The sequence below is a fragment of the Homalodisca vitripennis genome, chromosome 8 (assembly GCF_021130785.1).
Source record: "Homalodisca vitripennis isolate AUS2020 chromosome 8, UT_GWSS_2.1, whole genome shotgun sequence".
NCBI classification, from domain to species: Eukaryota; Metazoa; Arthropoda; class Insecta; order Hemiptera; family Cicadellidae; genus Homalodisca; species Homalodisca vitripennis.
The window spans coordinates 24,497,262-24,641,440 of NC_060214.1; the positions used below are offsets into that span (position 1 = coordinate 24,497,262).

A 144,179-nucleotide genomic window follows, 5' to 3' on the forward strand; every position below is an offset into this window, starting at 1 on the left:
GGATGTTAGAATGATATGCTGAGTTAAAATCCTGTACTTTTGACCATAGTTTGGCACTTTTTAATTTTCAGTACACAATTGTCTGTATTTCGACTCTCCCCCTTTTTCTGTTAAATGAATAATCCTGCCACAAGTGGTCAAAATGAGTATCCGGGAATAAGGCTTAAAAAGTCGGTTCTCTGTCCTCGTTTAGAGGAGGAAAATGGGACAAAAAAACTTAGAAACGAGAAGGTAATCTATATGTAATTTAAATAGTTTTTAAAGACAATATTGAAAAGCGAATAAAAGTAAGAAGTGAAAGATTCTTGGATGTAGAAAATATAACGGCTTGCAAATAAGTTTGAACCGGCTTTCAATCAACACATTAAATATATAGCGTGCAGAAATTAATAAAAATCTATCCAAACTCTCTTAACAAAAAAAACCATAAAATTTTCCCCAAATAACATGAATTTAGAAGTTTTAAATGCTATCGGAAAACTATTGACTAAAATAATTATTTTTTTATTGTATACTAAAAAAGTTGATTTAAAAGGAAATTTACTATTTGGATAAGACAAGAGCCAAAAGGGTTTATCATTGTGAATGAAAATAGATAAATGAATAAATTGCAGTTTCATTATTTAAAATTATAAGATGAAATGTAATTGTGGATGCCCAAACTTAACTCCGTTTACAGTATTTTAGAAAAATCATATCCATATATAAATATTTTGTCACACATTATTATAGAACCGTCTCGAATAATTAAAAAATTTTCGAAACTAATGACATGATAAAAATTTTACTGTTTATAATTTTATTTTTCATTCTAAAAGTGTAAAAAACCCTTTTATATTTCGGTTTGATTTGGATTCGGAAAAATCCTTTATGGTAGTAGGGTTTGTGACCAATAATTTCTTTATAATGAAAAAATACCGAAAGCGCCTTTATCAGTTTTTGATTGTTGCATTTCAAATAACGAATTCCAATGTCTTGCAATGTAAATAATGTTTTAAACTCAATTTTAATTTCATATAAATACTTTCCTCATTTTTACTTTAACAAACTCTAAACACTTGCAAATTCTAAAATTTGAGAAACATTATGGTTTAATAACTTTATAAAGGATTTTGGGTTGTTTTAATTCCTGACGAAATTTAAAGTAGATTGTTGCCACCTTTTGGGCACCGCGTACGATTTCTTTTATATCAAGACTTCTCTAATTTTTATTTTAAAAGCGATTTTTACATATTTATTTATCAAGTCATCCATCTTTTAAGATTATTTTACTCTAATTTACTTTTTAAAGGATAGAATCCCTTTTAGAGTATTCGAGCCGCTCTATGGCGCCAAATCCTGTTCAATCCTATCACGAACAGAGTTCGCCACTATTGTATTAAAAGATCAATGGCAAGAAGGTTTAATCAGCGCTTTATAACCCAAAGTCCAACGCTTATACGTTTTCGCACACCCAACCCCGAGTAGTCCGATTACATTGTTTGCCCTCTAAAGGAGACCAGTTTTCTTTATTAATAAAGGAAACCGGGCCCAAATAATATTTTACATAAATTAAACTTAACTACGTTTTAGCAACTTTAAATTAGATTTGCGCTCGACCTCCAAAAAAGTTTTAGCAACGTTAAATTCCTTCATTGAAGCCGCCGTACGATAAAGCATGCTCAACTGTGGGCCCGACGCAGAAGATAAAGTCTAATTTTTCATCTGAAAAACTGGTTAAAATTCGCTTTTCCTCTACAAGCCCAATATGGAAAATCTTTTACAATGATATTCATATCTCTTGGAGATTGATTAGTTGTTATTACCAAATTGAACTGAGATAGTTATGTCATACAACAAAGTTGATATGTGAATTTTGGTTTATAATCCTTTTGCAAAATGGTTAATTCTTTGAGAAACAAACCATATTCCAAACTTTTAACAATAACAATTCCGTTTTGATCACAGTAAAAATTAGTGAAGGACAAAACGTCCAATAGATTTAAACTTGTTGAAAAACAAAATTCCAATCTTTTAGTAAATTTTATCTCTTCCTCATGAAATATTCAAATTTAAAGTTTCAAATTAACAAGTATAATAACAAATATTATTTCTATAAATTAAAACAATTAACTTTTCACTTCCTTTTTACATTGTACAATTAAAATATTCAATCACTAAATATTTAAATAAAGATTGTAAAACGTACAATACTTCGCCCGTAAAACCGACAATTGCCCAGGGCCAACAGTAATTTTTTTAGCAGTAAAAATTGAAATTCATATTTGAATATCTTTTGTGTTTGTCAAAATTCATAACTGTTTATATTTTAAACTTGTTGTTGTTTCTAACCTTTTTTCCTAATTAATTTTAATGCTGCTCTGTAGAGGCAAAAATACCACCGAGATAAAAATAAGTACGGGTTTAATTAAATCATTTAATTATAAAATTTTTCTTTAACAAAATTGGTTTACTAACACTTGTATAAAAAAAGTTTTTTACCATTTTTACAACCATATCGTTTTAACAACTTCCTCAGATTTAAATATGGCAAAACCCATAAAAGGCATTATTTGGAAATTAACAAAACTGAGCTACGTAAAACAAAACAGTATTAAACAATCCATACATAAATGCCATTAATACACTCATTAATATAAAAGTTTTAAGGAAGAAGGAAAGACAAACATATTTTAATATTTACATTTTTTGTTAATCAGTGCAGATTTAAATTAATTTAACTATATTTAGTAAAAATTTTTTGTTCTCTATATTTGATACGGTAACTTGACCTTTAATGAATAATGTTTATTTCAAAAAAGCCCTTCTTTAACTTTCAACGGAATTAAAAACCTCCTTTAGGGATTTCTAAATACTTATTTTTCGCTACAAAAACTTAGCTTACAATTTGGGTTAGTAAAGTCTTTTTGGCATGAACTCCCATCAATGCATTTCTTTTTTAAAGGTCCTTTAAAGAAGAACGCTGAGTCCGTATCCAATCCGTAAAACCGCTTACCGTAAGAGTTTTATTTGTAAATTTTACGCTTATTTGTTTTGAATTAATTCATGTCAATTGTTATATACAAGTTATTATAAAAATTAATATAAAATTATTAGATATTAAATTTACCTCAAACTTTTTAAATGAAAAGTACCCAAAAGGCCTCATTTACTTTCTTGGAAAAACTAAAAGTCTAATTTAGCTACACAACAACGGTAAAATTCAATCAAAATCTTTATTTGAACCCAATTTAAATTGTTGACTAAATCCCTTTTGGTTGAAGGCTGCTGACGTTTCATGTAGCACATTAAGTATTTTCATATAAATCCCGCCAGTTGCTTCAATCTTTAAAGTAAAGTGGCTGTTTCACGACTCATTTATGTTTTCCCATGTAAAATAAAATTAGTTGTAAGTTCAGATAATGATCCCCAGCACATGGAGGAACTCATAACTGCCACACGTCCTCCACAAATACCATGCTCTTCACCTCCCTTTTATTTATCCAGTGTATAAGTTAAACACAAATTCATTTTTCAGGTTTTTGAGAGCTTTAGTAAAATTTTCCCCGAGCACATGGGGGCTCAAACTTCTGCCACCAGGCCCACATTATAAACTATAAGAGGAGTTTTAATTCACTAACTAACCTTTTTTTCTATGTTCTCACTCACCCTTCTTGTGGCTCCAGAGTCACATTGGTGTGAAAGGAAACTGTTGCTTTGAAAGCAACCCAGCACATGGAAACTCTGAATTGCTAGCGCCGTTGCCCCCCCCCCACTTTTAGCTCGCTAATTTTTATTGTACAGCCCACCTACACTTCAACCAGAAAAGAATAAAATTTTAATTTTTATGGTGAAAATATTCCATTCCTAGTCTGAAAAATGTGATAATCTTTTTCAAGGTATGCCAAACCCAGCGTTAGTTACCCTATACCAAAACAACGTAATCCGTCAATACTCCCTTTTGTAATCTTTGCAAACACACAAACCTTTCCTCATACAATAACTTCTTATTGATCCTCAAGATTAGGGGTTGACTTTCAATCTTTATGTGGAAAAACCAAATTAAATTACTTTAAATTTTCCCCTCGGGGAATAAGACAAATTCTTTGAATTGTTTAATACCAAATTGTGTTCTTTTACAAAAACAACCCCACTTTAATTATTTACTTAATAAATACATCTATTAAAATTAAAAAAAACATATACATTGAAGTTGAATTTAGATAAATGGCGATTGTCCACAACTACTATCTTTCTTTATTGTGGCTAATTTTGTTGAATTTTCTCCTGTTTTATAAACTTGCCCGTTTGAAATTTTTTTAATTATTTTTAATGCGAATCAAAATAATTTAACAGTAAATTTCATTTCAAATAAGTTATTTCATAAGGTCCCTTCAATGATGATTTTTCTTTTCCCTTAGGTGGAATTAATTTTTAAATTGGCAAACTTACATGTCTTGGTAAATTCTAAAAAATAAAACGTATTCAAATGTGCCATTAGAAGTCACAATTCACTTTTGAGATGAACGTTTTTTGTTGAGACAAAGACGGGATTTTCTATATTTATTTTGTTTTATCGTGAAAATAATAATAACACTTTTCGAACCTATAAAACTTCACAAATTTTTGGTCCCATTTGTTACTTTAAACTTGATTTAACGATAGTTGTTATTCAACCTGAAAGGACCAGTTTGGATATCAGACCTATTTAAAAACACAATTTCAAACCCATTATTTCATTCTTATTGTTTGACATCTGTATTTTAGGAGTTTCGTTATCTCTCAATTTTTGGGAAAAGCTTCGTTTGCTGTGTTTATCTACAAAATCGTATGTTTCCGAAATTAGCGGAATTTGTTCAAATGTGTTATAATGGAACTTAAAGTAGAATTTTATTTTTTAAAGAAAAGTTGTAATTGTAAAGTTCTTAAAAACCCTCAAACTACTTCTCCAATTGTATAAAGCTAAATCATAAAAACCATTTAACCCAAACCCATACTTTCAACCATCAAGTCGTCAGTATCCATATGAAAGGAACAATCTTCTGGCCACTTTTGAGGGTCTGAGACTGCATTCCCCAGCACATTAAGTATCATGAACCCCCCATTGGGCCACTATAGTCCCATATGTTTTCAGTCATCCTCTGTCCCAGAAGGATAAAATGCGTGCATTTGTAAACGCTCTTTTTGGTGAGATGTACCCCGGGGACAGGAGGAAACTGTCAATCCCGCCGTCCTTTGCATGTCGCTTCAGTAGTCATTCCTTCTATGTTACATTCGTGACATAATGTTCTGGTTGTGAGAGCTAATGTGGGCTTTCACAAAATGGGGGAACTCGGGGAATGACACGCCTGCCAAATACCTAGTGCTGCTTAACTATTGATTTTCATTGTACATTTAATTCTCCCGTACTGTGAGAGCTTTTGGGTGCCTTATAAAAAAGGGAAAAATAATCATTTTGTCAAACATTCCTCTGACCCATTAGTAAAAGTGAACATATAGTCCCGGTTTGAGACTTGTGTCCTTCCACAGAAACATGGAGGAAATCGGCAATTGATGAAACACGACAATAGTGATGTCAATTACACTGACTTTTTTTTTCCCCACTGTTCAGTGACATCGTCCCGGTTTGAAGTTGTGGTTATGCTTCGTGAAACTCGTGAACTGCCAGCTGTAAAAACCCTGTAGTTGCTAATTTTATTTCTTATTTTTATAATGTACATTTTAAAAATCGTTAAGGGAATTGAGATGTTATTGAATGGAAATTCTAACTGAGCTTCCATACAATACCGATGTGTTGTCATTTGGATCCCTTCTCATTTCCCCTTAATACAAAATGTGTAGGTTGTGAGTTTCTCTGCTGGTTGATTGATCTCGCTACATAGGAACTCGTAATCCAGGGTCTCAAAATAAAGTCTGTCATTTAACTACACTTTCTCATGTAAATCACAATGTAAGAAAAATGTTTGGAAAAAATTGTTTATTCCAATGGAAAATCGTGAATACCTGCTCCACAATATACAGAAATCTACTTTACTACCTCATTAGTTTAAGTTTACATGCGGTTGTGAGAGCTTGTATTAATTTTCCCCATCCATGGATGGCCCTCGTAACTGGAGCCAGCCAACACACTTGATAGGTCATTTTTGTAACATTAACGAAAAAAGTGATAAAATTTAATTTTGTTTATCAAATTGAAAGTTTTTTGAAGTGATACATAACTCGTCAACTTTGCCTACGGGTTTCTGATTTCAACCCTCGACTGGATAATTCATTCATCTTGTAAGGTGTTGAATGAACACAGTTTCGCATGTTTATTGTTCGTTCCTTTCATAGGTTTTTTCTTTATTTTATCTTAAATCTAATTGTTACTTGTTATTTTTATTTATATTTTTAAATTTTTTTCATGAGTTTATTATTAAAGCTTTAACATACTTGTTTATTTTCTTAAGTTGATTTTTTCTATTAATATTTATTTTATTAAAAATTTATTAACGAATCTTATCCTTGGCTTAAACTGTATTTTCATTATTGCTTGTTTTATGCTTATTATTAACTGTATTGTAATTTCAGATTTTTAATCGATCATGATACGTGGATGCAACTCTACTTTTTGTCTAACTATGTCTTCGTGTTACAGTTTACAACATTCAATTCTATAAACAAAACTTAATTAAATTTTGACTTAACCACGTTATTTTGATAATGGAATTATTGTATTTGAGATTATTTCTGGCATGTATTATCTCTTTCTGTAGGAAATTCAATTACAGTCTTTTCAGTCCATGCAGAAAACAACGACTGGTTACGATTTGTTTACTTTAAACCAGATTTGCATGTAGTTATTTTTGAATAGGCCAAATTCTTATCCTAACTTCAAAAGTGAAAATTCAACTGAACCCTTAGGGTGTTAGACATTGCTGTTTAATTGGTTTAAAACTGAATTTGTCTGTTTTATTAGAAAATTTAATATTAATTGGGAAATTGTTAAAGTGAATTTGAAACACAATTCCAGAATTTATTAAAATGGAATTTTGAAGCCCTTAAAAAATCTCAACACCTTCGCAAACAATCCCCAAAATGAAAAATCACCATAAACAAACGATTGTCGACAGTAATCGATGAAAGTATAGGTAAGTTCTGAATATTTTGGCATCTCTATAATAATTATCATGATATTTCCATCTGCCTTCAACCCCTATGACAGACTATCCGGGCTTTGTCAAAAATTGCGCGTTAAATTAAGTCTTTTTTATAAAATGAAACAGGATTAAATATTATTCAACCACTTTTTTCGATAAAATGATTACGTATTCTTAAGCTTTTTTATTCTTAAAAACTACCCAATAAATTATAATAAATATATATGACTACATATTGAAAAATAAAATTAGAGGGTAAAATAATTGATTCTTTAAAATTTTAAAATATAAAAATTTTAATGTGTTATATATACATATAAAAAATTTAAAATACATTTGTTTAGAAATAACTACTTTTTTTGAAAATCCCCGCCAAAATTTATTACAATCAACAGATATTAATTTTGAAAATGTCCTTCCACAATATATGCGGTAAGAATTTATAAAAACCTGAAAAGTTGAATTAAGAGAGTTTACAACTCTTTTTTTTGGTTATTCCTGTTTCTATGGGTAAGGTTTGGGCCTTTGAGATGAGTTTGTGTAACCTTTGCAAACGCGATATAAACAAATTGCTATTCTCGTATTTTTATTTTGACATAAAAAAAAGATTCAAAATTGTTTTTTCAGATTTAATACAATAATTTTTTAAACATATCTGATCCTTCGTCTTTTAGTTCCTTAAAAAAATGTGGTTTGGTTATTTTCACATGATTCTATCGTTACTTTTTTAAAAATATGTCAAACAAAGTCCAAAATAAATCTAAAAAACAAAAAACTCTCTATAAATAAAAAGTAATTTTTAGGGAATAAGATTAATTTTGAAAATTTTGTTCCATAATGTGAAAAAAAATTATTAAACCCATTGGAATTTACACGAAGAAGCAAATAAAACCATAAAGATGCTCCTCCTTTTGCAATACAGCTGACATTTTGTGTAAAAGATTTAAAGTGCTCAATTAAAGTTTTATTTTCAAGCTCTACAAGTTTTTATATAGAAGCCTATCAACTTGCCTGCTATAGGTTTGATTTCAATCTCGGCTGTATAATTGATTATATTGTTGAGTGGTTGAATTATTATAGTTATCGCATGCTTTATTGTTACGTTACCCTTTTAATAGCGTTTTTTATTGTTTGTTACTCTTAATCTATTTGTAGCTTGTTATTTTTATTTATATTATTATTTATTCATGATGGTTTATTATTATTTGTTATTTATATTACTACGGTAAATACATTGATTTATTTCTGTGAAGGTTTATTTATTGCATGTTTATATTTATTTATATTTCTTATTTAACTTACATGAATCTTATTTTTCTTGTAACTTATATTTAAATCAAATTTATTGCTTGGTTTATCCGCTTATTATGTATACTCGTATGTTAATTTTATTATTTATTGCATGATTGTGGATGGTCTAACTTCGATCTCTTTTTTTAAAATATGTCTTCCTTGTGACAGTTTACAACATCTTCCCACATCATTCATTAAATAACTTTTTATATTATGACTTAACTATCAGTTATTTTAAATTTAACTCATTATTGTATTTTTAAAATTGATTTCTCAAGTGAATGATGATTATCTCTTTCTAAATAAATTAAATTAATGTTAAAATTTAAAGCAGATTGAAAAACTATGATGTATAAATAGAGATTATCACCGCCCTTGGGGCCCCTTCAACAATTTGATCAAATGTGTTGGTAGTGGGAACCGTTTCCATATGACTGGAAAAACAAGTCTTGTGGGCCTTCTACCTTGGTTAGACATTCCCAAAAAGTGACCAAATGCGGCCCAACTCTATTTTGCCTGCAATCTCTAAGGATATTGGAAAAGTACGATGGATCATACAGATTGCACATTACATAGAAATGGAGAAACATTTTTGCCAACCACAAAAATCTGGTATTAGAAAAAGGTCATAGTACAATGCACTACGGCTCTGATTAAAACCCCTTTTGGTGGTTTAATTACAGAAAACTATAAAAGGAAAAAAGTAATCTATATTGTGATGCTCAAGGACGAGTTTTCAAGCCTTAGATTTCGCTTAAAGCACAAACTATTGATGAGCGAAGATGTATTCTTGGTGGGTTTGGCCAAAGTGTAATCGGCGTTATGGGTAATGTTGTATCTGGAAGATAGAAACCATGTGACAAGTTTGGGAACGGACTTACAATCTAACACGCTTTGTTTAAATTGGAAAAGGGTGCATCAGGGGAGTTGTCTCGGCCCTATGATCTACAACCCAAAGACGATGTTCCTAACTGTGTGCAGAGTTGTAAAGTGCATTTGTAAGCAGAAGACTCTCGGCTCTTGTCCTAAGACCCTGAGGCGATATTTATGAGGCAATTTCTCTGATAAACTCATCTTGAAACTATCTGCCAGTGGTCTGATGACAATGGCCTCATACTCCATGTGCGCAATGTGCACTGTGCTTGCTCCACAAAACTTGGTGGAGGCTCTTATGGCAGAGGTGCGAAACGTCACTCATGGTGAGAGTTTGGCTGTGTGACGAGCCGTAAAGATTCTAGGGAGTTCATAATCAACAGAGCCCTCAATTCTCCGATCAAGCTCACATACGCTATTCAGCGTCCCAATGAGTAGGCTAAGGCTTTGAACCTCTGCAGGTTCAGAAATCTGCTGCCAACGTCCACAAAGTTACAGCTTATTGCTGGCTTTCGTTTTTTCTGTTTTACTGTCAATATCCTGCCTTAAGGCAATACGTGGGACGAATCCAGAAAATTACAAAACTTTGAAATTCGTTTTGTTTTTAAAATTGAAACGTTTCGACTACGTGTACTCTATTCGCGAAGTTGCTGCCCTTTTGCCAATGGAAACGAAACCCTTTTCAGATTGCAGACCTGTATTATGATCCACAAGGTCTCTCTGGCTATCACATGAGGAACCACGTATTTTGACAAGGATACATCTCTTACCAGGGGGGGTCTGTCAATACGGGGGCGCACCAATGTTCTGCACTCGCTCCACTTTTCTAGAGTTACTTTTGAGTTGGGTAGAAGGACCTTCTCTAAATTAGGTCCTTAAATTGTTTAGCAGCAGTCTCTCGGCAATTTTAAAATAAAACTCCATCATACATGTTTTTAAAAATTATAATTAAGGATTTTTATCCATATCAGGTTATCTTAATCTCTCCTCAGGTGGATAGCCATGTTTACATACAATTACAATGTAGACTTAAATAAACTAAATCACACCAAAGCGTTGTGACACGCAAAAGCAGGAATCACGGTTAACACTTTGCGTGACAAATCCACACCACACACATGTCAAAAAACTGACTGATGACCAACCACTGAAAACTGACCAGAGGGCGGTCGTTACGGCAGAAAAATAAGTTGGCGACAAATAAAAAAAAAACGGGACGGGCGTAGACTTTAAAATACCCCCTCTCTAATACATCCAATGCAACATGCAAATGTTGAAATAATTTACGCGCTTGACTGATGTCAAAATCATCTAAATACTAAAATATAATAAGTCTGTCAAAATCTTGAACGATCTCAGAAAATCTTAATTATATAAAGGGTGGCTAACGTTTTACAGTGTAACACTTAAATAAATCAAGTGATTCAATCATTACCACTTGATTTTGAAAACAAAGTATCGCCACAATTTACAGCAAACTATAACTTTATCTAGCTTTTTTTAACTTCAATCAGTAGTTTTTACGGAGCTTAATACTTTGAAGGGCTTGGCATTTTGAAATACAATTATGCAATCTTAATGTGTATTTTTAAACTCGTGAGCTAAGTTTCAAATTCATACTCAACCCGTTAATATTATGAATTCTTATGTAAATACAGACACAAGGTTTTGTATTTTATGACGACTTGAAAGAACAGGAAGGAGGATGTTCCTTCTATCGCAAATCTAGTTGCAACGAATATAGAAATATTCAAACCACCAACTATACAAACTTGCGCTGCACAGCTAAAATACTGATCCGGCTGCCTTGCATTCTATCCGGTCAACTAGATTAGTTTAGATAAGGTTAGGTTTGTTTGGTTATACGTTGGCTTCGGTCCAAGGATATGTAAAGCATTTGACCTTTGGCATTGAAAACCAAGCAATCCACATAACAAAAAGAACTTGCTTCTTGTTTTCTAAACATGTATTTTTGCATATTCCTCTGGATTGGAATTATGTTAACAGATTGACGAACAATTGAAATTCAAATACTTTTAACCTCAGGTACCGAATTAAATTTTCATGTTGCAATCGATATCATTGTCTGAATGCTTAGGGATAAATTTAAAAATTAAACGGCCATATCAGATGTTAAAATTATATTCAATTATCTTATATTTTAAGTATTTAGTTGCCTTGCAAAAATTAGATTTATTTACCAGATCTACCACTAAAAATATAATTATATGGAGTTTGTTTCGGGCACACTCATAATTTTCTTAAATTTCTTTCCTCAAATTTTTGCCACATTCACTCACAATATTGCCATCAAAATCTCAATAACTGACTTCAGTTTTAACTTTTAATTGAGTATGTTTCGCGAACAAACTAACTAAAACTCTCAGAAAATAATAACGTCCTTTTACCGCGACGTAATTTCAGGCGGCAACTAAACAAAACAAACAATCAACAGATAAAACTGTAAACAACAATCGATTTCGAGAGTCGACCAGCTTCAAAATCGAACATCTTTAACAGAGACCATAGATATAAACTGTATAGACAAATTCCAAAATAATCGATATCGGGAATATTTCTCGTGTCCAAAATTACAGTAATTACGTCGACGTTAACTGATGACGGGCAATATACGTCATTAGTAGGCAATGGGTCTATATACTATTGTGTAATAATACAACCTAGATTTCAATTAAATTTACAGTGGAATTTTCTCTATAAAATAAATGGAATTCGATCATCAATCACTCGTGTTTTAGTAGGGTCGAAATAAGAGGTTGTGAAAGAGGTAAGAATATTACATTATATTTTATATATTCTCTTAATACATTAAAAAAGAAACCACAAAAACGTAAATATTAGCCATATTTCGTCAACCACAGAGATGACTAAAAGTTGCCATTTCCAGTTTCCTCGTAACAGAAGATCGATCCAATCGTGTTGAAGGTTGTAAAGGGCGTAAATAATTTTTCTTCGACATCTTTTCGTAAATAATAAAATAAGTACCCGATGCAAAATTGTTAAAGTAATAACTTATACCAATTCATAATCAAACATACGAGTACAAATAGACACAGAAAATGAAGCAAGATATTTAATGCAAGTGTTTTTATTCTAAAATGTTGTGCTTAGTTCGCTGACACACTATAATAAAAGTAAAGGCTATTTTGCACAAAAAAGCTTTTACAGAAAAAGTAGAACTCACCCATGTTGGCGGGGGCGAGTTTGAGGGTACCCCCATTGTGGCGAGGTGCGGGGGGAGAAGTATGTTTGCCGAAGACTCCTGCTATTAACAGTATCAGCAGCACCAAGACGTCAACAGCTGCCAAAGACATCCTGCACTCCCTCAGCACCGTATAGCGCCCCACTGGCCCCCGTGACCTATATACATACTAGTGGCCAGATACACTATCTTGCAATTGATACTCACGGTCACCGGCATTGTTTGGTAACTGGCCTCCTGGTAGGATTGCTGATAGTGTGATAGTGCGACTAAACAAATCACCAGTGTTTGGGTCAAGGGGCGGACAGGACAAAACGTGCAGCTCATAATTGGGCAAAGACGGATAAAAGTCGATTTTATAAAAGTACCCAATTTATAATAAATTAATGCAGTGTATGAGACTACTGGTTCGAGTGAATTATATTTCCGACGTCAATATTGAGTTTGAAGAAGAAGAAACATCTGTCGAAAATTTATAATTATGGCCGTTGTAATTTACTCCAATTTTAGCATTTTGGTCCATAGTTGTTTTTGCTTCGTTTCCCGTTCAAGAAAATATATACTACTTAAGTAAGTCTACTTCTGTCAAAGAAAAAGAAGAACGGTTTCATAACAGTCTAAATGTATAGTAAAAGCTAGATACCGTAGTAACTTTGTATTTTACATGTAATACTTAATGTTTGCTAAAAATGTACAGTTAAAAGTATATTTTTGTTAAATCTTGTAATCTTCTTACACTGTTCTTTGGTTGTAGAAAAGGTTCAATTACAAAGCTTAAAATAGAAGTGGTACTACTCTGAAGCTTACTCTATGCATTCATGTTATAATTGCAAATTTTAAATAGTGGTTAAATTATGAAACATATGGTTGTGCTGCCATAAAACAAAGTTTGCACAGCACAGTTGATTACAGTTGATGGGATGTGTTTCAACTAATATTTTGCAACTTTAGAGACCAGCAGGGCGCAGTCCGGAGGTATTTTTGAAATATGAATAGGCCTATATTCATATCACGGACCCTAAAAAACAGGTAATGGGAATAGTGGCTCATTTGTACATTTTTTATACTTTGTAAAAAAATAACTCGAGTAGTTTATAACGAACACAAACATTCTATGTTTTAGTAAATTAACTATATCAAATTGACATAATGTATTAAGTAAATTTTAAAATATATTTAAAGAGCAGAATTCTGCTCTTTGATATTCTCACCCTGGAACATAGTTTTATTAAATTTCTCTAAATAAACATGCTCTAATTACACAATTCATTAAATATAATTTTTATTTTAGTTGGAAATTATTGGAACCGGATTAATCCAGTTTTAAAAAAGTTATACGGGCAATAGTGGTGATTAATTAAAAACATAATCATTAAATATTAAAATAATTATTGGATTAAAATAGTTAATCAACAAATTTCTCGTAATGATAACTTTGCTTAATTATTTCGATAAATTACTCTGATTTATAATGGACTATTTAAGGGAAAATGTATATAAAAAGGTATTATTGGATTAATTTTAGATTAATCCAATACATCATTTTTTTAAGAACGTGTTCTCCATACCTTCAATTTAATTTTGTAGACCTTAATACAAACCGAAGACATAAATATTTTTCGCGGACGTACCAGTGAAACCAATAACAGAATCAGGATCTTGTGTTAAAATAATGTAATGACTGAAAATAAAAAACACATCAAGACAAACAGAACAGGTGGATAAAGAAGTAGGTTAATTTGTAGGTTCAATGTTTACGGAAATTGCAATGGCGGAAACACCATGCATCAGAAACACACCACTAGGCCTATCATAACAAGTTAACGGTGCTAACAAGAAGCTTAAAATAAGCTATTTTCTTTGATAAAATATTAATTAGTTCAGGAAATATTGCAAGAAATCGGACCAAACCTATGAGTGCCTTTGTAGTCATGGTATAAGTGCTGCCAACATAACTGTTCTTAAAATATTAATACATAGAACAGAGGTGGTTTGACCTTTCAGTGCCGCTGGCATTTTTCCAAGTCATATGCATAAAGTGTCGGGCTGTTTTTTTGCAAATTTATAAGCTTTTGGGGAAAAAAAGCTGTTTTAAAAATAACTACCTAATATATTTTCATAACTTTGTTGTTTGTATTTTTCTAATTAAATGCAGCATATCGTTACAAACAAAATGTTCTTTACAAAAACATAATATTTTAGTTTCTACAAAAAAGTTTTTTTTTTACTTTTTTTTATAAAAAGTTAAGTTTTAACCTAATTTGTGTGTATTCGGTATTTTCTAAAGAATTTTTCCTTATTCCCTGATAAAGGCCAAACAATTCTAAATAAAACCCATATAATTTTTAATATATGGCTCTATAATAAAAAACAAAACATGGCATTATATGTATAAACAAAATGCTGCCCAGTACAGACATTTTATAAACTGTACTTCATAATTTATTGTCAGACTTTATAATTTACATAGTAATTGTGGAGTTTTCATAAAAAATCAAGATAAACATAAATAAATATGATTTAGTAAATGTAGAGACAAATACTTCATAACATTATTTACATATAAGTTTACATTTACTAATTAATAACCCTAATATGTTTACACTGAAAACTCACGTTTTTCGCTTGGACCACAACTCAAATCAATACATTACTTTTATTTTTTTTTAATACGCTAACACTGTATGAGTTACTATTTTAGTTTGTATTAAATTTACCAAATGCTTGGTTATCAGCACATAAACAACAAGAAAGTCCGTTACGCAACACGGTACTCGTCCGATACGTCGCGTGACTGAAAGACAAAATCATCGCATAGGTACTTCGGTATTATCGCAGCCCACTATTTTTGGGCGAGTTTTCCTTATCGGGGACCAAAATGAAATTCATTATAATACTTTCCTTCTTCCACAATAAATCGAAAAATACTCGATGTCATACTTCCTATTGCACGAATGACTTGCCATTTTCGAATAATAAAACGTTGTTCTTTCAGTTTTTGTTTTCATTTACTGCCGTAGTAACTTGTAAATTTCAAAGTATGTTCAAGAAAAGTCTTTTCTTTTTGATACTGTAATTTATTTTGCCCCCCAATAAGAAAAAACTCGTCCAAAAATAGTGGCCTCCTAATAAGTACCCAAACAACATAAGTTTCACTGATCAAAGAGTAAGGAAAGCAAACATAAAACTCGTATTTATCGATGGTTTGGATCCTATTGGATACAGCTATCCTGGTTTAATTGACCAAAATAACCTTGTACTGTATATGTAAAATAATATTATCGAAATACCAAACGTCAAAATTAGTGACGCTGGCACTTTATGCACTTTTCGTACCGTCAAAAAATTAGACGACGCTGCGGTACTCAAAGGGAACCCTTTTTCAATCTCAACTAAGTGAAGAGGACAATGAGCACGAAACCAAGGACAAAGAATTTATAAACAATGGTTTTCAAGAGAAATTAACCAAAAGACAAACACATATATTTAATATGCTGCTTGTTTCTTCTGAGCTTTAGATTTTTTCTCAGCAAAACAGTTACTCAGCTAGAATAAATGAACTCTAAAAAAGAATCTTCGAAAATGTTGAAGAAAAGTTTTGGATGCACCATATGGACAATTTGTGAACAAGATTACTAGCACATTTCTGTTCTAGCATAACAAACCAGTGCCTATTTACGAGTACATACTTCAAGGAGAATAAACTAAAATATGTAAATACCATTACTAAAAAGTAACTTTGATACTCTTTTTTAAATTATATATTTATTATTTATTTAACCCCAATTAAAAAAAATGTGTATTGTGAATAATATTAACTATTGATTTTTTTTTATTTACATTCAAACAAATGGGGTAATAATAAAAATAGTTATTTTTTGTGAAAATGAGTTCTTTTCATGCTAAAATTAATGGCACATTACCGAAACAGTAACATGTATAACCAATAATGTATCTCTCTCACTGGCAATAACTCCCACAACTTTCCTCTTCTCTCTCGTCCACCCACCACTTCATTGCTACTTTTCCATGTCTTTATATTTGTGAAACTTAATCTTTAGTAACTCAATACATTGAACATTTCAAATACCTCTTAACCATCAGTACAATTTAAGAATTTCCAACAACCTTCAAGTCCCTGCCACATTCACACAGCCTTCTTCCAAAAAAATCTATGATTACAATGCAATTAATCTGTTTAACAACACTCCCTCTGTTATGCAACTCAAAGCATGACTCTGAAACCATTTAAAAATTTAGAAGAAGAGGCTTAAGTTATTTCTCCTTGAAAAATGTTTTTTACAGCGTCTGTAATTCCTGACTGTCAGCTAATTGGACAACCTGGTTGTTTTATTAACAGTATATTAAGAGTTCAAGTCATCTTAAAGTAATATTTTTAAATTTAACGAATGAAGTCTGTTGTTTAAAAGGAAGTTTCCTCTTTGTTATTCTGACATGACCCAATGCATGTAATTTGTAGTTACTTTTGGTTTGTTGAAAGTAAAAGTTATTGAGGCGCATGACATAATTTAATGTTTTGGTCTTTTGGGTCCCCAAAGTGAGTGAAAGACAACCCAGGTTATATGCACTTTTTTAGATTTATGCCTTGGAACAATTTTCGTTGTTACCTTGCTTACACTGTCCCTCTAGGGGCATTAGTTGGATAAACGTTCATTTACTTAAGGACTAAAAGATCCTTTGGTATTGCTTTCAGATGGAAAGTAATGGAATTTGGAGATGGAAGTGGTTGTGAAAAGAAGCTTAAACAAACAAATATTTTAAGATTCTACAGGAAGGAAAGGAAAATAGTGTGGATAATGAACCAAATAAATTTGAGGATCTATTGTTTCCATTAATAACCATGTACAGTATAATAAAATGAAAAAAACAAACCTCTCAGTAAAAACGGTTTATGTATAAATAGTATCACAAAATTACTAATATTAATAATAAACGCAGTATGGTAACATTGTTTAAACCACATTAGTTGTCTAAGAAATGATTAAAAATTACATTCAGAGGAAATTTCCATATACCTATTGAAATATTGAAAGAAAGCATTCCATTTTTTTATAAAACCTACTTTGCGAATAAATATAGAACAATTTTAATTTTGATATGTAATAAAAGGAATAGCAGAAAAATTGAATTTTCGTCAAAATAAGTGATTCATTATTAAAATAAACGTAACATTGAAAGGTCACAATGCACAACGCAAAACAGGTTTTATTTATCACTCAATCGGAATCAAGGCACTGATTTACATGTTCGTTTATCCTCGATACACCAAATCCGCCAGATCCCACAAAGTGGACAAGCCCGACATCTTGGCCTCAGGCTCGATCACTTCTATATCATCACTATTCTCAACTTTAGGCTTAGGAACATCATTACCGTAAACACGAATAGGAGAGTCAGAAATGTTTTATAGGTGAAATCATGGATTTCTATTGGCGAATCACAATCAATTATTTCAAATGGCGGTCTCTCTATCGAGCATTGTTGTAAGGATCCCAGAAGGTTTGTGTTTTCAAGGCACTAGTGTCCAATGTGTGAGGCATTGATATCTCCATCAACTTCCTTGGATCAAAACAGGGCAAGAAGTGATTTTGTATTTCTGATTTATCGCACTAATCTCGTTGTCCTCTGTGTTGTCTGCAGATAAAACTGTTGTTGAAAAACATTTGGGTCAACCCTGGGCAACTCTCCAGATGCCGGACCTTCGACTTCTTCACGTGGCATGCGTTTTGTTTGCACCACTGTACACTTGCACGCGAGTCCATCCATCTTCTTCATTCTTATCTTCAAGCGGCGTTACCTCCACATTTGAGAGGGGGGGGTGGGGGGGGGGGGGGGGGTCTTTTGGTCATCTTCATCTATTTTCTTTAGTCCTCTTTTTTTTATACCGGGTTCACATCCCAAAGACTCAAACAATGCGGCTACAAATAATTACCTTGACCCGAAATCATTCTTGCCAGAACTGCCCAAAGTAAAAACCCTTGATCCGGAAAATACCTTGAATGTGTCCTAGTCCTCACATTTTGTTATTTGGACCCGGGTCTCTGGTTTATCGAGCACGGTTTCTGGGAGAGATTTTTTTACCTTGAGATCCAGTTTACAAGACCAAAGTGCCGCCTCTTTTGTTCGCCCAACATCCCACCTCTTCCGGTGCCTCTCCTCTGATCTGCCGAAACCATGGAGAATCTTCATCCTGCTCTAACCTTCAACTGTGCCTCTTCCTACCACATTTCCATTCTTCCCAGAAAAAATCTTGGAGACTTGTCCTTTATTCCCTGGAAAGCCTCCAACTCTTGCAAAAATCTCCTAACCCTAGTTTTTGACACGATCTGGACAAGATTCCCCACCTGTTTGGCTTCACATTCGCTGTTTTTTTTGTGGAGGAACTCTTGTTGTTGAACCCGAAAATTGTTGCCTCCTAACTTGGTTACTGGTAACTGTAGCTGAAACAGGTTCCTTTGGCAGACTCTGGCTTCTTAAAGAAATTTTGGTATGTTCCTCTGCCTCTTTAGGATTTTAGATATGAAACAAAATTCTGAATCTTTCAATTTCTTATCTTTTGTAACTACACTTTAAAAACAAAAAACTGGTCTGGAGGTGCTATTCTTCTAATATCCATTAGGCTGCCCATATTGTAAAAGTAACATTCATATCATTTCTTCCTGACACTAATTTCACCTTTGATATACAGTATGTGAGGTATCTGAAAGTTTTGAGATATCATTAGACAATGCATGACTGCAATCATTATATCCTGATTATCAGAGCAACTTAACAAATAACTGAACCGGCAACTTGGGTTCATTAGTGTACTTGTGTTAATGAAGTCGTAGAGGGTTATCGAGAGAATAATTTCAGATTGAGATTGTAAAGTCCTGTTTGTCTCAAGAATATGCGTGAAACGGCTTCAAAATAGCCTTTGGCTTTGAAAACACCTGAACCAAAGGTTCATGAATATTAGGTGGTATTCAGAACTTTGGAGGGACTCGAATGATCCCTTCTCGGGTAGAGAAGCGTAAAAAACAGGCAAGCCCATAAATTTCTATATAGCTTTGCTTGCAGAATCTAAAACACTAAGGCAGCTATTCCCTAGTCAAAAATTCAAAACATAGTACACTCACCTTTAGTTTCCTTCGTATTTTGCTCTTGTTTTCCATATCCTTCAGCGCGCTCAACCATGATAAAGAAGTGCCTTTACAGGCTGCCCCCCCCCCCACCCCCCCCCCCCCCCACCCCCCCCCCCCCCCACCCCCCCCCCCCCCCACCCCCCCCCCCCCCCACCCCCCCCCCCCCCCACCCCCCCCCATTTTTCCCTGATGCCTCAAAAAATAAACCAAAATTTGCTTACAAACACGAAGACCTTCCTACTTACATCGGATATTGTTAAAAAGGGTGAAAGCATCAATTCTACCAGCATAGGCTAGGAGTCTTAAGACCTAATCTGTTTCTGTCAAGAATATTATAAATATTTATCTAATATTTCTAAACAGCCCTTAGACTAAGAAAATGTATTGTAATGATAAAAAAAACTTATTTTATAAGTACTGTATGTCAATTCCAAATATAATATCTAACTCTGATGAGAAAGCAAACAGGTAAACGTTAATAGATCAAGTTAGATATTTCGGCAGCAGTTCAAAACAGAGTGACAATCAGAAATAACAAAATCATCTAGTTCACTAATACTAATTATATATAAAATTTGTAAATGTTAATTTTTTAAATAAGTAATAAATACCACAACTAACCTCGAGCTCAACAAAAACCCCACAGCCTGATGCATGTAAAATGATCCGATTCGAAAATTGGAAGTAAACAAAAACAAAATCACAGTATACTGTGACTATTCACCTCAAATATTTTAGTGGGGTAGGATTTGGATTTAGCCGAGTAAACCCGAACAATATTGTCGGTTGTCACAATGCCTGCACGGTGGTTGACTGGTGAGTTATGACTTATGAGTATGACACAAACACAACTTGTAAATTCCCATAGTGTAGAAAATCATTACAGTCTTATAGGTCCGGAATTGTTGAGTCATATGAGATGTCGAAATTAAATGGCGAGGATCCAAATCATAGTGGTGGTTAGGATTAGAATATTCATATAAATTGATAAACTATTAGGGTGAAAGTTCCGCGGTGTCAAAAGAAATCCACACTCTCTCAGTATCGAAGAAGAAATGTGAATATGTAAACAAATGTCAATAAATATAAATGTGTAGATTACATAAGAGTAGTAAACACTCATTACCGGTAATTATTTCGTTAACAAATAATATATCAAAATCTGCTTCATTTTACAAGCTATCTTTAATGAGACAACAATATTTTCTATTTTCGTTCTGCTTTCGTGAAATGTTTACTTTAAAATTAAAAAAATAATTCAACATCACCATTTAGAAACGATTGATTTTTTATAAGAAAGTAACATCCTAATAAGAAATATAAATATGCAAAATTAAATGCCGCAACTTAAAACAGTTTCCTAGTTATGATTCTTTTAATTAAAACACAGACTCTAAATAAAGTGAAATAGACCATAGTGTTAGAGGAATCGTTTTCTTTATTTTTACTTATTGAATTATATCGTAAAATATTTCCCCGCCTTTTGAACACTTCCTTTATAAAAGTGCTGAAAACTACTATGTACAAAAGTTGTAATGAGTTACTGCTTATATTTTTAACATTTAAACACACAATTCTCAAACGTAATAAGAGGTATGTTCCTTTCTACGTCTGTAAATTACAATATTCCTACGATTTTAGTCCAAAGTGGGTTCAAAAAAGTTTGAGGGTAAACTAACCTGAGCGAGGACTGTATATTCAAAATAACATGTCATTTTTCGTAGTTAAGATTTGTGCTTGGTTTATTATTGGTCCTTCATCAAGTTATGCATTATTTATTATTATTATATTATTTATTTATTATAATCAGGTATAAATGTGGACAATTATAAAAAAGTAGGACCACAGGTCACTAAAAAGAAGGTGAATTATAATTTGGAGCTGAAAAACGACATCTTATATCAGTTCAGTTTCTAGAATCTAGAGAGGAGTCACATTTTTTGGAATTGTAACAAATCTGTAAGTCAACAATATATCAAAGTAAGGTGAAAAATATCCAAATTAATTGTAATCTAATGTTGTGACTGGAAATAAGCGCGCATTTAAATTTAACTAATACAATTTTATTTATAGTCATAGAACATTTTCATCAATACAATAACAGTGTAAAAACAAACATATAAAACACCTGGAATAAGTTCAATGGTCCATATATGGGAGATATAAACTCTCTAAACAACTTATTTTAGACATATTCTTGTAACTAACAAGTCATTGTGACCGTATGAGTTTGTCATATTGTTTGATTTTTTGAGTACAGAATATACATTTCGGCAATAAAAATATTCTAATATTTCGGTCAGTGGGTATTTTTAAGAACAATATGGAAACCTGCAAAACATGGAACTCCATCAGCTGTTTAAAAATTTTAAACATTTGACTAGCGATGGTTTCAAATATTTATTCTACACAGTAAAGTAATGTTATATTGTCCATAGTAGGTAGTGTATTAGCAGTATGTATAAGATTCTTTTTTTTCATTAGAAGAATGTCAGTTTAGTTTTTTAATCCTCATAGGCCTAATCTTAGTTCATCCTTGTTTTGTCTGTAAGTAACTTACAGAGAACATTTCTGTTTTATAACTTTACTGTAAGGTGTATTATGGAAGAAAGTTGAAGCAATTCACAACAGTTATTTCACTTAGGTTATATTCAAACAATATGTTGAGCAGTATATATTATCTTTATAGAAGGCAAAGGCTTAATACTAGATTTTTTATGGTGAAGTATAACTTTTCCATTAAACTGCTTATTAAGTTGGAGGGGGAGAATGTAGTAAGGGGCATACACTCATTATTTGATTGGTTATCTATAAGTTAAAGGTCTACCCTGCTAATCACAAATTTGACATTATCAACGTATTCTGCTCATCCTACTGAAGAAAAACTATATTTGGTTTTAGGGGGTGTAAATGACAACAGGGTTTTAGGAGGTATATATTCATAAATAGTTTTTAAGCTTCTAATAGCCTTTTTTAATGTTCTGTTTGTGTGCTGGATATCTGTTTACTTCAATGTTATCTACAGCCAGGACTAATGGGACTAATAGCGTATCTGTTATCTAAGCGCTCTAGGGCTGTAGTCAGTGCTTCATAAGATATCATGTACTGTAATTTGGATTTAGTGAGTGCATGTTAGTCAAGGATCAACCACCCTACTAGTTCGACGAATCGTAGTGAATCGTATGTATCGATTGTGTTGTGAATTGTTGTGAGTGTCAGCAACTGTGTGTTGGGGAGTGTTTAGTCGGGCATGTTAGGAGTTTATGTTTTGACCGAAACGAGATTATTTCCTTTTTAATAGAACATGGAATTTTTAATAATTAGTGTATTTATTCGTCGTGCTGTCGTGTATTTCTTATAAACTCTTGACTTTGATGTTTCGTTATAACAGAAAATCAAAGACACAGCACACAAACAGAACACTAAAAATATTAAAAACTTAACTATTTATGAATATCAATTCGTAAAAGTAGTAAAAAATTTTTGGTACTTTGGGGATTATACCGACCACACCCAGACATGAATCGTTATTTGACATTTTGCTTCTACTGATTACTAGATTAGCGTAGAACAATATTTCGTCAATATAAAATAGGAATTGTCTAATCGCAAACCCCTCCCCATCCTCAAACAGAGGTCGAAGTCGAGCGGTTCTAGTAGATAACGTGATTGCAGAGTCTCGCCGCCCGTTCAGCTGGTGCGTCGCTTTGTTGTACTTCCCGTGTTTTACCCATACATTTCTCCAAACACTAAAATTTCAACAGACAAACATTACCAAACAAAAACTAAACTCTTTATTGAAAAAAACACTTGTTTTTATTCTTGATCACACTCTGCCACCCAAAATGCGAGTGCCTCTGGCCATCAGATTGGGCTTCGGCAGCATCTTCAGTGCTGCCGAAGCACCGCGCTGATGTCAACGAAAGAAAAACATCCCTCGAGATAGTGTACGTATCAGTAAAAATATCAAATTCTAGAGGGGCTGATCAGAAATATAAATTGAAATTGTAATGGAAAGGCAATTATGTACCGTGCAAAAAACTTAAATAATCATGTGATGCCGCGCGGCCTGCCGTAATCGGGATTCTCGAGAAAGATAAGATAATAGCGACAACAATACCGATCACAATACCTGGAAATGCTTGTTGATTGATTGAATGTTAGTTCTGTTACTCAACTACATCGTTTTATAACGTTCTAAAGTTCATTGGAAAAAAGTTTAAGCGTTGGGGGCAAATAACAGAATCTGACCCATTAACAATTGATAATCGTTGTAAGTTTGTAATTTTGTAATTAAAGAGTTGTTTTTTCGTTCTATCATTTTTTTTCTATAAATTTCTATTTTTGTGTTCTTCATACTGGTGTGGTCGGTATAATCCCAAAGTACCCAAATTTTTAATGCTGTAATTTAAAAACATTGGTCCGGGCAGGTTTCTTTTTTGAAAAATAACGCGATTAGACATAGAGGCATATTTTGGTTTGGTGACCACGTTATTGAATTTAAAGCCACCAAGACAACGCTGTATTTCGTTTGGAGTTTTGCGGTTTCTGCACATTCGGTGGTGGACTGGTATTCTTTCTGCCGTGAAGTGTATTTCCATCACATTTCAATGACGTAGAAGAAAATTGACAGTCCTCTGTAACAGTCGTTGAAATTGATAAAGCCAAATTTGGAAGGATAAAATACAATCGCAGCTGAAGAATTCAGGGGCAGTGGGTTTTTGGGGCAATCAAAAAGCATGTTGAACAGCGTGACTGGGACACCCTGCTTTACATTATTAAAGAATGGGTTCTTACAGGTACGACAATTGTTAGCGATTGTTGGAAGGCCTACAACTGTCTCAGTGGCGAGGGATTCAGGCATTTTTTCCGTCAATCATTCTATTAATTTTGTTGACCCTGGTACAGGTGTCCGGGGTGCCTGGCATTTTTTGTCGTGTACCTGGCAGAATTCCTTTTCAAGGCCAAATACCCTACCCACATACCAGGCTCCACCAATTTTTTGTTGCTGTCACTTAGCTCTATCCGCCAACACACTAATGGTAAGTGTTCTATATTAATGTCCACTTATGTGTTAGTATTAGGGTTTTTCATGATTTATTAAGTTTTTTACACTTTATATAAATTTCTTTGCATTGAATTTCAATTTATATTTCTGTCAGAATTTGATATTTTACTGACAGGTACTATCTTGAGGGATGTTTTTCTTTTCGTTGACATCAGCGTGGGGCAGCACCGACTACAGCCCGCGCTGATGGCTGGAGGCATTCATCTCAACCCAATAACAACTAATTAATTTGTAGCTCAAAATTAAGGAAAACATAATTCATTTGGGTCAAAATTCTGTTCATTTCAGTAATATTTTTCATTTACGTTTTCCAAAGATGGTGCCGCATCTCATGATGTCATCATGAGGTTGAATCACGGTCATAAAAGGTCACGTGACACCCGACGTGGATGTGCAACACGGAAATATTGTTCCACATGTGAACAGTTGTTCAATTTTTTTTATGTCCTGCAACTTCGTTATTTCTCATTTCCACCCCTTCAAACCTTATATTGTTTTGTTCAGTAGGACGATTCCTAACGCGAAACTCGTATTTCGTCACTCCAGCCGTAACTTTCACAATTACTTTTGATTGTTATTACCAAATGGTTCAATACATTATCTGACTACGATTATAATATAATAATCTTACGCAACATGGAGTAATGAGTAACAAGAATTATACACCCAGCAGGGATCACTTCTGGATGGTTTATACCTACCAGTTGAACTCCCACTGAGCACAGCAAAAACCGATGTGCCACTTCAATCTGGGCAACCTTATGGATGTCCAGTAGCGGCACATCACTAACCGCAAATGTTGAGATACTGGGGTTCATGGGCAATTCGATAGGTCTAGTCTACTGTGGGAGATGACTGTTGGAGTTGGTGGGGTTTGTTCCCTAACCTCAGAGGTTCCTGTTAACCTCAACTAGGGTGTGCCACCATCTGCCTACTTTGACTGGAGAGGCTGGTTCAGAGCTGGCTTCCCCTTCTTCCGGGGAGACATGACTTTGAGATGTAGTGCCCTAATTCTTCCTCATGGATCTCAACAGGAGGCGGCCCCTACTCCTTAACCTTGCCTATCCTGAATATCCTGTCACTCCGGAAGCAGCGCAAAGGTTCTTACAGGACTAAGTGCAATTTATAAACTTCTTGTCCTAAGAGAACAAAAAAAAAAAAAAAAAACAAGAATTATACATTACAAATTTAAATAACATAAATCTAACAATAACATTACAAAATAACAAAACCAACTATGGGCTAGACCTGCATATCAGATAAACGTTAGGCTGCAGTATAATAAGCGGCCACCACCAAAATCGATTCATGATTATCAAATCATCTATATTTATTAGTATTAAATCATCAGTATTCATTACTCCAAAAATACTGATGTTAACCTAACATGTAATAGGTATTTCAAATAATATAGCTTACTGGTTTAAAACCTTCAAAATTAATATATTAATTATAAAAAAAAAAACTATCTGTGCTGTCTTTATTTGTACAGCTACAATGTAATAAGTGGCCACCAACACAATTGAACATGATAATTGAATGATATTGAATCATTGATACTCATACTGGTGTGAAACTGCCAATGGATTCCACTAAGGAGCTTGGATTTCCTAAGGAGCTTAATGGATTTCCCCTCATTAAGCCCACCATACTTCATAGACAGTTCCCACTACTTACTGAAGTGAGAGAAGACAATGGAGGACAACATAAAACATTGAAACATAACCTATAAACTTATAAATGAAAATCAGTTCACTAAATAAAAACAATTTATGGGATGGAACATTACATAACTAAATATAAATGTATCATTTATAATTACACTGTTACCAGCTACAACAAAAATAAACCATAAAAGTCACAACATCATAGCTTACCTATTTACGGATAGCTATTTTCAGAAGTAGTCTGATGTGTGGGTTTTTTTGTATAAAATTCAGTAAAATAAAAACTAGTATGTTAATGAATTAAGCAAAGCACCAGGCAATATTATTGTTTTTATTGCCAAATCATTTATTTGTTATGTATACTGTAACCTACAACTCAAACTTGTTGGTTAAAGTAGCCCTAATTATTAGGTCAATCATGTCCAATTTTCAATCGCAATTACTCCTCTAAAAATAATCACAAAAGACATGGTCCTGCGAAGAGCCCAACTCTTTCTAGTTCAAATTGTCAGAAATAAACGGGAAGTTAGTAAAAATGTTTACAGCTGCTTAGTGGCGCTGTCTTGCCATAATGGTCCATGACGAATTACATCGTAACAAATGTGCGAGTGTCATTTGACCTGATGCAGCAGCTAAAATGTTAATTAGTTTTTGCACTATAGTTTGTGATGCTAATTAAAGTTTACATTATTAACAATATTGTAAAGGCAGTTTTCTGTCGTTATCAATTCCCCCTCTGGATTTATTAATTTTTGGTATTTTACAATGCAAAAAGGAACGACTTATTTTATTTATACAAAAATTAATTTTCTTAAATAATATTTTATTAAAAAGTATATAATTCTCTCCAATCATATGATACAAAATTAAATTTTAATAATTAATGTATTGTAGGTTTCAAAACTCTACAATAAAACTCTCGGAATGAGTAGAATGCATTTGGAATTAAATATAGCGGCTATGGTGTCAAAATGAAGATTTCTTGAACGAGTTAACTTAAAAAATATAACTTATCTTAGATTACAGTATACAAGTATGGTGTGTTTTCTCACATGTTATATATTGTGACTATTTTAGGAATAAAACATAATAGTTTATTCTATTTCTTAAAACATAATGTACAATCTTACCAATTTAAAAATACACTGACTTGAACTTAACCTTTTGTTTTTTGCAGATAAATGTGGACAATGAATTCATTCGACCCAGATCATGCTATGGCTATACTCCTACAGGCAAAGTTCAATGAAGAAGCAAAAAAGCAACGGAAAAAATGATAAGGTAAATAGCGAAAAATTTTGTGAGATTCTTCTGAAAGATGAATAAATAATCACTTAAATGATTTAGCGTAAAAGTAAAAAAAATGTTCAAAGTTTTTTTTACTCTTTTATTCTTTAAGCTAAGGAATTCTTTATTGCTTTAAGCCCTTAAAAGACCTTTTCACTGCTTCCGGAGTGACAGGATTTTCAGGATGGGTACACTGGGGGTACGGTCGCTTCCTGTTGAGATCCATGGAGGAAGAATTTGAGCATTAACCCTTTAAGGACCAACCGTCTGGTTTATCGCCGGCAGTGAACTATGCGAAAAGGACCAACCGTCTGGTTTATTGCCGGTGGACTTTTCATATTTTTTAAGAGATATTTTAATATTCTATATATAATAAATATACTGTTTTTCTATTCCCTGTATGTTTCTTACTATGATATCAAATTTTAAACGTCTTTGGAATCATCAGCTTGGAGAAAAAAAAATATTTATGGACATGTTGCATCGTAATGTTGTCAGCTGTGTTTGTTTACGGCAGCCGGCAGAGAATGTTGAGTTCGCATGTGGTTTGTTGTTTTTCTATTGAGTTTAGCGTATTCAGTTAAGTTATTTTTTATAAGTGCCTATTTATTTTGAATAACCAATTGTCTGAAATATGTCAGAACAATTACTGAGGTCCAGTGAAGTTGATCGTGAGTTAGATAAAGAATTGGAATCGGATATATCTTTTGAAGAGTTATTCGATGACGATAGTGATTTAGATCCAACTTACAATCCTTCACCCCCTCTACATCCAGAAAAGATTTATTTGTTGGTAGGCCTAGCATTAGAACCAATCATTTGCATTCTGATTCATCTGAAGATAGTGATTTAGGTGAGGATAGTTGTAAGAGACGTAAGCTAGTTGAAAATCAACCTAGGCCTAGCCTTGCTGCCAGACAGACAAGGCAAGTTCTGAGTGAGAGCTCAGATACTGACGATGAGAATATCAATGTAAATAATTAGTCTAGTTATGAAAATGAGTCTAACTCTTGGCAAAAAATTGATGATAAAGAAACTCATAATTTCATACACAGTTTTGCATTTCATGAAACCCCGGTCCCAAAACACTGTAAATTGGACCCTCAGACATCACAACCTATTGATTACTTTCATTTGTTTTTTACTGCAACCTTGTTAAGATTATTTACCAATGAAACTAATAGGTATGCAGCACAAACCTTGTCTAGAAGATGTGACTCTATATCGCCTACAAGTAAGTTAAGAAAATGGGTTCCAGTGACTGTGCCAGAAATAAAAGGATTCATTGCAGTTATTTTGAACATGGGGTTGATACTGAAACCTACAATAAAAGCATACTGGTCACAGAGTAGTTCTCAGGCAACTCCTTGGTTCAATAAAATGTTTAGTCGCTCAAGATTTGAATCCCTACTTTCATTTTTCCACTTAGTGGATAATTCTAAACTTCCAAAATATAACGAAGAAGGATATGACCCATGTCAGAAGTTTCAACCACTTGAAGACCATTGCAACAACTTATTCAAACATTACTATACACCCCATCAACAAGTATCAGTAGATGAAACATTAATTGGCACAAAAAATCAATCTCAACTTCAGCAATACCTACCAAACAAGCACCACCACCGTTGGGGTATCAAGGTGTGGGTATTGTGCGACTCTGTTAGCAAGTATTGCATGAGCATTTTTTGTTACAAAGGTGCAAAATCTCAACAAGATAGAACTGAAATAAAAGAAAAGGGTCTGGCCTACACTGTTGTTTCAAAGTTACTATCTGCCTGTAACATGTTTGGTAAAGGTTACCATGTGTTTACAGATAACTTTTTTAGTAGCATACCATTAGTTCAAATGTTGTATGAAAAGCTCACATTCCTAACAGGCATGTTAAGGCGGAACAGAAAGGGTTTGCCAGCTGAAGTACTAGGGAAATTAGAGCCTGGACAAAAAGTTTATTGCAAAAAATGGCAATACAGTCATCATGGCGTACCGGCACAAAAAGAGCCAAAAAAAAACCCAGTTTTGATCATTTCTTCTGGACCTGAAGTAAAAAATGTTGAAATTACCAAAACAAGGCAAGGAAGACAAACAACTGAAAAAAAACCTGCTATTGTTCACAATTATAACTGCTATATGGGCAGCATTGATCATTTTGACATGATGTTGTACGGTTATATTGATGAACGCAGAACCGTAAAATATTAGAAAAAGGTAACATTTAATCTTTTTGGTAGAATGGTCCTAAATGCTTACATCCTATATAAAGATACCACTACTAAGAATGGCATGAAACCCATATCCAGATATCAATTCATTGTTAAAATTATAGAAGGTTTGGAAAAAGAGTGGATGGATTACCGTGAACTTGACTTGCCTGAAGATGGTGAAGGAGGTAACCGAGCATCAAGGGGCTTAGAAAAATTGCCTGACAAAAAGGAAAAAAACTTGCTGGGTTTGTACAAAAAAAGGCAAGGACTACAACAAAAGTAGAAAGAAGACCAGAACTGTATATTCTAATTGCAAGGAGGGCTGCCACCCTCTTTGTCTTGTGAAACATAAGTGTAAATAGGACTAGGCTAAGGAATTCTAGTCGTTTTGTAAATTTTGTAAATAGTGTGAAGTGTATAAAAACAGTGTTTTTAATCTGAAGAACAGCCTCATTTTCATATGGGTAAGTTGACTGATATGAATAATATCCTTAGTAGCCTATAAGGTTTTGTATGTTGGGCTAATGCTGAAAAGTGTGTTTTAACCAGTGTTGCAGAAAAATTTAATTCATTCACAAACTTTTTATTTTTTATTCCAGGGCTTTCAAATTTTGTACACTTATAGAAAATTATATGTAGAACGAATAAATACCATTTCACACAGATAATTTATTCTTATTTTTGGTAGTTATTGAAGATCAAACTCAATTTTTTAAATTTTTTTTCTTTTTTTTTTTAAACAGATAAATTAAATTGTTTTTTGCTATATAATGACTTAAATTTATTTTTTTCACAATGAACAGTTTAATTATAAACATTTTAAGCCTAAAACCAAATCTGTACAGTAATTAGTTATGAAGATATGATTTTTCTCTCAAACGCTTGAAAAATCGCACATTTTTAATATGCGCAGTTGTTGGAGCATGGCCAGAAAAACGAAAAATTTTTCTTTGCACATGTCAAATTTTGGTGTGTGGTCCTAAAAGGGTTAAATCTCGAACATGTCCTCTTGGAAGAAGGGGAGGTCGGCTCTATTTCAGCCTTCTGTAGTCAAAGCGGTAGGCAAAGGTACTCCCTCGTACTTGGACTAGTAATAGCCATTAACACTTAAGGAAGCTCCACCCACTCCAACTCCCTTAGCAGTGTACTAGACCCTTTTACCCAGTGTATTTACCCTTTTACCCCAATATCTTGACATTTGCGGTTAGTGATGTGCCGCTCCTGGACATCCATGGGGTTGCCCAAATTAAAGTGACACATTGGTTTTTGCTGTAGGTTCAACTGGGGGAGGTTTAAGCCAGCCAGAAGTCAATCGTCCTGGGAGTATCTTTTTCAAGTTATAAATACTCATGTAAATATCACTTTAGGTTCTATAAAGCAATGACATAATTTCGTTCCGTGAACAACACATACATTTGGAAATACCACATGTGCTACTTCTCTAAAATAAAGCTCTGAAAATAATGTTTTTTTTTCATCAGTATTTGTTTACGTTATGGCAGCAAAAGATATTACAGTTTCAAGTGTCATAAATTAGGATACAATTAGTTTATTCAGAACGATAAGGTTAGAGGATTTTTTCGGGTACAGTAATGCAGGAGCAGGACATTTGGACTAGTATGTACGGTATGTTAATTGCACTCTCTCTTTGGTGTTCAATATGTAAATAAAAATGTCTTCATTTCTTAAAGTGGTTCTAGTAATAGAAATGTTTTACAGCCTTGTGTCATATTCAAAGCGATATGTTACTAATGAATAATTACATCCAAACTAAGTAACATATCACAGTAGACCCAAGGCTTTGTAACCAATCACGAAAGTAACTTTGTCGGATAAGCAGAAGTCAATTATAAACAAAACTCACCAATATACATCTTTGTGCTATAAACTATCATAAGACTAATGATGATTTGAGCCATTCATTTTTGTTTCATAACCACTGCAAATAGTTTAATATGTTTCGTTCTACTCATTCTGTAATTAATTGTATTTGAATTTTACAAAGTTATGTACTTTTTTAAAGTAAATATAAAAAAATCTAATGACACTATGTACTTTACAGTCGGTGGGAGAGTAGATTGTAGTTGCCACTTAGAGCACTAGTTTAGAAAGTTTCAACTGATATGGTAACCTTCACTATGACACTGCCAAGATTGTGCCGCTATCCCTACCCATTCGGAGATGTTACTTTCTGAACGATTGCCCATATTTTTTTCTTGATGTGATAAAATGGTCACCAGTTTTATGGAGATTGTGCCCACAGATCAGATGGGATGTGCACTCCTATATCCTTCGTTTGGGAGTCTGATAGTCCGGTTATTATAAGTACCAGCAATGGCGTAACCAGAAAGAATTTTTGAAGGAATAAAATATTTGGGAGGCTTAAAAAGAGCCCTACTCAGAAAATGTAGATTTTTTTCGAAAGTGTACTTTTAGGCTAATTTACTTTATTAAAAACTAACTTCTTAATTAAATTGTGCAGGCAAACATTAAAGGGGAAAAATGGCAAAATTGTCAAGGTATTTAAGGTTTATGTTGTTAGCATACTAGTTTGAAAACGTTTTTTAGGAACCCTAAAACACAAGACACAACCCTTACATGAAATTTTGAAAGTAAATCTATTGTATTTTTAATGTGAGGCGAGAAAATTGGTCTCTAAGTTATGTGCATTTTATTGCCTTTCCTAATAATCTTGAACAAATAAATTAACTTGTAGGTTATAACTATATTTTTGTACAGAATTAAACGTTTATGCAAAATTTAAAGTCTGTAGGTCGAATCTTAATAAGTTATTAAGTTTTCCTGTAAAACAGACAGACTAAACTAACAGTCAGTGAAATACAATGAAGGGACAGGCACTACCATCAAACTGTATGTTGCCTATATAGATATGAAGCCTTATTAAAAATTAGCACATATTATTTTCAAGATATTTTGCAAAAAACCGGCAGTTTAACAGAATACTTTTGCTAGCCAACTGGTGGTAACATAATATGCAACATTCCAAGTAGAAAATCTCAATCCATTCTAGAGATATCCCAGTGAAAGTTAGATTGATTATCATCATTGTGTTGCCTATATGAAGCTTCATGCAAAGTGTCAAATTCATACCTCAATTTGGTTTTTAGATACTGTGCAGAGAGAACAGAAATGACATTATTCTAGTCTCCTGAGTAATAAACTTCTCTAAAGCTCAGCCAATATATAAAAATCACTAATTGGAAACTATAGATTTCTAATCGAATAACTGATTTAAACCTATTTAACATTTTGTTGAACATTCTTAAAAATAAAAACTTACAACACATGTTAGTTCTCAATTACAAAAATGCATATTACACAACAGGTGAATGCATTGTAGTTCTAAATACTATAAACATAACTTTTCGTACTATTTAAAACATTAATTTATGCTATTAACATATGGACCAAAATACAAGTTACAATATTTTTAAAGCGTTGTCACCAAATTGATACGGGAATTGAAAATTGAAAGCATTGAACAAAATTTAATCATTGCTTAAACTTTGCTTAATTTCTTTAAGTAAAACAACTATGTTTTTAATTTAAGAAGGAATGTTAGAAGCTGAGCCGGCCCCGTATCTAGGTTTTTTCTTTTAACACGGGGCAAAAAGCAAAAGTTTGAAACTGAGTTATAAATAGGAATTCGTCTCAAGTTCACAAATCTCTCTTTATAGAAACTTAATTTTAGTGTCTCAATAGGAATCAAATAAAAAAAAAATACTATTGACTGCTAATAATTATTCCCCCCTAACGTTAATCTATCCCTCTAAAGTTATGTAGGGGGAATATAAATATTCCCTAAGTTTCTGTAATTATTTGAGATGAATTGCTATATAAATCACAGATGTACACTTTAGCTCAATGTTAAAAGTGGCCTGTAGTTAACTGGCGTGCCATCTTAAGGAGGTGTACGATTGTACATAAAACAACTGAAATTGTGGTGTTCTCTAGGGCAGGTTATTAGTGTTATTTGTAGAGATTATTACCTGGAACATTGTAAACTATAATATTGTGTATATATATAGTAGTTGTGTGGTCTTACGGTGTTGGCTGCAAGACCACGCATACTACACGCTCGATGAGTTCTTCTCATGGAATGATGAATTTTAAAAAGACCTCTCATTTAATAATACAATTCACTTTTAAAAACTGTTTGACTCTGTAACATATGCGTTTTGATGATATTGTTTATAAAGCATATTGTCTATTGTCTATATATATATATATATATATATATATATATACATATATACGTTAAATTGTATAAATGGCAATAGCCTTATTTAATTTCAATAAACATTGAATCACAAAAAGTACTTGCTCCGCCGGGAGCAATATATGAATATATATATATATATATATAATATTCATCATTGTTATATATTTGTAAAAAAATATAGATTAAGAAACCAGATTCAAAAATACCAGTGAAAAACAGTCAATTTCCTGGATGCCCCTTTTGCTAGGTAGAGAATACCAAATCAAGTCATCTAATCAAGCCCATCAAACTTTATAATAAGCTGAAAAGCACTAACTTTTTTGCAATTTTAAGAAAAGACTGCCTGAGAATATATGTTACAGCTTGGAAGAATACTTTGACTTATCAGTTATTGTTAAGTATTATTGCATTAAATAACTTGTTTTTTATTGCCTAATATGAAAAGGCTACTTTTATTGAACAATAATTATGTATATATTTTTTGGACAATTTATACTCTATATTTACCTTTATTTTACTAAACTGTATATACTACATTAATTCTATATCTCTTTCTGCGGCCTAGTGCCTACAATACCATTCCTTACTGGATTAAAATATTCACGTACAGTGACAGACCAATGAACCATTGTTTCCCGAATCAGCTGTTTACTGTAAACTCTCCAACCAATCACAACGGTTGACTTATCAATTGCCTACCTTGCAAGCGACGGCACGCTTGCTCATTATACTCTCGGTCCCGCCTGGGGCACTTATGTACTCTCTAGCCACTGCTTACCATACTTACTCTCTCCCCCATGTGTTACTCTCTCATTTAAATATTAGTTTATCTCTATTTGTTGTACATTTACATTAACATTAAAGTCAGTGCTCTGGATTGGCAATCTCTACCAGAACGTCTCTGCTCCCGGACACCCGCGTCTACCGTGCTCTACAGGACTGGCCACAGTGTTATAAACTATTCGTTTGCGGTCGTATTGTGCGTGAGTGAATCCGTGAAGGACATCTTCCGTCTTCACGCCTGCCTACAAGACAGCAGCCTATTTCCACACTTACTGATCACAACCTGGCCCTCAACAACAGCAGACTACGGTTAGGTACCTCTCATGAAAACAAAGGTAACTGTTTATTTTCTGCACTTTATTTGAATATGCACTGTTCGTAAACTCATTATGTGTAACCTAGTGAACTCTTGTTAAAATTAGTGTGTTCGGCATCTTCACTGCCTAGTGTGAAGTGGTCCTTCTTAATCGAGCCTCTAAAATATTATCTAACGGTTCTCATAACCAAAATTCATTCTTTTCATGGTCCTTAGCGAGCCGGATAATAAGAACTTTAGTCCATTGGTGAATATCAGTGCAATCTCAACTCTTATAAGCTATATACAGTGCATATTTCAAAGTGTGGTTTCAGGTTCTTTCACGATTGCAAAGTCCGTGCATATCGATTTTCCAGTCCCCTCTCCAGTCATATCAGCTGTGATCATATCAGCTGTGACGTCTGATCATATCAGCTGTGGTGCTCTGTCGACTGCATTGTTTTGTTGACAAACAAGCTTTCAGACTGTCACAGCACAGGTGAACTGATTACTGTGTATAATGGTTACCGCTTCTCAATACTTGTTGGTAATCAGCCCTACTTGTAATACTCATTATTCTAAGCAGGTTATGCGAACTTAAATATAAACAATCGTGGTTATTGACACTTTACCTTGAGCAGGACTTGCACCCTTATTGCAAAATTAAATGTTTATTTTGTTAACACTATATTCTAGTCTCAGCTTAAAAAGAAAAAAAAGCTACTTACTGCTCACAATTGTTTATTATAATTTCTATTTGAACATTGCTCACGCATATGTATGCATGGTTTATGGTTACTGTCACAACACTACCATACTTTACCACTGACAGTTTACATGTAGTACGTGCGCATAATGTTTCCAGAGCCTCTGCTACATTATAGCTGAATTTAGCTCAACAATAACCTTAATTGTTGTTTATTATTTAATAACAACTTGTTTTGTTTACGTTTTGCCATAATAACAGTTTATTTTATTTTCTCAAAACAAAACTATATTATAGGCCTATACGAGCCTACTCTACTTATTGCATTATTATTGAGTTTTTACCTCAAAAAACTCAACAATTGGTACCTGAAGATGAAATCAATGATTTCGAAATGTACATAGTAACAAAAATAAAAGTTTACAAAAAGTGTTAAAAGGTTTATTTATATTGTATCATAAATATTTTTTAAATTGTGTTTCATTGTATTATTTGTTTAGATACTTCTTATTTCTTGGGGAAAATACTTCAGAGGAAAATAATTTAGTTTCTATTTTTATCACTGTCTCAATTCAAGAGGACAATATTTTGTTTACTTTTCACCTTTGAAGTTTTACTCAAATTGATTAATATTCTACAAACACTTTCAACATGGCGATGTCTCTTAAAGTGGCCAATGCAAAGCGAGAACACCTCTTTTCTCAGATACAAAGTATCTATGATTTAACTAAGAAGACTTCCGATCCAAATATACTTCAGCAGTTGCTTGTCAGAGCTAAATCTATTCAGAGACTTAGACAGGAATTTTCAGCAATATTAGACTTGTGCCACGAGTTGGAATTAAAAGTGGATGCCGACTATACACCTAACTATTCCGCATTAGCGAGCGTGGCGTGGACGAGTTAGTTGATTACGTTTCTGCTAACGTGCTTATGATTGAGACCAAGAGATAAGCTAAAGCTAATAAAAGCGAAACTATTCCGCCTGCCTCCCCTCAAGTCAACGTCCGGCTACCGAAATTGGAATTAAAAACTTTTGACGGAGCTGCCTTGGACTTCTGTACGTTCATCAACGTTTATGAACAAGCCGTACACAACAATGCGCACTTAAGCGATGTAATGAAATTTCAATATCTCTTGAGCGTGCTTTCAGGCGAATCACTCTCTCTGATAAAGTCGCTAAATATAACTGAGCAAAATTATGCAATCGCTTATCAGCTGCTGAAGGATCGCTACCATAATACTAGGCGTCTACTCACACTACATTTGAATCAAATATTAGACCTTCCTGTCATCTCCAGCACATCTGTGAAGAATATCCGTGCTTTCCTTAATCTTTTTCACGAACATACGCAATCACTTAAAGCACTAAACAATGACATCACTAGTAACAACCCACTTCTCTCAGCCTTGTTATTACGCAAGATTGATAATCGGATGGTCACCCGCCTAGAACAGTTTCGAAAAAAGGAAGAGCTTCATACTTTGCCCTCGGTTGAACAAATAATTGAGTTTCTCAACTTGGAATGCAGCCACATTGAGGACAGTAGTCTACATGACAATATTGTGGACCCCAAGAACGCTTCAAGTTCTTATCTTGGGTCAAAACCCAGATTTGATAAGCCCAAATCGTCTCTTAAAAACTTGAGCTTGTTAGCGGCTTCCTCTTCACCCTCCTCGACCTATAAACAAGGCCCATCATGTTTTTATTGCCATCAGAGCGGTCATAAAATTTATGGCTGTCCCAGCTTCGGCCAAAAGACACCTCAAGAACGGCACGGGATTATTAAACAGCATAACCGCTGTTCTTCTTGTTTGGGGACGCACAGATTAAGTGAATGTCAGTCTAAATTCACGTGTCGAACATGTCGTGGTCGTCATCATACCTTGCTACACTTCACTGATCGGCCAACACGGTCCAGTGTTAGTACGTCGGACCGCGTTCGTCCCGTTGTGGAGAACGGCCGTGACGGCGGCCGGCCTGCAACACCTACACCTGCTGTCCGCCCTCCGCCTGCGACCACAGCGCTCTCACCTCCTAGCCCGGCCGAACACACCACACTACACGCTCATGGCACACTGCATCGAGACCTCGCCCCTAGTACCACGGTTCTTCTGGGTACTTCTCTTGTCAAGCTCACCGCCTCTAACGGACAAGCTTATGTCTTTCGTGCGTTAATTGATTCAGGAAGCATGCTAAATTTTATTAGCGAGAAAGCCTCCCAACTGTTGGGTACACAGCGCCGTCCGGCCACTATTAATGTTGCCGGCCTTTCTCAAACCTCTGCTCACACACGCGGATTTTTAACTCTGGGCGTGGAAACTCTTGCTGGCCACCCAGTTGCCGCCCCGCACTCGTTCCACATATTGCCACAAATCACTGTAGATCTCCCACGAGTGCAAATATCTCAGGAGGTCATGAATAAGGTTAAAAATATTACACTGGCTGATCCAACCTTCCACCTCCCTGGTGGCATTGACGTGCTTATTGGTGGAGCGCTATTTCCACATATTCTTACTCACGAGACCTACTCTCTTGGTCTCAATTTACCTCACGCCCTGGGCACCTGTTTTGGTTTCGTGCTGATGGGGACGGCTCCCTGCACACCACTGACGCAGTCTGTCTCTACTATGGCTGTCTCTCTTCTCTCGACTGCTGAGGTGGACCTCCACGCCTCTCTGCAGCGTTTCTGGACACAAGAGGAACTGCCTGCTCCCAGTAAAAGGTCTGCAGAGGAAACTCAATGCGATGAATATTTTTCTACCACGCACTCCAGGGACCGTGAGGGTCGATATATGGTCCGCCTCCCTTTCACGAACACCAGTACTCATCTGGGAAGTTCCAAAGTTCATGCTGAAAGTAGACTCTATTCACTCGAGCGCAAGCTCCACGCTCCCACTAATGTGGAGTATTATAATTTATATTCTGATTTTATACATGAATATCTCTCTCTAGGCCATATGCAGGGCTGCCCTACTCCTGACTTAAGCACTCCCCACTACTATCTTCCACACCACGGTGTTTTTAAGGCACAAAGTAGCACCACCAAACTACGCATCGTTTTTGACGCCAGTGCCAAAACCAGTTCCGGACTCTCTCTCAACGACACTCTGTTGACCGGACCTAAGCTGCAAAATAATATTTGTGACATTCTTCTGCGCTTCCGCCTTCAGAACGTAGTGTTCTCTTGTGACATCAGACGGATGTACCGCCAAATCAAGGTGCATCCTGACGATCAACATTTTCAACTGATATTATGGCGTGATCACCCTACCGACTTGATGTCCACGTTCAAGCTCACGACAGTTACCTACGGCCTGAACTGTTCACCCTACTTGGCCATCAAAACGCTACATCAATTGGCAGAAGACGAAGGTCACCGCTACCCCATGCTGCTGAGATTCTCAAGCACCAGAGCTACGTCGACGACCTGATCTGCGGAGCTGAGACTGAAGAACTCGCCGCTGAACTTCAAGATCAACTCATCAAACTCCTTCGGCTCGGTGGCTTTGAGCTCCGGAAGTTGGTCTCGAACTCTCCGAGACTTCTGCAACACCTTCCTGAAGATCATCGGGAAATCCCAGTTTTTCTGCAACCCTCTCAGGAGCCTCATTTCTCTATTTTGGGCCTTAAATGGACCCCTCTGACTGACACTTTTACGTTTAATTTTAATTTTTCTTGTGAAAACCCCACTAAGCGTAAAGTTTTAAGTCTCATTTCTCAAGTCTATGACCCCTGTGGTTTTTGGCGCCTTGTATAATGCTCGCAAAAAATATCATGCAACTCGTATGGATTTCTGGCATAGATTGGGATGATCCGCTCCCTCCAGAAATATACCAAAAATGGCACGCCTTTTTATTTGAACTTAAGCACGTTGCTACTATTACAATTCCTCGTGCTATCCCCTACTCTGGTGCTACTCACTGGGACTTGCACGGTTTCTCTGACGCCTCAGAACTAGGCTATGCTGCTGTAGTCTACATCCGCTCTACCTCCAATGACACGGTGCACGTAAGTTATGGCTAAAACTCGCGTCGCTCCTCTCAAAAGAGTGACGCTGCCCCGACTGGAGCTATGCGCAGCTCATCTCCTGGCCCAACTTGTGAAATATTGTGTTACTCAATTAGCTCTCACCCGCAAGTTTGGTTCTATTGTTTGCTGGTGCGACTCTACTGTGACCCTTGCGTGGCTCCTTATCGCCTCAAAACCTATGTGGCTAATCGTGTGGCGCAAACTCAAGAGCTTGTGGCTGTGGAGTGCTGGCGCTACATACCCAGTGCTTCCAATCCTGCTGACTGCGCCTCCCGTGGGATCCTTCTCTCTCAATTGATGGATCATCCCCTTTGGTGGCATGGACCCGACTGGTTGCGTCTCCCCTCCTCGGCCTGGCCAGATACTGATTCCAGCCTGGACTCGGTCTCTCTGGAGGAGCTAGGGGAGCTGAAGCATTCCACTCCTGTCATTGCCTTGGCCACAGCACCGCCTACGTGGGACCTCCTTATCCAGTACTCTTCCTGGAGGAAATTGTTGCACGTGATGGCCTACGTCTTGCGTTTTATCCACAACTGTCGTTCACCAAACCGCCACTTCGGACCTCTCTCCAAGACAGAACGGGACTCCGCCCAGCTGCGAATTTTCAAGACCGTGCAAGAGGAAGCTTTCACTGAAGATCTGGCTCTACTGCGGGACCGAAAGACGTGTTCTACCAGACTTCAACGCCTCGCCCCATTCCAGGGTCCGGATGGACTTCTCCGCGTCGGCGGCAGACTGCGCCACGCTGACCTCCCGCCGAACATGTCTCACCCGTGCATCCTGCCCAAGAAGCATCCTGTCGTGGACCTCCTCATTGACCATGTCCATGTCAAACATCTCCACGCTGGCGCTCAGCTTACTCTCTCTCTGCTCTCCCAGCAAGTCTGGATCCTCTCTGCACGCAGCGTGGTGAGATCTCGCATTTTTAGATGCCTCACATGTTTTAAGAATCGGCCTAAAAATAACGCCCCTCTCATGGGCGACCTCCCCAAAGCTCGCATTACTCCAGCCCGAGCTTTTCTCTCCACCGGCATGGACTATGGTGGCCCCTTTTCGCTCAAGGTCCATAATTTACGCTCTATCCGCATTATTAAGGCCTATATTTGTATCTTTGTTTGTATGGTTACGAAGGCCGTTCACATTGAGGTGGTGACGGACCTGTCCACCGAAGCTTTCCTTGGTGCTCTCACTCGCTTCGTTTTCTCGTCGTGGCCTGTGCACAGACCTTTATAGTGACTGTGGCACAAACTTCGTAGGTGCTAAAAATGCCCTACACAAAATCCTCACGGCTGACCAGCGCAAAGTCCAAGACTTTGCTGCTGACCGTTCAATTCGATTCCACTTCAACCCTCCTGCTGCTCCCCATCAAGGTGGAATTTGGGAAAGTGCCATCAAGAGTGCTAAACACCATTTAAAACGGGTCATGGGACTCAACATACTAACTTTGTCTCAATTCATGACGCTCACAAGTCAGGTTGAAGCGATGCTCAACTCCCGCCCGCTCACCGCTCTCTCCAGTGATCCCAACGACCTTCTCCCACTGACGCCTGGACACTTCTTGATCGGCTCTCCTCTGGTTTCCGTGCCTGAAGAGAACATGCTGGACATACCCACGAACCGCCTTTCTCACTGGCAGCTGGTTCAAGCGCTGCACCAACGTATCTGGAAGCGTTGGCAGCGAGAATATCTCCAGACTCTTCAGCAGCGCCTCAAGTGGAGCACTCCTTCCCGCAACCTCCAACCTGGAGACCTCGTCCTGGTGCATCAGGATACTCCCGCTCTCTCTTGGCCCCTTGCACGGGTCACTGATGTCACTCCAGGACAAGATGGTACAGTTCGAGTGGTACATCTCAAGACCTCAAGTGGAACTCTCACTCGTCCAGCAGTGAAGGTGTTTCTCTTACCTCACCTCTACAATTAATTAACTGTTTCTCTACCACCGCCTATAACCTTTGTAATTTGAGCCTATGTTGCTCTTTCTCTCATTGAATCCCAAGGTGATTCAAGGCGGCCGGTATGTTAAGTATTATTGCATTAAATAACTTGTTTTTTATTGCCTAATATGAAAAGGCTACTTTTATTGAACAATAATTATGTATATATTTTTTGGGCAATTTATACTCTATATTTACCTTTATTTTACTAAACTGTATATACTACATTAATTCTATATCTCTTTCTGCGGCCTAGTGCCTACAATACCATTCCTTACTGGATTAAAATATTCACGTACAGTGACAGACCAATGAACCATTGTTTCCCGAATCAGCTGTTTACTGTAAACTCACCAACCAATCACAACGGTTGACTTATCAATTGCCTACCTTGCAAGCGACGGCACGCTTGCTCATTATACTCTCGGTCCCGCCTGGGGCACTTATGTACTCTCTAGCCACTGCTTACCATACTTACTCTCTCCCCCATGTGTTACTCTCTCATTTAAATATTAGTTTATCTCTATTTGTTGTACATTTACATTAACATTAAAGTCAGTGCTCTGGATTGGCAATCTCTACCAGAACGTCTCTGCTCCCGGACACCCGCGTCTACCGTGCTCTACAGGACTGGCCACAGTGTTATAAACTATTCGTTTGCGGTCGTATTGTGCGTGAGTGAATCCGTGAAGGACATCTTCCGTCTTCACGCCTGCCTACAAGACAGCAGCCTATTTCCACACTTACTGATCACAACCTGGCCCTCAACAACAGCAGACTACGGTTAGGTACCTCTCATGAAAACAAAGGTAACTGTTTATTTTCTGCACTTTATTTGAATATGCACTGTTCATAAACTCATTATGTGTAACCTAGTGAACTCTTGTTAAAATTAGTGTGTTCGGCATCTTCACTGCCTAGTGTGAAGTGGTCCTTCTTAATCGAGCCTCTAAAATATTATCTAACGGTTCTCATAACCAAAATTCATTCTTTTCAGTTATAAAAGTTAGTTTTTTGTAAATATTAATACATTATGTGTCGGTTATATTTATTGTAATTTGTAATTGTTAATGATAATAAAGAATCTATATCTATTAGCACCCCAACTAATTGGTTTGAAGTGTGCCACTGCGACAGTAGAATTGCAACACAGACATTTAGAATGGTCTCACAACAATAACTTTTTAAGAGAAATCCTAGAAGCAAGTCGTATGAAATCGTAGAAATAAAGTATGTTGATAACGAAAAGTCGTAAATGCACTCACGAGCACTAGACAATGGTTTGCTCTCTTTGTTAAATGGTGCATTGTAATGAGTGCTAGTTTTAACTACGGTAGCTGGGACACGATAAGTTAAGTTGAATTCCAATGATTAGGGCCAGATTGCGAAGGTCAGACTATTTAAGGCTAGACTATATCTTTGATTATATTAATTATATCTATTAACTAACAATAGTTTTCTTGTTACTTTAGTTTATAAATATTTTAGATGACGTATTTGTGACCTATTGACTTTTCTTAAAATAATTTTTATTTTAAAAGTTTTGGTATTCTGATATTCTCCCTGGCTTGTGTATCAGTGTGAGTGTCTATACTACCTTACCAGTCATTCTGACTCAATTCTTATTTTCCTTTAATTTCAGAAACCAATAATGACAATGAACTTATGTTGTCCCCCTACGGTCATATTACAGAGATAAACGATAAAAGGCAGTTTTTGTGTACAGGAGAACCTGCCAATGCCGGTGCAAAAGCCAATGGTGAAAACCTCACTGGTGGACCCAGAATGGGAGACTTTGGACCCCTGTCCAGACATCCATGGGCTGTTTGTGACATTCAATAAGCGTTTCTTCTGGGGCCAGCTGGTGGGGGTGGAGGTGAAGTGGAGTCCTCAGATGACCTCGTAAGTACAAGTTGTAAACGTATTGTGATTTGTTTACACTTTATCCCTCCCAATGTTTGCGGATGGTTCATTGGCTGTTAAAGCGTCGCAGTGAATGTTAGCGGTCAATTCCCAGGTCATTAGATAACACTCGATTTTACCATTTTAGTGTAGCTGACTTGTTTTACTAAACAATCTCTTCTGAAAAAGCTGATTGTAGTGAACTCTTCAATGCGTATATGGGGGCCATCTCCATTCAGTTAATGTAAATAGTCTATATATTATGAAACGGTGGTAAATTTGGCACAAAATGGATATTTTAATTTGTTACTCTGTGTGTACATATTTGTGTTTTAGTCATAGTGCGAACCTTTCTTTTTTAGTGTTATGAATGAACAAATCAAAACTTGTAAGTGAGTAAATATTTTGTGTTCTTAGGTAAAAAATAGCTATATATTTGAATAATTTGTGTTCTTAGGTATAAAATAATATCTATATATATAAAAGAAAGTCGTGTTAGTTACACTATTTATAAGTCAAAAACGGCTGATCCGATTTGGCTGAAAATTGGTAGGGAGGGTAGCTAAGAACTGGGAGAAGAAACACATAGGATACTTTTTTATCCCGTTCCCGATTCAGGATTCCGCCCCACTGGTCTCTAAAAGTTACGGAAATACCCGTAAGAAATGCATTACAGCAAACATATGTTTTTAAGTGAAAGGGCCTGTTCGAATTGAATCAGCTGTTCTTTGTAAACATATATAATGCAACAAAAGAAATATATGTTTCTATCATTTAATTACCATTTTAAATTTCTTTACATTTATAGTTTTAAAGCATAGAGTAAGCTTAAGAGAAACAGCAAATTTTGTTTCAACTGTTTCTGCAATCACTGTTAAGCATAGACTTTACTATCCAGATAATACAAATAAAATTTTAATTTCTTACAATTCAAAGCAGTTATCTCTGCATCTCCAAGTCAGATACGTACATTATTTTCTATCATCATTTCGACATGCTTTTCATCGAACCATCTAACCTGTGGCACAAATACAAGGATAATATGGCACAAGATATTTTTACATCAAATTTGTGTCAGTTCAGTAAAATTATGATCTTGAAATGAATGAGGAGATACATAATCGGGCCTTGCTCTTGATCGAAAGACATGAGTTATCTCATGTGTGGTAGTTTATTAGTCAGAGTTAGGAATGCCAGCGCCAAATCGTAAAATGAATGACGCATTTAATCGAGAATTGGAATGGGAACGTGAATATGATCACCAGGAATTAGATTTAGTAGTTCAAACAAATGTTGCCCCTGATGAACCCCAACACAAAGGAAGTTTATGATACATTAATGAAGGCAATTTATGATGGAAACGGTGGTTTATATTTACATGGTGGAACTGGTAAGACATTCCTCATGTCAGTAGTTTTAGCCACTGTTCGTGCAAGATCCAACATTGCAGTTTCAGTTGCTTCTTCTGGAATAGCAGCCACATTGCTAGAAGGATGTCGTACGGCACATTCTGCATTAAAATTGTCGTTAAATCTTCAATATATTGAAGAACCAACATGCAACATTACAAAGCGCTCCGCTATGGCGAAAGTTTTATCAGAATCGAAGATCATCATCTGGGACGAATGCACAATAGCGCATAAACGTGCATTGGAAGCAGTTAACCTAACATTGCAAGATCTACGTAATGACTCAAAATGTTTTGGAGGCGCAAACTATTTTACTGTCTGGCGATTTCCGCCAAACATTGCCAGTAATTCCCAGATCGATTGCTGCCGACAAAATAAACGCTTGCCTCAAATCATCGAATCTATGGCGCTATGTTAGGAAACTTCAGCTGACAACAAACATGAGAGTTGCATTGCTGAACGATACATCTGCTGAAGATTTCTCTGAGTAATTGTTGACTATCGGTAATGGTCGAGTACCTGTTGACGAATCGAGCGGATTGATTTCATTTCCTCGGAATATCTGTAACTTGTGCCTCATCGAAAGACAAAAACTCATCAACAAAGTATTCCCCAAACATCATTACTAACCTCAAAAATAATGAATGGTTGAGTGAGCGAGCAATTTTGGCAGCTAAGAATAAAGATGTAGATGACTTAAACTACATAATTCAGAATGAGATCATCAATCAGTACACTGCATTCTTTCAAATCTGTTGACTGACTGTGTAACAAATGAAGATGATGCCACCAACTATCCAATTGAATGTTTAAAACTCCTTGGATGTACCTGGCACAATTTACAACTAAATATTGGTTCTGTAGTAATCATGCTTCGAAACTTATACCAACCAAAACTGTGCAACGGAACAAGTTTGGTGGCAAGTAAATTGATGAACAATTTGATTTACACCACAATACTCAAATGTGAGGAAATTCTCATTCCGAGGATCCCGATGATCCCACCCGACATGCCATTTGAGTTTAAACGGTTTCAATTTCCGATCCGTCATGACTGTAAATAAGTCACAAGGCCAATCGTTAAAAGTTTGTGGTCTTAATCTCAAGCATCCATGTTTTTCCCATGGCCAATTAAATGTGGCATGTCCACGGGTCGGAAGACCATCCGCGTTATTTGTTTTCGCGCCTAATAAAAAAACAAAAAAATGTAGTTTATCACAAGGTGCTACAATAAATGGCAATAAAGAATCATTGAATAATTATATTTTTTATTTACAATTATCCTAATTTAAAAAGTAAAAAATGTGATCATGTGATATTGCCTTTAAGGCGGGACAAAGTTCGCCGGGGTCAGCTAGTGTAACAATAAAATATTTATGATAAAAACAATATGTTTTAGAAATTTTTTAAAGAACGGATGTAAAATATTAAAAATAATACTAACATTTAAAGGCAATATAGCGACCACCAGGAGGGATCTAGTTATTTATTTTATTCATGCACTTTATAAGTGGTTTTCCTTGAAATCAACTTTAAGGGTCTGTATATGGTTAGCTGATGCTAATTAAACATTTATTTGTATATCTGACGGTTTATTTTAAATGAGTAACTAAGAAAAGTATTATCCGAAGAAAAATTATCATTTCATATTTTTAACCAGTTTGTTACCCTCCCATCTCAACCTTCACCATAAGTTGTGCGATTTCTTTTTACAGGAAATTTATCTATTGAACTTAAGAAAATCGTGGTTGTGTGCTTATACAGTGTTAATTGGATCTTTACTCCTGGAATATTAGGTTTGTTGTCCACCTTGGGAGAAGATTAGATTGCAGATCTTGAAATATAGCTTACTGAAATTTTGTTTCACTGAATGATGGCCAGGCTCTGATAAAACCCTGTTACTTTCACAGTCCTGTGTTTCATAGCAATTCTACTACGGAGAATTTTTTTGCTGCAAAAAGCATACTAAATAGCAGAAGCACTTATGAGTGCTTGATCTGTGATATTGCTTCATTAAATCAAATAAAAAACATTTTCTTTATTTAAGTAACAAAAGTTGGTCAATTGGTATAACACTTTGGGGAAACAGTACTAGTGCTAAAACTGCTTTTATTTAGCAAAGGAAAGTAATCAGAATTATTGCAAATGTTGGCAATAGAGTTTCTTCTGTCCCAATTAAAAAAAATTAGAATTATGACACTTCCAGCCCTTTATATTTATTATACGAGGGGTATTAGAAAAATAAGGTTCCCTTTGCCGCCGAGACAGAATGCGATATCAGGGAGAAATCAGGCAACACTGTCTTACTCATCAGCTGTCCCTCTGTCTATCCATACCACTCACGCCTCGCTATGTCCAATAGTGCCGCCCTAGCTACCTTCGAAGATGGAGCTCCCTATCGTTGTTACCACGCCAGATGCGAAATTCATGCTGTGATACGTTTTTAAATGCAAAACAGATTTCACCTATTGAAATTCATCGTCAGTTAATCAAAGTTTAAGGGGATAACTGCATATCTGTTCAACACAATCGGAAATGGTGTAGAGCAGGGGTTCCCAAACTTTTTTGTACCACGCCCCCTCTGGTTATTTGGAGACCCCCCCACACCCCCCTACACATATCAATAATTGTACGTATGGTGAAAAATTTTAAACAAGTATTACATGAAAAAAAACGAATATAATAACTGATACAAAATTTAACATTGTAACACAGATACATTTTCAATTTAAGGGAAGGTGAAACAATAGGCCTACCTACTTACAAAAACAAAACATAAAATGTAATTTAGTGAGATGGGTGCGCTTGCATGTTCTGGATAAGCTGACAGATCCTGGGTTGAGTTTCAGACAAAGCACAGCGTAGGTCACTTTCGACATCAAGTTTGTTGCGGTACTTGGTTTTTGATCGCCACAAGAGTTGAAAACGCTTTTTTTCGCACATGTATGTTGTTGAAAAAGGCAAGTACATCCGAACAGCTTTCCCTGAAACACTGGGGTAAACTTTTAAGTACTTTAACCAAAATGAGGGCTTGTCCATTTTGTCAAAATCGTATCTTGCAGCAGAGTAATTTTTTATTTCTATTCCCTCCTCTTGCAACTCTTCTGGCAGCAACTGTATGTCCATGTTGAACGGGTCAGTTGATAGTTTGTACAAACTCCTCTGACAAGTTAGGAAAGTACCTGCTGAACTCCTCCTTGAGGTTCTTCAAATGGTCAATTATCAAGTTTTTCAAAAGCGGTCCTTCAAAAACGTCCTCAAAACATACTTCTTCTGAGACTGACACTACTTTGCTGAAACTTGAATAGTTGCTGGGGTTCATTGACACTTTACGTATCCAAAGTTGTAGTTTCTCAACGTACATCTTGATGGCATCCCGATGTGTTACTATATTTGAGTCTGTACCTTGCAGTCTCAAGTTTAGGTTATTTAACGTGTCAAAAAAGGCTGATAAATAGGCCAAAATCACTTGGTTCCAGGGTTTTTTGAACTCTGCACTAAGCTCGTTTTGTTTCTGCTGTGCCAAAAAACGTTATCACTTCATCACGGAGTTCAAATAGTCTTCCCCAACATATTGCCTTTTGATAGCCATCGTACTTCTGTATGAAATAGCAGCGTTTTGTGATCACTTCCTAAATCTTCACACAGAATTTTTAAACAGTCGAGTATTTAATGCACTGTTCTTAACGTAGTTAACTACTTTAATACAAAGCTTTAAAAACAGCAATTGAGTTCGTTAGGAAGAGTTTTTGCTGCCAAGGCTTGGCGGTGAATAAAACAATGAATCCCAACCACATCAGCATTCTTCTCTTTGACCAACTGCACAAAGCCTGAACGAGAACCCAGCATTGAAGGAGCAACCATCTGTGCATACACCAATAAGTTTTTGCCAAGAAAGTTCGTGTTTTCTTAAAAAAGTCTGATACTGCTTCCATCACATCTACAGCTTTAGTAGTGGTCAACAGCTCAGTAGAAAACATCAGTTCATCCTTCATTCTTTCATTTTCAATGTATACGAACATATACAAGCAAATGAGAGCATTGTGCTATGTCTGTACTCTCGTCAAGCTGGATAGCAAAAAAAACGGTGATTTTTTTATTGCATCAACCACCTGGTTTTTAATGTCCTTGGCCATATCATCAATGCGGGCGTTTTACGGTGTTGTCTGAAAGTGGTATTTGTGGTAGCTTTTGCCTACTATTAGTTCCAAGGACAACATCGGCTGCTTTTAAAATGCACGGTTTAAACAAGCGTTTTCACCAATAGTGTGACTTTTCTTTTCCTTAGCAATAATAAGAGATAATTCATATGAAGCTTCAAGCACTTTTAGAGATGACTGAGCAGCAGATCCAGTGCTATCTAACTTCATGCGCTTTAAATTCTTAGATTTTGCAGCGAAAAAAATTCCTTTAGGTTTGTCCCTTTAAAGAGGCATGTTTGGTTGACAAATGTCTCAGAAGACGATTAGGCCCTCATCGCGTCATTGCTTAATACCTCATAGCAAATAACGCACTGAGGGTGATCAACATTATCTTTAAGCAAGGAAACAAACCCATATTCAATATAATCGTCAATATACTTGCGTTTCTTTGCCGTGTTCATCTTCTCTGATTCAGCTTCACACAGAACTCACACAACACAAAAACAATTACTCCAATTTAAACGTCGCAGCAATTACAGAACACCCCACAATACAGCAAACACGCTGACGATAATTCACGGAAAGCACTGTTGGCACAACGGACTGGCGAACGGACTAGTTACAACGCAAGCACTGAACAAAGTGCAAGGTTATTGACATTGGATTGAAGATGTGCGTGGGGGTAGTGGTAGGCGGGCGTGGTAGGGGTGGAGGGGACACTCGCACTCACGCCAAGGCCAAATGGAGGTAACGGGTGGTGGGGGTCATGGATGGCGAGAGGGGAGTATTATTATGAGGAAATTATTTTTGTAATTTTTTTTTATTTATTTCATTTGGGTGTCACGCCCCCCCTGGACTTTCTCCACACCCCCCCAGGGGGCGCGCCCCCCAGTTTGGGAACCGCTGGTGTAGAGAATGGTGTGAATGGCGTCACTCAACTTCGCCTAAGCCGAAGAAGTTCAAGCAAACACAGTCTGCTGGGAAAGTCATGAAAACCGTCTTTTAGGACAGGAAGGGCCTGCTTTTGATAGACTTTTTGCCTCACGGAGCAACAGTAAGCTCTGACAGATATTGCGACACATTAAGAAAACTGAGACGCGCGATCCAGAACTGCCGGAGAGGAAGATTGTCCAGTGGTGTGAGGCTTCTCCATGATAACGCTATTGTGCCCCATCCCCCCTACAGCCCAGACCTAGCCCCAAGTGTTTATCACTTATTCCCAAAATTAAAGGAACACTTGAGTGGCCAACGCTTCAGTACCGATGATGAAGTCAAGGAAGAGGTTATTCGATTCCTCAAAGGATTGGCGGCAGAATTCTACAACATTGGGATAGAAAAGTTGAAGCATCGTCTACAAAAGTGTTTAGACATAAACAGTGATTATCTGGGAAAATAGCTTAACTTTTAAGTTTTAAATTGACGTATAACACTAAGTTGAAATATAGAGCTATCTATTTGAAAAAACCACGGGAACCTTATTTTTCTAATACCCCTCGTATTTTACTAAGTATCAAAGAAAAATTGGACAGTTTTATTAATAGACAAGAAATACACTCCTACTGTACTAGAAATAAATATATGCTTGAACAGATGAATGTTTGATTGGAGAAAACCAAAAGCACTTTTATCTATATGAGGATTAATCTTTTTAATAAACTTCCTGAAAAAACATGGCAAGTGTCTGTTAGTAGATTTCCAGTAGGCTGCTTGCCCATGTAGGCTAATTTCCAAACACTATGTTTAATTACTTTTAGTTATTTATTGTACATATATTTATTATCAATGTATATATTAATACTAATTGTAATAGTATTGTAATTATACAGGAAATAAACTTTCTTTCATTTCATTTCATTTAAAAATTGGCTTGTTGGTAACACATTTTATTCTTTAAATGACTACTTAACCTGTGATATTAGTACTTTAATTTGTTAATAAGTAAGATTTTGTTAATAGTTATATCTCTTGTTATATATTTATTGTTGTTAAATTTATTTTATTGATATTTTTTATTGTTGAATTGTTATTTATTTATTGGGTTTTTTATTTGTTACATTGTGATCTATTTATTGTTATTTATTTACTATTTAATTTATATTGTATATAATGTTATAGATATGTTATATATATTTAACGAGATGCTGCTAACACCATATTTACTTTTATTTTCTTTTCAATGAGCAAATTGTGGCGTTATTAACTTTTACCATGTACTGTATGTATAAAATTTACTTTTACTTATTTTGTATATTATTTCTAATTATTACACTTGTTTTATGGGATTTCAAAAGAGCGATAAGAGTATGCCATTTAGTTATAAGAAAAAGTGACGTTGTCTATTGCATTGTCATAAGTGGTTAAAGATAATAAAGATTTCTTGATTTCTTTCCAAACATGCAAAAGATGTTATATAGTGTCCATACTCCTGAGGGAGTTAAAATCCTTAACTAAGTCTTAGTATTACTAGTTAAGACTGTATGTTGCAGGTGTGCTGGTGTCTGCGTGTATGAGGGCCGTAATGGATTGTGCTCTGTGAGGTTGAGTGCGCCACTGCTGAAGCTGAGACCTCGCAGTGACCTCGTGGAAACTCTTCTGGTCAGTTGTAACACTATGGAAAAGCATAACTTTGGCAAATACAGAATTATCAACCATTGATGATACTTTATTCAAGAACTACTCCTAGGATAATTTTGAATTGATTTAAACTCAGTTTGAAAGTTGTATCAACTGCTTTAATAATTGAATCTCAGATAAAGAATTGAAAGTTAAACATGTTAGCTTATAATGAGCTATTTTGATTAGTATTTATAAAGTTGGCTGTGACACAATTAAAATGAGTTCATTTTCCCGTAGATTCTATGAATAATTTAAAGAAATACATATTGCTTTTGGTGGAAACATTAATATTTTTCACATGGCATAAAACGTTTACAAATCTGCAATTTACCTCAAAACTGTTTCATACTTCTTTCAAAGTGAGACATGATACTCAATATGGATGCTGAGAAGCCATGGATCAAAAGTAGTTGGAGGGTTATAAATAATCTCAATCCAAGCCCTTGTCACTTCAGGAGATCTAGTCCCAACATTTGAAGCAAGAAGAGTAAATGTATCGGGGTCTAGGCCTCCTAACAGCTATGAGTGCTGAGAGAGACCACCTACTCCAACTATCATCATCATCAACAGTGAACTAGATCTGTTGACCAAGCTATCCCCAAATTCCAGTACCTAGAATTTGCAGTTAGTGATGTGGAGATCCTGGACATCTATTGGATTGCCCAGATGTAATTTACATCAGGTTATACTGAACCCTATACATACCCAGTATAGGTTATACTGAACAGGTATAAACCCTAAAAGTGAGGGTACCTTCGAGAACCCTGAAAGTCAATTGGATGGGTCCTGAGCGACCTAGTAGTCACCTGACGGACATGATCACCTGAGGAAGCATCTTCACAGAGTCAGCATCCTTTGGGAGGAATGTGCAATGAGCAGGAGGAAATTGCTGAACATCTGCTGTTTGACTGCCCTGCAATAGTAAGGGAGCGGTACACCATATTTGGTAGTTTGGACAAGGGTGGCGAATTTCCCCAGGAGAACCCGATTGGTTGTTTTCAGCGGTTTGTAGAACTGCTGAAATCGTAGACAGGTCGGTCTCATGGTGTGCTTCCTGGGTAAGAAAAAGGCCCTTGAGGCTTAAGTACATGGCAGTAGGCCGCCCATAGAAGAAGAGTAAGAAGTAGTAGACTTAGTAGTTAATAATTTAGTTTAGGTATGAGAAGAATTTGTAGAATGACAGGAAAAGTAAAATCATTGAGTTTAATACTTACTCCCATCAGGACATCGCATCATTTCAGAATTAATTCTCTAAGTTCTCCTTTCTTCTGCCTCCTTCATTTGTGCCGTTATCTGTTTCATCTCTATCCCATGATTTATATTTTAATCTTCCTGGTGACCTTTTTATTTAGGCTTCCGAAGTCATATTAGTTTAGGTTAATTCATAGTTTAGTAAAACTGGTAGTCCTTTTTGTTATGGCTGTCAAGCTATTAATTAGCTTATTGTCAAATAATTGTCAATCAATGTACCTTATATGTAAAGGCTATAATTTTCAATTTGTTTAATTTTAATTTTATAATCTTGAATTTTGTTATGATTATAAACCGATTGTAAGTGCCAGGTGTACACTGGTAGCTCTGAAATATATGTGGTAGGCAATAATTTGACTGAAATGTCTGTTCCCCAGCATGAGATGATCCACGCCTTTCTGTTTGTCACCCACAACAACCGAGACAGGGACGGCCACGGACCCGAGTTTCATAAGCACATGTACCGGATTAACAAGGAGGCTGGCACCAACATCACTGTGAGTTTTGGACTGTGTGGTGTATTTGTTTTATCTTGAATGTACTAACCACTTGATATAACTAAGAAATGGTGACTGTACCATGGTAGATCCGACATCACTGTGAGTTTTGGACTGTGTGGAGTATTTGTTTTATCTTGAATGTACTAACCACTTGATATAACTAAGTAATGGTGACTGAACCATGATAGATCCGACATCACTGTGAGTTTTGGACTGTGTGGCGTATTTGTTTTATCTTGAATGTACTAACCACTTGATATAACTAAGTAATGGTGACTGAACCATGATAGATCCGACATCACTGTGAGTTTTGGACTGTGTGGAGTATTTGTTTTATCTTGAATGTACTAACCACTTGATATAACTAAGTAATGGTGACTGAACCATGGTAGATCTGACATCACTGTGAGTTTTGGGTTGTGTAGTGTCCAGAATGAATTCCTATTAAAACAGCAGGTTTGAAAAGGATCCAGGTCAGTAATATTAAAATAAAAATTTCATGGGAAGTCAGACAGAGTCCTATAATGAGCTTGGCAGTTACATTAATAATTCATAATAAACAGTAATATTTTGCTTTAATCAAAGGGGAAAAAATTAACAACACTACGTAAGTAATATTTTCTCTGTCATTGTCTCTTTTATGTTGGTCTTGCTGGTCCCCTATCATTTTCCCCTAAAGACTAAAGTAATAACTTAAAAATTGCTGTTTTCAAAGCCTGTTGTGGAGAGTGTCAGACCGAACTCGGTACTCTTGTGTACTGTGGATAGTAATTAAAAGTTGGTGATGTTTGTGCCTATGTACAGGTGTACCATTCGTTCCACGCGGAGGTAAAGCTGTACCAGCAGCATTGGTGGAGGTGTAACGGGCCGTGCCAGCTCCGGCCACCGTTCTTTGGAATGGTGAAGCGCTCTAGGAAACCGTGCACCAGGCCCGTACGATATGTGGTGGCGTGATCACCAGGCAGCCTGTAAAGGCACTTTTATCAAGGTTAGAGAGCCTGAAGGATATGGAAACAAGAGCAAACTGAAGGAAACTAAAGGTGAGTGTATATATTTTGATTTTTGACTAGGTTATAGCTGCCACAGTGTTTTAGATTCTGCAAGCAAAGCTATATAAATTTATGGGCTTGCCTATTTTTACGCTTCTCTACCCGAGAAGGGATCATACGAGTCCCTCAAAGTTCTGAATACCACCTAATATTCAGAACCTTTGGTTCAGGTGTTTCAAAGCCAAAGGCTATTTTGAGCCGTTTCACGCACTTTCTTGAGACAAACAGACTTTACAATCACAGTCTGAAAATATTCTCTCGATAACCCTACGACTTCATAACACAAGTACACTAATGAACCCAAGTTGCTGTCAGTTATTGTTAAGTGCTCAGATAATCAGATATAATGATTGCAGTATGCATTGTCTAATGATATCCCAAAACTTTCAGACCCTCACATACTGTATATCAAGGTGAATTAGTTCAGGAATAATGATGAATGTTACTTACATATGGGCAGCCTAATGGATATTAGAGAATAGCACCTTCAGTCCTGTTTTGTTTTTAAAGTGTAGTACAAAAGATAAGAAATTGAAAGATTCAGTATTTTGTTTCAGGATCTAAACCTAAAGAGGCAAAGGACATACGAAATTTCTTTAAGAAGCCAGAGTCTGCCAAAGGACCTGTTTCAGCTACAGTTACCAGTAACCAAGTAGGAGGCAACATTTTCGGGTTCAACAACAAGAGCCCTCCAACAGCGAATGTGAAGCCAACAGGTGGGAATCTTGTCAATCGTGTCACAGGGTTTGGAGATTTGGCAAGAGTTGGAGGCTTTCCAGGGAATAAAGACAAGTCTCCAAGATTTTCTGGAAGAGGAAATGTGGTAGGAAGAGGCACAGTTGAAGGTAGAGCAGGAGGAAGATCTCCTGGTTTCGGCAGAGGAGGCACCGGAAGAGGTGGGATGTTGGCGAACAAAGGAGGCGGCACTTTGGTTGTAACTGGATCTCAAGTAAAAAACAAACCTGTCGATAAACCAGAGAGTCCAAATACAAAATTGAGAATAGACACATTCAAGGTATTTTCCGGATCAGGGTTTACTTTGGGCAGTTCTGGCAAGAATGATCGGTCAAGGAGTCGCTTGTTGAGTCTTGGGAGTGAACCGGAAAAAAAAGAGACTAAAGAAAAATGAAGATGACCAAAAGAACCCCTCTCAAAGTGGAGGAACGCCGTTGAAGAAGAATGAAGATGATGATGGACTGTGCAAGTGTTCAGTGTGTAACAAAAGCATGCCACGTGAAGAAGTCGAGGTGCATCTGGAGAGTTGCCCAGGGTTGACAAATGTTTTCAACAACAGTTTTACTGCAGACAACACAGAGGACAACGAGATTAGTGCGATAAATCAGAAATACAAAATCACTTCTTGCCCTGTTTGTTCCAAGGAAGTTGATGGAGATATCAATGCTCACATTGACGAGTGCTTGAACACTTCTGGGATCCTTAACATGCTCGAAGAGACCCCATTTGAAATAATTGATTGTGATTCGCCAATAGAAATCCCTGATTCACCTATAAACATTTCTGACTCTCCTATTCGTGTTTACGGTAATGATGTTCCTAAGCCTAAAGTTGAGAATAGTGATGATATAGAAGTGATTGAGCCTGAGGCCAGAGCGGCTTGTCCACTTTGTGGGATGCGATTTGGTGTATCGAGGATAAACGAACATGTAAATCAGTGCCTTGATTCCGATTAGTGATAAACTGTTTTGTTGCATTGTGACTTTCAATGTACGTTTATTTAATAATGATATCACTTATTTGAAAATTAATTTTCTGCTATTCCTTTATTACATATCAAATAAATTATATTTTATTCGCAAAATGGTTTTAAAAATGGAATGCTTTCTTTCAATATTTCAATAGGTATATGGAAATTCCTCTGAATGTATTTATTCATTTCTTATACACTAATGTGTTTTAAACAATGTTACCAGACTGTTATTATTTTATTGTAATTTTGTGATACTTTTATACTATAAAACCGTTTTTACTGAGAGTTGTTTTTTCATTTTATTATACTGTACATGGTTATTATGGAAACACAATAGATCCTCAAATTTATTGGTTTATTAACCACACTTTTCCTTCCTTCCTGTAGAATCTTAAAATTTTGTTTGTTTAGCTTTTTTACCACTTCCATCTCCAAATTCCATTACTTTCCATCTGAAAGCAATACCAAAGATCTTTTAGTCTTAAGTAAATTAAGGTTTCCAACTAATGTCCTAGAGGACAGTGTAAGCAAGGTACAGAAAATTGTTTAAGGAATAAAATAAAAAAGTGCCTATAACCTGGTTGTGTCACTCCTTTTGGGATCAAAACCAAAACATTAAATTATGTCATGCCTCAATAAGTTTTATTCAACCAAAGTAATACAATTACATGCATTGGTCATGTCAGATAAAAGGAAACTTCTTACAACAGACTACATTCTTTAATAAAATAACTTTAAGAGACTTGAACACTTAATATATTATAAAACAACCAGGTTGTTCAATTAGCCATTGGTCATGAATTTACGGATGCTGTAAAAACATTTTTCAAGGAGAAATAACTTTCTCCTCTTTCTAAATTTTAAATGAGTCTGCGTTGAGGTGCATTGAGAGATACATTGAATCTTTGGACAACATTGTTATACATAATATTACTGTTTTTGTACCATTGGAAATCAACTCATTTTTACAAAAATAACTATTATGTTGCTTCCCTACTATTTAATCTGTGAAACTTACATTTGGGTACTTATTAGGAGGCCATTATTGGACTAGTTTTCCTTATTGGGAGCAAAATAAATTACAGTATTAAAAAGAACAGACTTTCTTGAACATATTTTGAAATTTACGAGTTATTACGACAGTAAATGAAAACAAAAACTGAAAGAACAACGTTTTATTATTCGAAAATGGAGTCATTCGTGCGATAGGAAGTATGAATCGTCAAATATTTTTCGATTCATTATGGAAGAAGGAAAGTATTATGATGACGTTTATTTTGTTCCCCGATAAGGAAAACTCGTCCAAAAATAGTGGGCTACGATAATACCGAAGTACCTATGCGATGATTTTGTCTTCCAGTCACGTGACGTTGCGGACGAGTAGACAAAAATGCGACACGAGGCCTGTAAATCACCACATTGCCTGAGATGTTTAGCTGAAAAAACTGGCGAGCGCCCTACCGTGTAGCGTAACGGCCTTTCTTGTTGTTTATGTGCCGATAACTAAGTACGAGTTGAGTAAATTAATACAAACTAAAATAGTAACTTATACAGTGTTACCGTATTTTTTTATAAAAGTAATGTATTGATTTGAGTTGTGTTCAAGCGAAAAAACGTGAGTTTTTAGTGTAAATATAATATTAAGGTTATTATTTAGTAAATTAATGTAAACTTATTTGTAAATATGTTAGCAAGTATTTGAATCTACATTTACTAATCATATTTATTTGCGTTATCTTGATGTTTTATTTGATTTTGTATGAAAACTACACTAATACTATGTAATTTCTATACTCTGACAATTATGAAGTAGGTACAATTGTTATAAAATGTCGATACCGGGCAGCATTTTGTTTATACATATAATGATTAATGCCATGTTTGTTTTTTATTATGCAGAACCATATATTAAAATTATATGGTTTTTATTTAGAACTGTATGGCCTTTATCATAATATAAAGAAACAATTCTTAAAATACCATACCACTCAAATTAGGTTAAAACTTAACTTTTTATAGTAAAGTAAAAAAAAACTTTTTTGTAGAAACTAAAATATTTATATTTTTATAAAACAAAGTGTTTGTAACAATATGCATCATATTCTGCATTTAATTAGAAAAAATACAACAACAAAGTTATGAAAATCTGTTTGGTTTTAATGTGCGGATATGATCCACATATCCGCATATCTTTGGCTTCTAGGAGCCAAATTTTATGGGAGCAGTGGAAGAGGTAGAAGAATGAAGATCTAAGAATGAAACGTGAATGACACAGTATTTTAAAACAGCTTTTTTCCCCAAAAGCTTATAAATTTGCAAAAAACAGCCCAGCACTTTATGCATATGACTTGGGAAAATGTCAGCAACACTCAAAGGGTTAAACCACCTCTGTTCTATGTATTAACATTTTAAGAACAGTTATGTTGGCAGCACTTATACCATGACTACAAAGGCACTCATAGGTTTGGTAGTTTTCTAGCAGTATTTCCTGAACTGGTGGTAATTAATATTATGTTATCAAAGAAAAGAGCTTATTTTAAGCTTCTTGTCAACACCGCTAACTTGTTATGATAGACGAGTGTTGCTGAAGCATGGTGTTTCCGTCATTGCAATTTTCGTAACATTGAACCTACAATTAACCTACTTCTTTATCCACCTGTTCTCTTTGTCTTGATCTGTTCTTTCTTTTTAGTCATTACATTATTTTTTACACAAGATCCTGATCTGTTATTGGTTTCACTGGTACGTCTAAAAATATTTATGTCTTCGGTTTGTGTTAAGGTCTTCAAAATTACAGTGAAGGTATGGAGAACCTGTTCTTAAAATATTATTCTGCATGGGATAATCTAAATGAATGGGATAATACTTTTTTATATACTTTTTTTCTCTTAAATGGTCCATTAATAAATCAGAGTAACTTAACGAAATAATTAAGCAAAGTTATCATTATGTGCAATTGGTTGAGTAATTATTCTAATCCAATAATTATTTTAATATTTATAATATTTTAATTATTCAATACTATTGCCCTTAACTTTTTAAACTGGATTAATCCGGTTTTAATTTCAATCATTTCCAACTAAAATCAACAACTTTATTTAATATGTTGTGTAATTAGAGCATATTGATTTAGAGGAATTTAATAAATTCATGGTCCACGGTGAGAATATCAAAGAAAAGAAGTTTGCTCTTTAAATAGATTTTGAAATGTACTTAATTAATTATGTCAATTTTATATAGCCAGTTTAATAAACATAAAATGTTTATATTCGTTACAAACTACTTGAGTTGTTTTTATAAAGTATAACAATTTACTAATGTGCCACTATTCTCATTGACTGTTTTTTAGGATCTATGATATGAATATAGGCCTTTTCATATATCAACAATCCCTCTGGCCTACGCGCCGCTGGTCCACTAAAGTTGCGAAATTTTAGTTGAAAGAGCCTGTTAAATGTAATCAACTGTTCTGTGCAAACTTTGTTTTGTGGCAGCACAACCATATGTTTAATTATTTGTATTCTTCTCTAATTGTTAGCTCTAGGCTTACATCACGTCATGTTTACTTCACATGTCAAGTGATCTAATCTTGATAATTTAGTTTCGTTTTTGGTGTTAATTATTGTGATTCATTACTTAAACTTTTAACTTAACAGTCAAACTGTTAATGGGAGATAAACTGTGAGTTTATTTTGGATTTCTTTATGAAATTTGTCTTGTTTTCAGTTGGACGCTTAATGAGAGGTTAGGTTATAGTGGTCAGTCATTACCCCGGTCGAACTTTGGTGAAGTAACTAGCGCTCTTTGCTGTAGTTTTCCCAGTGATCTGTATTACTGTGTATTATTAGTGGACTTTTGATTTCATTTCCTTCTGTGTACCGGGCCTGACCCGACATGTCGGAGGGTCCGGCCCTGAGATCCGTCGAGACGGAGAATATGGAGGTACAGAGAAGCTGTACCACACTATTATTGTACCCGATCATGATTACATGGAGAGTTCTACTTTAGAAAGTAATGAAAATAAACGAAAAAGAGATATAGAAGCTAGTAGCCTTTTTGAGAATCAGGACAACAACAAAACTTTACCAAACTTTAAAAAAGCATTTATCAGGAGATATTACAAATCTGACAATCAAGAGCCGTTTGAAATTATTATTCAAGATAAAGAAACACGTAAATTAAACCCATTTACAATGGGTAAAATAATCAAGAACCATTATGAAGACATTGAACACATAGAACGTTCAGGAAAAAATCTTTTAGTAACATGTAAAAACCATGAGTCAGCTAATATTTTAGTGGACTCCCAATATTTGTCTCGTTACAATGTTTTTTGTACCATCAGTTAGAATATATTCTGTAGGAGTCATATATGTAGAGCGAGAAATATCAGAGAATGAAATACTTGCAAATACAGAAAGTGAGGTGGATATTATTCAAGCTCACAGGATTAAAAGACGAATTAATGGCGAACTAGTTTCCTACATCTTTTGTAAAGGTTACTTTTGACTCGGACAGACTACCCAAGTATGTTAAACTTAATTATGTTCGAATAAAGGTACATACCTACATTATTCCTGTTAAACAATGTTTTCAGTGTTTTGCCTATGGACATGTAGCAAGAAAAACCCTGTACTAATAATAGGCTATGTAGAAAAACTGTGGAGAGAGTTTTCATACAGATAAATATCAGGCCCCTTTAAAATGTATTCATTGCTTAGGTCCACACAGCAGCATCTAGAAAAATATTCCTAGAATATACCCGTCAAAAGAACATTAAGATTAGGATGAGTTCAATGAAAGAGGACTATCATACGTCTAGCAAGTTTTCCCCATAACATATAAAAAATTAGAGGTAATGTTGTAAGACCTAACTCTTACGCTACTGCCACCAAAACCCGCACATATGAAACTAACTTTCCTGATCTTCCATTGATTAAGTTTAAATCAAATAGCCTATTAGAAACTGCCAACATGTTCTCGCCCTTAACTTAAGAAGGTTATTCCGAGCTTAACAGCCAAAACAGTGAGAGTAATTATAATGTTACATATACTCTCTCAGATAAAGGCCAACAAAATACAAAAATCATAGGATAGGCTATAAAAATAATAACTATAAGCCCAATGTCTTACATCCTAATCGTATTAGTGCAGCAGAGCTAATACAGAACGTCAGTACCTTAATTCAAAACTCATACGGATTTTCCAACCCAGGAAAAAGTAAGTCCTGAAATTAGTAGTCAGCGTACGGAACAGGAAAAGGAATACTTACGCTCTCTGGTGAATAAAAAATAGAGGAGATACAATTGAAACTTGGAACCACACCTATTTCATTCACGTCAAAAAAACAAGTTGATGATTTTTTGGCCCCTTTCAAAATGGGGGAGAATAACATTAATACAAAAACTAATATCTCAATGGACAGAAAATTTTAAACAAAACACAAATAAAAGTTTCAGTATAGGACATAGTTCATCTTCTGCAAACTGTTTAAACATGTTAAATAAGTTAAACGTGTTTCAGTGGAACGCAAGATCACTTAAACACAAATGGTCAGAACTTATGCACACAATTACAAAGAATAACATCCATTGTGTTTGGTGATTCAGGGAACTTGGCTAACAGATCAAGATTACATTACTGATAACATGTACAATATTGAAAGGGTAAATAGATTTGATGGATACGGTGGTGTTGCAGTTATTTTACATAAGTCCGTTACATATACAAAAATATCTAGCTACAACAACAATATAATACAGTTAATCTGTATTAAAATAACTAATTTTAAGAAACCTATTTACATTTACAATATATATTGTAAACCTTCAAATAAAATTGAAAGAAGTTTTTAGCAACAATACTATTATTCAATCAAGATCAAGGTTTTTACATTATTATGTGAGGATATGAATGCTCATCATCCAAAACTGGGGAACAATTACTCCTAACACAAGAGGAAATGATATTTTTCGTGAATATAACAATACATTATTTATTTTGCTTAATGATCACAGTCACACTACAATGCCCTCATTAGATCATAATGCTTCTACCCTTGATTTATCTTTTGCGTCACCAAATATGCATGCTTTACTGGAAAAATGGTAATATGTAAGGGCTCTATGGGTAGTGATCACTTTCCTATAAGTATACAATTTAATATGTCAAGTCTTACACTTCAGTATAATCCAGATTTTAGTAATATTAATGACAACAAATTTAATTTTAAAACAGCAAACTGGCCACTTTTCACTAAGACTATTGAAACAAAAATTAGGGAGCTACAACCAATCTCTCCTGAATATAAAATGAGTGAACTCTATAATATTATTACACAGTCTAGTGAAGTATCTATTTCCCAAAGTTAAAACTCACACAAATATTCAAGGCAAGCTTTTTCACCAAAACTATGGTGGACAGACAATTGTTCCCGGGCTGTTGCCCAAAGACGGCTAGCATTCACTACATTCAAGAAGCAAATGAAATGCAGTTAACTACCGTGCATATCAAACAGCTCAATTGAAGGGCTAGAGAAGTAATTCAGTTGGCCAAGAAGTTAAATTGGGAAAAAATTATGCCAAGATATTGGGGAAACATTATCAAGTACATTTGCTTGGAAAATAGTGAAGAAGTTAAAAGGTAACAATAGTATTAATCATAATGATGCTGTTATAAATAACAATGAGGAATTGTGTGAGGGTTTCATGAAACACATAATTCCAGACTATGTACCCCATGTTAATGAAATGCAATGCATTGGAAATGAAATTATATAGATCAACAAAATGACCCTTTAGAAACAAACTTTACGTTAAAAAGAGTTACAACTAACTATTAAGAGTAAAAAAAAAGAACACATCACCAGGCCTAGATGGGATTTCCTATAAAATGATTAAATGTTTGTCAATAAATGCCCTTAACATGCTCTTAGAAATCTTTAATGATGTCTGGAATGGATATACTGACATTCCTACAACTTGGAAACACATTAGGGTCGTTGTCCTACTTAAACCTTCTAAAGATAAAAATCTGGAGGAATCATATAGACCAATTTCATTGATTTCTTGATTTGCTAAAATTTTTAACTCAATGATCAAAAACAGATTAGAATGGGCTTATTGAAAAATTTGATCTAATTCCTAGCACTCAATATGGATTCAGAAAAATGAAAGGTTGCAGTGATTATCTTCTTACTTTCACAACAGACACTTTAATATAGCCCTGTCGTACAAAGAAACTACTGTTGCTACATGATTGGACATATCCTGTGCCTATGATAATGTTTTTTATACCAGCACTGATAAATAAAATGTCTAATTTAGGTATTCCACCTAAATTCTTGGTTTATTGCCACAACTGGCTTATCAACAGGCACTTAAGCTTCATTGATTGTAGGTTTACCTGCACTAAAGTTAGTAACAGTGGTTTACCTCAAGGTTGTGTTCTTAGTCCTTTGTTATTCTCCTTATACAGTACATATCAGACATAAATTCGTTTTTGCCGACACATAATAAATCTCTACAGTATGCTGACGATATTCTGCTATATTCTTCAAATAAACATTATGATGTAGTACACACGCAAATGCAGCAAGCCATACGCAATCTAGTTACATATTTTTGAAAAGTTTACACATGGAATTCAATGCCCAGAAAAGTAGTATAATTATCTTTTCCAGAAAAAGAGTTGTTGATCCTGACCTACAATACTTTATAAAGGAACACCGAAATACAATGAAAATTCTGGGTATTTTTACAGATAATAAGCTTACTCTCAAGACTCATATTAATAAAAATATTACAACAATGTCTAAAGGATTTTAAATATATTGAAATCAATTAGTTGCAGAACATGTGGAGCGCATCCAGAATTTGTACTGCAGATTTACAAAAGTATTGTCAGAATGTTAGATTATGGTTGCTTTCTTTATGGACAAATTGCCAAAGTTGAATTGAATAAACTAGACAATGTTCAAAATCAAGAATTAAGAATTGCACTTGGAGCATTCAGATCTACCCCCATTATAGCGTTGCATGCAGAAACAGCAATAATACCTTTAAGTCTAAGAAGAAATATGTTTACTGAAAGATTAATCTACAAGATTATTACTCAATGTAAACGTCCTGCTTATTTCGGTTTGATGTACTTAAACTCGACATATATGGATACGCAGTATTGGGAAAAGAAAAAGATACCTTTATTTTTACAATAATTTAAAAACATTTCTCTGTTGAACCCTAATTTCTCTATTAATGAAGAACCTAAAAATCAATGGGATTTTAAAGAACCTCTTTTTATGATTGGCAGTAATGAAAAACCTAGCACCAGTATAAATATATCAGATAACAATGAGTGTAAAATTAATAAGCATCTTCAAATGAAAAAGTTATTTTGCAGGCAATAAGACGTTGTAGCTAACAATTAGAGAAGAAAAAAGCTCTAGGCTAGTAAGCTTCAGGAAATCCCATGCCGCCTCAATGTACTATTTGTTTCTTGACGTAGGAGTCTTGTAAGGATCTAGGATACTTCTCGCTAAGGGTCCACTAAGCTTCCTTGGATGAAGCACCTTATCCAGGTTACATTTACGTTACCAGTCTGCAGAGAGTTATTTTGTTTGAAATAAATTTCTTAATTGAGCTCCAAAACTCAAGTAATTCTTTAAAAATATCTAGATCGTTTGACTGGAGAATTTTAGCTGAGTTTTGAAAATTCATCCCATACTTATTCTTAATTAATTTTAACACCTTGGCTTCAACCATGGTCATATGCAGGGCACGTAAAAAAGATATGTTCCAAAGTTACTCATAGTGGAGTTAAGTACTGACCAATGGTATACAGGCTTTTATTTTATTGGCGCGACCAAATCTTAATCTGGAAAATGTTGGTATCTATTGGGGAAGAGTAAACTAATGTTTTTAAAATGTCCCCAAAGGTAAAAGTCCAAAGGATTTAAGTCCGGTGATCTTGCTGGCCATGAAACTGGTCCACCTCGGCCTATCCATTTATTTGTGAAACTCTCATTTAGGTGTCCACGAACAGCCAGAGAGTAGTGCCAGGTGCCCCGTTATGCATAAACCACATGTTTTGCAAGTGCAGAGATACATCATCAAGCAGGTTAGGTGGCTCGTCTCTTAAAAAGTTCAAGTACACCACGCCGAGACTTCCTCCACGCCTGGGAGGAAGCACGAATACGACTAAATGATCTGCTAAGATTCCAGCCCAAACATTTACTGAAAACTGATGTTGTGGGCGATTAGGTTTGATAGCATGAGGATTTCTGTCTGCCCAAGTGTGGTTATTATGGAAGTTAATGATAGCTGTTCTTGTAAAGTGAGCCTCATCGGTAAACAAAAAAGTGTATTTAAAAAGTTTGGATCAGCACAATTTCCCCAGAAGCCATCGACAAATAGCAACACGGGGAGCGAAGTCTTGTGGCAAAAGAGTTTGGACATGCTGGAAGTGGTATGGGTGTAACTGGTATTCGTGTAGTATTCTCTGAATACTAGATTGGCTGACATTGAACTGTAGTGACAATTCCTCTAGTGCTCTTTTCAGGATACTCAGAAATTTCATTAAGAACCAACCCTTCTAATTCAACAGTCCTACATGATCGGGAAATGCCCTGCATTACTATGCTCAGAAGACTTCAATGAACCTGTTTCAGATAGGCGTTGATGAATAGTGGTAACAATCTTGCGCTTGGACACCTGCGGTTAGGAAAGTTCTCTTGATACAGACGTCTTGCTGCAGTACTATTGCAGCGTCCCAAACCATACATTAAATGCATGTCTGCTAATTCAGAGTTTGAATACACATGAATATTACCTTCCATTTTTAATAAATGAAAACACAACAATACAAAATCACTAATACAATGGATGAAGATAACTGGTTAAAATACTTAAACACAAGCACATAGTTAGCTTTACAGTTTGTTGTTTTGTTCAACAATGAGGTGACATATGTCATCTAATAATATAAATGTCCAGATGATTATTTATTATTTTAAAATTTTTTAAACAGCTGTTGTTTAAATGATTAATTATTATCTGTTACCAATCAGATACTCATTCCTTATTATAAAACAGCAAGTTTTGCTGTGTAGTGTAATACGTGAACAGTCAGTTTCATAACTTTTTTACACATGTAGATTAAGTTTGCTTATTATGGTTGTTTTCATAATTAAATTCTCTGCAATCTGTATTAAGAAAAACAATTTGTTTATTGGTCATTTAACAATATTATTGGACATCAAACATTTAAGACGGTATTTTTGTTATTAGATTTTTGGCAATTTTCATACTTTTTCTCAAAAACTGTTCACACTACAACCTCTAGAGTGGTTTTATTTGATTTTTTCAGATGAGTTTCCTTATAAATCCACCTTATTTGAGTTAAAAAGTAAGAACAAAAACATTTCAGAATCACTTAATTTCACACCATGTGAACTGAAAACAAAGCAGAATCTTTTCGCCAGCCATTACTCACTAATGAGCGTTTCCGGACCTACCTTTATATAACATTTTTTCTCATTTTTAGCTCTACAATCACGTCCCTTAAAATGTTTTTACCATATTTCTGACTCACCCTGTATATTGGCATCGTTTCAACAACCTCTTTATACTTTAGGAGGACTTTATTTACTCCTATAAATAGATCGTTACTTTTTTAGAAGTATAATTGTTTTTGGTACGCTTCGAAATCGTGTATGGATACGTAACTGCTCAATTTTAGTGCCATCTTTGATTGCCTCTTGCTAATTTGTCAACTTTTTCATTAGGCTACCTGAAATATCTATATGACTTGGAATCCACTGCAGGGCTTAATTAATTTAACTGATACTAACAATTAGCATTTATAATGTGAAAGCATAAAGTAAGCTTCAGAGTAGTACCATTTTAAGTATTAACAAAAAACATTCAAGTAGTAGCAAACATTATGTATTACATGTACAATACAAAGTTACTACGGTATCTAGCTTTTACTATACATTTAGACTGTTATAAAACCCTTCTTAGTTTTCTTTGACAGAAGTAGACTTCTCAGATCTTTGTATGCATTTGTATATATTTTCTTGAATGGGAAACAAGGCAAAATAAATATGGAGCAAAACCACTAAAACCGGAGTAAATTACAATGGCCATGATTATACAATTTCGACAGATGTTCTTCTTCTTCAAACTCAATATTGGCCCCGGAAATATAATTCACTCGAACCAGTAGTGCTAATAAACTGTATTAATTTATACAAATTTGTGCTTTTATAAAATCAACTTTTTGTCGTCTTTGCCCAACCGTGCGCTACCAATAGGTTTTATCCTGTCCGCCCCTTGACCCAAACACTGGTGATTTGTTGAGTCGCACTATCACACTATCAGCAATCCTACCAGGCGGCCAGTTACCAAACAATGCCGGTGACCGTGAGTATCAATTGCAAGATAGTGTATCTGGCCACTAGTATGTATATAGGTCACGGGGGCCAGTGGGGCGCTATACGGTGCTGAGGGAGTGCAGGATGTCTGTGGCAGCTGCTGACGTCTTGGTGCTGCTGATACTGTTAATAGCAGGAGTCTTCGGCAAACATACTTCTCCCCCCGCACCTCGCCACAATGGGGGTACCCTCAAACTCGCCCCCGCCAACATGGGTGAGTTCTACTTTTTCTGTAAAAGCTTTTTTGTGCAAAATAGCCTTTACTTTATTATAGTGTGTCAGCGAACTAAGCACAACATTTTAGAATAAAAACACTTGCATTAAATATCTTGCTTCATTTTCTGTGTCTATTTGTACTCGTATGTTTGATTATGAATTGGTATAAGTTATTACTTTACAATTTTGCATCGGTACTTATTTTATTATTTACGAAAAGATGTCGAAGAAAAATTATTTACGCCCTTTAGAAACTTTAACACGATTGGATCGATCTTCTGTTACGAGGATACTGGAAATGGCAACTTTTAGTCATCTCTGTGGTTGACGAAATATGGCTAATATTTTCGTGTTTGTGGTTTCTTTTTTAATGTATTAAGAGAATATATAAAATATATGTAATATTCTTACCTCTTTCACAACCCTCTTATTTCGACCCTACTAAAACACGAGTGATTGATGATCGAATTCCATTTATTTTATAGAGAAAATTCCACTGTAAATTTAATTGAAAACTAGGTTGTATTATTACACAATAGTATACAGACCCATTGCCTACTAATGACGTATATTGCCCGTCATCAGTTAACGTCGGTGTAATTACTGTAATTTTGGACACGACAAATATTCCCGATATCGAGTATTTGACATTTGTCTATACAGTTATATCGATTATATGTTAAGATGTTCGATTTTGAAGCTGGTCGACTCTCGAAATCGATTGTTGTTTACAGTTTATCTGTTGATTGTTTGTTTTGTTTAGTTGCCGCCTGAAATTACGTCGCGGTAAAAGGACGTCATTATTTTCTGAGAGTTTTAGTTAGTTTGTCGCGAACATACTCAATTAAAGTAAAAATGAAGTCAGTTATTGAGATTTTGATGGCAATATTGTGAGTGAATGTGGCGAAAATTTGAGGAAAGAAATTTAAGAAAATTATGAGTGTGGCCGAAACAAACTCCATATAATTTTATTTTTAGTGGTAGATCTGGTATAAATCTAATTTTTGCAAGGCAACTAAATACTTAAAATATAAGATAATTAAATATAATTTTAACACCTGATATGGTCGTTTAATATTTTAAATTTACCCTAAGCATTCAGACAATGATTTCGATTGCAACATGAAAATTTAATTCGGTACCTGAGGTTAAAAGTATTTAAATTTCAATTGTTAGTCAATCTGTTAACAGAATTCCAATCCAGAGGAATATGCAAAAATACATGTTTGGAAAACAAGAAGCAAGTTCTTTTTGTTATGTGGATTGCTTGAATTTTCAAAGCCAAAGAACAAATGCTTTACATATCCTTGGACCGAAGCCAACGTATAACCAAACAAACCTAACCTTATCTAAACTAACCTAGTTGACCGGATAGAATGCAAGGCAGCGGATCAGCATTTTAGCTGTGCAGCGCAAGTTTGTATAGTTGCTGGACTGAATATTTCTATATTCGTTGCAACTAGATTTACGATAGAAAGAACATCCTCCTTCCTGTTCTTTCAAGTCGTCGTAAAATAAATTACCTTGCAGCTATTTGTCTTCTAAAATGTATTTATATTAGAGTTCATAATATTAACCGGTTGAGTTTGAATTTGAAACTTAGCTCACGAGTTTAAAAATACACATTAAGATGGCATAATTGTATTTAAAATGGTAGCTCTTTAAAGCATTAAAGCTCCGTAAAACTACTGATTGAAGTTAAAAAAGCTAGAAAAGTTATAGTTTGCTGTAAATTGTGGCGATACCTTCGTTTCAAAATCAAGTGGTTAATGATTGAATCACTTGATTTATTTAAGTGTTACACTGTAAAACGTTAGCCACCCTTTGCATAATAATTAAGATTTTCTGAGATCGTTCAAGATTCAGACAGACTTATTATAAAGTATTTCGATGATTTTGACATCAGCCAAGCGCGTAAATTGTTTCAACGTTTGCATGTTGCATTGGATGTATTAGAGAGGGGGTATTTTTAATATTTACTAAAAAGATATAATGCTTTATTCCAAAACAAAGTTGCAAATTGTTTTCGAGAATTATTTATCAAATGAAAGTAATAAGAATGAACCAATAACAAAAAAGCCTACGCCCATTTTTTGATTTGTCGCCATCTTATTTCTGCCGTAACGACCGCCTTCTGGTCAGTTTTCAGTGGTTGGTCAGTCATTTTTTTGACATGTATGTGTGGATTTGTCACGGAAAGTGTTAACTGTGATTCCTGCTTTTGCGTGTCACAACGCTTTGGTGTGATTTGTTTATTTAAGTCTACATTGTAATTGTATGTAACATAGCTATCCACCTGAGGAGAGATAAGCTGATATGGATAAAATCCTTAATTATAATTTTAAAACATTTATAATGGAGTTCTTTCAAGTTGCCGAGAGACCGTTAAACAATTAAGGACCTAATTTAGAGAAGGTCCTTCTACCCAACTCAAAATTAACTCTAGAAAAGTGGAGCGTGTGCAGTACATTGTGCGCCCCGTATTGACAGACCCCCCCCCCCTGGTAAGAGAGTATCCCAGTCAAATATCGTGGTTCCTCATGTGATAGCCAGAGAGACCTTGTGGATCATAATACAGGTCTGCAGTCTGCATAAGGTTTCGTTTCCATTGGCAAAAGGGCAGCAACTTCGCGAATAGAGTACACGTAGTCGAAACGTTTCAATTTAAAAACAAAACGAATTTCAAAGTTTTGTAATTTCTGGATTCGTCCCACGTATTGCCTTAGACAGGATATTGACAGTAAAACAGAAAATACGAAAGCCTGCATAAGCTGTAACTTTGTGGACGTTGGCAGCAGATTTCTGAACCTGCAGAGGTTCAAAGCCTTAGCCTATCAATGGGACGCTGAATAGCGTATGTGACATGATCGGAGAATTTGAGGGCTCTGTTGAATATGACTCCTAGAATCTTACGCTCGTCACACAGCCAAACTCTCACCATGAGTGACGTCCACGCCTCTGCCACTAAGAGCCCCCACCAAGTTTTGTGGAGCAAGCACAGTGCACTTGCCCACATGGAGTATGAGGCCATTGTCATCAGACCACTGGCAGATAGTTTCAAGATGAGTTTATCAGAGAAATTGCCTCATAAATATCGCCAGGGTCTTAGGACAAGAGCCGAGAGTCTTCTGCTTACAAATGTACTTCACAACTCTGCTGCACACAGTTAGGAAAATCGTCTTTGGTTGTAGAGCAAAGGGCCGAGACAACTCCCCTGATGCACCCTTTTCCAATTAAACAAAGCGGTAGATGTAGTCGTTCCCAAACTTGTCACATGGTTTCTATCTTCCAGATACAACTTACCCATCCGATTACACTTTGCCAAACCCACAAGAATACATCTTCGCCATCAATAGTTTGTGCTTTATCGAATCTAAGGCTTGAAACTCGTCCAGCATCACAATATAAGTACTTTTTCCTTTATAGTTTTCTTTAATTAAACCACCAAAGGGTTTTATCAGAGCAGTGCATGTACTATGGCCTTTTCTAAAACCAGATTTTGTGGTTGGCAAAATTTTTCTCTTTCTATGTAATGTGCAATCTGTTGATCATCTACTTTTCCAATATCTTAGAGATTGCAGGCAATATAGAGTTGGGCCGAATTGGTCACTTTTTGGGACTGTCTACCAAGGTAGAGGGCGCACAAGACTTGTTTCCAGTCATATGGAAACAGTCCACTACCAACAATGTATTTATCAAATTTGTGAAGGGGCCAAGGGCGTGATAATGTCTATTTATACATCATAGTTTTCAACTGCTTTAAATTTTATCATTAATTTAATTTATTTAGAAAGAGATAATCATCATGCACTTGAGAAATAATATAAAATACAATAATTGAGTTAAATTTAAAATAACTGATAGTTAAGTCATAATATAATAAAGTTAGTTTTAAGAATGATGTAAGATGTTGTAAACTGTAACAAGAAGACATATTTTACAAAAGAGATCGAAGTTAGACATCCACAATCATGCAATAAATAAAAATATTATACATACGAGTATACATAATAAGCGGATAAACCAAGCAATAAATTTGATTTAAAAATAAGTTACAAGAAAAAAATAAGATTCATGTAATAAATAAGAATATAAATAAATATAACAAGCAATAAATAAACTTCAAGAAATAAACAATGTATAATATAAATAACAAACAATAATAAACATCATGAAATAAATAATAATATAAATAAAAATAACAAGCAACAATAGATTAAGAGTAACAAACAATAAAAAACCTATTAAAGGTAACGTAACAATAAACATGCGATAACTATAATATTCAACACCAACAATAATAATAATTATACAGCCGAGATTGAAATCAAACCTAGTAGCAGGCAAGTTGATAGTGCTTGCTGATATCACTTCATAACTTGTAAAAGATGAAAAATAAAGTCTCTTATCACTCTGTTGTTTCTTATCATTACACAATGATCCTTCATCGCTGTTGACTAGCTCCTAAAGCGAGGCCAAAAACACTTTGGATAGTAAAATTAATTAACAATGCTTCGATGCGATGTAAACTTTACCTAATGATGGTTTAAGTAGTAGATTTTGACGTGACAACGTCTTAAATTAGGTTGCGGCTCGGAGTCACTCATGAAAAAGTGTAACGCCCGGTAACGTTACGATGCCCGTCCAGTGGGTCCGCCGCACGGGATCCGCACGGGATAAAAGCAGATAACTGTGGGTCCGCCGCACGGGATAAAGCAGATAACTATGTTTATTCGTGAAAATGTGGAGTGCTTAGATTCGTCATTTACAACAACTACAACAATAAAGGTAAATAATTGTACACTGATATTTCATTATCGTAAACTATGATTGATTGACTAATTGTTAGATTGACACAAAAGTTGAGAAACTGAGTTTATAGGTTATGTCATACTATTGACAAATGTTGATAGTGTTAAGTAAATTATTAGTTTAAATCACTCTGCAATCAATCGTAATTCAGTCGATTGAGAAGAAACAGCGCGTATTGCTAGTCAAACATTTAAAATAACAAATTATAACCTCTAACCTGTCATAACAGTGCGACCAAACAAACGAACTAAACCGACCAATCACCACGCGCGGAGTTAGAATTTAACTGTGTTTAGCAAGAATTTCAAATTCCAATTTTAGTAAATGTTTTATTCAACTTTACCATTTACAATAACAAATTTTAATTAATTTCAAATTATGTACAATGTTTTAGTAAACAAAATATATTTCTATAGTTAAAATTTGTGCAATTCTTATTTTCATTCAATTCCTTGTTCCTATTGTGCAATTTAATAATATTCATATCAATAAATATTCTACCGAGAAAAAGACGTTGTCACGTAAAATCTTCGCCCGTAAAACCGACTTTACAGGCAACCATAATTTTTTTTGTACACATTAGTGGAATGCAGTGTATTCGAATTTTCCAGGAATAGTAATTTTTTCCTTAAAAATATACCTTTCTTAATTTTATTTATGATGCAGTTTGTTGTTTATTATCTAGACTTTATTTTATGACTTTGATTTGTAATTTTTAAGTGAAATCAATAACTAGATCATGTGAATACATAGACCTAACACATTTTGTATAAAGGGGAACTGTTACGAAGGATCCAATATTGTTTAAAAAAATCAGTATTGTATTAAATCATGTAAAATTAATTCAATATACATTTAATTCTTAACTATGTTTTAAAATAAGTCTACAATTATAAAAATAACTAAATAAAATTTAGCAATTCATGTTTTTCATCTCGAATTATTGCAAGTTTACACGAAAGCATAAACAACATCAAAGTGCCCAGCTACGAATCACTGACAACAGAATGAACCAAAATAAAGTCAGTGCTAACATCTTACATTCCAACTTTTTCCGTGTTTCATAAATGTCTATCCTTTTTTCGTGGAAGGCACATTTTCAAATGTCAATATCTGTTGATTGTCAATAATGTTGTCGAGATGTTTTAAAAAATGTATTCATTTTTCCTTTTTTATAAGCACAAAAATCGTTCAGTACGCAGAATAAAGTGTTCTAATGAATCAATAGTTAGCCGCGCTATTTTGGATGGGTGTCAAAATGCCATAGTCTAAATTTGTATATGCCATATTTAGCCTTATAACCATAACACCATCAGTCAGAAACGTAAATAATAACTATCTGAGCGACATCCAAAGGACGGGATTGACATTTGATGTAACCTGTCCCCTGTTACATTCTCCCAAGAATAATGGGATTACACTGTTACAGCGCAAGCTTTCTCCTCCTGGACGCCCCGGATGCACTGTAACATATGGGAGCTGAGTGGCCAGATGGAGGGAGATATCATGATGGAAGGGTCTGGCAGGAATGCCGTCTCAGACCCCGCCAAACTGTGGCCAGAAGCCGTGGTACCGTACTACATCGATACTGACGACTTCGGTTAGTATGGTTGGATTTCGGGGATGATTCAAGTTAGCGATTTCAGAAGTAGTTTGAGTTTTTCAAAAGGCTACAATCAAACTTTCCATTTGCATAACAAAATTCTGAATTAGGTTGCATTAATTCTTACTTTAACTAAATCCGCTAATTGGGAAAATTAATTTTCTAATAAACACAGAAACGAAATTTCAGCATTTAAAACAAGTCTAAAACACAATGTCAACACAATAAGTGGTCATGTTTGAAGTTTGTTTTTGACGTTTCGATATCTGCAATCTGGTCTCTTCCTCAGGTGAATAACTAAGCTAACTAACAACTATAATCTAGGTAAAAATAAACAAATCGTACCAGAGCGTTGTGACACGCATAGGTCTCGAAAAGTAGTGTTACTGATTTACTGTATCATTGATCGATTAAAAATCCTGGAAAATTCACAAGTGGTCACAGTTTAATGAAAACAGGAGACACTATTCAGAACTTAGCCTCGAAGTATGAAAGATACAGTGTAGGCCAAGGATTTATGCCGTAATCAAATTTATAATAAATATATTTTAATTTTAATAGATAATATCAACTTAAGTAAATAATAAAGTAGTGTTGGAGCTTTTTAAAAAGAACTCATTGGCCAAAAAAATTAACAATAGTCATTTTGGTGAAAATGAGAGTAATTAATGTTGAATTTTCAGATAAAGATGAAAGAAAAGTAATCCGAGGAGCAGTGAAGAACATAGAAGAGGAGACGTGTGTTCAGTTCAGACCTTACAAGGATGGAGATGAGGATTACGTTGTGGTTAGGGGTAACAGGGACGGCTGTTGGTCATACGTTGGACGAAAGGTATGAGGTATCACATTATTCAGAATAGAAATCTTTCATTTGATAACCAACAATTACATTTTGGACGGTACATTTTTCTGGTTGAAGTGTAGGAGGGTGGGCAGACATTGAACCTGAGCGAGAAGTGTGTGAGACATGGCGTGGCAGTTCACGAGTTCCTCCATGTGCTGGGGATGCATCACCAGCAGAGCTCTCACAACCGGGACGATTTTGTAACTGTACATTGGGATAACATAGAGAAAGGTGAGTCGAAATGACAGCACTACGGTATATGTGTGGAGCACGGCGTGGCAGTTCACGAGTTCCTCCATGTGAAGGCTGGGGATGCATCACCAGCAGAGATCTCACAACCGGGACGATTTTGTAACTGTACATTGGGATAACATAGAGAAAGGTGAGTCGAAATGACAGCACTACGGTATATGTGTGGAGCACGGCGTGGCAGTTCACGAGTTCCTCCATGTCCTGGGGATGCATCACCAGCAGAGCTCTCACAACCGGGACGATTTTGTAACTGTACATTGCGAAAACATAGAGGAAGGTGAGTCGTAATGACAGCACTAATGGTGTATGTGTGAGGCACGGCGTGGCAGTTCACGAGTTCCTCCATGTGCTGGGGATGCGTCACCAGCAGAGCTCTCACAACCGGGACTATTATGTCACTGTACATTGGGATAACATAGAGGAAGGTGAGTAGTGAAGACAGCACTATGGTATTTGTGTGAGGCACGGCGGGGCAGTTTACGAGTTCCTCCATGTGCTGGGGATGCGTCACCAGCAGAGCTCTCACAACTGGGACGATATTATCACTGTGCATTGGGAAAACATAGAGGAAGGTGATCGTGAAGACAGCACTATGGTATATATGTGAAGCACTGCGGGGCTTTTCATGAGTACTTAATGTGCTGGGGTTGAAACATCAGCAGCTCTTTCAACCGAGACGATTTATTCACTGTTCATTGTGATAAAATAAAAGTTGAGTGGTGAATTTACCGTATGGGTGACAGCTAAATGTGGCTTCTGTACGTATTTGCTTCGTCTATACAATTGGATGAAGTCACCTGTTTGGGTACTTGCGTTAAGTTTAAGTAATAATTGATCTAATATTACTGATATTATTCTTATAATAACTTGTTTATAACAATTAGCCTGCTTTACACGTTCCAGGCCATAAGCACAACTTTAACAAATATAACAGCTCTGCGGTAACGGACTACGGAGTTGGATACGACTACAGCAGCATCATGCACTACAGCGCCTACGCGTTCTCCAAAAACGAGCAGATGACGATCACTGCCAAAGTAAGATCATTTACTAGATAAGAATTATAACTAAGTAAGAAAGAAAAATAATAGGTTAGAAATTCTAAAGAGTTTTTAAATAGGCAATGAAACCAAACAGAAGGCCTTTATTTGAATACACATTATTCGTTAAGATCAAATTTAACCGTATCCAAAGTGGGGGATCAAAAATTATTTGTGAAATTTTATAGTTAAAACGTGTTATTCATTTTTATATGCACGAATAAAACAAAATAAATATAGAAATCCTGGCTTTGACTATCTCAATACCATAAAAGACGTTATATCAAACGAGATGTATTAGATGGCATTTCATAATGGTTGTAATAACTGTTTATGTTTGTCCGTTAGCTCAGTCTGCTTATTTCCAATACATAGGCCTAATGGGCTTTGCCATATTTAAAAATGCTGACAAAGTTACCAAAACCTGATATGGTCTGTAAAAACGGGAAAGACACTCATGTAAGTGGGTAACCATTTCTTTGAAATGAAATTAATCTTTATAATTGAAACTTGCAGACCAACCCCGTACTCAAATTTCAGTTGGAATTAGATCGCTCTGATTGCCAGCATTAAAAATAATTACAAAAAAGGTAAAAAAAAACAATTTAAAATAAACAACATGATCTTGACAAATTCACAAAAAATATTGCCACAATCACTGAATTACCACCATTTTGTGTCTGCCGTGAAAATCGCCATTTACTATTGGCCACTGGCCAATTGTCAGTGGTTGGTTGCGTGCAGATACGTATTGTGGTTTGACGTCTTTAGTTTATAATAAGCAGTGTTAGTTTTATTAAGTACATGTAAGTGTAAGTGTAAGTGTAAAGTTTTATTTTTTTGTAATTTATTACTGCATATCACAATGGATTATTATGACTTGTTAATTTCAACTTACTCTGTATTAGATTACTTATCCACCGTAGGAAGAGATCAGATTCTCATCTAAAAACGTATTGTTGCTGTTTTTTTCAACAATAGTAAATGATTGAAAAGTCTTATCACCTTCACTAATCTTTACGTGATCAAAACGAAGTTATTGTATGTCATTGGAAAATGGTTTGTGTGTTGCAAAGATTACAAATGGGAGTACTTTTGGGACTTGGATCTCAGTTGATTTGGTAATAGTAACTAATCGTCTCCAAGGATGGCATACTCATTGTAACAAGATTACCATCATAGCTGCAGAGCTGCGAGGAATGGGATTATTTTCACCTGTTTGGGTTGCAGTGAAAAATTAAGATTTATCTTCTTCGTCGACACAGTTGAGCAAGATATTGTACGGTTGGGCTTTACAATAAAAATATTTAACGATTGATAAAATTTTTGGGGTAGGGGCAAATCGATTTCCTTGCTAAAACGTATTAATATAGATTTTCTAGTTTGGATTGCCTGGGTTTCCTTTCTGAAAAGAAACACTGGTTTTCCTTTCAGGCACCCAATGTAACTCTGGAGCCACAAGAAGGGTTGAGTGAGAAAGACGTGAAGAAGCTGAGGTTGATGTATAAATGCAGAATTAAACCTCCTTCCTTGATCAGTTTAATACCAATAGTGGGAACTCTGTTCGGCGATAGGTGAACCGGTTTGTAGCGCCACCTAGGAGGCTCGATATTTCTCTAAATCATTCAATACCTTTTAAAAATGTAACTTTGAGAGTAAAATAATTCTTAAATATGTTGACTTGATAAATAAATATTAAAAATCGTTATAAATAAAATAATTATATAATTATACATATAAATAATATATACCGGGTGTCCCAAAAGTCCCACCCCCCTTCTAACTTTCGAACGGAATTAAACAAACCAATATCCTTTGGGGGGTAGTTATATAATGACAAATGATGATTTTTGTGCTACATGAGAACTTAGCCCCTCAACCCAAAATGGGAATTGGGGGGTCAAGTCAAATTTGAGAATTGTTTCAACTGATTTGAATTGTATTTTTGTATTAATTTTGACAAGTCGTTGTTGTGTATTTGAATTAAGACTTTATTTTTGCCAAGAAGTAAATGAGGGCCATTTTGAGCATTTACTTTGATCTTAAAAAAGGTTGAGGTAAGATTTCAATATTAAGTTTAATTATTTTAAGTTTAATTTAGCACTACTTAGTATTAAGCATAAGTTTGAACAGATGAATTATTAAGAAAAATAGTGTTTTTTAGCGTAACTTTTCAATAAAACTTTGACAAGCCGTTGTTTCGTACTGGATTGAGATAGAGACCTCTATTGTTCTTCTTGTATAAAGACCTTTAAAATAAAGTGTCATTTGATGGGAGTTTGCATTTAAAAATTTTGACTTTACTCCCCAACCCCCATTTTGGGTTGAGGGGCTAAGTTCTCATGTAGCGCAAAAATCATCATTTGTCATTACATAACTACCCCCTAAAGGATATTGGTTCGTTTAATTCCGTTCGAAAGTTAGAAGTGGGGGTGGGACTTTTGGGACACCCGGTATATATAATATATATACAGGGTGTATATTATGTCTGGAAACACCCAAATATATCCTTTAATAATTTAATATATAAATTTTTGAAACCTCTTACAATCGTGATAGAGATTGGGCATCTACTTTTTGGAACAATGTTTTTGTTATGTCACACCAACGGGGGGACGTCCTGCCGAGGGTATCGTGAATATTCTTAATTGGAAAGCCTATACCTTGTGATACATAATTTTAAAGGTAATAGCTTACTGAATTGAATGCCACAAACCGCATCTCAACGGAATTATTCTATCAGAAAATAGAGCATTTTTAGTATGAAAATTTACTGATGTTCAACAATGTAATTTTAACATGGTTTTTTGCCACAAAATGTGTTACACTAATTTTTTTAGCATTTTTTAAATGTTCAATTAAAATAAAAATAAACAATTTATTTTTAAGCTGGTTTCATTAGTACAAATTTACCAGTTTTTATTACAATGAATAAAACTTATGAGTCACTTTCTCTGATTACTTATGAATCTGTACTTGGTGTTTTCCAGTCAGCAGGAAGGTTTAAAGAGACAAAGGTCACTAGCCTATGAGAAACATTATTGTGTTATTAATCATCTGGTCTACAGGTTTCAGTTTGTTGAGCATGGAGCTTTCACTAGACAGGTCTAAGCTTGGGAATTACAAATGGACAAAGGTCATATCATTCCTGTCGAGTTAATCAGTGTCTCTGAAGCATTGCTGTCAACAAGTTATCTAATTACAGTAGTTCAGTTTTTTATTTGGCATTTTAATGGAATTGTCTGAAAGAGAACGAATTACTCTGTTGATGATGCGAGGATATGGCGATCGTCAAAGATCTTATCGGGAAGTTTGTAATTTGTTTAATGACACTTTCCCAGAAAGGAATCCCGTAAGTGTTTCAACAATATCAAAAACTATTGAGCGTTTTGAAATGACAGGGAGTGTACGTAATCGGCCAAAGTCGGTAGGTAGGATACAATCTGCAACAGATGAAGAACATGCACTAGATGTTTTTGCAAACATTTATTGAAGACCCACATACATCGCTCAGAAAAGCTGCACAGCAACATGATATGCACCCTATGTCTGTGAGTAAGATTTTGAAAATTAATAAATAAAAACCATTTAAAGTTCATTTAGTCCAACAGTTAAGTGAGGATGATTACGACAGAAGAGTTGAGTTTTGTGAACTTGTGATGCGCAAAATGTGATGACAATAGAGATTTTCTGACCAACATACTATTTTCTGATGAGGCAACTTTTTTCCTAAATGGCAATGTTAACAGGCACAATTGCCGTTACTGGGCTAGTGAAAACCCACATTGGATTACTGAGTCCCATTCACAGCAACCACAAAAACTGAACGTATGGTGTGGAATTTTAGGTAAACAAAATTGTTGGACCCTTTTTCATCAATGGGAAATTTAAATGCCGAACTTTACTACAATATGCTCCAAAATGAAATAATCCCAGCTATTCAAATTGCATCAGGAGAATACTTTGATAATGTATGGTTTCAGCAGGATGGTGCTCCACCCCACATTATGGGAGACAGGTAAAGAGAGTATTTGGATTTAAGGTTTCCTCATAAATGGATTGGCCGAAGAGGGGAAATCGAATGGCCTCGCCAAGATCTCCGGATTTGTCACCAATCGATTATTTCCTATGGGGTCATTTAAAATCCAATGTTTATAGAAGAAAGCCTCATAATTTTTGGAAGACCTAAGAAAACAGGATTATAGAGGAGATTGCTTTGATAACTGAAGAAATGTTAGGCAACTCTGTCGAATCATTTTACACAAGATTGGCTCATTGTCAAACCGTAGAAAGGAACACAGTTCGAACAATTTGCTTTGACACCAAATGCAGGTTTAAAACGTTTGTTGTAAGACTTTTCTAACAGCATACATTATTTTTTATTTGTAATAAGAAATCAATAACATAAGTATTTCCATAATTGTACTGTAATAAAAACTGGCAAATTTGTGCTAATAGAACCAGCTTAAAATGAAATTTTTGTTTTATTTAATTGAAAATTTAAAAAAATGCTAAAAAATTAGTGTAACACATTTTGTGGCAAGAACCATGTTAAAATTACATTGTTGAACATCAGTAAATTTTCAATACTAAAAATGCTCTATTTTCTGATAGAATAATTCCGTTGAGATGCGGTTTGTAGCATTCAATTCAGTAAGCTATTACCTTTAAAATTATGTATCACAAGGTATAGGCTTCCATTAAGAATATTCACGATACCCTCGGCAGGACGTCCCCCGTTGGTGTGACATAACAAAACATTGTTCCAAAAAGTAGATGCCCAATCTCTATCACGATTGTAAGAGGTTTCAAATTTATATTTAAATTATTAAAGGATATATTTGGGTGTTTCCAGACATAATATACACCCTGTATATATACCGGGTGTCCCAAAAGTTAAACATTAAACATTCATAGGTTAAAATGCACAGTATAAATATTATAAAGAGAACAATAAACATACACAAATATAAGATTAAATAATTTAAAATCTTCACTGAGTTAACGATTATTAAAATGTAAATGCAGTTTAAAATATGTTTTGCTGTCTTTTCCTTCTTCTGTAAAACTTTTTTTTTAATTTGTGTGTTTTAATGTCATTTATGTATATATTTAATTTTAACTTTATTTTAGATTACTTACGAAAGAATCCTCAATGGTTTAGTAAGGGGTTTCAACAAATAATCTTTTCTTTTTAGATTTAAATTGTCTCTATATTTAATTTAGGAAGTTTGTTATATACGAATAAGTTAGTATAATATATGTGTATGCAAAAAGTTTCTTATACAAGTGTTAAGTAAATCAATTTTGTAAAGCAAAAATTTTAAATTAAATGATTAAATTAAAACGTACATTATTTTTATCTCGGTGGTTTTATTTTTAGCCTCTGCAGAGACAGGTTGAATTTATTAGGATGGAAATAGTTGAGAAACTCTGTATGGCAATTAGTTAAAACTATAAATCAGTTATGAATTTGTTGTTTACAAACGCACAAGACTAAGTTCAATTATTGGATGCAAATTACTGCATAAAAATTAGTTAAGTATTTATGTAAAAGACATTATGGCCTGGTCTAAAACAACTTTAATATTAATATTTTGCAAAATATCCTCCTTGTAGAGAGAGCTAAACAATAGTTAATCAACATTACTGTCGGGAGTGCCGATGGCCGAGCGGTCTAAGTCGTTGGACTTTGGGTCTGAGTTAGAGATAGCGCTGGTTCAAATCCTGTCTGTGACCATTGCACTTTTTATCAGTACCATCGACCTTGTACTGTATCGACTCTCCCCCTTGTTCTGTTTGATGAGATCCTCGCACAGGCAAGTGGCCCATGAGGGCGGACAGAATAAGGCTTAAAAGGGGATCGGTCTCTCCTTAAAAAAAAAATGAAAAAATAAAAAACATAATAAAAAGAGAGGATGACAATCTGGACGTACTGAATTTAAATAGGGTTGTTGTAGAGGTACATCAAGCTAAGCAGAGGATAGAAGGTAGAGGAAGTCTTGGGATGTAGAGAAATCGTGACGGTCTGGGGCACAAAATGCTTGATTGGCAACAATCATACAATTGAATACCATGCGTCAGTAATAATAATAACAACAATACTACTACTACTACTAATAATAAGTTATTAACCATAAATTTTTCTCAAGAATTACATGAATAGCAGTGTTTAGAGGATGTTATCAGAAATCTAGTGACAAAATATATTTATATCGAATAATAAATAATTGATTTAAAACAAATTTACTGTGACAAGACATGGCCCACATTGAGGTTTATCAGCGAATAGCCAACAATACAAAAACTGAATAAACGGCAGCTTTCGTATTTTTTAAAATTATAAGATGAAATGTATGGGGGGGGGGGGTGTCACAGAGCTCTCTACTAACCATTACAGGTATTATTTCCGAACCAAATCAAACCAAAATATCATAGGGTTTTTACACAGTTTATTATAGAAATGGCGGCATATTAAACGTAAATATCTCGAAATTAACACATGATAAAAAGTGACTGTTATAACATGTCATCTAGTGATGAAAAAGGCTTTTTATATTATGTCTGTAGAGACGGTATCTTATGAAAAGGGGTGTGACCAAATATTGAAATAATGAAATATTTTTCCTACCAAAGGTCGACTGTATCAGATTAATGAAATCCACAATATACGATTCAATACTAATGCAATGTAAATAATGTTTAAACTGTAACAATTTTAATCATACAAATACATCCTCATTTTTACATTCAACAAACTACGTAGTAAACTTGTGATTTTAGTCGTATATACAACAATACGTATACAATCTACATCCTATAGTATACAATAAACAACTAAGAGTATACAATAAAAAAATAATTGATTTTAGTTGACAATTAGTTGCCGATGATTTTACAAACTTCATGAATTGGCACAACTTATTATTCAGCGACAGTATACTCAATTATCTGACTGTTTTTTTTGTCTAACGACGAGTTTGCGATAGATTTTTAGGGTTAATACATGCACTGTTAATATATTAATACGTGCTTAATCGAAAGCCTGGTTTCAAACTTATTGAAGCCTTTATTATTTTACTAAGTACCGTATAAGTCTTACGCTCACTTCTTTACTTTTAATTGCGCATTTTCAAATATTGTCTAAACTTTTGTAATTACATAAATTACACTTGCTCGAATCAATTCTAAGATTGTCCACTCCTCCTCTAAACGAGGACAGAGAAGCCGACTTTTTAAAATAAAAATACATATCCTAGGATACTATTTAACCGATAAAAATAGTGACAGTATTATTCTTCACAGTAAAATAGTAATGGGATGTATAGGCGAAATATACAAGACCACCATTTTTAAATCGAAATTAATACGTGGTAAAAGTACGCCAAACTATGTGTTGCAACAGGCTTCACTAAATTGGCATGCAAAAATTTACATCTACAGTTCATTTCATTCTAAACATGTCGTGCAGACAGACACACAAACATACGATCAAACAGAAAAGAAAATGTGTACACGTCCCGGCATAAAAGAAGAAATATGAGCACTGCAGAGTTATATGCTTTGCTGCTGCTCAAACAATTATCTGATTATTCAGTATCATTAACTGTTAGAAAGAAACTGAATCACCTTTGTTTGAAGTTAGTCTTTAACAATGGAAATAACGTGAAGAAAACATGACTTTCCGGACATTTGTCATTGTTCAGTAACACTACGTTTCGAGATCTGCAATCTGATCTCTTCTTCAGGTGTTTTCACCAATGTGTTTAGAATTAGTTTCAGATCCCTTGCTTAGACCAAAACTCTACAATCAAGAATTTAATATTTGTAGGACTATCAATATACATTTATAGCTGAATGTTCATTTACAGTCTAATAAAAATGCAAAAATTGACCTAACAAATAGGAAAGAAAACACGATCAAAACACAATAAAGTTTTCAATCATAAAATTACCTTTCACCCACCCATATAAAATTTATTAAACAGGTTTTTAAATACTACTGGTATAACACACAGCAAACCTGTTGTGTTTTTTAATTCATATTACAGCTAATAGTCAGTTTACACTGTTTAGGCTAAGTACACAAAATGGGTTTTTTTCGAATCGATAAAGGAATTTATTTTATGAAAGAAATACATCATCAGCCGTGATATTTTTGGGGGTGGTAGAATGGAAAGGTTAAATAATAAAAAAAATAATGTTTGGAAATAATATTTGTCTCGTGTCTTTACAGCCTTAAAACCAACCGTCAGACATATAAATAATAGTTTTTTTTTATCTTTTAGGACAAAAAGCTTAGAAAATTGCACCTCGTCCTATAAGGACCTTTGCGATGCTTCCGAAGTGACAGGATATTTTGGATGGGTAAGGTTGGGAGTAGAGGCTACCTCTTGTCGAGGTTCATGAGAAAAAGTTTAGGGCACTAATCTCAAGTCACGTCCCCTAGGAAAAAGGAGAAGCCAGCTCTGAACCAGCCTCTCCAGTCAATGCAGGCAGGGGGTGACACACCTTTATGTCTAGGCTGGCAAGAAACTTTGACTCTTAGGGAACAAACCCCACCAACTCCAACAGTCATCTCCCGCTGTAGACTAGACCAATCGACTTACCCTTGTACCCTCGAATCTCGACATTTGCGGTTAGTAACATGCCGCTCCTGGATATCCATAAGTTTGCCCAGATTTAATTGACACATCGAGTTTTACTGTATCCATTGTGGGTTCAACGAGAGCCCACAATGGATACAGTAAAACTCCAGTGTGTTTTTTCTTTTCTATTATGGGAATAATTAATAGTCATAATATCATCATCAGTCACACGATAAAGTGAATGAAGTTCATCACTCTCTGCTAGAATTGTTTCTGTACATGGTTAGCTGACTCTTATTTAACATTTATTTACATGTGTGACGGTTGATTTCAAGTATGTAAATCTGAGAAAATAGGGTCTTAGAACCTTCTGATACCTTCCCATGTCAACCCCGAGAAAAATATGCGTGGCTGTTGATAAATTTATTTCTTAGAGAAATGTCTTTATCGATATGAAGATAACTCTGGATTTATATCTGTACAATGTACATTGACTCTCAACTAATGAGATATATATATATATTTATATATATATATATATTTATATATATATATATATAAGTAGATATGAATGTAAGGGTTCTAGCTCACTTTTGGGACAGACAGAAAATCAACGTAAAATACTGTTTAAAGGACAATAAACTAATCTGTAACTCACGAATGAAAAATTAACCGAATCTATAGCTGTTTTACTGTTCATTGTAGGCTTCTAATTTCTAAGCTGTTTTAATGAAAAAATCCAGAAATCTTTGAAATCTTTATTCCACGAAGTTAATTGTAACACAGTCTTTATCTTTATAGTCTTCTTTCCAGTAACAACCAAGTGTAATTTTTCATTTTTTGTTCAATTCTTTAATCTTTTTTTCATCCAAAACAGTCAAAAATCTGTTTGGCAAGTGTACTTTACAATCTTCCAACTCGGCCAATTATTGTAAACCCGAATTTATCTTTTATTTTCTCCAGATTCACAATTTTGTATTTCTTTATTTTCTTCTAATTCTATTAATCTCTTGTATTCTTTGAACTTTAAATCACCAACCTTATTCAACTCTTGTAACAGCGCCCATTTACATAGAAAAAAATTAATACTTTCTACACTTTTAAAGGTGAAAAATCAAAAACTATACTTCCAAAATACACAAAAAACCGGGGTTTTGACCCTAAATAAACGTGTTTTTTAGGGTCAAAACCACAGCTCTTAAGGTGCATATATACTAGAGTTTTTTTGAAAAAATCCTGAAAATCTACTGAATTTCTCTAATTATTGCGAAATTTTTAGCTTTTAAAGTTGATAATGTGAACGATATTTCTCGAAAATTCTGTTTGTAAATATATTAAAATCTTAATGAAAAATCTTGGAAAAGTTAAAGAAAAAATATTGAAAAAATAGTATTATAGAATTTAAATTACCCCCTACAAACCAATATAGTAATAAAAGTACTTTTATTACTATAACTATACTATTTTTTTTCAATAATTTTAAGTCTTAGTTTACAGATTTTTTTTCTATAATAAATAGAAGAATCTACAGCTGTTTTACTACAATTTGTGCTGATTTGTGTAAAATTCTAGTAAAATTCTCCACTTTTCAAAGTGTTAGTTAAACAAATTTTTCTTCTTTAAATAGAAGAATCAAAGGCTGTTTAACCATAAATTGTGCTGATTTTTTATCAAATTTTGATAAAAATCCTTAGAAATCTACTGAATTATTGCTATTTTTCAGCTTAATAAAAAGATATTTCACTAAATTAGTAAAACTTGGCACATTCAAATTTTTGCTCTTTAAATATGGAGCGGAAAAAGATAGAGTGCCCGTACTGCAAAAAAGATGTTTTTGAACATCATTTTACCCGACATTATAAGTCAAAGAATCATCTGAAAAATAAAGATATTTATGAAAAAGAATTAAATTATTTGAAGACTTGGGCTAAAGAAAATCAAATTGCCGATCACCAAAAACATGTATAAATATAGAAAAATTGCGTGAACTAAAGAAAAATTTTAAGGAAATTAAAAAAGATCTCAATCTATTTAAAGATGAAAAAATTCAATCAATCGCTGAGAAATTGTCCATTGAAACAAACGATAAAACTAAGTCTGAAATGATCGAAGAAATTGACAAAACTCTTAATGAGAAACCCGAAAATATCATTGATGTAGAAGTTTTATCCTCTATTCCATGGTCTTTTCAAGCAATACATTTTAACGAATTTAAATGAAAAATTTCATGTCAATTTACAAATATCTTTCTATTTTGCGTCCAGAAATTAAAAGTTTAATCGAAAAATTTCAAGAAACCGTTTTAAAAATATGAAGGGCTATCTCTCTTTAGAATGCGAATACGAACGTACTTTAGTGAACGGTGAAACACAAACTTGTCCAATGTACTTTTACTATAAAAGCAGACGAAAATCTTTGACATAAACGACTTTATTACTAAGCAATTTAATAAATTAACACATCGAGAACAGACAAATCATCCAAATCGAGGTTCTGGATGGACATTAAAACGCTGTAAACAACTGATTTTGAGCCTTAATAAACACGAATTTATGAACGCAGGATCATATATCGATTTAACCAAAGAAAATCAAAGATAAGAAAGCTTGTATATAAATATCAAAAATAAAGATGATTATTGCTTTATTTATTCTATCCGATGTGCTATTGAAAAACCTGAAAAGAATGCTGATAGAGCAAAACAATACGAACAATTTGTAAATGACGAGATATTTTTCAGGTTTCGAGTATCCAATGTCTTTAAAAGATATACAATTATTTGAAAACGAAGCAGTAAAGCAAAGTATAATTATCCGAAAATGTCTGTAAATGTCTATAGTTTTGATGAAAAACTCAATATTGTTCCGTTGCAAATTTCAGAAGTTTATGACGCCAAATTAGAAATCAATTTATTGTATGTAAAACAAGATGAAAAATCTCATTATGTTTTGATAACAGATTTAAACAAACTTGTATTTTCTCAGTTATCTAAGTGTAAAAAATAAAAAATTTCTATGCAGAAGATGTTTAAGCCATTTCTACAAATCTAGAGATTTAGCAGACCATTTAGAAATTTGTAAAAATCACGAAGTTTGTAAGCCAATTATGCCGTTTCCGGGTCAAACAACTAAATTTACTAATTATCAAAAGAAGTTTAGCCATCCGTACGTAATTTATATGGACTTTGAAAGCATATTAGAGAAGATTCCCCACATGCAAAAACAATCCGCAAAAATCGATCACAACCAAGATTCAGAAGCACATTCCATATGGTTTTTACTCTATACTTAGTGTCTAATGTGACCAATCGTATGTACAAGCCGATATGTTATCGAGCCAAAAATGAAGAAGATTTGCCAAATGTTCCTGCAAAATTGTTTGAAGAACTTAATAAATTATCGAAATACATAGCTAAAAAGTATAATTCTAAGAATAAAATACACTATGAAATTGACCGAAGAAGAAGAAATTGCATATCAAAATTCAAATCTTTGCCATATTTGTGAATGTGAGGGTTTTGATAATCAAACAAGAAAAAAAAGTACGAGATCATTGTCATTTAACAGGTAAATTTAGAGGTTCAGCTCATTTATCTTGTAACTTGAATCTCAAATTTCCTCAGAATATTCCAGTTTTCTGTCACAATATGTCATGTTACGACACTCATTTGTACATAAAAGAATTGGCTTAAACAATATGGAAACGTTGATTTGATCGCAAACACCGATGAAAAATACATAAATTATTCAGTAAATTCAGGATATGGGTATGAGTTTGAAGATGATAAACCAAGAAAGTTCATCAAGTTTTCTTTCGTAGACACGTTCAGATTTATGGCATCGTCTATAGAAAAAGTTAGCTAAAAACCTCAAAAAAGATTGATTTCAAACATACAAATCATTTTATACAAGATGGTCTGAAACGCAATTCTAGGTAGACAACCAAATGACGAAGAAGAAATCTTTAAAATTCTATCTGGAAAAGGAATATTTCCCTATGAATTTATCGATAGTATTGAAAAACTTGATTACACAGAAGAATTGAGAATTCAAGATTTCTATTCACTTTTGACAGACGAGAGCATATCTGAGAAAGATTTTCAACACTACTTAAATGTATGGAACAAATTAAAAGTAAAAAAATCTAGGAAATTACTCCGATCTCTATAACATTCAAGATGTTCTATTGCTCGCTGATATCTTTGAAAATTTTAGGAATATTTGTTTGAATTGCTATAAACTTGATCCAGCACACTATCTAACAGCTCCCAGTCTTGCATGGGATGCTATGTTAAAATTAACGAATATAGAATTACAATTAATTAGTGATTATAATATGTATTTGATGATCGAAAAAGGTATTCGCGGAGGCATTTCTCAATGTATTAAACGATATGTGAAAAGCAAATAACAAATATTTAAAAGATTTTGATAAGACAAAGCCTGAAAACTATTTGTTGTACGTCGATGCTAATAACCTTTATGGGTATGGCCTAATGCAAAATTTACCATATAACGAAATCAAGTGGATGGATCCTAAAACGTATACAACAGCAGATTGGAAAGAAACAATTTTGGAACTCACTGGCGACGAAGATTATGGCTAATATTCTCGAAGTCGATCTAGAATATCCGAAGGAATTTACATGAAAATCATAAAGATTTGCCTCTTGCTCCAGAACATTATAACAACAAAACTTTGTACAACTCTACTGGATAAAACTGAATACGTTGTTCATTCGAGAAATTTGAAATTCTATCTGGAACAAGGAATGGTGTTTAAAACATGTGAATAGAGTTATTGCATTCGATCAGAAGCCTTTTATGAAAGATTACATTGATTTTAATACTAGTATGAGAACCAAAGCTACAAGCGACTTTGAGAAAGATTTTTACAAGCTGATGAACAACTCTGTTTTTGGAAAATCTATGGAAAATGTGAGAAACAGATGTGATATTAGACTAGGAAATGAAGAATTTTCAATGAAACAGGCCAAGAAAACGAACTTCAAATGCTTTAACATCTTTGACGACAACTGTATAGCGAGTCACATGTACAAACAAAAGGTTAAATTTAACAAACCGATTTACATAGGATTTTCAGTTCTCGACCTCTCAAAATTGCTAATGTACGAGTTTTATTACAACAAATTAAAGAAGTTTGATCCAGATTTGAATCTGTGTTACATGGATACAGACAGTTATTTTCTAGAATTGAAACGAGATCCTTTTAAAATTATTAAAGAAAATATAGATGACTTTGATACAAGTGATTATCCAAAAGATCATGAATGTTTCACGACTAAAAATAAGAAGGTAATAGGGAAATTCAAAGATGAGTTAAATAGCGAAGTTTTAGAAGAATTTTGTGGTTTAAGGTCTAAGATGTACTCGTACAAATATCTAGATAAAAAACCCAGTTAGGTGTAAAGGAATTAAGAGAAGCGTTGTAAATAAAACAATAAATATCGAAAAACTTAAAGAGATGTTTGTTCGAAGATAAAGAAGAATTTAGGGAGATGGACTGTAATAAAAAGCTATAAACATGAATTGTATACCATCACCATAAACAAACTGGCACTAAACGCTAAAGATGATAAGAGAATCGTTCTAGAAATAAGATCGATACAGTACCTTATGGCTATAAAAATGAAGCAAAAATCTGATATATTAGATGAGTTAAATAAACTTGGAAACTTTGACATGTAAATGGAAGATGATTTGATTCACTGCCACAAATGCAAGAAAAAAACGAAAAATATAGATTCTAAAATCGTTCAAACTCAAAACGGGGTTGTATAGAATTGCAGCAAAATGTTCAAAATGTAAGACAAATAAGAGTAAAATTTATAAAGAATCCAAATGAAAAACAAGTAAAGAAAGAATCTAAGAATAAGGAAGAAATCGAGATTGAAGCTAGAGAAATTCATGCACCAGTACGAAAAAAAGTTTAAAAAGAGAAAAATTATAACTTTAGGAATTGACGATTTATGGGCAGCAGATTTAGTTATAATGTCTAACTATTCAGATCAAAATGATGGATTTAAGTATATGTTAAATGTTATTGATACTTTCTCAAAATTGCTTGGTCAAGAGCTATCAAAAGAAAAAACGGTAAAGATGTTTCAAAAGCCTTCGAAGATATAGTAAAAGATGCCATAAGGATCAATCACAAACCTCCTAACTTACTTCATACAGATAAGGGTTTTAGAGTTTAAAAATAAAGAATTTAACGATGTTTTGAGGAAATACAACATTAAGATTTATCATACTGAAAACGAAGAGAAATCAAGTATTGTAGAGAGATATAACAGAACTCAAAATGAGGAGAATGAAAGTAATTTTTGAGATTAATAAAAACTTTAAATGGATCGATATTCTTCAAGAAATCGTAAAGAAATATAACGATACTGTTCATAGCACAATCAAAAATGAAGCCTAAAGACGTAGATAAAGATGCAGAAAAAGAGTTATTAGAGTCGGTTTTTAAGTATGTTCCACCAGAAATTCACACGAAAACTAAATTTAAAGTCAATGATCATGTAAGAATTGTTAGTAAAAAACAAACATTTTCGAACAAATATAAGAACAATTGGTCAAGAGAAATCTTTGTGATTTATCAAATTAATAACACAGATCCTGTAACTTATAGTATAAAAGATTTAAATAATTGAAGAAATAACCGGAAAGTTTTATGAATATGAATTGAGAAAGTCAAAGATTTTTTCTATATAAATGGAGGCTCAAAAAAGAAATGTTCAATGTGCAAAGAAATAAAAGGTTTTGAAGCTTTTATAAAGATAAAAGTAGAAAAGATGGAATTATTTATAAATTGTAAAGATTTGTTTATAGGAAGTATCATAAAGAGCTGTATGATAAAATAGAAAAATTAACTTTGGAAGAGAAAGAATGTCTTAAATGTAAAGAAACTAAAAAATTTCAGAGTTTAATAGTCATCCCTATAGTAGAGATAAGAAAGACTCATATTGTAAAGATTGTGTAAAGAAGAATCACCATGGATTATATTATGAAGATACTCAATGTGAATGTGGAAGAACTATAAAATGGTTAAATAATTATCAAAAACATTTACAAACAAAATATCATAATTCAAGAGTTTTTAGTAAAATTGAGTAACATTTTCATCGTGTAATTTTAGATATTCTATAAATCAGTCGAGATTCTGCCATATTTGTAGTAAAATGATTTCCGTTGTATAAAATATTCAAAGATTCTTTCATTTGGTTATACAGATTGATAGAATTTGGATCTCCTTGTCTTAATAAAATTTCCATTTCTGGGTAATCAATTCAAGTTCTTTCAATCTTTTCGGTATTTCTCTCTTTTGAGCTCTGATAACGTAATAAGGATATTTCCCACATGTGATTCTTCTTAATTAATACAAAAACATGGTGTTTTTTCTTAGCAAAATCTTTACAAACAAGGTCTGGTTTTCATTAAGTCAATTTTTACACTTTGTTTTGCGATTATTTCCGTTTTTATTTCATCTTTAATTTGCAAGTGTTTAACTTCGTCCTCTAAATATTTAATCTTGTTTTCAAGTTTTGTACACACCAAATTTACGAATACTTGGTAAAACTTCTTCTAAAACCCAATCTTGAAACATTTCTGCTATTTTCATTTTAGATTTCAAGATTAAAGAATATATGCCTGCTTCATTGATGAAAACAGTGTTTTTTTGAAAGTTTGAAGGCGGGGGCGAAATCACCCCTACCTTCAGAATGTATGTTTTCGAAGCTTTTTTTTATATTTTTCTTTGATTGCTTTGATGTTCTTTAATTGCTTTCTTCGTATCTTTATATTCTAACACCTCTGCAACATCTTTCGCCTTAAACCAAAATTCATTATTTTCGTCAACAAATGTTAAAATTTCTTTATTATTGAATTTGAGTAGATTCACAACTGACTCCATTTAGATAGAAAAAATTTAACTAGTAATTTTTATTTTGAGAATAAAGCCCAGATTCATTAACGAAAACAGTGTTATTTTGGAAGTTTGAAGGTAAGCTATTTATAGCCCCCCTTATAATTTAGATTAAAATAGAAGTTTTTATCATCTTCGTCAACGTTTATTCTGATCGTTTGCATTAGTATTTTCATATTCTAGAATTTTTGCTACGTCTTTAGCCTTAAACCAGATCACATTGTTTCGTCAACAATCGTAAAGATATGTTTGTTATTGAATTTTAGTTGATTATTGAGTAGGTCTACAACTGTCTCCATTTAGATAGAAATAAAATTTAACAAGCAATTTTTATTTTGAGTTATAAAAGTCCTGATTCATTGATGAAAACAGGGTCAGGATGAAGATTTTGAAAGAGTCGCGATTCGATAACCCTTGTCAGAATCTATGTTTTCAAAGCTTTTTTTGTATTTTTCTTTAACATTGTCTTTATTCGTATTTTTTGTGAATATTTGTGAGGTGGCCCTCGAGGGCTACCTTACTTTTAGATAAAAGTATTGGTATTTATCATCATTATCAACTCGTTTTGAAAGTTTGAAGGTAAGAACGATTCGTTCCCCCCTTGATTCATCATTCTTTCGACAATCTTAAATATATTGTTGTTTTACTCTCATTATTTAATAAATTTCCCTCAGAGTCTTTGTATAGTTAGAACGATTTTTTGAATTCTTTTAATATTTTTTCTAATTGGAATATAATCGATTTCATTCGGTTTTTTTCACTGATTTTTGATCCATAAGCAACATTTGGAAAGAAAAGTGTACAAAATTTCCGATTCTTTGTGAAGATGTTCGGTATGATTTTCAAAACTAGGTTCAACGAGATTACAATGTACTTCAATTACATCAAACGGTCTAAATTTTGGCGTTTTATTTCCTAAATATACCTGATTTGGCTCAATAGTTTCTTGAACAAACCCTAATAAATCTACTATAATTGCTGAAAACATTATTCTTACTGGTGATTTTATTTGAATTTTATTAGAGAGATAATTTTTTTGCATTTCAAACTTGTTTTCATTCAAAGTTTAAAGATTTATCTGATTGTTTAAATGTTTTCAGATAATTTTTAAGGGAATTTTTAATTTGATCGAAAGTATAATATCCTTTGTTTAAACCATAATATTTTGTTATGTTCTTCTCACTAAATCCTATACAATAAGGAGAACTTTCACTAATATTTATTACAAAATTGTCAGAATAAAAAGCCGCTTAAACCGATAAAATAATTTGATTCTTCCTCTAAGTGTATAGGATGTTCCAAGTTTAAAACTAATTTAGAGCTTTCTGAAGTCAACTTGAACAGCTTCATTTTCGCAAGCGTTGCTTCAAGATGAAAAATCTTCTATTTAAATGGAGAAATTTTTAAAGCAAAAAAGATCAGATAAAAACTTCAAACGTTTGAAGAAAAATTAGAAAGATCAAACCAATCAGATTGTTAATTGTTGGTTTCAAGTGGATGTGGAAAAACAACTTTATTATTGAATTTTATCTACAATAGGTTGATTCCTTATTCCAATTTGTATGTTTTTTAGTAAATCTTTAGAACAAGACGCCTATAAAAAATTACAAGAAAGATTTGAAAATATTGAGAAAAAAACTTAAACAAAAAAATATCACATTTTTATAATGCTTCTGAGGACATAGTTCCGTTAAGCGAATGTAAACCCAATTCGTTAATCGTTTTTGATGATTGTATTTTGGAAAATCAAGACGTTATCAAGGAATATTTCGTAATGTCCCGTCACAAAAACATATCTTGTATCTATCTTTCCCAATGCTTTTCAAAGGTTGATAAACAAGTTATTAGAAATAATTTGAATATGTTGTGTGTTTTTAAGCAAGATGATCACTATTCGAGAAAGATTATAACAATTATGTGGGATCTGATATGAGTTTTAACCAATTTAATGAGCTGTGTGATAAAATTTGGAAGGAAGACTACGGATTTTTAACTATTAATCTAACTTTGAAGCCTAAAAATGGTAAATATTTGAATAAATTTTCTAATATAAATGCTGCTCAGTGGTCTGGCAAATCTACTTGATAAAATATTTGTTACAATTATTTTTACATTATCTTTACTTTTTATTTACATTATGAAAACAACTGAAAAACGGTAAATCTGTTCACGTTTTTACGTTCCACGTTCACGTTTTTACGTTCCACGTTCACGTTTTTACGTTCCACGTTTCGTGTTCCACGTTTCAAAATTTTCCTAAATAAATGGTGAACGTAAACTTCTGAAGAAGCGAAAAAACTTGATCAAATCGAAAAGAAATTAATCAAAGAATTTAAAGAACAGATTCGAATGATGAAGAAGAACAAGAACTTATTCAAAAAATTAATCAACCTGTAACTTCTGCAATAAAAAATGTTGAGGGCAAAATTGAAAATGTTTTTAAGCGATAATCAAAATTTAATGAATTTGGTTCCAGTTGTACGACAATTTGCCGATATTTCGATTCCAGAATCTGAGTTTGAATTGCCAAAATTACCATCTTCAACACCATTTAGACCTCGAATCATTGAAGACTCTACCATAGTTGAACCAATAAGTCCTGGAACAACGGATATAATAATTGGTGAAATTGGTAAAAAATTCCTTCCTAGAGCGAAGGATGATAAATTTGGTTTGTATTGGGATAGAAAAAAGAAAAAGTTTTATGATTGGAAATTTACCCGTTAATTTGAACAAAATGATATAATTATTAATGAAAAAATGTACGAAGGTACTCAAGGTTTATGGAGATTATTAACAGACAATGACGTTCCAAAAGATAATTTATATTCTGAAGAAGATTTGAAAAAGTATACAGAAATTTTATGGGAATCTGACTCAATTTACAAAAATAATGATCCATTACTAAGAAGCCTAAGTCAAGTAGAGGTTAAAAAAATATATCAATTTGATTAAACCAATTTGGGAAAAACGAATCGAAGGATCAGGTGTAAGAAAATACAATGATTAATAAGATTGAGTACAGATATATCGACGATTTGACAAAACTCGATGGAATTATAAATTATATTTATGCTCAAGAGAAGGCTGGAAAACAACAATTTTTTGAACGAAAAGAAAGCGATTAAAGATTTTATTTCGAACAAACTTGACGAAATGATTGAAAAACCTGATGGAATTAAATATTTAAAGCGAGTTTTGCCAGCAATAAGTTCATCTATGATTGAAGGTAGCGGACTTTTGAATGATTTTATCAACAATTTACCTTTTGAATTACACGTACCAACTTATCAGTATCTGGGGCCTGGCACAAAACTCGAAAAAAGACTAAAAAGAGGAGATCCTGGTATAAATAAATTAGACCAAGCTGCTATGGAACACGATATTTTTTATGCAAAACATAGAGACACAAATTCCAGACATATTGCGGATAAAACTTTGCAAGATAAGGCAATGGATAGATTTTTATCAAAAGATGCTAGTTTAGGTGAAAGATTTTGTTGCACTTCCAACAGTTGGAGCAATGTTTTTGAAGAGAAAACTAGGAATGGGAATTGAAGAGAACTTGAAATTTTAACTATATAAATGGAGGTGAACGTAAAATTTCAGCAAAATCAGAAAGAAAAAATAAAATCCGCTTTTAAGAAAAAAATACCCGTTAGTATTCAATTTAAAATAGATCAACTAAAAAATGGCGAAGATAAGATATTTTTAACAAATAGACAATACAATAAACTCGAAAAACATAAGAAAAACAATAAAGGAACCAGAATAGAATTTTCTTATAATCAGTTGAAAGAACTTAAAAATGGTGGACTTTTGAAAGATTTATTAGATTTTGGAGAAAATATTCCAGTTGTTAAAAATGTTGTTCCTTATGTTCGTAAAGCTGCTCCAATCGTTAAAAAAGATGTGATTCCTATTGTTCGAAACATTTTAAATTGGTTAGATAAAGAGTTGGAAGATGTTACAGGATCTGGATTAGATGAAAAAACTTTGAATTACGTGAAATCAAACATTAAAAAAAATTTGAACCTTAACATTCGGAGAATTGGAAGAAATCTGCAAAAATATTAAACATTTTAGAGGAATTTTCATGAGAGATACTTACCCGAAAAAGTTAAGAAATTTGAATGTGGAATTGTGAATTTAGACTCGATTTTGGGGAGTGGAACGCATTGGGTTTGTTATTATAAAAATGATAAGAATGCATGTTATTTTGATTCGTATGGAAGAATTGAGGACAAACCACCTATAGAATTGATCAAATATTTGAAAAAATCAAGCGTCTACTACAATGACTCTCAGATTCAAGACTATAAAGATCCCCCAATTTGTGGACATTTGTGTGTTTTTGTTTTGAATGAACTGAGTAATGGTAAAGATTTTAAAGAAGTTGTTAACAAATTATTGCTTAATAAATATGGATTCACAAAATATTTTTGACGTATTTGGTACACAAATTATTCAAAATGTAGATAATAGTTTCAATTTTGATAGTTTGAGAAATGAGTTTGATAACAAGTTAGAAAATTTATTACAAAACCTTCCAGATTCAGATATGTTTGCTGTCGAGATTGAAGATTTTAAAGCAGAATATGATAACAAACTTGCAAATTTCATGAGTTTCAAATGAAGTTGCTGATAAATAAAAACATTGGAAAAAGAAGTTGATGATGGTGTTAAAAAAATTATTTACCAATTTAATGTCTCATATCGAAAAAAGCTGATAAAATTACTGAAGCGATCAAAGTTGAAAAGAATTATGTTAGTTTGGCTAATAAGAAAAGAATTGTCGGTGTTCGACCTGGTATTGACAAACATGATGTTGTTGTTAAAGAACAAATTTTTGAAACCTCTAAAATTATCAGAAAACATCGATATTGTTGATTTACATGATCCGAATGTTAAAAATGCCTTAGATTTTAAAGGAAAAAGAATTAGCGGTGTTAGTATAGGAATTAATCCATTTGATGTTGTTGTAATGATTCAATTAGAAGATCCTATTAAAATGTTTAATGAACTAAAACAAAATTATGAGAATCATAAACAGCATGTTAAGATTTTACAACAGAAGTCTATGACAAGTTAGAAGCCAGAAATAGAAGATCAGTAGACGATGGTTGGTGAAATTAATGAAAAAACTTACTAATTTTTAAAGAGTCTTTTGATAAGTTTAGTTTTAGATGCTACGAAAACTTTTGAGAATATTGGTCATAAATTTGTTGAATACAATGATTCTTATGCTGTCAAATTTCAAAAATTAGAAAAAAAACTTAATAATATGGAGGAAGATCTTACTGAAATAGGTATTCGTGTAGGGTTTTATGCATGATAAAATTTCCTTATATAAATGGCGCTCATATACTGTGTGAGGTGTAAGGCAAAAACTGAAACAAAATGATATAAAATACTATGCAAATATCAATGGAGTTAAGAGAATTTCTGGAAAATGTGCTGAATGTAACGCAAAAAAGAGTCAATTTATAAAAACTTGAAATTTTTTCTTAATAAATAGAGATGGCGGGACATTACAGTGCTTTCGATCTTTTTTTATCATGCAACACGAAAGAGATTTGAAAAAAGAACATTGGGATGACATTTCTCAAAAATATTGAATTATCCGAAGATATTGATGAGATTATACGTAAACAAATTGAATTGGTATAACATTGCTAAATATCAAACTTTATCATCAGAGTTCATTCAAGAAAATATACATTATCAATTAAAAGATCATATGTCTGTTCTTTGTCTCTTATCAACACTTGAGTATAAAGTTTTTGGATGAAAATAAAGATACAGTTGATTTGGAATAATATTATAGATAGCGGTTACTATCCTGTGCAGATTTTATTGAAATATGTGGCCGAAATTGCAAAATTTTAAGGAAGAGAATCCTGAATAGACGAAGTAGATCATTAAAAAATGACTCTAATTTATATCTTTTCTTATAAAAAACGTACATTAGATCGATGAAAAAATGATATCTTTCTTATACATGATGTTTAAATTTCTCTTATTAAATGGTGGGACTACAGAAAGTATGCTAGTGATATTGAAAGGGCGGTGTTTAAAAATTTCTATCCAATTAGTAAACAACATTTGAATGAACGAATAAAAGAAATGAGTTTAATATTGATTTTGGAGATAACTTTTGCTCGTCTAACTTCCAGTTTTATATTTCTGGAAACTTTAACAAAACAAGATGGTCAAGCATATCTTGGAACTGATAATGTTAGATTAATCGATAATTTTTATACCGTTTTTATTTTCTAAGATTGAAGTAAGAAAACACAATAAATTGATAGAAGAAGTCGAAAACTGTGGCCAATTAAAGCACAATTAAAGGAACTATTTGTTATTCCAAAAGTGATGTATTTTCAAACAGTTTTGAATCAACTTTTTAAATTTGGACAATTTGAAGCGGTCGGTGATTTAGCACATTTCGGGCTTAGGATTTTTTGAAAATGTTACTATTCCGATCTATAAAGGAGGATTTTATCTAAGTTTTATAAAGAGCAGAAGACGATGATGTGATTCTGAAGACTGCAAACTGGAAATGTTATGCCTGTTGATGGCAAAATTACAATTAACGAGTTTTTTCATTAGAGTTCCGATGATTGATTACAAAACCACGAGTAAAATTAGGTTGATTGATGAAATTATAAAATCTCAAAACATCACGTTTTAATTTTCTAGATTGGCAATGTATTGAACAAAAAGGTATTTCCGGAACAACTTATTCGTTCGATATCACAAATATTTATAGAAATATCTTCAATCCCAAGTTCGTTATCATCGGTTTTCAAACAGATAGACAGAATAATCAAGAAAAAAATCCTTCAAAAGTTTGATAGTTTGGATGTGAAAAATATCAGAGTAAAATTGAATGGTTCTTATTATCCAGATGAATTACAAAATTTAAACATTTCCGGTGGTCTTTTCAGAATCATGTATCAGATGTATCAAGATTTTAAGAAAGTTTACTACAAAAATATGGAAATGTATTACAACCCCAAAGAATTTATAGCAAATAGACCCATTTATGTCATTGATACAACAAAAGAGTTTGACAAATATTTCTAGTTCAAAGAACGATATAATTATCAATATGGATTTTCAAAATGCTGTTACAAACGCGATTTGTTATGTGGGTTGTGGTTTCTGAGAAATTTTTAGCCTATGACGTGATTAAGAACGATATTAGAGAAATTCAGTAGTTAATGATGTTCATATTGTTCTCTTTCATTCCTTCTAAAAACTTCAAAAAATATACTCTTTCGCTGATGAAAAATCTCGATTTCTTCCGGAATAATCTTTGTAATCATAAACAAAATATCCTAAATAGTTGTACAATAGAATGAAATTATTTCTTTTTATCTCGGTAGTTGAAATATAAACATAAACATTTGCGCTGAAAAATTTATATCTCGGCAGACTTAGTTCCATAGCTTCCATTTATTCTTTTTGTAAATGGAAGAGTATAATGCCAACTGTTACAAGTGTTATAATAGAGGAGAAATTATTGATAAAAGATTAGTTTGTAGAGATTGTAATTTAATTTTGTACGAAAAGACCTAAGCCTAGGAAAATTTCGAAATTAAATTAACATATTTGAATAACCTGCTTATGAAATTACAATATGGAGACAAGAGCAAACACATTTTGTTACAGAATTTAGAAAACAGAATAAAAATTTTTACTTATCTCTTGGAAAACCGTTGACAAAATTATTTTCCTTTTCAAAGAAATACATTAGGTTTGTAGGTTTAAATACACACGTTTATTTTGAGAAGATTTTTTACCTATAATCTTTCACTATTTGGACATTGAATTTGACTACGATTTTAAACCTGAAATCTTTGATGATTTTATAGTACATTTGGAGAAAGTAAATGAAGAACCTCGTGAAAAGAATGCGGTTTTACTCACATTCTCCCGACTTCTCGAGTGATTGTTAGCAAAATTTCATTATTTCCGTTTATAGATTTTTTATTAAGATTTCTGGATTTTTTCATTTAAAACAGCTTAGAAATTAGAAGCCTACAATGAACAGTAAAACAGCTATAGATTCGGTTAATTTTTCATTCGTGAGTTACAGATTAGTTTATTGTCCTTTAAACAGTATTTTACGTTGATTTTCTGTCTGTCCCAAAAGTGAGCTAGAACCCTTACATTCATATCTACTTATATATATATATATATATATATATATATATATAAGTATAGTAAATGTAGAAGGATTATGTGTGACTAAGTAACTCAAGACGTGTTTTACCAGGACAAGAACGCCGCGATAGGTCAGAGGAAGAGCCTCAGCAAGAAGGATATCCTGAAGCTGAACACTATGTACAACTGCAGCAGCAGCGGCAACAGCAGCAGCGGCAGCAACAGTAGCAACAAGAGTGAAGAGGACAGTGACGAGATGTCCTCAATATACGATCTGTTTTCTGGATAAAAGGCGATTTAAATTATTTTTTTTATTATTTCCATCCAATCACTTTATTTCAAGGATTGATTCCTTCCAACACAAAAGCAGAGATGTTCGCTCTAAAATAGGCGAACGAAAAGTCATTTTCGATTCTCTGCATCTCCACCATCTTTCCTCGCCGTTGAGTGTATGCTTCGCTAACTCTCAACGAGCGAATGGAGAATGGAATTCACATGGAGAATTTTTAAAAAAATTTCTAAAAAACTGATTAGGCATTTTTTAGTGTAATAAGTGTGATATTATCACATTTACAACGAAAATTAAGGCAATATTCTTAAAAAAAAAGTATTGAAGTTGATATTTCAAAATTGTAAATCTCCAGACACCCCTTAGTGGATTTAGCAGCATAAAAATCTCCACAGTACTGACGTTGTTGCAATAGCCATTGATATATTACAATACTAATATATTAAACATTGCCTAGGAGTACGCCACACCAGGCTTTATTGAGGTTAAATGCAAAATTTCAATTCTATTGCTCATTTCATTATTAACACATAGAATGGTAGAAGAACATACAGAAAATGAATTTTTACACACCTTAAAAACAAAAGATAAATTATGATACTCTTCTGAATGATAGGTTTTAGCCATATTACATGGTTGCGGGTGGAACTCAATGATATAATTTCTCTTGTGTGTGAAGAAATTAAATTTAATGCAAGATTCTTGAGGAAATCTTACAGATGAAAATTTTCTCAAGATCTTGCCACACAATATATTCACATATTTTTCATTAAATTGTGTCACAGTAATTGATGTTGCACGTGTTGGGATAATTATGCTATAGGCTACATTATCCCTCATCCTAATTAGGCTACATGTGTTAATATGTCATATGTAAAAATCTCTGAGTTTGTTTAAAATGTATTTATTCTGCTATTTCCTGCCATCTTGGTTACCCATAAATGAAGTGGCATGCTCCATGATCGAATTCAGTGGTCCTCATATCGATATGAAGCTTAATTGCATAATACATAATTTTAGATTTGTAGGTAATTTTGTCTTCGAGATATCTAGCACCCAGATAGACAGAATTATTTTTTCAGCTCTTCAAGTGATAGGCTTCGCTAACGCTCAGCCAATAATATCAAATTAAGATATTATTAAATACCAAATAATGCAAAATGTTTAAAATTCGAGAAGTAATGGTTACCGAATTGATGCATAAGGGTAAGGAAATAAGCTTTAAAAAGTACAATAAATTATTGTCCAGAATGCATTTTATTTTCCTCCAAACTTTTCATGTATACACATATAGCCGCATTTTATGGAATGTATTTAGGTGAAGCTGCCGAAAACGACATTTTAATATACAAAATAATAATATATATAAAACATTAGTAACTTGAACAAATATTAAACACTTATTAAATAGATAGAATTCACTGAACATTTTACACCAACCAAATTGCCAGAGTAACTGTGAAGCCACAAAAAATCTCTGAATCAGAGTTGTTACTAAACTACATCCAAATATCATGTGATTGTATGCTGAACAGAAGTCTAAGTTTATATTCAGTGTTTTCGTAAGTTCTAAGCTTCTTTATTCAAGGTGGATGATGGTGCAGTCTGGAACTGGATCAGTATCACCAGGTAAGTTGTCACCGCTCCAGCCATCTGTACAGACAGAACACGCCGTCAGTCTATACATAATATAACATGTTTGGTAGCAGTCAGTTTATCTTGTTAAAAAATGTATGTGTAAGAACGAAAACTATATTGAGTACAAATAAATATATGCATGATCGTATATTGCTATCATCTAAATAACCAGACAATTATTTACAATAATTATGAATAAAAAGAAATCACTAACCGCTGTGAGTGTCTCGTTGTTGAGAGGAAAATATCCACGGGCAGAGAATCTTGCGTTGTGGTGAGGCAATTGCAGGAGAAACCCTTCAAGCTGGGAAACACGCACAAAGATTTTTTACATATTTTCATTACGTTTGCACTAAAACGCTAATAAGAAAACCAACGTGGGACTTCTTGTGAAGTCTTCTAGTAACTTATTTGTTTTAAGGTTATTTTTGACGATGGAAGGATTGTGAAGGAAATAGGATTTTCCGGACATTTGCTATCTTTCATTGAAACAAGAAATTAGTAACACTACGTTTCGAGATCTGTAACGTCGAAATGTAGTGTTACTGATTTCTTGTTTCACTTCTAGTAATATTCCAATAATTTATTTCTATAAGACCAAGACAAATTGATAGAATCAAGATATTAAATTTAAAGAATTTCTATCACGTTTCCATTAAAAGTCCAATGAAAAAAGCAATGTGGGACTTCAATTTTTTTATCTCTTTAGAAAATTCAAATAGGTTATTACTACAATATCATTAGTACACCATAATAAATTGGTAGTTTATGTGGTTGTTTAGCTATAAGTAATCATAATTACCTGATTTCGCAATTCCGGGTCCATGTTCTTGTTGATGAACTTGCAGATCGTCTGTCCTGTCTCATCAGCCTAGAACAACATCATATATTTAGAAATTCAAAATGTTATACATCTCCGACACCAATATCATTGCATTGAATCAGGTTTAAATAGTTCATAGCCGCCAACAGAGGAGCATTGAGCCTCTTTACCTGGATTTATAAAAGTCCTTAAGGATTTTTGTGGCCAGAAATAATCACTGGAAGAAATCCCATACTCGTGCTACATCTTATCACCAGGAGTACGTAAATCCGACTCGGAGATTCCTGAGGGCCATCAAGGATTTTAAACGGATCTTGAAACATCTCTTGTCACCCCTGAAGTTATTTAAGTGCATAGAGAGGAACCTTATCCATGCACCCTATCCTTTACACAGTTCCATGTGGAGAGTCTCTGATACATGTATTAACGAGAACACTTACTTGTGCTTCAAAAATGGATGTCAGAGACACTTGGAAAACTAGTATTTTATGTCGAGTTGCGTATTGGTCAGTTTCATAGCATAGAGACCAACATTCATTGCATTATAAAATAACAGGAACGATTTTATAAGGGTAGTAGAGTAGCCGATTATAAACAATTTGTATAATCAAACTATTTAGATGTAAAAGATTTGAAACAAACTCTAAGTTTTGTTAGATAAAAAGCCATTTACATTTTAGAGTAGGATTTTATCAATATAATATTTACCTTGTTGGTGACATCTGTGCTTGAGGTTAGTAACAGAACAACGTAGCAGATGTTAAGCAAGATCCAAGCTACTTCAGTAGTCGTGAAGAACAATGTACCAATTTTGAGGAGCAGGAAAAAGTAGTAAGATGTGACAGTGATGTGGAGAAATGAGGAGAAGGTAACGGCCATTAGCTGATCACAGTAGAAGCCATTAGCCTGGTGTACGGCGTCACACAGCATCCAGTAAGTGTTCATCAGAGTTTTTAGTTTCTTGATTTTAGAAAGCATATTACCTAAAAATCACAAAATACTGTACATACAAAACCTATATATGTATATATGCGCGCGCGCGCCCACACACACACACACACACACACACACACACGTGTATATATATATATATATATATATATATATATATATATATATATACACACTATCACAAATAATATTGTATTGACAGAGCGATAACTCTTTTAAGCACAAGAATGACTTATAATTGTTTAAATATTGATTTTTATTGGTTTCCTATTTTGTTAAGTTTGATTTCTGTGCAGTTGGTTATTCATCAGAAAATTGTCTGTTATGCTTACATCATAATGTCAGCCATAATAGTTATGCTTACATCTTGTGTGGGTGCCGTCAACACTGGCGGGGGTTGTGACTTCCATCTCGATCTTGGCGTTGACCATTTCAAAGGACTTTGCGATACTTTGAGCCACATGTGTGAAGTGGACGAGCAGAGCAGCTTGAGGGCAGAACAGCAGTACCATGGTGACGAAGGATACTGCTAATGAAAATGCTTGGCCACTGTGGTTCATAAGAACCATTCTGTAAAAAATAGTAACTAACATTAGTGCAACAGCGTAGATTCCCAAAAGTTTAACTGTTCGCTTGACTTCTGATGTCTTATGTTGGAGTTCTTTGTAGACTCGTTCCAGATTGTCAAATACGCTGACAAGTCTGGGATACTTCCGGGCGGAGCTGAAGAATGTGACAGCTGCCACCACTTGTAGAGAGACTATATCCATTGTTATGACAATGTCAGTAGATCTGTCCAGCGAACGCAATGACTGATTACTCAATCTATCCATGAAATGCATGTATAGAGTGATAGTGGATAGAAATTCTTGCAGTATGACTAAGGTCATACTCCACAGGAATCCTGTATTGGAAAATATGAGCGCTTTCATTCCTCTGGCCCAAGGGGTACATTCCACTGGCAGACCTCCAACTATTTGAGAAAATCTAAGCAATTTATCAGGAAAACTTTTCATTTTTGTGTGAAATATCTGTTTGGATTTTTCTAGTATACAGTACTTCGAAAACCTTACTATATTCTACTTTGTTCAGAACTCGTGTAGGTAATAGGAATGAGCGTTTTATTGACTAATCAATTGCTATTCAATATTATACCAAGTAATAGCAGGCTAAAGCCTCGCAAAAGAAAATGCTTATCTTCTAATGGAAATAATCATTGCTTGCTCAATGGTTAAGCGTTGACAGTAAGATTTATACAGGTTTCGTGGCGGCACGAAGAATATTGATGAATTGCCTTGAATAATTTGTTCTTTTTAACACCTTTGACCTAATGTAGCACTTTTTTGTAACTATATAATTAATTATTGTACAGAGTTCACAAATATTACCTAATAACATACTCTAGCAATAAATATATTTTAAAATTGGTGTTTTTTATGTATTGATAGACCACAACATTTTCACTAATAATCGAGTAGAAATTTTCTTGCTCTCACAAATTCCTGAGTCCTTGAATTTGCTCCTCTTTTATCAATCCTCTGAATTATCGATAGGTACCAGCATCTTTATCAGTACAGAACTGGAATTGACTGTTTTGGAAGTGCTAAGGTAATAGACGATTGAGATGATATTGTACTGGATTGAAGTGGTAGTGAATCGGTCCTCTTGATAGTGTCTCTTACATTCCAGACAGTAGAAAAATATTTAATAGCATCCTAAGGGTAAGTGATGTTCATTAGAAGAAATATACAATACACAAACTTCATTCTTTTACGTGCTTAGTTTAGGTCATGCTTAAGTTTTTCATCAAGAAAACGCAGTATAAAAACAGGTCAATTTGCATTGCTATCTATGAGGTACGCTATATTTATACCCTAGTGTAAATCAGGTAGCGCACGACAAATTTTGAGATAGCGTTTTTGGTATTCCATTTGGAAAATATCCATTAAATTTACTTTTTTCTTTCCTACTTCCTAGGATTCCAAGTCTCCTCCAATAGTGACGTAAAAACCTTGAAAAGGGGTTTCTCCTAATATTATTGACATAAGTTCGAATAATTATTTAATGTTAAGTAAACCCTTCTCTGCAATTTCAATAAAGTTGTAAATTTAAATCCGTATCAGCTTTACAATACACAATACTGTTTATAAAATTCATATTTTTAATTGTATTATGCTCTTTCTTCGAAGCAACTTCTGACTTTGTTCAGCAATCTAAATTCAAGCGGCTCTTCTTGAACGAAAGCTAATGCAATGTCCCTAACGTCTCCAAATGCAAAGCACGGCTTCATCCATGATTTATCACCTGAGCCACATATCAATAACTTTGTGCAATTGGGCAATAATATCAATGGAAGTCTTATTCCGTCTTGGGTGTGATCCTCTTAGTACCTGAAACCTGCTTCTGTTTTACAACTCATTCGTGCAGCAGCGCCTGGAGTATTGTATTACAGTGTAGACACCTTACTTCATGAGTCATTTTAAAAGGTTTGAAACAATTCAGCGGAGATTCTATACTTGTGTTGATGGAATTGTCTTTCCTTTTTTGGATACTCCAGTTACTTCTATACACGTGATGAGGTTAGAGTTGGCTTTCTTTTTTCTTTGGATGCTCCAGTTACTTACATTGACTCTTGGTTAGGAGTGGACTCTTTCGTGACTCTTTTTGAAGTAGCTGGTCTTTGATTTTTATACAAAGTCCTGAGGTGCTCTAGATGATCGAACTACGCGTTCCTTTTCGGAAGATATTTCGTAACCACAGTACAAATTACAATTATTACTACAACAGCATTTCAAATTTTTTGTTGTGTTTACAGTTGACAATAATAGCTGAATTAAAATACCTCTTCTAGGTTTTATAAACTCAACTGTGTACAGTATCTTTAGTTCATAACGAGTAGGAAAAGTCCTTTTCTGCAAGTTAAGGGTCTTGAAATCTTTATAAGATATAGTACTCAATGCTGTCTTTGTTATTTATATTGGTATTGATCTTCCTTCAATACCAATCGATGCAATAAATTTGTCATATATTAATCATACAGTTTATAAATTTCACGTTCATCTTCGTCTTCACTCTAATTCATTTTGCTTCTTTATGAATTTTTTTGCAACTTGTTTTTACTTTACAAAAATACTTTGTTAATTACCTATGATGTTACATTCGTTACACTGTGTTTGTGTTTAAATATCTTTGCCCTGTTTTTGAATGACGTGCATCTATACAATTTTCCTATAATTTTATGGAATTTTAGTCCATGTTAGCCTGATTTTTATAAATTAGGAAGGTCCAGGTGGTTTTGAGCTACTCCAGAGGTGGAAATTAGCCTGTTTTCAGATTTTGCAACCCCATAGAAGTAGCTAGCTGCACTAAATCGGTGTATGACATTTTGGTTTGATCTTGCCAAAGTTTTGTTCGAATATTACTCTTACGCAGTCCCCTGATAAACTGCAGACGCAAGAACATTTCTGTAATTCATTTTCCATGTACACAGTTAAAATCGCAAATTACTGTTAGTTTGCTTAATTTTATGGAAAAATCATTTACAATTTCAAACTCTTGATCTATTTTTTGATGAACTTGTGTTATTACACCCATACACTTGTTTTATGTTGAACAGAATCTTTGAACAATATTACCAGCTCAGTTTAACATTTTAGAAGGTTTTGTGGTACGCAAATGTTATACAATTTTTGTTTTAGTTGTGGTGAAAGTTCACTTCAAAATGTGTAAACTTTGTATTGAGGATATAATTTATCAGATATAAGATGCAAATAAAATTAGTAAATTTTTATCTTGTTGAATACGTTAAGTTCAAACTAGCCACTTAAGGTAATTGTGGATTAGAATTTTGATGTTTACCATTTGAAAACGTACTAGGCACTAAGTTACTATGCAACATGTCGTTTTATGTAGCCTATTTTTTAGATGTAGACACTAATTGTCAATAATACATATGTAATTTAATTCATCATATATTCTAATTTCATAAATAAATGAATCAATTTAATCCTGCATCTTTTGGTATCGATCCCAATATTCTTCTATTATTTAAACCGTTGCCTTAACCTCATTTGCGCTTAGATTACCCTACAGCATTCATTTTCCTTTTGTAAGTTGTCCTTTTAAAATAGCTCTCATCTTCAGTATGTTCAGTAGTTCTTATTGTATGACTTCGTTACTATTATAACTCGTTTTCCTCTTCGCCATTTAAAAAAAGAATTTGTACAGTATGCGTGTAAAAACACTGAATAGAGAGTTTTTATATTATAAATTTGTAATTAATTATTTTTAAATAATAAAATGCCTCAAATAAGGTTTTACAAAACATTAATGCTCTAGCGTTATACATAATTATATTATACATTTTATCCGTAAATAAAGGAGTAGGTAGTAAGGTCTCTAGATGTTATTAATTCATACAATTATAATTATTAGTAGCATCATTACTACGCCGTTTCCTATTTCAATCGAAAAGTTGGTTAAGTATGTGATGTTCATAATAAACCGCTTCAAACTGGAAATCTTAATGTGCTTAACCAGGATTAACAATTTGAAGATCATAAATCATTGCTGCGAAAATATGGAATTTTGGAGATTGATGGTCCTCCCAATAGCACAATGCCATTCGTTTCTTTAGAATCACATTTGAAATTATTAATAACCAAGGAAAACTTGTGCTACGATGATTTGGCAAGTTGAAAACACTAACTAAACTAATTAAATTTATAACCAATCATGTTAGTGGATTTCAGTCTAATATAAATTAGCAATTTCATGGCTGTGTACTCAAGGTTCTCTCCCGAACCTTAACCATAAGAAAATATTGGCTTTATAACTTTCATGTTTATTTCCAGTAATAATGTCAACTTTAGACGCCCGGTACTCCAAAATTGGTTTTCATAAAAGGATCCAAATGTTCGTAGATATACGACATACAACACCTACGACTCCATAATAATATATTTTTTATCGTATTCAACTTTACTCAAACAATAAATTAATTTTTGATATAGATCAAACTTGTGATTTGTTTTTGGTGAAACTAATAATTTGGAATTAACTCGTAACACAAAGTTTATCCAGAAAAACATGTAGCCTTACTGTTTAAACGATTCTTATAAACTTCGTAAATAGCCTAATAGTCTAACCCAAAAATTACTTTATAGACTGAGAACACGTATTAAAACCTCTAGCAATCGAATAACACATCCTTGATTTTTCAAAATCATCCGGTAGTGAGGAAATGATGAATACAATTCTTTGCGTGTTAGACTACATTTGTAATATTATTAGATTCTGCAGCAACAAAACTAAGTTTGAGTAATAGAGAACGAATATTAGCAAAAGTATTTGATAGCTGTATTGATTTTATTGTCTAATAATACATATTTTTTTCAATTTCTCATTTATACTAGTCAAGTTCTCTAACACGCTACTTCCAAATAGCATCAACACGCAAAGTATAGTTTCATTAATTTTGCGAGATGTACAATCAGATCAGATAACAAGAGTTTAGTCAAAACTCAACAAACATCTGTCAGATAAGACTGGAATGTCGAGTTCTCACGCGAGATAACAAGCTTGGCAGCACAGACATTGCTGCGCAATTGAATTAATTCATTACCAAGGAAGGCTTCCCACCTGTTACAAAACACAAGATGTGTTTACAACATAAAGAGTACTATTAAATAATGTATTAAATAAAACTGTGAACACTTTCTATTTATTTTTAACAGACTTAAAAGACCCGTTTTACGCCTTTTTTGGGTTTGCTCACTAGTTTTTCCAGAATATCAAGAATATGTATATAATGCTATATATATATATAAGGTATATATATATATATATATATATATACAACTTATATATAGTATATATAAGTAGTGATTAACGTATAGCATATACTGATATTTTTTAAAATAATCCGCAGTAAATTAACATATACATGATATTAACCTGTACCATAGGCCAATATATATTTCAAAGCTTATTTACTAGAAATATCTTTTTTACACTGTTTAAGATCTCATTTTGTACTGAAATTGTTTAAGCCTACTGTACAACTTATATAATTGCTTAGGACTTAATTAATACGTAGTACGCTACTTAATTTTATCGAGACAGAGCTGTCAAATATATAAGTTAAACATTATCAAATAATTAACCTAAGTCTTGACAAATAATCTGCAATAAACTTAAATACTTGTTTTTACAAACTCTAATATTTGGACTAACATTCTATTTTTTGCTTTTGTATTGTGTTTAGGCTACTCCATTTGTAATAAAACATTAAACTAGCTCAGGTCCGGCTGGAGTATGATAAACGGCCACAACGACAATAAAATCCTTAATATGTTGTTGTTTTGTAATGTAGATGATCAAAAATAGTAGTAATTCGATTGCCATGGTGGCCGTTTACCGTACTGCATTCATATGTTATAGATCATAATTGCATTATTACTTTTAGCTGTAGTATGATATACAGCCACAACGATAATTGAATCAATTAACTGTCTAGATTATTAAATAATAACAAGCCGAATTAAATTACAGGTATTTCATATTATGATATAGTTAATTTATTTTTGTATATAAAAAGTAAAAATTTAATGATGATCTGTAAACTATGGCTGCAGTTTGATAAACGGCCATCACGAAAATCGAATCAGGGAATGAAATTATCGATTAGAAGTACCTAAACTATCGGATAGGTACACAAATATTTTTACTAAAGCTATTAAAAATTAATTATCTGTTTTAAAAATGTTATAACTACATTGGATAACACAGACAGTGCGGCTGGCCGATTCATGGTCACTCGCGTCCGTGTCACCAAGCGGCCGCCCGATGTTGGGCCATCATGGTTACCCTTAAAAGCCCACTATCATTAGTCTTGTAATACTTGATTCTTCAAACAGAAAATGACACACACAAAAAAACAAATAAAAAAACACAGACACCTTTCAGACATGTCACAAGATACGATTAAAAATTTGAAAATTTAAAGTGACCCTTCTCTACACTCCTTTAAAGAAGTGGGTGGGGGGTGGCGGGAAAATATTTGTATCCTTTAAAAAGTCAAAGTATCTTAATAGGTATAAAGAAGATTGTGCATCAATATCTCAATCAGTTTGGGATATATCCAGGCGTTTGAGGACTTAATATACACCCTACGCGTGCGGGCGCGTTTGTGTACGTGTGTGTATGTATGCGTGAAATTTCATGAAAGTACTGATTTAGGTAAAAGGTGTTTGTAAGTAAACAGTGTATTCGATTCGATTCATCCTTATAATAGCTTGAATCATTACGCCATATTGACTATCACTTAGCACATCCTTGCTCCGCCGTGAAAGTATGCAAATATTAATATTAATGCTTTACTATTGAGCAATGAATTATTTATAAATATTTCCTTTTCGGGATAAGCACTTTCTTTTGTGATCTTCTTGTCAAACTTATTTAGACTGCTATTGAATAGTTGTTGACTAGTCAACAAACAGCTCGTTCCAATTACTTACTCGAGTTGTGAATCAAATAGAGTATACTAGTAAGGATTTCGCAAAATCTCAACAAAATCAGGGGTGATAATAATAAAAAAAAAAACTATATGAAAATATTTCCTGATAAGACGCTCAGGTTTTGTCGAATTGTTGGAGGTCTGCCAGTGGTATGTACTTCTTCAGCCAGTGGAATCAAAGAGCTCACATTTTCCAATACAGGATACCTGTGGAGCATAACCTTAGTCATACTCCAAGAATCACTATCCACCATCACTATATACATATATTTCATGACAAAATTAGATGATCTTTTAACGTATTCGTTGGACAGATCCATTGGCATTATAATAACACTGGATATAGTCTCTCTACAAGTGGTGGCAACTGTCATATTCTTCAGCTCCGCATGGAAGTACCCAAGACTTTTCAAAGTCTTTGACACTCTGGAAACAGTCTGCCAAGATCTCCAGCAGAAGACATCAAGTGTCAAGCGTACAGTGAAGTTTTTGGGAGTCTGCGCTGCTGCACTAATGTCAGTCACTTTTTCTGAGCGAATGGTTTATGTGAGTTACAATGGGACAACGTTCGAACAACCATTTTTATTCGCAACGTTCTTCGTCACCATGACACTGCTGTACTGCTCCCAAGCTGTCCTACTCGTCCACTTCACACATGTGGCTCAAAGTATCACAAAGTCCTTTGAAATGGTCAACGCCAAGATTGAGATGGAAGTTACAAGCCCTGCCAGTGTTGACGGCTCTCATGCATGTTTCATCAGAACTAATGAAGGAGCTTGGATCTTGCTTCACATCTGCTACGTAATCCTCTTGTTAAACTCCAGCACGGTCGTGACCAACCAGGTAAATATTATATTCTGACATTCTACCTTAACTTTTACATGTTTTGTTTAAAACATAACACAGAATATGTTTTTATCACTATGAGATCAAAAAGTATAATTATAAAAGTTGCTTTTTTCCGAAATACTGTTTTTTTATCCTTAAGGACTTCTCATATCCAGGAAAAGAGGCTCGTTTACACATACTTTGGAGTCTATGAACTATTCAAGATTTGTTCAATACAATGACATTACTTTCGGAGATGTGACATATTTTACCTTTCTAAATACATGATGTTGTTCTAGGCTGATGAGACAGGACAGACTATCTGCAAGTTGATCAACAAGGACTTGGACCCAAATTTGAGAAAACAGGTAATTTCTCATACATATTTAACCACTGATTCGACCAATTTAGTACGGTTTAGTAATGATCTTGATCTTGTCGTAATAATCGTATCGTAATAATCTGAACTATTGTTAGAAGACTTAACAAGATTCAAGATCTACATTGCTTTTTTCATTAACGTTTTAGTGCAAACGTGATGAAAATATGTAATTACCTTTGTGAGTGTTTTTCAGCTTGAAGGGTTTCTCCTGCAGTTGCCTCACCATAATGCAAGATTCTCTACTCGTGGATATTTCCCGCTCAACAACGAGACCCTCACAGCAGTTAGTGATTGCTTTTTATTAATAATATCAATTTTCTAGTAATTTCGATGATAGCAATATACGTTCATGTATAAATTTATTTATACTCAATATCGTTTTCGTTCTTACACATACATTTCTTAAGAAGATAAACTGACTGCTACCAAACATGTTATAACATGTATAGACTGACGGTGTGTTCTATCTGTACAGATGGCTGGAGCGGTGACAACTTACCTGGTGATATTGATCCAGTTCCAGACTGAACCATCATCTACCTAGACTAAAGAAGCTTAGGAGTTAGTACAGAAGCACTGAATATAAACTTCTGTTTCTGCATTCATTGACGTGGTATTATTGAATGTTGTTTAGTAAAAACTCTGATTAAAAGACTTATTAGTGTATCCGCCATCACGCTGGCAATTAAGTTTGTGTTAAATGTTCAGTGCGTTCTTTAACTCAATAAGTGTTTGTTCAAATTTGTAATGTAGGTTTTCAAAAATCGTATTACGCTGACAAAAAATAACATGTTGCTTATAATCTGAAACCATTTTTTTGAATTTGTATATTTATTCCAATGTATTGTTCTTTTATATTGAAATCCTCTTTATGTATGCATTAATCTAAATTTATAAATATAACAGTTTAATTTTATAAATTTTACATTTTAATTTACATACAAATTGTATAGTAAGTAATTTCAAGCATTGTTTACATGAAATAAGATTTTAAATTTACGTTTTAAGAAGTTGTTTATTCAAATGTATTTTTAGGCAGCTGCGTCTAGAGCTGATGCATAAAATACAAATCTATGTGTATACGTGAAAATCATTAGAGAAAAATAAAATGCATTTTGGCCAATATCATATAACACTTTTTAAAGCATATTCCCTAACCTAATACATAAATTAGGCACTCGTTACTTCTTGGATTTTGAAGATTTTATATTATTTGGTATTGCTGAATATATTATTTGCTATTATTGGCTAAGCGTTAGCAAAGATAACCGTTCCAGGGACTAGACTAAATATTATTTATGTCTTTTCTTCATGCATAACCACTGAGTTAATTTATGGTGTATGTTCAATCATAGGATTTAATGAGCGTTAGTTAATATTTTACATTGATATCACGGGTAACGAGCCGAATAAATAAACTTGTAAACAAACTGTGAGTTTTTACATGTGACATTAACATACTTATACAAACACATTCAACATCACTTTTTGTTGCGAATTTAATGAATAATATTTAAGTGTATTATATGGCAGGATATCTCAATGTACACAAGATTGATGACATTTCCTTCCCATTAACTCAAGACTAAGGTATATGATGTTGTATGTCCAACCATAGAATTTGGCCAAAGCCCATTACTAAGTAGGGTGACTGTAACGTGTCTATAGTAAGGTTATCTTCTATAAACAAATCACAACTATTTTTGTTTTAGTATAAGAGCGATTAATTGTGTTCTGAACTAATAACCCTTTATTTTAAGAATGCACAAGTTCCAATGGAATTCAATAATTAAACTCAGTATAAAATAATAGTAATTTTAATAAAATTTAAAATCAATAATACAGCAACGCCAAGCTATCTTTTTTACTTAGAATTTATTCTCAATTATTTCATGTTTTTAACCCATCAAAAGTTCACAAGTCCAGTCTTAAAACTAACAATCAATCAATCATTCAATAATTGTGTCCTTCAAGTTCTCAGTGCTAATGTTTCAACACAAACTCAAAATAAAAATCTTCATTAAACTTCAAAATAAAATAATCTTCTTATAATATAAAATACAACAAATAATAAAATACGACTTCTTCTCAAAATAAAAATCAAAACAAATTAAGATAATATTAATATTTAATTTATGAACAAAGACAATGTCCAACCAGTTAAAGTCAAAATTGTATCAATTTCAAACTACTTATTTTCTGTAAATTTCCAATTTACAAATTATTGAATTATCTAGAATTATCCGCTTGGCTTTGAATGTTAAATTTAGGAACTTGTTAAAATATATATAGAATCTCAGAAGATTAAATAAATTTTCTTTTGCAGTAGATTATTCCTGATTAAACCAAATTGAACAGGAAAAGATCATCAAGTAATTTTCTATTTCAATATTAAATTCTAACTTTCACAGTACCTCGCACATCTGCTGAAGACTTCTCCAAGTAACTAAAATGACTATTATAGATTAATTAATTCAAACTTGAGACTTTAAATTTTGAAAATAAATTTTAATCTTACAACTCAACAAACTCAACCTTCTTCCCGAAAAAATCAAAACGGCAAGAGTAGGCTAAACCTTAATACGTCTACACTCTCTGAGCACACAGCAAAGAATCTCCTGAAAACGTGGTTGAAGCCACCGGAAGGATTTAGAAGTCCCTCCCACCATCTAATCAAGCTAACATTGGCCAATCAAAATTGAGCAACACAATGTCTGTGTTGAATGGTACCTATCCAACCCAGACATGTAACCTGTGCTCAATACCGACATACAAAAGGAAGCTTCTAGCATTCCTTGAACCCGAATTGACAAGAAATTCAGCACTGCTGGAAGGTTCACAATCTTACAATTCAATTACTATATAAGTTTACAATTCTCTTAATTAAAAAAAAAAAAATATTCCTATAAATAATTCAATAATATAGGAAGCATCCTATAGTGACATAATTTGTTTTTTGTTTTCCAGAAGATGTAAAAACTTTCTTTTCCCGTACATTGTACCTGTTACTAATTAAATAAAGTGGGTAATTGAGCTTCAGCGACGCCTGGTTTTCGACACTTGGTGTGGTGTATTCCTATGTATATGCAATGTATAATACATCAGTACTGTAATACATTACAGCAGTGAGTATTGCTCCTCCTTCAGAACTGTGAAGTTTTTGATGCTGTTAAATCCACTTAGGGGTTTCTGCAGATTTACAGGTTTAGAATATTTACTTCAATACTATTAAACATACTTCTTTCGATGTGAATGCGAGGTTGCTACATTTGTTAAACTGACAAATGCCTCATCGTTCTTTTAGAATAGAAAATGTGACATGTTTGGTTGAGTATTAACAAAACATACACTCGAGAGAGTATAAAAAGCAATTTATACACGTATGCCTGTCTATCCGCACGATAATTCGAGAACGACCTGACCTTTAGATTTTAAAATTTGCAAGAAGCTTCATTTATAAATAAGGACTATCGATTTCGATCATGGTGCTAGTCGCTGCCTGTATTTTGCTTAGTGTTGCCGAACACATTAGCCTTATGGGTAACTACGATAAGAAGAAGAACACTGCAGAATAAATAATTTTATAAAAAGAATGAGTAGAATTGTATGGCAGTCTTAACTATGTGCTACATATATCGAGAAAGATTTCTTGTGTGGGCTTTAAATTTGTCATGAAAATTCATATCTAAATGGAGGAAAATGAATTTGTATAACTATGAATCTCTATCAATGGGGTTTAGTTAAGCGTCGTAAGTCAAAAAGCCTTACACAATCTTTATATTATCAGTCGTGGTAATAGATTCACAAGCTTTGAGGAAAAAGCAGAAAACAACAGTTAAAATATTCTGGAATCAGTATTGAGTATTGGGTGAGCTGACACAGATAGAAATTTGCATCTTCATTTAAATTGCAGATTAGGGGTTTCTTAATATTACAAAGTTATTATAACTTACCGCAAAAATGTCAGGAAACACTACTTCTCAATTTTGTTGACGTCACTATTGGAGGAAACATGGAATCCCGGGAAGTAGGGCAAGACGAAGGACAGTGAATAGATATTTTCAAATAGTACAATTCTACGTTATTTCAGGATTTGTTATACTTTCCCGGTTTATACCAGGGTTTCAGATGAATTTACTGAAACACGATATCAACGAGATAGAATAAGTTCGACATGAATACTAAAATATTGAGACAGGGTATAGTGCAGAGTTCGCAAATTTTAAATATAAATATAGCTCCATGGCATTTGGCTGAGCGTTAGTTAATATTTTGTAATTGAGTTTAGGGATAACCTTGATAGGAACGAGAAAAATAGAACAATAGATCAATATGTACAACCTGAGCATAATCAGATAATATTGTAACATGTGGAATATTATCACAATATGATGCTTATTGATACAGTAAAAAATAGAGTGGAAAGTCAATTATAAAAGTCCATAACAAATTTTATTTCACCGTACTACAGAGTAGTAGTACCCCTCCTACATCACCGTACATTTTATTATTTAAATGCTGCTATTAAATCTAACTCATTGAATAAAAATGTGAACTTATCATGTGGCAAGATATGTCCAGAAAAATCATGTGTAGAATTTAAATGATGCATTTTCAAGAATGAATTCTATGGTGGTGAATGTCCAACCAAGGATTTTGACCGAACGCCACTTAACCGTATGTTTAGTAGGCTGGCATAATTTATCTTTCGTCTGCCGGGGTTGCGTACACATTTTGTTTCTATACAATGTATGTATGTCTATCTGCCTACAGGACATACTTAAGCATAAAATTATCTTTAAATTGTGCTTGCAACCTCAAATAGGCATGTGAAGCATCACGTAGTGTGGTATACTCATTCCTTGTAATGACTACATGGTACAAATAATGTGCTTTAAAGTAGTTTTGTATCTTTTATTGCATTAAAAAATAAAGAGATTTACAACATACCAATGATAGTAAAAATTGTCCTAGTTCTGAAATATAACTCGTTGAGTTTAGAAATATGCCATTGTCTCAGAACCATTCCTATAGGATATATTTCTACGTATAAAATTCTATAAAATCAAATTTTAGCAAACGTTACAAAGATACTACCAATAATGTGAACCCCCTTACGGAACAATTTTAGCTCAACTACAATCAGATGTCAAACTGTGTCAGACTGGCAGACTATGTTCAACCCTACATATATCCAGGTTTATATAGATTTTTCTAGCTTTTGTATAAGGTTTTATATGTGCGACTTCAAAACGACTTCCTTATCATGTCAGTGCCACCATCAGAGGTGCAACGTTTTTACATTGAAACGTTTATCAAATCCATGATATTTTGAAATACAAAAACTTTGAAAAATCTAAAAAAGACGTATAAACAGGCTAAATTGTGTAATATTCTACTCTTTTGAAGTCTGTTGAGAAATGATCAGAAAATTTTCACAGTTTATATTTGATATATTATTTAGTAGTACTCTTAGCTCTTAGCTTTTAAAACACATCTCGTGTAAGTTATGTAACAGTGGAGCCTTGGCAATGAATTAATTCCAAAAAAAGCTCTGTGCTGTCATGTCTGTTATCTCACGTGATAACGAATTCCAGTCTTATCAGGCATATGTTTGATATAGTACATGTCATAAAATTAATTATACTATATTCTGCGTGTTGACGCTGTTCGAAAATAGCGTGTTAGGGAACTTGTTATAATGTAATGATAACTGTGCTAAACAGTATAAATGGGAGATAAAACTAATTATTTTCATACAATTTATACGATGCAGTTATCAAATACTTTGGCTAAGATTTATTATCGTTTTGCTCTAACTGATACATATGTAATTACTAAACTAAAATATATAGTACATTTATCGTTACATAGGGGGGGGGGTTATAATTTCTATAACCCCAGTATAAAATAAAATAGGAAAGTAGATGCAACTGAAAAAATGGTTTGAGCATTAACGTTGGTTCGAGTCCAAGACCAATTATCATAAAAATGTTAATTTCCTACTCAATGGAAAGATGGGATTTTTAAAATCGAGTTATTTGATTGATATCCAGTTCATAAAATTTTTTTTTATTCGCAAAATATAAAATATAATTGTTATATACAACATAACATAGCGTGCACGAACGTGTCATTCTAAATAATATTCTTACAAATACCTGTAGAGAAATGAGTAAAATTTTGAATATCTGCAATAACTATTAAAACTAATAAAACTAAACACAACATGAGCGTTCTCTTTTTCCCGTGGTGGCTTCGAGCGCTTTGCGAGTGCGCATAAGACCATACACAGTTGTAACTTTCGCCGAGAAATTGTCGCTTATAAATTATAAATTAACTAATTATAAAAAAATATAAACTTATAAATTACAAAGTTATAGTGTAATGATACAATTTAGTCATTTTAACTTGACTATTGTATCTATGGTATCATTCCTCAATATGATAATTAGGTTTACAGGATTAAATTTACTACTGTTAAATGGATCATATACAAGCCAAACTATATTAATTTTACATTTCTGGAAATTTTGTGAACATAACAGTAGTTATTCATATTCATTACAATGTTCAAGGCTTATAATATTTTACTAAAGGACTAAAATAAACACAATAGTAGAGACAGGCTTGATTTTAAGCTTTTCAAATAACCGAATATAATTATTTTTTAAAGATATTAAACAGTAATACAGTAAATAAATTTCTTAGGCATTTTAAAGTATTCAGTAGTATGTTTAATTTAGTTTTTATAGTTTACTATTCGTTATTAACACAGCAAAATTAATCTTATAACGTGTAAATGGTTAGATCTTTACGCTCCACTGTTTTGGCAAACCCCAAAAGGGATGCATCCTATATTTACATTTAAAGCATGGACAATATATCCCCAGTTATAGTAGGCCTAAACGATGGAATCAAATCACTTGCAATAAGATGGACGTTAAGATGAAAGAGTTGACTTTTCCAGAACTCACTACAGGAAGTTTCAGAGTAATTACCACCATACAATTTCTATTATATGAAAATAATTATATACATATAACGTTTTTACTCATTACAATCATGACAAACATTTTCAAAACTGTATAAGATTCCCATATACTTTAGGTTTTAGCTCGTTCAACCTTTGATTGCATTAGTTACATCAGAGATAACTCATCCAGTGTTATAAATTGAGTTACTAAATAGTGGGCGCTCGGACTGCTATCTGTAGAGTGAGAGACTCAGGTAACAATTAAAGTTACGTGACGCAGCCCTAGCGGTGGACGCTAGAACTAACTGAAATAATCCCCTGTACACCGATAACAGAACCAACTTAGCGCACTTTGTCCTTATAAATAATTTATCCCTGTCTAACTAATGAAAAACAATCAATTATGCTATAGGCTACATTATCCCAAATCCTAATTAGGCAACATGTGTTAATATGTCATATGTAAAAACCTCTGAGTTTGTTTAAAATGTATTTATTCTGCTATTTCATGCCATCGTGGTCAGCCATAAACTCAGTGGTCCTCATATCGATATGAAGCTTAATTTCATAATACATAATTTTAGATTTGTAGGTAATTTCGTCTTCGAGCACCCAGATAGACAGACGGACAACAATTATGTTTTCAGCCCTTCAAGTGATATTCTTTGCTAACGCTCAGCCAATGATATCCAATTGAGATATTCTTAAATACCAAATAATGCAAAATTTTTAAAATTCTAGAAGTAATGGTTACCGAATTAATGCATCATGGTGGGGAATAAGCTTTAAATAGTACAATAAAATATTGTCCAGAATGCATTTTATTTCCCTCCAAACTTTTCATGTATACACATATAGCCGCATTTTATGGAATGGATTTAGGGGCAGCTGCCGAAAACAACAGTGTAATATACAAAATCTTGTAAGATAATATTTTAAAACCATAATTTGTGAAAAACTTTATTTTTAAATTAATTATTATTAAATTTAGCTGTAGAATTTATAAAACTGTTATTTGTAAATTTAGATTATTCCATAGATAATGAGGATTGGAATACATAAACAAAATATTGGAATACATAAATAAATCTTTAAAATTAAACGGTTTAAGATCCTGCAACATATAATATTGATTAGTGTAATCTTTCTCTTAATTCTTTACATCTTTAAACTACACACTTGAAGCAGATAGTTTTATATATATATATATATATATACAAAATAATTGAATCGGAAAAAGTAAGCGCTCTGTGGTGTAATGGTAGCACATTCACCCGGCAAGTGAGAGATCCGGGTTCGACTCCCGGCGGAGCAAGTAATTTTTGCGATTCAATGTCTATTGAAATTAAATAAGGCTATTGCCATTTATACAATTTAATATATATATATATATATATATATATATATATATATATATATATATATATATATATATATATATATATATATATGTTACATTAGTAACTTGAACAAATATTAAACATTTATTAAATAGATAAACTCACTGAACATTTTACACCAACCAAATTGCCAGCGTAATTGTGAAACCACAACAAATCTCTGAATCAGAGGTGTTACTAAACTTAATGCAATTAGACCATGTGAATGTGTGCTGAACAGAAGTCTAAGTTTATATTCAGTGTTTTCGTAAGTTCTAAGCTTCCTTATTCTAGGTGGGTGATGGTTCAGTCTGGAACTGGATCAGGATCACCAGGTAAGTTGTCACTGCTCCAGCCATCTGTACAGACAGAACACGTTGTCAGTCTACATGCTATAACATGTTTGGTAACTGTCAGTTTATCTTGTTACGAAATTTATCTCTAGATAAGAAAATTATATAGACGATAGATGGATAGATAGATACAAAGTTCTACATATTACTAGAGAAAATAGAGGTTTTCTACAAAGTAATCACTAACCGCTGTGAGGGTCTCGTTGTGGATCGGAAAAAATCCAAAAGCAGAGAATCTTGCGTTGTGGTGAGGTAACTGAAGGAAAACCCTCACAAAGACTTTTACATATTTTCTTCATGTTTGAACTAAAACGCTAATAAAAAAAACAACGTGGGACTTCTTGTGAAGTGTTCTAGTAACATTCCAATAAACTATTTCTATAAGACCAAGACAAATTGATAGAATCAAGATATTAAATTTCAAGAATTTCCATCACATTTCCATTATAAGTCCAATGAAAAAAGCAACGTGGGACTTCAATTTTTTTATTCCAATAGGTTATTACTATATCATTACTACACCATAATAAATTGGTAGTTTCAGTGGTTCTTTAGCTATAAGTAATCATAATTACCTGATTTCTCAATTCCGGGTCCATGTTCTTGTTGATGAACTTGCAGATCGTCTGTCCTGTCTCATCAGCCTAGAACAACATTATATATTAAGAAATTCAAAATGATTTACATCTCCGAAAGCAATATCATTGCATTGAATCAGGTTTGAATAATTCACAGCCGCTAACATATGTGCATTGAGTCTCTTTACCTGGATTTAGAAAATTCCTTATTGATTTTTGTGGGTAGGAATAATTACTAGAAGAAATATCATACTCCCGCTATATCTTATCTCAGGAATAAGTATACCCGACTCGGAGGTTCCTGAGGGACATCAAGGATTTTCAACGGATCATGAATCATCTTTTGGTACCCCTGAAGTTAAATATGGGCATAGAGAGGAACCTTATCCCTACAACCTAACCTGTGCACAGTTCCATGTGGGGAATCTCTGATAGATACATTAACGAGAACTCTTACTTGTGCATCAACAGTGGATGTCAGAGACGCTCGGAAAACTAGTATTAAATGTGTAGTTACGTAGTTCACTGTAATTGGTCAGAATCATGGATAACATAGAGACAAACGTTCAGTGCATTATACAATATTAAGAGCTATTGTAGAAGGCTTGTAGAGTAGCCTAAAACAAACAATTTATATAAACAAACTTTTTGATGTAACAGATTTGAAACAAACAACAAGTTTTGTTAGATAAAAAGCCATGTACATCTTACAGTAGGATTTTCTCGATATAATATTTACCTTCTTGGTGACGTCTGTGCTTGAAGTTAGTAACAGAACAACGTAGCAGATGTGAATCAAGATCCAAGCTATTTGAGTAGGCGTGAGGAACAATGTACCAGTTTTGAGTAGCAAGAAAAAGTAGTAAGACGTGACAGTGATGTGGAGAAATGAGGAGAAGGTAACGGCCATCAGCTGATCGCAGTAGAAGATATTAGCCTGGTGTACAGCGCCACACAGCATCCAGTAGGTGTTCATCAGAGTCCTCAGTTTCTTGATTTTAGAAAGAATATTGCCTAAAAATCACAAAATACTCTGACATACAAAACATATATAAGCACACACACACACACACACACACACACACACACACACACACACACACAACACACACACACACACACACACACACACACACACACACACACACACACACACACACACACACACACACACAACACACACACACACACACACACACACACACACACACACACACACACACACACACACACACACACACACACACACACACACACACACACACACACACACACACACACACACACACACACACACACACACACACACACACACACACACACACACACACACACACACACACCACACACACACACACACACACACAACACACACACACACATATACACTATCACAAATAATATCATATTGACAGAGTGATAACTCTTTTAAGCACAAGAGTGACTTATCATTGTTTAAATATTGTTAACTAATATTCTGAGACCATTAAAATAGCACATAAGATTCAGATCAATAAGAAAATTAACTGTTTCTACCTAAATGTAACATAGTAATACATTTATGGAATGGTGAAATCACAATCCGATAACTTTGATATTTCAGTTTTGTCTTAATTTAAGATAAATGTCTATTCCTTCTTCTTCAAATACTGTTATTTTACGATTGTACGATATTTATGTATTTATTATTTTTATTGGTTTCCTAATTTGTTAAGGTTGATTTCTGTGCAGGTTGTTATTCATCAGAAAATTGTCTGTGCATAATTATTATGCTTACATCTTGTATGGGTGCCGTCAACACTGGCAGGGCTTGTGACTTCCATCTCGATCTTGGCGTTGACCATTTCAAAGGACTTTGCGATACTTTGAGCCACATGTGTGAAGTGGACGAGCAGGGCAGCTTGGGGGCAGAACAGCAGTGCAATGGTGGCGAGGGATATTGATATATGCTTGGCAGCACAGACATTGCTATGCCATTGAATTAATTCATTGCCAATACTTCACACCGGATACAAACACAAGATGTGCTTAAAAACTTAGAGTACTATTTAATATAGATTGAATTTGATTCTTTATAATCTAATTATTTTATCGAGATTCATCCATATAAATTAACTTATTTATAACTAGCTGTACCGTAAATTAGTTAATTAAATTTCATACAATGTAAATTTCGCAACCTAATCAGCCAGTATAATATAATATTATTTTACATCCAATGTTCCGGAACTAAATTATTGGGCGGAGTAACTACCTAATTGGCACGCGTATGAATTTTTCTTCTAGCCCTTTGTAGCAGCCCAACTACGTAACCGATCTGACCTCGCGTGCTTTGTCCGTAAGTAAAATTTATCTTTTCGTATTATTAAATTAGCCCTTTGATGCCAAACGTATAAAATGAATGTAACGTAAAGTAAAGATGTGAATAGTAAAGTAACTTACCCTTGAAGATCTTTTATTTGCTTGATGGAGATAGATAAAGGTTGTGGCGTCGTCCTTATGGCGACGAGCACGTTGTTATAAATAGTAATTTGTATCATTAAATGGCTAATACCGTCGCGAATTTGTTTTAGGCGAGTTTACGTAGCTGATGTATCTCACGTGTTGTTTGAATAGATGGCTACCACTTCCCAACTCTACTCCTCTTCTAGAAATTACCGTTCTTAGACTACAGCTTCAATGTCTCGTGCCAAGACGCCGACACCCGGGTTGTGAGTCTACCTATTGTGAAGGGAAGTGAAATATTATTGTTTTGTAAAGTAAAACGTCGTACGCATAATTCAATAGAACATTGGATATTTTAGGCCCACCTAGAAGATATATTTTTAGTTATTATATTCTAATTGGCAGCAACGTGGCAGTACATAACTTTTCCTTTACCATCTAAAAGTGGTGCTTTTAAGTTTTCGTAATTAAACTGAACTTATAAGTAAACTTTGTATTTCTAGTATTTATTACTACGACCTCAGAAGTCACCACCCCCATGTGTTATCGTCATACGGTACACATATTTATTGCGCCAATCTGCTATTGATGTGCCTACTCTGCCATCAACTGGGTGAAACTGAGTGAAAACGCCACAATGCCTGCCATTAAAATAGAATATTTGTCTAAAGATGAGTTGGTATTTGAACTGATATCTAGAGGTATTAAATTAAATAGTGACAGTACAGTAAATGAACTCAGAAAGTCCTTAAGACAGTGTTTGAGAAACAATATTTTACCTACTCCTAGTAGCCTATTAAAAATAAACCACAATCAGGAAGTAAAACGTCTCAGTGACAAAGTGATATTATTAGAACATAGGTGCAGTGAATTGAACAGTGCTAGTTCACCTTTAGAAATCACCAAATTCCAAGAAAAGTGTAAACATTTAATAAACCGTTTATTTTTAGACAACCAGCTAGAACTAAGTTCTGTACATAGTGAAACTTTATCAGCTTTAAAGTGTAGGCTAGTAAATGTTGAACAACAGTTAGCTAAAAATTTGATACCTAAAGTGAACCTAGAACAGCTTAAAGTGTTAGAAGCCAGTTTAAATGAATCATTAGAACAAGATGAGGCTATGGAACAGGCAGTGAAAGAACAAATAGGCCCCATTTCTGTTCAACCACCAACTATATCACAGCCTACTGCCAGTACCCCCACTTTGCCTGTAGTGCCTATTTATAATGCAAACAATGATGGTATTAGTCAACCTATGTCTAGTTCAAATATGTTTAATAAGTTAAACAACCCTGTAGAATGTCATTTACAAAATTTTACAGTAACAAATGGTTTAGTAATACCTGAGCTTATAAAATTTTTGAAAACTTTGTTAAAACTAAAATGTGAAACTAGCCTATCAGAAAATGAAATTTTAGCATTGTTACCATGTTATGCAAAAGGTCCACTTTTAGCCAAAATAATACAGTGTAAGTCTGTCATGCCAAATGTCAACTATCTACACAGGGAATTAATTAGTGCTTTTATCCCTGTAGGCCTAATTGAAAGACTTAGACTAGATTTAGTTTATAGGCCACAAAGGTTTGATGAGCCACTGTATGAATACATCTATGACATCAAAGAGCTCAGTCAAGTTTTATTGTGTAACATAAGTGAACAGGACTTGGTAACTTGTATAAAAAAGGTATTAAGCCTACAGATAGAAATAAGTTAATGTTTGAAAACAATCCCATTTGTTTTACAGATTTGGAAAATTTGTGTATAGCTAGTAACAATATAACCTTTAATGATAACTTAAGGGACAATTTAAGTAAGACATATGTTAACAACATGTATCCACCACATGTTGAACCTAGAAATAGTAGGCCTACTGTCAAAAACCCTAAGTTATGTTTCAATTGTAATAGGCCTGGTCACTTAGCAAAAAACTGTTTTAGGAATCCAAAAAACTAGTTGATAGGGGAGTGGTATTACACACAACACCTAAAAATATCCCTCCCCGGTTTCAGAAGTCTAAGAATAATAATTTTATAAATAGTAAGGCAGTAAGAAAAGAAAAACACTATTTTATGAGAATCTATGGTAAGGTAATTAAAAATTGGGGTAAATTAAACTATAGAAAACCTAATTTAAGACTAAATGTTAGACAGTGTAACAATATGCCTTTAATTGAAGCTATAGTGGGTAAAAATGTAAAAACAAACTGCTTATTAGATACTGGTGCTACAAGAGATATAATTAGTAAAGAATTTTATGATAGCCTATTGTTGAATAAAAATGTTTCTAAATTAATGAAGTCAGATGATAGAATGTTTGCTGCAAATAACACTGAAATAAAATGTTTTGGTTACTGTTATGCTAAGATAAAAATTTCTAAATTTTGTTGGAAAGTAAAATTTATTGTATTGGATAATTTAAAATGGGACATTGTATTGGGAAACCCATTTATATCTAATAGCAAATTAATTTTAGATCTTGATGGAGATTCGTGTTATTTTAAATTCAATTGTAATGAGAAAATAACTATTGTCAGACAACAGCCTTTTGAACATGAAGTAAACAGCATTGATGTAAAAATAGGGTGCACTAGAGCTGAGGCTGAGATACAAAACCTTATAGGGGATTTTCCAAATGTTTTTACTCCAAAATTAGGAGAGGCTCTAGATTTGGAAGTGAAATTAGTTCTCAATGACCCCACACCTGTAAATATTAGGCCTTATTTTATGAGCCCTCCTACTGTAAATAAGATGAAAACAATAATACAGGATTGGTTGGACCAAGGAATAATTGAACCCAGTACTTCAGCCTACTCCAGTCCAGCCTTTTTAACCAAAAAGGACAGACTTGTAGTCAATTATACCGAATTAAATAAAAAGTTACAGAAAATTGATTTTCCCATTGGTGATTTAAATAATTATTATCAACATCTTAGTGGAGCCAAATATTTTTCAATAATAGATTTAAGAAAAAGTTTTTTGCAATGTCCATTATCACCTGATAGTCAAGATCTTACCTCATTTAGCACTATATTTGGTAAATATAAATTTAAACGAGTACCCTTTGGTTTACATGTTGGTAGTGCTGTATTGTCCGCCTATCTGGATAAAGTCCTAGACAATATAAAATTTAAATATGTGATAAATTTTTGTGATATCTTAGTGTACAGTAAAGACCTTGATTCGCATTTAGTACATGTCAGAGAGATTGTAAATAGACTAAGCAAACATGGCTTAACGGCAAACCTAGAGAAAGCAAAGTTTTGTTTTGAGGAAATCTCCTTTTTGGGGAACTTAATAAAAAATAATACAGTAACTATAGATCCCGAGCGAACAAGGAGTATAAGAGAATTTATGCCGCCTAAGAATGCCAAACAAATTTCACAGTTTTTAGGTACCTATGACCAATTTCTTTTCAAAATTTATAAATAATTATGCCGATTTATGTAATCCTTTAAATCGTTTAAGAAGGAAAAACGCTAAATTTGTTTGGACAAGTGAATGTCAAGATTCGTTTGTAAAGTTAAAAGAAGCTATAATGAATCCTCCTGTACTCCAGTTAGCCGATTTTTCAAAGCAATTTATAGTAATGACAGATGCTAGTGGAATAGCCGCAGGTGGTTGTTTGTTACAGGAAAACGACCAAAATGAATTAATGCCAATAGCCTATTACTCTAAGAAATTTACTGATGCCGAATTAAAATATACTGTTTATGAAAAAGAAGCTTTGAGTGCACTAATTTGCATAGAAAAATGGCACGCATTTTTAGAAGTAAGAACCTTTAAATTAATAACTGATAACCAAGCTTTATCCTATGTCCTCAATCACAAAAGGAAAGTAGGAAGACTTGCCCGGTGGATCGAGAGGATTTTGAATTTGCCATTTGAGGTGGAATTTAAAAGTTCCACCGATAATGCGCTGGCAGATGCCCTATCACGTATGTTTGAGGGCGAGTCGACGGGAACAGCTGATCCGAGCCCCAGTGACTGCCGGAACGGTCCAGACCAGGATAAAAATAGATTATCGATTTCCTTCTGCCATTCAAACTCCTCCCGAAGGCAAAAATGTAAACCAACATCTAATGTAAAGCCTAAAATGCAGATAAATAATAAGTGCAATAACAAGGATAATTTGTGGTTGTTAATTAATGATTTGCCATTAGCGTTTAAAGATTTAGAAAAATATCAACTTCAAGATAAAGAAACTCAGCAAATCATTCAATCTGTAAAAAGCAATAGTAACAATTTATGTTATTTTATAAAAAACAATTTACTGATGTACAAAAGGAATGTAAAAAGTAAGAGTAAGATATTTTTGCCTGTACAGTTAATTGATTTAGTATATGAATTCTTCCACAGTTCTTTAATAGGAGGTCATTTAGGCATTGCTAGAACGCAAAGAAAAATTAATCAGTATTTTTATAGACCTGATTTAGACGAAATTATAAAGGCAAAAGTGAAAGCATGTAATGTTTGTAAAATGAGTAAAGTGTGCCAAAGAAAATATGAAGGCGAATTAGTATCTGTGCCATTTAAGAACAATATGGATTGTTTATTCATAGATCTTTTAGGGCCCTTAGTGAGAACTAGAAACAACAATGTATACTTACTTGTAGTTGTAGATGCCGCCAGTAAATTTCTATGGCTAATCCCTTTGAGGGAATGTAAGAGTGCTGAAATATGTAATAAATTAGACCGCATAATTTTTAACAACTTTTCTGTACCTAAAATAATAGTGTCAGACAATGCCGCATATTTTACATCACTGTATTTTAAGAAGTTCTTATTTAAGAATTTTATTGAACACCGTAGACTAGCGCCTTACAGGGCTAATGGAAATCAATCAGAAAGGCATATTAGAAACATATCTACATTATTACGTAGTTTCTATCACAACTGTCATAATAATTGGGATAATGACCTAGGCTATATACAATTGAGTTTAAACACCGCCCATAATGAAAGCACAGGTTTTGCTGCCTTTGATTTAATGTTTAATCATTCCTGTAATAATGCTTTATCTAATTTATGGAAGCTAAATGATCTAATTGGTGAGAATTTGTCCAAGGAAACTGTTTGTAAACAATTTAAAGAGAGCTGTGGTGAATGTAAAAAGGAGTATAGCACATAACAGTAATAGACAAAAGTACTCAGAGCAAAATGTAAAACATCCCTTTAAGTTGCATTCCTTAGTATGGATTAGAACCCACTATTTAAGCAATAAGTTAGAAAAGTTTTGTGCAAAATTAGCACCAAAATATGTAGGAATTTATAGAATTTTATATTTTTTAAGCCCTGTAACTTGTATTGTACAACACACTGAAAATGTTTTGAATGTAAAAAAGGTTCATATTGTAGATTTAAAGTTAAATTAAGACCTGTTCTGTATAAAAAAAAAAACTTTGTAGCATCCCTAGCTTAAGGAACCACTTGCTGCCAAATTTAAAAGATAAGATAAAATCCGGGAAGTTAATTGTTGGGTGAATTCTTAACGAATGTGTCAATGGAAATAAAATATAGAAAAAGAATTTGTAAATAGACTTTGTATAAAGAAATGAGACAGAGTTGATCCTGTTTGTAATATAGGAAACAAATATGAAAAGTTGTGTCTGTCTTTTGTATGTATGTCAAAATATTGAAGTTCGAATTTTGTGGATATATTTGAAGTGTTAAAATTCATGTAGATGTAAGATGTGTAGGATGTTGTATGTAAATATGTATATTAAGAGTGATGCAGTATTAATAAGAAATGTGAGACTTAGCTTCTCGTGAGGGGACGTTTCATTCCAAAGTATTCGATCCATATTGGTAACTTGTCCGCAAGTCTCAGGGTATTTAATGGCAAAACACTATACACAAAACACTGGTATGAATGCAAAAAAGAAGTATGAATGTGGCGCCTATATAACAAAACACTACACTACACTTGTTTACGATTTAATCGCCTTAAATGCCCTTATTCTTGCAACGACCCGCAAATTCTAAAACGCTGCAACGTGCACTGCATGAAAATAGTTTGCCTAAATTGATTTTCTATTTTTGGTCCCTAAGCGAGCAGTCATAGAACTGCATTGGCATGCGATCTAGCGGATTTCATAGGAAACTTTTGAAACCCCGCGCTATTGTATTGTTATGGTTGAATTTGAATTTATGTAATGAATAAAAGGTTGAATTAAGTTTGTTATTTAGAATATGTTTAAAGTAAAGCGACTAATTAGGTTGCGAAATCAAAAGAGGGGGGATATTCTGTACCGTAAATTAGTTAATTAAATTTCATACAATGTAAATTTCGCAACCTAATCAGCCAGTATAATATAATATTATTTTACATCCAATGTTCCGGAACTAAATTATTTGGCGGAGTAACTACCTAATTGGCACGCGTATGAATTTTTCTTCTAGCCCTTTGTAGCAGCCCAACTACGTAACCGATCTGACCTCGCGTGCTTTGTCCGTAAGTAAAATTTATCTTTTCGTATTATTAAATTAGCCCTTTGATGCCAAACGTATAAAATGAATGTAACGTAAAGTAAAGATGTGAATAGTAAAGTAACTTACCCTTGAAGATCTTTTATTTGCTTGATGGAGATAGATAAAGGTTGTGGCGTCGTCCTTATGGCGACGAGCACGTTGTTATAAATAGTAATTTGTATCATTAAATGGCTAATACCGTCGCGAATTTGTTTTAGGCGAGTTTACGTAGCTGATGTATCTCACGTGTTGTTTGAATAGATGGCTACCACTTCCCAACTCTACTCCTCTTCTAGAAATTACCGTTCTTAGACTACAGCTTCAATGTCTCGTGCCAAGACGCCGACACCCGGGTTGTGAGTCTACCTATTGTGAAGGGAAGTGAAATATTATTGTTTTGTAAAGTAAAACGTCGTACGCATAATTCAATAGAACATTGGATATTTTAGGCCCACCTAGAAGATATATTTTTAGTTATTATATTCTAATTGGCAGCAACGTGGCAGTACATAACTTTTCCTTTACCATCTAAAAGTGGTGCTTTTAAGTTTTCGTAATTAAACTGAACTTATAAGTAAACTTTGTATTTCTAGTATTTATTACTACGACCTCAGAAGTCACCACCCCCATGTGTTATCGTCATACGGTACATAGCAAAAACCGCGAAATATAGAGGCAGGAAATATGGTACACACCTTCATAATACGCCCAAAAGGCTCATAAAGAGGAATTACTATCAGTTATCTCAGGAGTGATTAGGATGTGATAGAAAAAGAATACGTGAATATAGTGTACTGTTTTTCCACAGGAAATTGCGTGAACCATTGAGCGATGAATGGTTTATTCATATTTTCATTACAAGTTATACATTTTCTTTTGTGCACTTCTGGCCACCTCTTATTTGGTCTAATACTGAATAAAATTGACCGGCAATAACAGCCAAAAACAGCTCACGCCAATTATTTACTCGAGTTTTGCACTAAGTAGAGTGTACTGAGGTTCTTGCAAGATGTCTTACAAAAAAAGTCAGGACTGATAATACACAAAAAATGAATAGTTTTCCTGATAAGCTGCTTAGGTATTGTCAAATAGTTGGAGGTCTGCCAGTGAAATGTTCATCTTGGGCCACAGGAGTTAAAGCGCTCACATTTTCCAATACAGTATTCCTGTGGTGCATAACCTTAGTCATACTGCAAGAACTTCTATCCACTATCACCCTACATGCATTTCATGACCAGATTGGATGATCGGTCAATGCGTTCGTTGGACAGATCCATTGACATTGTAATAACAGTGGATGTAGTCTCTCTACAAATGGTGGCGGCTGTTAGTCGCTTTATTATTATCAGTCTCCTATCAAATGTATTTAATTCACGATTTTCGCCATCCAAGTGTTTGCTAAATCTCTGCTAAATCCTATTGAGTTACATAGTCCATCTTCGAACTCAATGTACCCTTTATAGAAATAAAATTTCTTTCATTCAGTACTTCAAGTCAATAGGTCCGTTTTTCATCAGATACACAGGATATTTCCTTATAAAGCAAGGAAAACAAACACTTTTTTGCTTAATGTGCTAAAAATTTAAGAAACAGCATTAGCCAAATACCATTTATAAAGTGTATTATAAGAGCATAAATATAATTTTCCTTTACGAGCTGACAATGCTTAAAACTGAAAAACATCGTTTCAGTTATGTATAAAACATTGTCTCCGAAATTCATTAAACCAGCACTAAAATACCTTTACTATATTTTGGTTCAATATCATTACATATTTTTCCTAGCTATTGTCTTCGTAGTAAAGATGGAACTTTACCGGAATATAATATAAGCCTCTGGTATATAAACCGTGCAGCGTCGGTATGAAATTTCCACCAAGAAAGAGAATACCTCCGTCACTCTAAATTGATTGATAGACAGAGTTGAGTGAATGAAGGCGATGACGGAGAGAAAGTTAAATGATGGATATAGAGACACTCGACAGCACACCTTGGCTCTGAGACTAATTATCTGTTGTCATTCTCTGACTTATCATTCTCTCTGAGCAGTAGAGACCTGGCGTACTTTTGTCTATAATTATTGTGAGTGTGATTTCAGATGACAAATTGAACCATTCACTGTTTGTTGCAAGGTTGAGTTATTATTTGCTAGAAATAAATAACAACTGTACCGATGTAAGGCTAATCATTGTTCCATCTTATTATACCAGTATTTCCCAATTCTTGAATTCAAATTTCGATTTGATAGATTTCCACTGCACATTTCCAAAATGAATACAATTTTTTGAGTCATGCTGTTTATTAATAATTTTTAAATCTCTCTTCCCCAACTTACACAATACATGAGAGGGTTATTAGCTGAGAGTCTTTGTAGATATTAGTCTATTGTAGATTACTTTCTCTTAGATAGTAAGGTACAGACAATCGAATTTGAAAGTTAGCTGCAAAATAACCAGAAATGATATGATATAGATGACATCTTTTAACCAGTATTATTGTTATTATGTTTAACTTTAGTTTGTTTACCTATACATTTAGACACATGAAACAAAAATTAACTAACACAAATTTCCAGATTTTGTGGTTAGTAAGAAAACGTTATAGCAAGTTTTTATACAAGATAAAAATATAATATTTTTGAGTGAGTAAATTTTAAATTATAAAATTTTATGATGAAAGGTTATCATGAAGCTACCGTCCTAAAATTTATCATTAACAGGGAGATTGAAGAAATTCGCCATTTCTGTTTTAAGGAGTTCCTAAATTCATTATATTGAGCGCATTTATCATCAAATTTTAAAAACTGCTGTTTTAAACATGAAATTTTTTGACTGAGCAGGTTTTTTAGTTTTACCGCGTTTTTCTCTGATATTCTGACATTCAAATCAGAAGTATTCCATTGAACCAAGAGGACCGTACTCGTATATATCAAGTTTTAGGTCTCTGGTAACTTTCTGTTAGTTCTAAGAGTTATATATAGACAGTATAGACAACGACACGATACTTAACAAGTTATGATTTCTTTCTTTATTCCTCAATTTAACCATCGCTATTATAATGGTTGTCAGTTATAACTGTTACCTGTTTGACCAAACATATTTCTAGGGTTATGTCACAGAGGATTTTATGCATTAGAAATAAAACTCTCTACACTGTGATCGCAAAACCTCAAAATAGCATTTGTAGTTTAATTTTGTTTCAAGTTTAAAGATGTTTATAACTAAGAATATAGGCCAATGTTTAAAATGGCCAATCGCTAATCTACTGTTTAATAATTTTAACCTACAATACGTTTAAAAAAGATAGAAATCTTTCGTAAATTACAAAATAACTACTTGCCTATGTTTGGGAATTTGTTCTCTACCATAACTAAAATTATTAAAAAAAATTACCATTTTTGTTTGAGAGCCTAAGCATTTTTATTTGAGACCTACGCTACAAAACTTATTATTGTAATTGTTATTTTTCTTACAATACCCTATGGTATGTTTAAACCCCTTCTAAAAACTTCCTATTTCTGAAAATCATGGACACCGCGAGGGCCAAGAACTTGCTAAAGATAATGTCTGTACTAATAGATTATAACGTATAATCGATTGGGATTGTGATCTGTTTGTAGGCGATTGGCTGTCTCAAGTTTCTTAGTTCCATGGGTACCAGATCACTCTTGAGTAATGAAGAGTTAGTTATAATTGGACACTGGAAGATTAATCTCTACTGCTTACAGAATTTGTCCCAATTTCCAGATTCCCAGTAACGAAAATGTTTTACATATCAATTACAGGGTGGAAGTACCTGACGTCACGTGACACCTTACTGGCTTCATTGAGATTACATACATTACAAGTAATTAGCTCATACCATTCTCAAGACGTCCTGCGGAGACAGCCAATCATACAGCTGGTTATATTAATGTAATATGTAAAATAAACAAAATAAATTTATAATTCCTTCAGTAGACAATAGAGATGTTGTGATATGCTTCAATGACGCTTAGCCCATTCCTTAGTTGAGTGTGTCCCATCATACAACTCGTCTCATTTCTGTAAAAATGAAGTTTTAAACAAAAAGTTAAAATATTTTTCAAGATATTTTTGCCACACGACACATTTATTTTTGTGTATATTAAATTTAGTCTCATAGCAGTGTTTAAATGATAAAAGTATACATACTAAACCAGTTTAGAGATGATGCACGTAGTAGGTTAAGCTACATGTGTAATACGCGACATGCAGAAATCTCATCAGATTGTTCCCAGATTGCTTACTTACTTATTTGTTCCACTATTTTCTCGTTGCGTTTATTGTTGTCCTTAAGAATAGGTAGCGTGCACCATCACTAAACTTACGCTAGTGTTTTTATATAGAAAAAATCTCATTTTAATTCTATAGGTCAGTTCTGTTTCAAGATATGGTACAGACAGACAAAAATTAACGTTTTCCAGAATTTCAAAGCTTCGCTAACGCTTAGTCACCGTGAATTATGGTATGTAGTTAGGTCCAGTAATACTTCTATGTCTTTGGTAATATAATATTTTGTGTTACCTATGTTGAACAATTTTTAAATTTGATACAATTTTTCCAGCTATGGCTGGTCAAACACTAAGTGGGGATAACCGAGGCAAATATTTCTCCAAAGCAATATTACAATGAAACAATTACCTAACGGCATTCTTAAGATTAGTAATACAGTTTTTTTTTATTTAAGCCACACAATTGTATCTAAAATTAGAGCCCACTATCAAATCTATTAATTAGTCTCATGAAGAATTATTGATTAATCATCCAGCAGTTGCAAATTGTCTTTTAAATTTGAAATGTTTGTAATATTAGAAACACAAACACAAACACACACACACACACACACACACACACACGTAATTTCATGAAAGTATTAATTTAGGTAAAAGGTATTTCCAAGTACAGTGTATACATGTACAAGGTATTGACTCGACAATTCATCGTTATAATAGCTTGATTCATCCTCGGTCCGTCGTGGAAGTATTGCAAATAATATCATTAATGTATAACTATTTGAGTAATGAATTATTTATACATATATCCATTACGCAATAAGCACTTTCCTTTGTGCTCTTGTCATAAAATATTTTTTGGACTAATGTTCAATAGCAATTGACAAGTCAACAATGAGCTTACTCCAATTACTTAACAGAGTTGTGAACCAAGTAGAATATGATAAGACTTTCGCGAAATCTCGTACATTAAAATCAGGGCTGATATTTCAACAAAACACATAATGAAAAGTTTTCCTGATAAGACGCTTAGGTATTGTCAAATAGTTGGAGGTCTGCCAGTGAAATGTTCTTCTTGGGCCAGAGGAATCAAAGCGCTCACATTTTCCAATACAGGATTCCTGTGGAGCATAACCTTAGTCATACTGCAAGAATTACTATCCATCATCACTTTATACATGCATTTCATGGACAGATTGGATGACGAATCACTGCGTTCGTTGGACAGATCTATTGACACTGTAATAACACTGGATGTAGTCTCTCTACAAGTGGTGGCAGCTGTCACATTCTTCAGCTCCGCCTGGAAGTATCCGAAACTAGTCAGCGTATTTGACACTCTGGAACGAGTCTACCAAGAACTCCAGCATAAGACATCAGAAGTCAAGCGAGCAGTTAAACTTTTGGGAATCTACGCTGTTGCACTAATGTTAGTCACTATTTTTAACCGAATTGTTCCTATGAACCACAGCGGGACAAGTTTGGAACAAGAAGTTTTCTTTACAATATCCTTCGTCACCATTGTACTGCTGTACTTCTCTCAAGCCGCCCTGCTCGTCCACTTCACGCATGTGACTCAAAGTATCGCAAAGTCCTTTGAAATGGTCAACGCCAAGATCGAGATGGAAGTCACAAGCCCTGCCAGTGTTGACGGCACCCACACAAGATGTAAGCATATCGATTATTCGTTCGCACATTTCCTGTTAAATATCAAATTGTACAGAACTCAAACCCAAAAAATTGGGAAACTATAATAATAACAACACACATGCAACGATATAAAAAACCAATTTTACATAATCTGTTATGTAGAATATACGTATAAATTTCGACAAAAAAGTAATATTTTACAAATTAAGAATAGAGATTCATCATGTATTTTTACTATCAACCCAAATTTCAAAATTAGCTAATGTGTAATTAAAGCATCCGTAAATTTATTAAATAGATTTATTAGTATTTGTTTCTCTATGATAAATTCCTTTTAGGTTCAGTCTTATATACAGTTAACGGCCTCAGAATATCGGTGAACAATATATAAACAACGATTATTAATTATTACTGATTTTCTGCCAATATAAAATTAGTTAAAAGAAGTAAATTATTACTACTGGTATATACATATAAACGTTGGACTGAGAAGCATGCTTCAATAAAATTCCACCTACTTCCATCCTTGTTTCCATTTTGGTATAACTTCTGGCTGTGCCTTATTCTTCAAAAAGCTATATTAGTGCTAAATCAGTTCACTGTTCATAAAAAAATAGTTGAGAAATAAATACATGTAGGAATTATGTAAATATGTATATACCTAACCAGTATTGTATCTCTATTACATCTAGGATTTATGTAAATATTGATATACCTAACCAGTATTGTATCCCTAGTACATCTAGGAGTTATGTAAATATTGATATACCTAACCAGTATTGTATCCCTAGTACATCTAGGATTTATGTAAATATTTATATACCTAACCAGTATTGTATCCCTAGTACATCTAGGAGTTATGTAAATATTTATATACCTAACCAGTATTGTATCCCTAGTACATCTAGGAGTTATGTAAATATTTATATACCTAACCAGTGTTGTATGCCTAGTCAGTGAAAAACGGAAGCGATGTCCCCAAGAAAATTTCATAAAATATTTCAGTCAGTGTCTGACGCATTGTTTTGTGACACGATTTGCTATGGTCACGGCCAACTACTCGCTTATTCCTCTAATTTTAGTTCCGTAGTGAATGTTAGTGCCCGGTCACTCCATTTTGGTTTCTTTACCTAATGTAAATATGCCGCCCCGAAAAGTCAAAGGAAGCCAATTACGAGTACACTAAATGTACACATTCACAGTTTTTTTACGTAATGGTTAACCCAGTAAAGTAACGGATAAAATAATAATAAATAGTATAAATTTATATTAAGTGTTATTAAGTAGTATTAAGTAAAATAAAGTTATATTAAGTGGTAAAGATATATTAATTGGTATAAAGTAATATTAAATGGTATAAGATAATATTAACTGGTATAAAGTAATATTAAGTAGTATAAAGAAATATCAAATTCAAAGTCAAAGAGTATTTATTTCTTTATCAAAAAACATTTACATCTAGTTTACATGCATTTCCTTAGGTGAAATAAAATATACTACAATAACTAGTTACGTTGCTGTAAAACTCTATAAAATAAAACTTAGAAATTAATTCCCAAACTTGTGTTTTGAGAATGAGTCTTGTAATGTACCGCTTTGTTACTTAATATTTTACTGTAGCTTCATAACAACAAACTAAAAATAATTTATATGAAAATAATAAAAACTTAAATATATAAATGTTCAAGAACTAAAATTATTAATTGATTATGTTATTAATAATTTAAAAAGAATATACTAAAGATATTTTTGGTTACATGGGAGAAGACTGTGGCAGTTGCAACCCTACCACCCCCCACACACCACCTAATTACTCATACGTCCCTAATCACTCGCAATCACATATACCCAATACACACTACTCGAACACCGCACGCGCGCGCGCACACACACCCACACACACACACGCACACCGCACACACTCATACACGTTAGGTCGAAAGTTAAGTATGCTTATATAGTCCATTTTCTAAAATAGACTGTACATACGCGCAATAGGCCATTCTAATTTCCTCTAAATTTAAAAAGTGACTAATTTGTCTAAATGCATAAATAAATTTTCCGAGTTTTTTATTTAAATAATCTATATGTTCTGTCCATCTTAACTTGCGATAAAAAACACCCAGATATTTATAACTCGTCACACTTTCAATTTCCTCACAATTACACGTTATGTTGTCGAAATTTCCACAACTATGCAGTTTAATGTTTTGGATAGGTATGTCTCCTCTGTCTTTTAATGATATCGGCAGGAATTTTGTTTGTGGAACATTAAGTGTGAGTAGGTTGTGGTCTAGCCATTTTTTAGCAGACTCAATATCTTTGGTGGCCTTGCCCCTCACTTACTCCCAACTCATACCATCAAAAAATATCGCTGTATCATCGGCAAAGAGATAAAGCTTACCCGTTATATTTATTTTAGCAAGGTTATTCGCGTATATAAGGAATAATGTGGGGCCGAGCGTACTCCCTTGAATTACGCCGTAATCTATGGTGGTTTCCCTACTATTGACGCCATTAATTGTAACAAACTGCTTCCTATTTTCTAGATAAGATTTAAACCAATTCAATGAATTTCATTTAACTCCAATTAACTCTAACTTACTTAGCAGTTTGACCCTATCTACCGAGTCAAACGCTTTTGCGAGATCCAGAAACACCAACAGACAACGCCTATTGCTACTAACAGCCTCGTTGATATCTTTATTCAAACAAAAAAGTGCATCCGCAGTGTTTCTAGATTTTTTGAATCCATACTGGGAGTCTGTTAAAATATTAGTGGTATTTAAATACTCAGTTAACTGTTCGTTTACTATCTTCTCAATTACCTTAGTGAAAACGTTCAATAATGACATAGGCCTGTAGTTAGATTTGATTGTAAATTCATTTGATTTACAAATTGGTACTACTTTAGCAATTTTGAACGCGTTGGAGAATTTTCCAGAGCGGATGCTTTCGTTTATAATATGTAGCAGTGGTTTCCCCAATACACTTAAATTGTCTTTTAAAATAGAAGCAGATATTCCGTCATAACCCAGGAGCTGAGCCACCACGTGCTTACGGTTGACGTGCCGTTGTAAGTCATCCTCCGTGACAGTGTGAAGTGTAAATGTCGAGTAAGTCGCATAGTCAGTGTCGTCTACTACAGGTGGGCCGCTTGAATAAATCGCATTCGCCAGATCAGAACCGACTTGAGAGAAATATTGATTAAATTCTTCTGCTACCTTTAACTTAATTTCTCCAGATCCTACTGTTTGATTAGTTGCAAAATGTTCCAATGGAAACTTTATCTTTATTGTTTTTTCTACCAGCAAGTTCGTTGACAGTTTTCCAAAAGCTTTTTGGATCATACTTTGCTTTGTTGAGTTTTTCTCTATAGTATTGTATTTGAACATTTTTAATAATACTATTCAACCTTTTTCTATATCGTAAGTAAACAAATTTTATATTATTGTTAAAGGGTTGCGATTTAACTAACTTACTAAGTTTTTCTCGTCTTCTTATAGATCGTACTATTCCTTCAGTAATCCAGGGTTTTATAGGTCTTAAAATGGATTTTTTTTATTTCTCTAAACAAACACTTATAATTCCAAAAAGATCTGTTGGTAGCGGTATTCAAATCGGAAGCTTCCGTAACACCTGCCCAATTGCTGTTATTTATCTCTGCGGTTAATTGTTTTTTATCTATATAGGTACTACTGTTAAGTGTCCTGCTAGCATTGCTTCTATTAAACTATACTTCTAAAAACACTGCATAATGGTCTGTTATGCCTGTTTCGATCACTCCAGTCTGTACATTTGTGAAATTATCGTGATATATGAAGACGTGGTCGATGCAGGTTTTACTCTCTCCCACTACTCTTGTTGGTTTGTCAATCCCACACATAAACCCAGCGTCATACAACACATCCAGGTAACGTTCAGTCTTGTTGTCAGTAAGTATCAAGTTAGCATTAACACCCCCCACTAGTATATACGTCTTGTTATTAATCATGTGCCCATAGTAGTTGTTTAGTGCTGTAGTAAAATTGTCAAGGTCACTATCGTGGGTCCTGTACACTGCAAGTAGGTTGCATTGTTTGTTTTGATAAGTAAAGTCCAGACTCATGCCGTACACATCACCAAGCTCTACCTCTCTCACAGACACACTCACTCTCTCACTCACATACAACAATACACCATCATTTTTGTTTTTTACTTTAGAACTCGAATAAACGTAATATCCCTCTAACTGAATCCACAACCCTGTTCCGCCAAGCCATGTCTCCCCTGAAATTATAAAATCAAACCGTGTTTTAATTTGATTTAAGTGAATCAAAATTTTCATTGTAGCTTCTGATATTAAGATAAAAAACCTTAAAACTTTGTTCCTCTGAGGAAAACATTAGATCAATATTTTGAAATTTTTCAACAGAACAACAATTTACTTTTCTATAATCTTCAACCTCAAGGTCAAAATTGTTCATTTATTAATACAAATAATTGAGAAAAATGGGGGAAATAAAAAAAATGTTTCTTTAAACAGAAATATAAAATAAAAGAATCATTTTCAATATTAAGTGGCATAACGTAATATTAAGTGGTATAAAGTAGTATTAAGTGGTATGAAGTAATATTAAGTGGTATAATGAAATATTAAGTAGTATAAAGAAATATTAAGTGGTATAACGTAATATTAAGTGGTATAAAATAATATTAAATCGTATAAAGTGAAATTAAGTGGTATAAAGAAATGTTAGGTGGTATAAAGTAATATTAAGTGGTTACATTAAATTTATGTAACTGACAAACAGGTCGTAACAGCCCGTGTTATATGTGGACCGGAGATAGTGATTACTACTAGTGAGGTTACCTGCTATAGGCTACTTGTGCCAAATTACCTGTTAATCTACAGTACTTGCCTAGGGTCAACGCGGATTAAATAGCATCGATAACCGAGCCATTTAATGATATATTTAATGAATTACCCAGACAATATATACTGATACATTTCCGCACATTAAAGGTGGGGTTGAGATTCTCGTGATGATGCTTAATCAGCGATGTGTATGGCTCTTTTATCACCGATTTCCGTGTTTCTGATAATCTAATGCTATTTACTTTGTTAAAAATTCTGTTGCAATTACTTTTAAGTTTACAGTTTTGCATAATAAAATAAAGGTTTTGCTAATATATTAAATTTGTCCATTACATGTTAATTTTTGTAACTTATAGATTCATAGCTCCAGTATTTCTTTCCGTTAAGTAACTACTATGGAATTGTTTTGTATGTCAGAGTATTTTGTGATTTTTAGGCAGTACGCTTTCTAAAATCAAGAAACTGAGAACACTAATGAACACCTACTGGATGCTATGTGATGCCGTACACCAGGCTAATGTCTTCTACTGCGATCAGCTGATGGCCGTTACCTTCTCCTCATTTCTCCACATCACTGTCACGTCTTACTACTTTTTTCTGCTCCTCAAAACTGCTAAAATACTCGTGATAACTAATGAGGGAGCTTGGATCCTGCTTAACATCTGCCACGTAATTCTGTTGCTAAACTCAAGTACGGTCGTCACTAATAAGGTAAATATTATATTGAGACATTTTACCATATTTTTTACATTTTGTGTTTCTAAAATAACACGGAATATGTTTTAATCACTATGAGATCAAAAAAAGTATAATTATAAAAATTTCTTTGTTTTCGGCGCATTTTCTAGCCTTCTATAATCGTTCTTAATATTTGTTATTGGGCTGAAATTTGTTCTCTAAGCCAAGTTACCGACCTATTAAAATGAACTACGCAACTCTACATACAATGCAAGTTTCTCAATGTCTCTGAAATTCAGTTTGGATGCAAAGGTATGTGTTCCCTTTAATGCATCTTTCAGAAATTCCACACCTGAAACAGCGCACAGGATCAATTGTAGGAATAAAGATTCCTCTATAAGCCCAAATAACTTCAGGGATGCCAAGAGATATATCATCATGTGAAATTCCTTGATGGTCCTCAGGAACCTCCGAGCCGGGGATACTTACTCCTGATGATAATGCTTAAGGACTTTTAAATATCCAGTTAAAGAGGCTCTCGATAACACATCTGTTGGAGTGTATGAACTATTCAAGATTCGTTCAATAAAATGATATTGCTTTCGAAGATGTGACAAAATTTAGTTTCTAAATATATGATGTTGTTCTAGGCTGATGAGACAGGACAGACGATCTGCAAGTTGATCAATAAAGACTTGAACCCGAATCTGAGAAAACAGGTAATTTCTCATATCTATTTAACCACTGACTCGACTAATTTAGTA

General features: G+C 33.7%; 5 protein-coding genes across 5 annotated transcripts in view; 4 read left to right on the forward strand and 1 right to left on the reverse strand.

Annotated features, from left to right (window-relative positions):
* Positions 1 to 22,078: 22,078 nt before the first annotated feature.
* On the forward strand, positions 22,079 to 56,733 carry LOC124368067 (DNA-dependent metalloprotease SPRTN). Its single transcript, XM_046825341.1, is given in 9 exon segments — positions 22,079 to 22,199; positions 27,565 to 27,668; positions 43,598 to 43,773; positions 51,811 to 51,919; positions 53,569 to 53,688; positions 54,496 to 54,606; positions 54,608 to 54,731; positions 55,298 to 55,869; positions 55,871 to 56,733. Coding segments are annotated over 8 exon segments (1,809 nt in total). The 5' UTR covers positions 22,079 to 22,199; positions 27,565 to 27,632; the 3' UTR covers positions 56,432 to 56,733.
* An 11,093-nt stretch (positions 56,734 to 67,826) lies between these two features.
* Positions 67,827 to 101,643, forward strand: LOC124367437 (zinc metalloproteinase nas-7-like). The gene is made up of 6 exons (XM_046824246.1): positions 67,827 to 68,096; positions 74,340 to 74,510; positions 75,197 to 75,345; positions 75,438 to 75,588; positions 76,513 to 76,646; positions 101,466 to 101,643. The coding sequence occupies exons 1-6, from the start codon at positions 67,967 to 67,969 to the stop codon at positions 101,640 to 101,642; spliced, it is 912 nt and encodes a 303-aa protein (XP_046680202.1). The 5' UTR covers positions 67,827 to 67,966; the 3' UTR covers position 101,643.
* A 1,568-nt stretch (positions 101,644 to 103,211) lies between these two features.
* Positions 103,212 to 105,824, reverse strand: LOC124368068 (gustatory receptor for bitter taste 66a-like). The gene is made up of 5 exons (XM_046825342.1): positions 105,419 to 105,824; positions 104,812 to 105,086; positions 104,083 to 104,151; positions 103,495 to 103,584; positions 103,212 to 103,295 (listed from the first exon to the last, which is right to left on the reverse strand). Exons 1-5 carry the CDS (start codon positions 105,822 to 105,824, stop codon positions 103,212 to 103,214), a joined length of 924 nt encoding a protein of 307 aa, XP_046681298.1.
* A 7,352-nt stretch (positions 105,825 to 113,176) lies between these two features.
* Positions 113,177 to 114,324, forward strand: LOC124368069 (gustatory and pheromone receptor 32a-like). Its single transcript, XM_046825343.1, has 4 exons — positions 113,177 to 113,413; positions 113,698 to 113,766; positions 113,974 to 114,063; positions 114,256 to 114,324. The coding sequence occupies exons 1-4, from the start codon at positions 113,177 to 113,179 to the stop codon at positions 114,322 to 114,324; spliced, it is 465 nt and encodes a 154-aa protein (XP_046681299.1).
* A 23,083-nt stretch (positions 114,325 to 137,407) lies between these two features.
* The window catches only part of LOC124368070 (gustatory receptor for sugar taste 43a-like), a 7,267-nt gene continuing 495 nt past the window's right edge, over positions 137,408 to 144,179 (forward strand). The window contains exons 1-3 of the mRNA XM_046825344.1: positions 137,408 to 137,897; positions 143,174 to 143,406; positions 144,066 to 144,134. Of these exons, the coding sequence (XP_046681300.1) occupies positions 137,408 to 137,897; positions 143,174 to 143,406; positions 144,066 to 144,134 (792 nt within the window). The remainder of the gene's footprint in view (positions 137,898 to 143,173; positions 143,407 to 144,065; positions 144,135 to 144,179) is intronic.

Excerpts from the sequence above, each read along its gene's own strand:
- LOC124367437 (XM_046824246.1), top strand. The coding sequence starts at position 67,967 with ATGTCTGTGGCAGCTGCTGACGTCTTGGTGCTGCTGATACTGTTAATA. Across the intron at positions 75,589-76,512 it reads TTGGGATAACATAGAGAAAG|GCCATAAGCACAACTTTAAC; the intron begins GTGAGTCGAAAT and ends TACACGTTCCAG. Across the intron at positions 76,647-101,465 it reads AGATGACGATCACTGCCAAA|GACAAGAACGCCGCGATAGG; the intron begins GTAAGATCATTT and ends GTGTTTTACCAG.
- LOC124368068 (XM_046825342.1), bottom strand. The coding sequence starts at position 105,824 with ATGGATATAGTCTCTCTACAAGTGGTGGCAGCTGTCACATTCTTCAGC. Across the intron at positions 105,087-105,418 it reads TGACGGCACCCACACAAGAT|GTAATATGCTTTCTAAAATC; the intron begins GTAAGCATAACT and ends TGTGATTTTTAG. Across the intron at positions 103,585-104,082 it reads ACCCGGAATTGCGAAATCAG|CTTGAAGGGTTTCTCCTGCA; the intron begins GTAATTATGATT and ends CGTGTTTCCCAG.
- LOC124368069 (XM_046825343.1), top strand. The coding sequence starts at position 113,177 with ATGACACTGCTGTACTGCTCCCAAGCTGTCCTACTCGTCCACTTCACA. Across the intron at positions 113,414-113,697 it reads GCACGGTCGTGACCAACCAG|GCTGATGAGACAGGACAGAC; the intron begins GTAAATATTATA and ends ATGTTGTTCTAG. Across the intron at positions 114,064-114,255 it reads ACAACGAGACCCTCACAGCA|ATGGCTGGAGCGGTGACAAC; the intron begins GTTAGTGATTGC and ends CTATCTGTACAG.